The sequence below is a fragment of the Coturnix japonica genome, chromosome 3 (genome assembly GCF_054131305.1).
Source record: "Coturnix japonica strain WE chromosome 3, WE-NBRP24, whole genome shotgun sequence".
NCBI lineage: Eukaryota > Metazoa > Chordata > Aves > Galliformes > Phasianidae > Coturnix > Coturnix japonica.
The window spans coordinates 51,327,831-51,472,009 of NC_140665.1; the positions used below are offsets into that span (position 1 = coordinate 51,327,831).

A 144,179-nucleotide genomic window follows, 5' to 3' on the forward strand; every position below is an offset into this window, starting at 1 on the left:
GACTTTCAAATTTTGAAATGGATATATCAAGAACTTCAAAATGTTTTCTAAAAGCTGCAATGATTGTTACTACCCTACCTTGTCTTTCATGTTTCTTATTTCATTTGGAAATTTAAATACGGGAATTTCAGAAGGCAAATGTGAGGGGTTTTATGTGCCTCATTTATTTTGCAATGACCTAAAAGGCCAGCAAAAATCTTTATCCAGCAAACAGCATCCAAAAACCTATGGGAAGTAAAATGTCCACTGAAGTTCTCAGACGAATTTAAACCTCATTTTAGCAGCTCTAGCCACTGTGACATTCCCTTAAGACAAAAATTGAGTTTCACACATAAGCAACAAGAAGTATATCTTATTGATTTTTTGCAGAAAAAGCAGAAGTAAATGAAGGTCTAGTAAGAGAATGGGTTCTTATATAACCATGTACAATGCACAAGTACTTCCAGATTTTCAATTGGCTTTTACAGATCAGCATCTCCACAGTACATTAAACATGCAGCTCTGAGTTACAGGGTTGCACAGGAAGGACAGAAGCATTGAAGCTACAGTTTATGCAGAGGTTATCTTTAGTTTAGGGAAAAATCAACAAACACGTTTGAATTTTGCCCTGAAGACCGATGTCTGAAAACAAAGAAAAAAAAAAAAAAAAAAAAAAAGAAAGAAAGAAAGAAAGAAAGAAAGAAAGAAAAAAAAAAAAAAAAAGAAGACAACAACAAAAGTCCTTTTTCTTTGTCTTTATTCTCACAACTTGACAAACTGAAGAAAATGAAAGACAGGAAATGCCTGTCTTACTTTCTTTACTCTTTTTCATTTTTATTTTTTCGTCTATAAAAGGGAAAAATGAAAGCCCAATAAAGATAGCTGGGGGAATGATGCCTGAGTTGTTGCTACACTGCACATATTCTTATAGCCTTCTAAATCGTAAAATGTTAACAGCAAAACTAAATCTTGACATGTTGATAGCTAAAACCATACTGCAATATGGCACATCAATTGCCTGTTATGTTTTTGAGGACCAAAAAATATTCTCTTCTGTACCATTAACATAAATCAAACTGGCTAAATCATTTTAATACTCCAGGTGCCTTTTTCTTTTTCCTCAGATGGCACAATGGTTGATGTCAGTGCTAGTGAAGCAGGAGAAGGGGGAGAGTAGAGGAAGGAAATCACATAAAATGTAGATTTGCAGAAGTGTTCTGTAGACAAATCAAACTCAATAAGCTTGTCAGATGAGCATTTCACATTAAACAAAATAATAACCTGTCATATGATTTTAAACAACTTCTTTATTTTTCTCTTTTTTTTTCTCCCTTTTCCTTTTTTTTCGGTTTTTTTTTTTTTTCTTTTTTTCTTTAGGTTTCAGAAGAGTAAAGTGAGGTGGTAAACACAGTGCCACAGCTGCATTTCTCAAAATCAGAACAAACATTGAAAATCCTCTGTCCTTGCCAGATGTTGATTCTGTCAGGAGAAAAAGTACAAAGTTTTTTCAAAACCTCAGAATGGGTGAAATGTAACTAATGCAAAACACACAAATAAATGAAAATAAAATCTCTAATTCTATATTTCTGGAAAATTACTACATACAGGTAACATTTCCTGATGCTATAGAAATAGCTGCATTAAGTTAAATTTAAAAAAAAATAAAAATAAAAATAATAGGGCAAAACCCGTAATATTGCCAATTTTTTTAATCTTTTTTAATTTTATTTTTTTTTCTGTCTTCTTTGGATATTTGGAGGTCTAAACCTCATGCCCTAAGTAAACAAGGTAGGGAATCATCATCATCTCTGCTAATCATCAGTAACAGATTTCTCTCAAAAACATCTCTATCCGGTCTCTAATAAATATTTGTCTCCAGTGATGGTAAGAGCTCATGCTGGAATTCCTCTACTCAGAGAAGGAGTTAAGATCATAAAATCACAGGGTTCATTCAAGGTAATCTGTCTATGAACTTGTTTTTTGTTGTTTTATTTTTTTCATAAGAAATTCGGTTTCATGAGCTGCCTCAATTTCAAACCACTAAAACTGTAATTAATGGTAATGGAGTGACTAGACCTCATTTGTCTGATGAGTGCACATTCCACCTGGTGCCCATTCTTGTACTAAGGCTTGCTGCTGTGCTCAAACATGATTATGTGTGTTGGCAGTTGAGAGATACGGGTTCATTTCTGCAATTGTTTATATATAATCTTGATGTCTGTTTCAGCACCTGTGCTTCAGTTACTCCTGACTGTAGAAAAGCTGAGGAAGAAACAAACAAAACAAAAGAAAACAAAGGGGAATAAAAACTATGAAAACCTCTTTTCTGTTTTTTATTATTTTTTGTTTGTTTGTTTGGTCTGGATGCTGCCTTCAGGAAATTAAGTTCTGATTCTGTTCATATTGATTTTAATGGCAAACTTCCCACTAAATTCAGTGGCTGAAGATCACAGCTTAATGAGTGTAATTCTTTGAGTTGGTTCTTGGTACAGCAAATAGTTTTATTTATATTGTAATCTTGCAATACTTAGGTTATAGTCAATATTGCATTAAATGAAACTTAGTTTTTTAAACTATATTTAGAGAGACTCAGAGCAGGATTTTAGTGTTAAGATGCTAGTACAGGAACAGTGCATATTTTTACATAAAAGAGATGGAGAACTATTTCTTGAGAGTACCTCAAATCCTCAATCTCTCTTGTCTATAAATTGCATTCATAATTGACAGCTCATTAACAACTCATTATGGATACTGAATATTACACAAATAGATGCAGTTCAGTGAAGGACACAAAAACTGAATTCATGAAAAGGAAAATAGGGTGAAAACACTGTGAATAGAAAACTGTATATGCCAATCTACAAGCTAAGGAATTAGAAACTTGAAAATTATGTGCTTTATGTCTTTATGTCTTTATGTCTTTTTATTTCATAGTGACGTTATTTGTACAGCAAAAATTAAGAGCTGATACATTTCTTTTTTTCTTACCTCAAGAAATCTTGTTGGCCAGAATCTCCACTGTGCCACATTTTATATACTGAGCTTCTATCCAGCAGAGTACTGCAGCTGTTTGGGTAAGCAGAATGGATAAGGCTTTTTTATGTATCAGTTTCTGAATGGGTTTAACTTCCTTGGAAGACGATTCTCCTAGATTTGAAGAGTTTCCCAGATTTTCCCTCAGTAGCTCCGTGCTATAGCACAGAAGACCACAACTATTCTGGGCTGCATCAGAAGAGGAATGGTCAGCAGGGTGAAGGAGATGGTTGTTCCCCTCTGCTCTCATGAGACCCTGCCTGGAATACCGCAGCAAGGCCTTGGGCCCACAGCACAGGAAGAATGTGGGGCTGTTTGAGAAAGTCCAAAGGAGGCCAAGAAGATGATCAGAGGGCTAGAGTACCTCTTCTACAAAGGCAGGCTAAGGGAGCTGGGCTTACTCAGTCTGGAGAAGAGAAGGCTGCAGGGAGACCTCATTGCAGCCTTCTAGTACTTGAAGGAAGCTTATAAATGGGAGGGAAATCAATTTTTTACACAGAATGATGATAATAAGGGAGATTTAAGTAAGATAGGAGGTAGAATTTTTATCACTGAAAGGATGGCGACGTTCTGGCACAGGCTGCCCTCAGAAGCTGTGATTGTCTCATTCCTGGAGGTGCTCAAGGCCAGGCTGGATGGGACCCTAGGCATCCTGAGCTGATGGGTGACAGCCCTTCCCACAGCAGTGTTGGAATTGGGTGGGCTTTAAGGTCCCTTCCAATTCAAGGCGTTCTATAACTCTGCAATCCTATGCTGTCAAAAACAAATGGCAAGAGTTACAGCTGAACACTGTCATGTCAAAACTGGAAAAATTAATTCCCACTCAGAGGTTTCTGAAGGCTCTTTTGCCTTCCAAATAAAAGAGGTAGCAGGAAATCTTTAAAGCTTGTGTGTCTGATATTTAGAAAAACAAAAACAAACAAACAAAAAAGCCTCTAAAAAAACTAGGCAAACTACTGGAAAGCATTTAATCCTTTACTTTTAGAAGTATTTTTAAAAGTATTACATGCAAACACAAGGGAAGTGTGAAATGTTTCTGAACATGTATACATACTGATTCTCAGTGCGACTTTAAGAACTTTCTAACTGTAGTATTTGGAAGGGAGAATTCACTTTAGACTTTTATGAGTCCTAAATCTATGAATCGTGCATATACAGACAAAATTAGATTAAAGATAACTCTGCTATTTTATCAGATTAAAAGAACAAAAGATAGAGAGGCTCAAAGCTAAAAGATTACTAGATGAGCCAACTATATTTAATTTGTTTATAATTGTGTAATAACTTTATGTATGTTATTTTTCTAAATCATCAGTGGTACTCAAAAAAAGGGAGTTAGAGAGCAAGGGCCAATAAAATTTGCTTTTATTACAGTGACACATTTACCTACATGAAAGATCCAACATCATTAATGTTGTCTGTGAATGTGTACCTATTACAGTAAAAATCACATTTTATTGCAGTCATATGTCATAACATTAACTGCTAATGAATCATAGAATCATAGAAATGTTCAGGTTGGAAAGGACCGTCAAGATCAAGTCCAACCACAACCTAACCACACTTCCTTAATCACAGAATTGCAGATGGAAAACTGTAGAAGACGTATATGTTGCAGCTCTGACAACCTTAAGATACACATGAAGGAAATGAATATTTTTAATGCAGAAAATTAAAAGAAGAAGAAAGTCCTGCTGTATATACAATGTTTAAACTTCCTTTATTTTAATGAACCTTGAATGTCACATAATAATTGGTGTGAAAATGGAGAAAGTGGGAATTAAAGCTTTGATGAATGTCTCCGTCTGGCCATACAGTGAATACATTAAATCTTTGTTTTTCTCCACCAAGGTTCTCAGCTGAAGATATTTATGAAGTATGTGATATGGATTTGGAACAATCAATTGCAAGTCCTTTAAAACTTCAGATCATCCCATAGAAACATGAGAATATACACACTGATGGTGAAGCTCCTGAAAAGAGCAAAACGTGGTATTGATCTTTTTTAATAAAATGAGAACATTAATCCTTTGCCTTAATATTCCAGAATTCCTCTGCTCACTCTAAAATGTCCTTACAAGCAGATCCCTGTGCAGACATTTATGTTTTTTCATTTAAGATCAGGTCAGCATTTCCATTCCAAATTGCTAAATTGCTCTCTCTAACGGTAATTTGTAAGTCATTCTTATAAATGTACATCAGGCTGAAGTTTAGAAAAAAAAAATAAGAAATCATCAGAGGAAGAAAAGAAATTTCAGATACTTTGTATTCTGAATAGAAATTTTTCTCCATTTTTCTCCACTTTTTCAAAGATTTGCAAAACAACAATACCCAAAGAAAAATTATTTTGATCAGTGATGAAATAATAAGTATGTCTTCAAAGTCTTTACATCTAGTGTACTGGCTTTTTCTTGAGGACAGCTCTTTGAAAACCACGTAGTCATTACCAGGTGACATTAAATGGCTCTGTTATACACTAGGTCAAATTAATTATTCCTTCTGACTTTAGAAATCCTGTGAACATCAGAACAAGGGGCAAAGGTTAAATATGCATCTTGGTTTATCATTTGTATGTGTATACAGTGTTGATCATCCTATACTACAGTAGAAAATAAAAATCTTTAATGCTACCTTTATTTCTAAGTGCCAAATTTTGTTGTAATGGCTAACTTGTAATATTTGTTTTTTTCAAAGTCATTATATTATGGAAAAAAGTAAAAATAAGTATTATCCAGATATTTGTTCTAGACTTCATTTTAAATACTAGATAAATTCTGTTTCAGTTATATTGAGTTTAATAATAGTATCTTTAGCATTAATAGTTCATTAGTTGGTGCAATATTCTTATGCCATTGTTTTTTTTTTCACTTCTACATCTTGTAAGAAATGCAGAATGTGACACATTTCACCAGACATTTTTTGTGTGAAAGAGGGTAGAGAGTGTAGGAAAGTACCTTCAAAACACCCTACTCTCAGTGATCTTGTAAATTAGCAGAGTACATTTCCATCATTGCAACTGCACCAAGATGCACTGAACCTATTGCATTATTATTATTGCAAATCTTAAAGTTTAAAAAAAAAAAATTAAAAAAAAAAAAGTTTTCAAAATAAAAAAATATATATATCTTTTCTTGCTACATTTCTGAAGAATGCTTGGCTTCTCTCACTTATGTGTCATTGCATATTTATGTGTCATTGCAGAAGTGACATATTAATTCAGCTGATTTTAAACCACGAGCAAAATATATTTTCAATATTTTTTACTCATAAACAGAATTTTCTGCTCTGCACAAGCAGTCAGCTCTCCCACAAGTCCCTGGCAACAACCATATCCTTCATTAGCCTGTGGAAATATGTATTTTTCTAATTAATCACTCAGAAACTTCCAGCAAACCACATTCCTTCAAGGACCAAGTTGCCCTTGTGTATCTCCCCTTCTGTACTTGGTGCTATCACAAAAATGAATAAATAAATAAATAGATAAATAAATAAATAAAACTAGATATTGCCTAAGGTATATAATTGGCAGTGCAATTCAAAAAGATGGGATAAAAAAGTAGTAAGTTAATACTCACTCTTTCTGATCTCACCAGTGGATGTAATTCTGATGAAGATAGTTTATATTTGATTTACCTTCTATTTATATCTCTTCATTTTATTTTCCCTTACATAAATACATTACGAACAGATGTGATAACTTCATAGATCCTTTGTGCCTCGGTAGCGCAGTGGTAGGAATGCTTTTTGCAACACCAGAGGCTTGGGTTCGAATCCCCCCTGTGGCGCAAGTGGTAGAAGTGCCGCTTTGCTACACAGGAGGCTCGAATCTTGGAAGTTGGACTCGATGATCTCTAAGGTCCCTTCCAACCCGCATGAGACTGTGATACTGTGATACTGTGATCTTTTAATTACCTCATATTTACATCTCTTTATTCTAATTCCCCTCACACAAATACATTATGCTGTTTCCGAATACAGTTCATTGATACTTGTGTCTAGATATGTTCTGGTGGGAAATAAGAAAGATAACATTCTTATCTGTCAAGAGAAGATATATAGTCTTGCTACAGTAGATAGAAAGAGCGACAGAGTGGGGACAAATTGAAGGTCTTCACAGACAAGAATCCTGAACAGCATGTTGTGGCTACACATCTTCCAGTGCTCAACCGCAGTGGATTTCCCATCATCTGTAGAAACAAAAGATTTATTTCCCATCTACATCTCTGTTTCTGCTTTATACTAAATTCTACTTGTTATTCCATTCTTGTTGAGATCCAGAAAGAACTACACACCTTTTGGTCCTGATGCAGAGTAGTACCTACAGAACTTAAAAATAAGATTGACTAAAAACTGAACAATTAATAGCCAATTTTCAAACCCTTGAAATAACCCTTCAAGTTTGGAAGCCATACTGTGACACCTACTGTGACCTCGGCAGCCTATAGTGGATAGGATGCAACTACAGGATACTAACCATGCCCTTGTGGAAGATTGGGATTAAAGAAAGAAAAAAGAGGCTGTCCTGATTCATTATTTGAACAGGCTAGTAAATTCCAAGATGGTCACTTCTGGAGTGAAGGGAAGGGAACAGGGAAAGGGAAGACAGATATACCAGATATTCATCAGGTCTTTTGTTGAGGAGAACCTGGGCCAAGGTTTTGGAAGGAAAATGAGTCATACATTTCCTAGTGTTCTTTTTTCTAACATCTTCAAAATATTATACACACACAAAAATATATATATACATATATGACAGATTTTTGATTTAGTAACAAATTTCCTACAACTCAGAATACGAAGGATCAAAATCCTTTCAACAAAATCACAATTGTGTTTATGAAAATGTCTTTTATTCCCTGATAAAGCACTGTGAAACTCAGAAATACAAAAGCTAATGCTGAGCAGTTCTTCTCTATGGTCTTTAGGAAAGGATATTCAAACAAGTGCCTTGCCCAAAATCTAACATCAGGTCAGAACTTTGACCTGTCTCATACAGTTTCTAGAGAAACTTCCATAAGTTCTTTTGTTTGAGAAAATACTGAGCACATGTAGAATATCTGGAAAAGAATCTACAGTCCTATTACAATGCACAGTCAGGTGCATAATAGAAGAGACTTTTAATTTTAATTTATTAAAGGCTAAGGGATCATCCTAGGAATGTATGTGTGCACATGCATGGCAGTTTGTTTGAATACCCTCAGTGTAGAGAGATTTTTTGATTTAGTAGCTGATGATTCAGCCAAACCTGATATATATTTCAATACATTAACTGGCTGTGATGGATGCACTGCATTATCCGGTCATTCATACATAGGAGAAAACTCTTAAAATAGCCTCAACATCAAGGAACAGCAAAGTAAGATCTCTCACAATTTGACACCTAAAACTACAATAAAGGTCATAATGCAGATCTGCAGAAAAGAGTTTTACACATTTATTACTCCCATAAGTACTTGATTTTTTGCTAATCCATGTCAATATTTGCATAGATTATTTTCTTCTGAAGATGCTATTTTTTATTTTTTAGTTGTTGTTTTTTTTGTTTTTCAGATTAAGCATTAATCATGAACACTAAGTTTGATTTCAAGGTAAATTACATTTCTTGACTTTTTTACACCTCATCTTTTCCCTTAAAATAAACAAAAATCTGTTATCTAATATATAAATTCTGGAACAGGAGATACACTGATGAACTTTCAATACTAATAAATATGAATTTATATCCCTGCAAGTTCCAGTTTAAATATTCACTTACAATGCATTTCTTAAGATTTTATTATTTTTAATAATTACTTTTCATTTCAAATGAAATCTTCCTTGATCTGTTCATATACATGATTTGATTGCTCCCTGGCCCACACTCACTTTTGCCTGAAGAACCAGTATCTGATTTCAAGAGTGCTCTATTAGAAGGGACCAAGTAATTGATACTGGCTGCAAGGAATTTACAAGTCATGCTTCAAAGAAAAATGCAAGGAAAATATCCTTAAATAAATCTAAACGTATCATTATTAAAACTTTTGCAAATAACATTTCTTTAACAATAATTAAAATTGTGTGAGAAGAAATGCAGTTATTGAGGAAAAACTATACATACTAACATATATACCAAATATTTCTTTCAAAACAATGAACCAAGAAATGCTAGTTCTGGATCACTTGTTTTGCACACCAGCTGCTGGCAGGAAGTGAAAAAAAAAAACAAAACAAAACAAAAAAAAAAAAAATTTTGCAAATTTTTAAGTAAATATTTACTCTTTTTTGGATTGCTTAAATTAGAAGAAAATATTTCCAGGAGAAAATGATTCTGCATTCTTGAAATGAAAGAACTATAAGATTAGTTCTAACTGCAGAAAAGCTGTACCGAAGTGCCTTTCCATACTGCTCAAGCATATACTTTCCTGAGAAAAGGTTTGTTACCTTCAACTTTCTACGGATAGAGCCATACTTTCCCACCACTCTAAGACTAGAAATCCTGGTGAAGATATCTTAAGTACTGCTGACATTCAACTTACAAACAGACACACATCTGTGTTTATTATCAATAAAACTGTTCTTCCAAGTCTTTGACAGCAGATGAATTGAAATGACCCCAATCCAGCTTCTCCAAAACAAAATGTCACTTAAACACAGAGAAAAGAGTTTAAACAAATGAAAGGCACTTTACTCAGCTTTTGACTTTCCTTTTGAGCCTCAATAAATTCAGCTTTATTCTTCTATTTCTATCAATAGGGTATTTGGGGATAGGTGAGACAGGTTGTTCTGTTTCAACTTGCCAGTGTACCCCTCAGTCAGTCATCATATCCTGCCTATGTTGACAGCTGAGTTAACCACCTTTCTTCCCTCAAATCAGTGTCTGAAAAGCTGTAATGTCCTGCTTGGGGATAGAAACAGTAAACCTGCCCACCAATTTGATACCTGACAGAGGCAATTTCCAATTTAGAGCTCCCTTCATTGTTTTCTTTCATGTTTGTTTTCCTTTGCAATCAGGCAAGACAGTAACAATTAGGGAAAGTGAGATGCATATGGTAAGTATTAATAATATGCATAGCTCCTACACATCCCAAAGTAGTAAAAAGCAGGCATTACTAGGGGAGACAGCCTCATTCCTTCATTTTTTTCATGGTTTTATTGGTCACAAGAAAACTTGATTTCTTGTTCTTCATTGTCTTGAAATATACTTATTTAGTAGGATATTTGAAGTGCAGACACTTTTGGATCAGCCCACACTGTATGAATGCTTTCTATGGATAGAGTAGCAATAGCTGTATCTAATAGATTTTACTTGAGTAGCTTTTCCATTAAATAAACAGCAAATTGCTTCTAAATATAGCTGGAGATAGTCTACTTTCAAGACACTCTCCCTCTAGCAAGCAGAAGTGGAACTTTACCTACCCACATCTCTGAGCTTCAGCTGCTCTGAGCAGGGCTTCACTTTTGATATTGTGTTACATTGTATGTTTCACCTGCAGGAGATAAGGTATGTTGCAACACAACACTTGTTGTCACCAGTAAAATACGATATGTTTAGGCCAGTATGACCCACACACAGCTCATTCCTTTGCTTATCCAACATACAAGCAAGGTGGAATCATAACTACTTGCCAAATCCAAATGAAATGTGAAAAAAAGAGCTTCAGCACTGCTAAACAATACTAACACTTTTACCGAATGACAGTGAATGCTGTATAACAGAGGTCATCCTTATTGCTCAATTGAACAGCAGCAAGAGAACTGTAAACTTTCATCATAACTGGCTAAACATCATATCACTTTGAAACACATCACAAGTCTGGTTCAAGATATTTCTAGTCTATTCTTGTTTCTTTCCTTTTCACCTGTCAGTCTGTATCAAAAGCTGAAAGAACCATTCCCTGAAGTCTTTTTCTTTTACTACTAGATATAAAGAGGATAAGTAGCCCGAGGCTTAATGTTTTTCAAGCTTTTAAATACTTTTTATCTCAATTTAGAATGTGTATGTATCACTTCTTTGACAATTCAGAAGTAAATGATCCCCAGTTCAAACTGTGACTTTTCAGATCAGATCTGCTGGATAAAAATTTGTTGGGATGATATGGAATTCATTTGCAGTAGATGATTACTGAAACTGACAGAAGTAAGGATTCATTGAAAAAAGAAAAGCAAATTCCAGAGATCCAAAAACCCTAAACATGGCAACGTGTCAAATTGTCAAATAGAATGTCTTTATTCATAGGTCATACACCTAATTGTTTTGTTCAGTGACAAAGGGATTAGCCAAAATGTAATCAGACACCTGCACTGTTCCATTCTGAAATGCTATTTTCTCTTTTTCTTTTTTTTTTTTTTTTTGGAAAACAAAAAAAAAAAAAACAAAAAAAAAAAACAAAACAAAAAAAAAAAAAAAACCATTATCAGTCAGCAGAGAAAGATCAGAATAATGGTGCCAGGAACCAAACAATCAGTAAGGATCAGCCATAACATGCAGGCAGCTCCTTCTCAAATTCATTGTTTTATTTCTGTGGTCAGCATTTAAAGCATCAGACATGAATTAATAAATATTGATGGCTCCAAAGTCCTCACAATAAAGATCTTTCTGCAGTACTAAGCTGAATGAAGAGACGTGATAGGAAAAACATCATCATTTCCTGTAACTGGACATCAACAAGGACAATTGTCTTCATCTATTAATTAATTGTTAGAACAGACTGAATAATTCAAACTGAAATATTCATTTGACAAGTCTATTCTTTTACTGATTACCTTTTTGAGAAAAGTCATGGCCTCCTTAAACTCATTGCTTCAAAGGGTGGGCAGACCATGAATAATTTAGTTCATTCATATATTTTCCATTGAAATTTGTATAATTGTTCTTCAGGTTTATTTATTGACTTAAAACAAAAGGAATGAGTGAACAAAATCTTCTCACACAAATTTTTTATGAATTAAAATTTTAGACATGTCTCATGAGACCAAGCATAAGAATTAGGGATCATCCATGACATTAAGTACACTCTTCAGGAAGAGTAAACTTGGATAGCAGGGAAACTACTGAAAATTAACTCAAGTTAGAAAAATAACCAATCTATCAGAAATTAATAGATATAAATCACAGAATATGGATTATTCAATATTGCCAAAAAATATTAAAAATTTTCTCATTTTTTTTCAATCTGCGTACCTACTCAGTTTTCTCAGAGAATATTCAGTTTTCCCTTCCTGTTTTGATAGAACTGCCACCAAGCAGCTGCAGTGGAAGAAAGAAAGAAAATAACCCAAAAAACAACTAAAAGAACTAGTCTTTTCTAAAAAGAGAATTTTGTGAATGAAATGCTGGAAAAATCAGTCAGGACTGCTCAAGTACTTCCTAATTTGTTCGCTTAACCATATCACATCAAGGATAGCTATTTTAGTAGTAGTATCATAGAAACTGTTGGCCACTTCAGACTGAATGACATAGCTCCAAGAAACTGAACTCCAAGAAAGCATCATACAGCTAAAAGACATAAATGGTTTACCGTGTTGATTCTACCAACTGAAAGCATATTGCAGTACATCCTCATGAAATTTTAGAGCAAAAAATTATTTATACTTCTATATTGACCAGTGACATGCTCACCAAAACACACTAATTACACTGCTGAAGGTTAAAAATTATGTGTGCCAAGCTGCTTCTGTCAGCACTTATCTTTAACTGTAAAATTCATAACAGTTTGAGAACATTAAATCAGTTGTGGGATAATTTGGCCTGTTCTGCAATGACAAATCAACAGAGAATATTTGATCCAGTGGCTTTGAGAAAAGGTATGATTAGAAGCAGTGAGAACATAAATATTTCATGTAAGTGTCTGGCCGACAACAGAGAAAACAGCAGGAAGTACCTTAATCTAATAGACCCCCACCCTCTCTGCTTGACAAGGAGATGAGGACTAATACAAAAGACCTCTTAAAACTTTAGCATGGACTATTATTATGTATTTCAAGGTATTTATTAGGTATTTATTATGGCAGCACCTGCCTGTGCCACCAGACTCTGAGAGAATGTCAACCTTTCCTAGCCTACGTTCTGGCTCATATGGCTTTTATAACGACCATAAAAAAAAGCTGTAGGCTCAAACTTGGTTAACAAGAATTTCAGAGGGTAATTTTCATTTGTACAAAGGTAATTCTGATGTTGGGAGATTTTGGTAAGAGCTGCACACGTGTCATTTTTACATCTGCATATCTCTTTCTCAGCTGTTTTTCCCTCAAGGATTTCTTAGATACTTTGGTTTATTTAAAGCACAGTGAAAACAAACAAGCAAGAGGAAATATTTTTTCTTCCTTTTCTTTTTTCTTTTCTTAAACTCACATTGTATTTTTAATATTCTCAATGTTCTCTTCACTTTCTTGTTTCTAGAACAAGAAACAAATATACGAATAAAATTCAGTTTGAAAATGAGACAAGATGATTGCTAAAAAAAATTCTGATAATATGGGAGTAAGTCAGTAGATAGCTGTGACCAGTGTTGAGTAAATAGTGACTACACTACTTGTACAGGCAAACACCACACAGCAACAAAAGTACTGTAAAAGTTGAAGCTTAAAGCAGAAAACCAAAAATTTGTGTCAAAAGCATGTGATCTGTGAAAGCAGACACCTCAGAGCATTACAGCAGGTACTTCCATGCTGTATATATGATATTAAAGAAGTTCAGCAGTAACTGTAATACTATGCAAAAATTTATTGACACAAAGAGCATATTCCTATATTTAGTTTTGGTACGACAAGTGTATTTAGAGGCTCCTTCATGAGGGTGGGCTTACTGGTGTATGGCTCAAGGTAAACAGGAATATAAGATGTTACTGTCTAAATAAAGTAGACATACAGTGATTGAAAAGGAATGGACTGGGACAGGAATTTATCTTCTATCTGAGAGGGATTTTGAAAGTACAGTTCATGACAAGTAGGTCTGTCAGTTTCTCTAAGTACTTGTCTGACTGTCACAGACTGAATCTCCTCAGAACATACTTTGTTGTCTCTGAGAAGTGTCTGCGTCTGAGCTTCCCTGCTTGTTCTCTGTGATACAGAAAAAGGACACCTGGGAGAGGACTTAGGCAAGCAGTAGCCTCCTCTCAGAGTTACACGTGGGAATTATGGTAGAGAAAGTCCAATAAACCGGAGCTTCTCCTGCTGTCCTGCACTTAGAAGCAACTAGAGGGAAAAAACATCTTGCAGCTGAAGTAGACCAGAATGCAACAGGCATTTCAGAAATAGAGCAGTCTGTCCCAGACCAGAAGAAATAAAAGTGGTATATTTCCCATAAGTACAAATGAAAAATTGTATTTGAGACAGGATGAGAATGAGATTTGATACAGAGGAAAAGTAGCTGGGGAGCAGTATTCAGGAGCAGCTGGTGTGAAAACAAATAAGGATTTGAATGATGGGATTGAGTAGTTTATTTGTAGAAAGAAGTGGCAAATCAGTCCATTCTTCCTGGAGCAGCTCTCATCTCAGTCTGTATGAAGCAGACAGAGTTAGAGTTTCTGTATCCCTCTACTGTCAAACAACATAACAGTAGAAATCCACCAGAAGAAAAAAAAAGAAAAAGAAGAAGGGGGAAAAAAAAAAAAAAGAAAAAAAAAAAAGAAAAGAAAATCTGGGGATGAAGTGGGGCTATGTTTTAGGCAGGGTCTCTCCTCATTCACTGACAGTGTCAAAGACAAAGATGTCAAATGCCAGTACAAAAGCTAATAGGATTATAAAATCTTTCTTCTATAACAGGAGAAAAGAAACTGAAGTTGAGATAAAAGAGAATAAACCCTTTAATACTGTGACAATGGGTGGCCATAACTACTTTTATATAAATCATCCACATACCATGTCAAAAATGAGGTGTGGAAAAGCAATTTTTCCGTTTTATGCAAGTTGAATAGTACTGGTAGCTTTAGCAAATGCACGAAGAAAACCTCATCCTAAGTAACACCTAAGGAATTTGATTAAAAATTGGATTGAACATTAAAAACAGTGACTGAGCTGTAACTTTTGTAATGTTGTAGTACTGAGGGTGTGCCACCAAATAAGGAAACATGCACATACTTTCTACCATTCTATCTTCATTGAACATACTTTCTTAATCCTGAAGTCAGTTCCTGGGTCTGTCTTTGTAAATAACTCAAGCCTGTGTCCATGTTTCTCCTTCACAAGTGAGATTTCATTTTGTTGATCCCACACCAATTAATCATGAGGAAATATTTGAAGGAGATCTTTTTGGCTAACTCTACTAAATGCTTTTCAAGTGTAGTGACAGTGTGAAAGAGACACTGCAGACAATCACACTCAACAAAACAAACTAGCAGGTAACTCCTGAAAAGCTGTGGAGCAAACTTGAGGAAAGGGTGAGTAAGTAGAGTTAACTGATGGGGATGGTCAAAGAGGTTTCACAGTCAGATATTTTCAGAAATTGAAAATCTATTGCCAGAACCAGACATCAGAGCATAACTAAAGTCTATGGGTAAAAAATTCTGTTTCCTTTGTCTGCACTGGTAATGTGTTGGGTTTTGTCTGTCTGAAACCAAGGATAATACCTGCAGAAGATGAGACTTTTGATAACTTGCTTCCGTCCTATTTCAGGTGGAAAAACATAGCAGAAATAAGCTGGTAGTTCAGAGACCAGCAAAAAATTTTTGTTCCCGGTGGCTGCATCTTGAAGGCTATTAAGAGTGCTTAAAATACAAGTGAGTCATGCAGAGGTGACCACTTAGCACACTGAAGCTCAAAAAATTGCCTTCCAGTTTAGAAACTGAAATTGGATCAGGCTTTGAGGGTTTGGGTTGTTTGGGGTTTGGGTTGGCTTTTTTTTAAGAGGGAAGAGGGATTTGTCCTTTGTTTCCTTCTTAAGCTTGTACAGTAATGTTATTTCATGTCGCAACTTCTTAAAAGGAAAACAAACATCTCTGAAGTCAATTATGACAAAACTGATATCCAAATTAAATTTAATACGGAAAGACACAAAGCAAAGAAGCGTTTGAATAAAATCCAGTAGAAAATGGAAATCAACTGATGAAAGAATAGTTTTCCATTCTTAATATAGGAGAAGCTGGTGATTCAACTGCCAGAACAGAACAAAGTAAAATTGAAAGCATTTGTGGATAAGAGAACAGAACCTAGTGGATATTTTCAGTAAGCATAAAAGCTCTGTTACCGCTATAGTGCAAAGATAATGGTTTCTACCTCTACAATTCCTTGAAATGATTGTTTTTCAATATATAGTATAAAAGAAACAAAGACTAATAATTACTTGTCAGCACTGATGAAGCATGACAGGCATCAGCTGTTGGAAGGGGAATACCACTTCACTGCTGCATTTGATAGTAGCAGACTGCATACAATTTATATTGTTCGCCTAAGAAATTGGCTAAGGACCATAACAGAAAGGACATCTGAAGGTCAGGATAAACAAACTGTCTATGTCTCTCTAGTTAAAATTTATTCAGAGATTCTCAGTCACTGAGATAATTTAAGACTGCATAGAATAATGTTGCAAATGATAAAATGGATAGCTCTAGTGTCAGTTCACAAATAAAGTTCAGAAAAACTTTGACATTTTTCCAGGAAGAAGCATCTCAGAGTATTTTATTCATTAGTTTCTTAAATACCAGTTTCTTTTTGAACTCAAGAAGACCTTTTTGGAAGGTCTTTAAAGTATGTTGACAGAATCACAGAATGTTGGAGATTAGAAGGAAACTCTGAAGACCACCTAAACCAATATCTCCTGCTAAAGCAGGTTCCCTAAGAGTACATTGCACAGCAAAGTCTCTGAGAAGATTTTGAATATCTCCAGAGGAGATTCTGCAGCTTCTCTGAACAGCTTGTTCCAGTGTTCTGTCACCTTCACAGTATAGAAGTCCTTTTTTAAGTTCAGGTAGAATTTTCTGTGTTCCAGTTTGTGGTCTATAGACAAAAGATTGGCTAAACTACTCAGGAGAACAGTACTAGGCAACAAAAACTTTCACTCTTAAGCTGACAGTTGAACACAACACAGGGAAGAACTAGATGATGTTATGAGAAAAGTGTAATGTTTCCCCAGGACTTTAACTCACCGCTGAACCTGTAATTATTTTTTTACTCCATAAAAATATTTTGAGACTAATTAAAATAATGGCTGTTCAGGGACAGTACTAATGATTCTTAAGTCCATTTTGTATGTATGAAAAGACTGGTCAGCACCAGTACTTTCTGACAGATTCATATCTATAGATTTAAGGGATATAGGAGATGAAGTATTTAGCCCTCATTTGATCCTCCTAAAACAACTCCCTATCCTTCTTGTGATGGGGGCTCCAGAACTGGACAGAGTACTCTTGCTTACTCCTATCTAATACTCCGTTTCTGTGGATAATTATAGGTGGATGTTAAAATTAGAGGAAAATAACCACAGAATATTCCCATTCTTACTGCTGGTCACAACGGGCTGCCAAAATACAGATCTCTTTGTTGACACAGTTTCCATTATAGATGTAATACAGACAGAATAACTACAATGTAAGATGGGGAAAGTGTGTCTTTTTTTTATTAGTGTCTTGAGGGGGCACATTTTCTTGGTTTTGAAAAATATATATAGCTCTATCACATTCACTGTAGGAATTTCCCAGAGAAATTTCAAAAGAACTCTTCCTCTTGTAAATAGGTCAATTTTCTTGCAAGTATCTATTCCAGAAAAAAGGTGAATGTATAAAAATTGAAGGTGGCTGTTACTGCGCACTGGTTGCACCTTTCATTTCACACCTTGTCTACACTATGGATGTTTTTGGGTAAGTTTCACACCTAGACTAGAGAACCCATTTTGACTTCTGTCAGCATTTTAGCACCATATAGATTAGAACTGCATGCACAGTTCTCAAAACACTTCTAGAATGTAGATAGTAGCATAGATACTTTCTAAGTCCAAACTTCAAATTCAAGCTAACATTAGGAAGAAGGCAATTCCTACATCCAAATCTCCTTAAGTAATAAAAGCTTACTGCAGCTTTATATACCATTGCAATTTGTACACCTCAACCACTCATCCTTTGGTTTGCTTCCAATGTAGCTGTAGTGCAAAATAAAGAAATTCAGTGAGTAATGACTCTAAGTTTTCTTCCATGATCAGTGTGGAGGATTATGCAATTAAATGAAGAGTCTTCTGAAAAACAAAACATATGAGAATTGGTGGCATTTTCTGCTGAATATTTTAGGAGACAGTCACAGTTTCTTACTATTACTGCATACATTTAATTATATTATTCCATATCATTTGGTTAATATCACCACCCTCAAAAAACTACTACTGAGAATAAACAAACAAACAATCAAATAAATAAAAATCAGAGATGACATATACTAATGGATTTGATCTATGCTTTCCCTTTGCCAGGAGGCCCCAGTGCTCAGCTGAAGCCCTCCTTCACAGGCTTCAGCACCCTCTGTGGTCATGGCTCAGATAATCATCTCTTCTGCAAGTGTCTGTCAGAATGAATTGTATATTAGTGTTATTATCAGGAAAGGTTGTTGCTGTCAATAAGTATTGAAATGCTTAACCTTGCTGCATCAAGTTTAGGCACCACTGAAGCTTTTGTAGCACAAACTTAAGGTAGGCACATATCATGGTATGAAAGATTATGCTGAAGGAGAGAGTGTGTTACTGAATAAGTTCTTATCTATTGGTTATGTCTGTTTATGATTTAGTCACATTTTGGGTTGCAGGTAACATTTTAGTTTCCAACTCTTGAGACCATCCAAGACCAAACTCTTCAAAGGCTTTGACGCTTAGAAACAAATGTGTCAAAATGCATCCTTTCTGAGACCTAATGAGCAGGAAATACAAAAGCATTAGCAACATAACTGATGCTTACTGGATATTCCCAGTAGAGGAAAATCACTGTTGCTTCAGCTGCTTCAGAGAATGCAGAAAATATAAACTCCTCCTACCCAAAGTGTTCACAGCACTGGTAGCAGTAGCAGTGTCTAGTAGGCATATGCAGACTTTCATATTTAAAACTTCTGAAGGTCAAAACATTCGCATCAATTTAATCTGAGTTTTGGGTGTTCATGGTATATGGCTTGGCATTCTTCCCTTTTTGAGGTTTATACCCATAAATACAAAATAATTTTTGAATGGTATTAGGCAAACATGGATGAACCTAGAGACTGAATCTTGTCAGTAAGGATGCTTCAGTTGAGTTTTTTTTTTAGCAAGGCACAAATCAAGCACTGTGTTACTGAAAATACTTGGGATATTCTTAAAACTGATAGGTTTTAAAAGGATGGTCTAAAGCATCAAGGTTGATTTCTACCAGGTTGGGTGATCACCAGTATAAATTCAGATTTTGTAATTACTAGTACTAATATCTGACATTCCTGGTCTGTAAAAAGACACTTGCTAGCTGCATGTTTACACCATATGTTGCACATAAAAGGAAGCTTGCTGTGGGAACGTAAAAGGCCATGCTCAGAAGGCAGGAAAGTCCAAAGCCTGAGGTGACAAATGCCAGTGAATTCCTCACCCTACGCTTATAATCTTAGAATCTCAACAGCTTTCATTTGCTCAGGACTTTATAAATACTCTTACATATCCTTTTTCCTTCCAGCTCTGGGCACAGTAGGGTAAGTTTTCATCTACCCACAGTGTACAGTGCTAACACTGTGTTAGGAGGACTTTATAGGAAAGATGATTTGCCATCCCCCCCTGTGGAGCAGATTGTGCTCATGGAAAAACAAATGACTTGAGGACATGATCATTCCCTATCTCAAATGGTGGAAGAGAAATAAGAATCAGCTGGGAGGGATGGAGGGCAGCAGCTGTAAAGGCACTGATTGATTGGTGTGGGAGGGTCTCCCATACAAAACTGACATTGATCTATCTTTTAATCTAACAGCACATCAACAAATCTTAAGGCAATCAATTTTAATGGTATTAATAGTCCCATTCAAATTATTCACTTTCTACCTTAATTTAGGAGGTTGGCTTCATATTTCCTCAGCAGATTTGTCAAATCATTATTGCTATTTCTCTGAGACCAGCTTTCCTTATTGCTTCATTTCTTTAGCATTCGCTTCTTCAAAGAGTGTTACAATTTCCTCCCAGCACTGAATAATTACTAATTCATTCATTTTCTTCTTTTTGTGATAATCTTTCTTCTTTCTATAAATCATTTCCATGTTGGCTTTTTTTTTTTTTTTTTTTTTTTTCCTTCTGGCAAAGCACAGCCAACTTCAACATGTCTTAATCCAACACAAACTCTGATCAGTTTAGATAATCTTTGTCACTCCTGAGTCAAGGTTGGGCACAGGTTAGGACTCTCCATTCTAGTAATTGCCTTTGCTTCATCTGTAATTTGTTCTCTTGAATAAACCATCAGTTCTGCTTGTTTCTTTTTCCCACTGCATTTTTTTTTTTTCCTTATCCAGTGGCCATGGGAATCAAAAGGAAATTTTACTCTGGCAACAACAGGCACTACTTAATTTTATCACATTCCAGTGTTTTGAACTGAGTGAGAGGATGAAATGAAGCAGGGCTAGGAAGAAACACTTCAAGACAGAAAGCAATAACTTGAGCAGCAAGCTCACACAGCTTATAGCCCTGCAAGCATATGATCATCTTTCATGGCTGCTTAAGTCTCTGGAATAAGTGAATAAATAATAAATAAATGAACAGAAGCCAAATTACAGTATTCCTTTAGCCAATAGCCACAGAGTGATGCAGTAACATTAATTTCCATTTCAACTTGTTTCTAAATAAGATACAAATGTAAATACATGTAAATGTAAATACATGTAAACACCATATGTATAAGCCATATATCCCTGCTCTTTAGGGACTACATCTTCAGTTAAGAAATTACAGTTAACGAAATGCAATTAAGTAAACATATCTTTAGTTTCAAATACTTTCCTAAATTCAGAAAATTCAAATATTTTTAGAAAAGGCATTTCTGTTTACTGTTTGTTTGGAGTCTAAGGTATTTTTATTTTCACATATTCTTCCATAAGGATTTGCTACTGACCACTTCAAGAGACAGGCTTAGTACGCTTATCATCTGACACAGTAAGATAAATCTTACATCACAATGTGGGTCCTCTTCATAGAATCATAGAAGTTTAGTTTATTACAAGTTTATTACAAATCTTAATCAAAGAGATGGGGAAGGGGAGGACGGACAATTTAGGGTGATGGGAAAGGGAAGGTGGGCAATAGAAAAGATAGAAAGAGGCAAGAATTGCGTAAAGCAGGGATGGCCACCACCAGGATCCAGCAGCGTCCCATTGCGAGACGTTCCAATGGTCCAAGGCAAAAGCACAGGGGAGGAGAGCAGCAGCAGCATGGCAGGCCTTGGGCAGCAAGTGGGTAGCAGGAAGGAGCTGCAGGATAAGTCCAGGAGCAGGTAGCAGGATTCAAGTAGCAGGTCCAAGTGAGTCCGTCAGCAAGCAGGACGTCCATAGTGAGGGATCTGATGGCAGACACCTTCTTGGTCTTCTTCAGCATGCAGATGTCGGGTCGTGAGGAATCTGACATCAGAAACCCTACTTAGTCACATTGTGAGGATTCTGATGTCAGAAAACCTAACTTCATTGCTGCTGATCCCTTTTCTATCCTCCTTTTTCCTGCCTATGTAACATTCCTGAGTGCTTGGGTAAAGAGCCATGTGCAGCACTCCCTGAGATGACCATGTTGCTTGAGATAAACCCACACAAAAGACCACTTCATGGCCATTCATCTGCAGCTTATCTCTCTCTCATTGCCCCTGGCCTTGTCCATCTGTGTCCCTCAGACAAAAGATTTCTCAACCCTTGACCAGGATTTGCTTGGACTTGTTCATCTGTGTCCTTTGGCAAGCTTTCTGTCAATGGCATAAAAGAATAGTCTCTTACAATTTGTCACACAGACATCCATAAATATTTCATAATTTTGATATTTATCTCACCTAACTTAATATTTTTACAATATCTGAAAAAATGACCTCATCTTGAAACAACCAAGTTACCTTTCAGGAAGTCTTATCTTCTCTGTCTATTGAAGACAAACAGTCTGACCTTTTAAGACTGAACTTCAGCCAGCTTGTCAAGGGTGCAGTCACTTGTGTGAAAATCTCTAGTGTCTATGGCTCGTGTCTGTACAAACAAATTAAATTCACAAGTTAACATGATCATAAAGTTTCAGAGGGACCACTAGAGATCATCTAGACCAAATCCCTGCTAAAGCACCTTCCCACGGGGAAGTGACCAAGTAGGTTTTGAATGTCTCCAGAGAAGGAGACTTCACAACCTCTTTGTGCAAATTGTTTCAGATCTGTCAACCTTGTCAACCTCAAAATAAAATTATTTATATAATAAATAATTAAATATATACATAATATATATTTTTATTATTATTATATTTTATATAATTTATATATTATATATATAATATAATATATATAATATATATAAAAATATATAAAAGTATATATTTTTATTATAGTATATATTATATATAATTTTATTATAGTAAATATATATAATAAATAATTAAATATATATTCCTTATCTTCAAATAGAATTTCCTAACTTCCAATTCATGCCCATTACCTCTTTTTCAGTTTCTGAGCAATGTTGAAAAGAGCCTGGATCCATCCACTTGACACTTGCCCTTTAAATATTGATAAGCATTATTAAGATCCCTTTTCACTATTCCTTTCTCCCAGCTGAGCAGTCCCAGCTCTCAGCTTCTGCTCACAAGGAACAATCTCAACACTTCCAGTCATTTCTGGGGCCCTCCACTGGGCTCTCTCTATCAGTTTCCAGTCTTTCTTAAACTGAGGGGCCCAGAACTGGACACAGTATTCCAGATGCAGCTTCACCAGGGCAGTGTAGAAAGAGAGGAGAAGCTCCACTCATCTGCTGACCATGTTCTTTCTAATGCAGTCCAGGATACTATTCAACTTCTTGATCGCATGGTCAACTAATTGTCTACCAGGACAACTAGGTCCTTCTCCTCATTTCCAGCAGGTCAGCCCCTAACCTGTAGTGGTACATGCAGTTTTTCCTACTCAGGTGTAGCATTCTGCACTTGCTCTTGTGGAACTTCATCAGATTCCACTCTGCCCAGCTCTCTAGCCTGTCTAAATCTTGTTGAATGGCAGCACAGCCTTCTTGTGTGTCATCCACTCCTGCCATCTTGCTGAGGGTACACTGTACCTCTTCATCCAGCTTATTTAAGATGTTAAATAAGACTAGATCCAGTACCAGATCCTGAGGAGTACCTCCTTCTACAGGCCTCCAACAAGACTCTGCTCCACTGATCACAGCTTTCTGAGTTCTCTTAGGCAACCAGTTCTCAGTCCACCTCACTGTTCACTTGTCTACCCCACACTTACTAAGCTTACATACAAAAGTAATTTAAACAACTAAACGAATCCTATCCTTACAAACTAAACCTGAAGATTCGACATTACCCTGCCATAGTCATTAAACAAGAAGATAACTTAAGTCCATGAGAGCATTTTAATATATCTGCTCTATGACTCTTTCATACTCCAAAAGAGTTCCCTTATTCAGATTTATAAGGGAACTTCAACAACTGACACCATACATGCATCCTATATTTGCTTATGTATGAGCCTGGACACTTAAAACACAGAAAATGAAGGGAACATTTCCCAGAGACATTAAAAAGTAAACAGAAATTCTTCCCAGCAGTTTACTGGATCAACTATCTTTTTTTTCTTTTTTTTTTTTTTTCCACTTTTTATTGAGAAAAGGCAGAGAAAGGGAACAGAGGAAACTCAGATTAAGCTGGAAGAGAAACAGAAAATGAAAGAGATAGAAGAAAATAAGGAGAAGAGTAATGGGAAAGAAAAGCTTATAAGGAGATAAAAAGGGTAAATGAAAATGAAAGTATAGAGATACATCCTATTATGAGGGATGAATAATTTTATAACGAATGTGTTCACAAGGAAAATAGAAGATTTTCCTTGAGAACGCTCAAAATGAAAAGAAGGCTTTTTCTTTTTTTTCTCTTTAAGATGTTACAGTGAAAGAATTGCTGTTAGTGTACCAGAAAGGAGATAATTTTACCAGGAAATCATCATTAGCACAACTAACTTATAAAAAATCATTGCAGAATTTACTCAGAAACAATATGAACTTCATGGTACAGTGTAATTATATGACAACTGCACAGCAAATTATATGGCAGTTGCCATTAATAACATGGGAACACAACACAAAACATTTTAAAATTTATCACAGTTTGATATTTTCAATATTTGCTTCTGAAATTCAGGTATGCTTTTGAAATCCATAGTACGTTTGGCTCTACACTTACTAAGATCATACTAAAAAAATCCTGTAGCCTAAGTTTACTATACTAGTGATGAACTGATGAACTAGCTGTGCATAATCACAATGTTGATTAATTAATGCATTTTTAAAGCCCAAATTACAGTTTAGAATTACATATCAAACTGTAAGATATGAAGACAAAGTACAGTGTAATTGCAGTGTATCTGTAGGATATGGAATGTGACTGCAAAGTATCAGTAATCCAAAAGATGTACACTTAATAGTTGCCCAACACTGCACTAGACAGTGCAGTGTTTAAACGTAACCTCATTAGTCCCCAGAAAGTGAGAATATGTTCATTAAATCCCAGATGGACGAAGAAATGAGAATATTTAGAGGAACAAAACTTGATAGATCATCTCTGAAAATGGTGAGAGAAAAGTGAGAAAAAGAACCTGAAGTCCATTGGGATGTTAAAGTCTTAATCTTATCTAGAAGTTTCTTTCCTCTGTAGTTACCTCTTCAGTGTTAAGCATTATTGTTAAAACTTCTGAAGTTTTCAAAAATCAACAAATGCCAAAAATCTTTATAAGATTCAATCCTTCACAGCCATTTAGTTAGAAAAAAATACTGAATGTCGTTCTGCGCTTTGTCTATGCTGCTAGATCCATATGGCCAGAAACTGAGAAGAGTTGGAGGAGCCTTACAGAAGCATATGTATGCAGTGGCTGCAATCCTTCACCCTGCTCAGCAGTCATACTACTGTTTCCCAACACAGGGATTTCTCATTGATTTGACTTGAAAATTAAAGCCAGACTTGTCATTTCTGACTAAAAAGGAAAAACAAACAAACAAACAAACAAACCTTGAGCAACAAAAAGGCTGTATGAGAGCTCTGTAATGACTTTAAAAAGAGAGAGGGAGATTTGGTTATCAAGTATGAATAGAAAGGCTGAGCTTGCTTGGTTGTCTAGAAACTGTTGTGAGCCATTTTAGAGTTTACTGTTTTCCAGTCTTTCTGTTTTTCTTTTATCTTCTCTTTCAGTTAAAGAACACAATTGTAAATTGTCTCTTCCATTCATTTCAACTCATCTCTCATAATTATGCCTCCTTATTGATGTGTTATTAATACCTTTGAATGCCAGGCATGGCGTAAGAACTTAAAGTCCTATGAAATGAATACATATATGAGATAGGTTTTCCTGTGCTCTTATTTTACAGAATTTTGACAAGTAATTTACTAGACAATAAAAAAAATACAGCTTTTCTATGAGTTAAGAGCTTGGTGTGTTTTGATTGAGAAACTGGAATTATTGTAGGGTGAGTCTGAAATTCATTTCTACAATATTGATTCAAGAGGACAGTTAAGTCCGTCATAGCAAGATAGAGGACTGCTTTATGACCTTTTTTTAATAGATAGAGAAATACAGCTGCAAATTTTCACAACACTTCATCTGTCGCCTCCTTCCTTTCCATTCTGATATTCCCTCCAACATCCACGACACACTAGGGATGCCCTGGAAACAACTAGTGGTTTGTAAAAGCTGTCCTTTCCCATGAGGGCAAACACATATCTCCTGAAAAAGGTTTGGGCAAGAAGGACTGGGCAACTGTCACAGACATCTCAGATGCAGGAAAATGCTTCCTAGTTTCCATGCACAACATGTTGTCTTCCACTGAAATTCAGTATGAATTGACAAGCAGTACATTATATGAGAAAGGGACTTTTATTAGACAAGTCCAGTAATGTTAGGAAAACATATCCACTTAACAAATCCTGGGAAACTGTGGGAAGGAAAAGCTCTAAAATAAGGTATGACCTTATCCCTCCTCACCCTCTTTGCCCGTCCTGTTGGCTGTCATATCTCTGCTTCTGCTTTTCACTCACAGTCTTTGACATTTTGTGTGGATACCGAGATAAGGTTGTAACAGAAGAACAATGCAAGTGGCATGGTAAGGTGTTATCCCTCTCTTCAACTCCAGTTTCTCATCCTACCCAGGAAAAGCACAAACAAATAACAAAGCTGCAGCCTTTTAACAGCTTAGGATCAGGTTCACACTTTCATTCAGGACAGTGCACTAGAATGATTTCTGCTTATCTGAGCCACCAAAGCAATCAAATTTGAAACCAGTTTGTTCGTGTTTTTTTAGTATAACAGAAGTCAACTAGAGCAATTTAGGCCTTTTCTAGGTCTATCTTTAGAGTCCAGTGAATGATAAATGTTAAAATATAATTAAAATAATAATAATAATAATTATGTCCATCCAGTTCAGCAAATTCTCCATTACAGCTAAGTAAGATCTAGCCAATTTTATAGTTCGGGAGGTAAAAACTTAATCAGAAGCATCAGAGCTGCTGTTTTCTGAATACAGAACAAAAGTTTTAAACAGCAGTGGAAAGTCATGAAAATGAAGTGGTATTTTTCAGAATTTTAAAATAATTCTGATGTTTCCTAACAACAGGCAAATAGCCTTTTGACTATTTCAAATAGAATATTTGATCATTTCCTTAAATTAATTAAAAAATCAAAATGCCAAACAAAATCAGCTAACATGTTTTCAGGTATCTTCTTTCATCAACAGGTTTCACTGTATTCCAGGCACTCAACAAATCATTAATGAAGAATAAATTGCCATAACATTTTAAATATTAATTTGTCCTTCTTATTGTTTCTCTGGTTTCTGAGACTTGGAGATATAGAGTCAATTTTCATTATTTGTCTGCAGTGAAATTCACTAGAAACTTAAGTTTTTTTTGGAAAATTTTCATCTGATGCTGGGTTACTGGCATAACTCCATAACTCCAGGAGACCACTGTCTAAACTAATGAAAAAAATGCTTAAAGCAGTAGCAATATTGTCTATTATTCCTTGATACAAATACAACATCTGGTAGAAAAATCGAAACAATTGTGAATAAAATACATTTTTACAGATTAAATATTCTGCTTTCATCAAAAAACACACATTTCCAGAAAAAAATATTGACTTTTGAAAATTTGTTTTTATTTTCATCCAAAAATGCTTTGAATCTGAAATTCTTTCTGATTTTTCTTTCTTCCTTCCCCACTGCATAATCATCCTCTCTGTGGAAAGAAGCTTTTTTTCTTACTTGCTATAGTCTGACTTCAGATCTCCTCTATTATACTTTCCAATGTCTTCATCTTCAGTAGGTAGTGTTTCTTCACTCTGAAGTTACTCATATCTATGAGCATCTATCAAGTCACAACTCAATCTTCTTTTATTTTAAAGGAGCATGAGGGATGAAAGACCTAAGATTATGAACTGTGAATGGGAACCAGAATGGAAAGCCTAGTGTTCTTTATGGGACCTGTCTGTAGCCCTCAGGCAAACCAGCTTATCTACCCTCATGTCTACCTTCATACAGATATATTCCTGGTTGTTTGAACTGCAAAGTCTTTGGGTATGTAGTCACAACCAAATCATAGAGTAGCAACCTTCTCTCCCCCCCAACCCCCCCACCCCGGTCTTTATTAGAGCAACAAAAAGCAGACTTACCATAGTGCAAAGGGATCCACCATCCATCTAGTTAATTTATATTTCTTTAGTTGATAACCGTTCTTATACTGTTCTTTAAAGTTTTTCTTTATTTGCTTGTTTGTTTTCTACATGAAACAGTAAAGATATAAGGATACCTCTTTAGATCACTGCTGACCTGATTTCAGAAAATTTAATATTTATTTCTCATAAGAATCTGAAGTTCTTTTCAATCAATTTCAAATCCCAAGAAAAAAACATGGTAAACAAACAAACAAACAAACAAACAAACAAAACTGTTTCAAACATATATCTTTGTGTTTGTTTGGTTTTTTTGTTTGTTTGTTTTTTGTTGTTTTTTTTTTTTTAACAGTTGCATCACTAGTACAGGAAGTTCTGTTTTTTAGAACATCAGTTACTCTTTTCAAATCAAGCATAGACTTTATCTTTTACATCTTCATTTTTATCATAGAGGAATTTGTACTTTATATATTACTTTTTATATATTTACTCTTGTAAATATTTCTGCAATAATTAAAGTCCTTAAATGGCTGAGGCAAAAGTAAGAGCATCATTTAATGACACATGAACTCTGCTCCATAATGTTTATTGGTTTTTATGTAAATTGAGTTAATTAAACTCAGAGTAAAGGCTAAAGGGTTAATCAAGTCCAGGGCAAAGTGAAAGATCTTTGAAAGCAGTTGTGTCCAGAAACATAATGACAATCAAGTCAAACAATTTTGAGGATATTTCAAAAACAACATACCATGGTAGGCAGCTATAAGTAGATAACATTCTTCTCTGGCTACCCAGTTCTGTCTGTAAACTACGATCATCTATGACAAACTAAACAGTAGTACTTTAGCAAAGAGACCAAAACTATGGAATAAGAAGTTATCACTTTCATCAAGGTGTTACCTACTTTCCAAGTTCTCCTATCATGACTGAAAGTAATATTAAACATTCTAACTGTGCACAGCAAAAAATTCTAGATTTGGATTGTTACATGAAGGTACTAAACTGCATACTTTCATGAGATTCATCAAATTAATTTTCACCTGTTTCAAAAAAAAAAAATATTACCAAGGGCAAGTTTATGTTCCAGTTCACTCCAGAGTGCCTCCAAGATTAAGCTGAATATTAATCCTTACTCCAAAGAAAGAGTATGCTGAAGTGGTACAGAAGACTGGTAAGGATACTGTAAGAAAGTTTGCATTCAGTAGGTCCAATAAATGACTTTATTTTCTATCTTTGTACAGCAAATTCTATTTCAACCCAATGAGTATGGAGAAAGACAAGGAAAAATATAAATGGTTGAGATGAGGGCAGTGACACGTTCCTTAGTGTGACACTCAGATTCAATTTCAAGTGTTAAGATCACTATGGGTAACTTAAAGACTAGCAAATTATTTATACTATCCATCTCACCCTTCTTAGCAGAAGCCTAGAAGTGAAGCAGGTAGGCTGAAATTTCCAAAAGAAATCCATCCCAATCTCCGCATCATAAGACTGTGCAAGGAATGAACTTACTAGCTGGTGCAGATTAAAGTATTTCAGATTTTATGATATAACAGAAAAGGCTACCCATATTGGTACTTACCAAAGCCTGTTGTCCCAGCTGTACCCAAGGATACCTCCTTGCTAGTCTCTCCCCATGTAATTGTTGCTGACTGTTTCTGATTCTAACATTTACCCTTCAGTTCTCAAGGCTTGACCCACAGCTTTAGGGATGACTCAAATATTAACCACAAAAAGATATAAGAAGTAAGATGGGTAGTTTTTACTGGTAAGGTAATCTGCTCGGATTTGTCCTGCATACTAGAATTCTGACAAAAGCAAATATATATATATGCACAAAGGCTCCTGGCAGGTTTGTTTGAGTTTTGTTTTTACAGTCAGCGATCTAATGTGATTTTGAAACTAACTAAAGTGTTCATCATGGATTAAGGACACAGAAAGGCTCTATAACTGGTGCCCTGGTTGGCTTAAATTGTATTGGCGCCTTCCTGCCTGCTTCAGTATCTTAAACTAGGCATGAATCACGAGTAAATTGCCTAGTCTAATCAAATTCCACCTGAATATATATTACATACAGTTGCAGAAGATGTGCTATATCTTGAAAAATGGAAATATTTCAAGGTCTAATCGGATCACTTTAAGTGGAAAAGCAGTGATCACTAATACCAAATGAAATTAGATGGTGGAAAGTACAAAATGCGTTATTAGATAAAGGCAGAGTGATCACTAATATAAATTATTGATCACTACTTCCAAATTCCTCTGTATGGATGACATCTCCTCTGGTGTTTCTAACCACACATCTGTTGTTTTGTGACTAACATCTTTTAACCTTACACTGTCAAAGTACATGCCAAGTGTTCTAAGAATCAATGTGATAGATAAAGCCTAATCCATCACTATTTATTCCTAGTTTTTGTATTTTCTATTAAGCTCAGTGGCAAATAAGTAGATTTACTCCTAAGCTGCAGGATAAAGCTGAGGGTGATTGCTGCAGAAGAAGCAGAAAGTGAAAGAAAAATGTGATTTCAAAGAGCATCTGTAGTCAGGAAGTGAGCGACCATATTTCTTAATGGAGTTTAAATAATCTTTCGCTGTTATACATTCTCAAAGAGATACAACAGGAGGGTAAAGAGTGTATAAGTCCCTGCTGATATGTAGGAGAGTTTAAGAAATAAAAATATTAACAGTGGGCTGAGGGAACACCCTTCTATGAATGGTAATATTCTTATTTACTGGGAAATTTTCAGTCAGGCTAAAAAGATATATTATGCTCAGACCAAGGAAATGCAATGCACTAAATTCCCAGATATTTAGATATGCAAAATCCAGGCCTAGCAGCTGGTGGAGATTACCAGAGCTACAGCAATAAGCATTGACAATACTGAGCCAGTATGTAAAAGGAAGGGAAAAACAACATGCTGACTCACAGAATATGGATCACTGGACTGATCTGCCTTCAGAGAATCACTAAAAACATGTATCTTTAACTTACATTGCAATTTATACTTTATGCTCCTACATTTCTGAGCTAAGTGCACACAACAGATTTTTATTTCACTTAACACCACTCTTCTGTGACTCTGAAGATTTTCTTCCTGACTGTTCTGTCATATTTTTGTGAAACAATCTAAATCTGTTATGTTTATATTATTGCTAGTGGTGATAAGGTTTGGGTTCTTTTTGGATTGTTTGTTCAGAATTTTTGGTGTGAGAAGAAATGATATTAAAATAGAAATTATTACACACTAACAGTATATTGTTGTTTTTTTTTTCCACAGTATTTTTGGTAAATCAACTTGCTGGATAAATATGAGCTACAGATTTATTATTTACTTCAATACTGAAAGAAACAGCATTGGCTTGTGGACCTGAAGTCAATTTAGAATCAACAGGAGGAATATTGATATAGTCATTGAAATTAATAGTGTCATATTAAAGAATATAACCTGTTAACTACCAACATTTATATAATCACTCCTGATCTTATGGAATATAAAAGTTCCATGGTTTAAAATAGTAGTATGAGGAAATCTTTTTTCATTAGTGGATTAGATTTGTTAGATATGCTTTACCAATTTGCAAATCAATGAAAGATGTTTTTGAAAATGCATCAAATTAATTTATTAAAAGCTGTAGTTTAAACTTACAGAAGAACTTACAACGGTAATTAAAGATAAAATCTGTAGTATATATATACCATTTAGATTTGTAAAGAAGATCAACATTTCTGCAAGTGCATTGTACTTTTCTTCACCAATCTGCACTTCCTTCTCTGTACAAGAAAGACTTCATAAAGGGCCATATGAGAACCTATTGACAGATTTAGTCAAGATTGAGTCAAAAATCTTGAGGGAAAAAAAAAAAAGTTCAAGAAAAACATGCTGTAAAGCATATGAGCTTCAGAACAGTTCATCACCCCTCAAATGTAAAAAGATTTACATTTATTATTCTTTTCAAAATTCTATTTGTAATGCCAGTTCCAGATCATATCAAGGAGTTCCACTCCATTTTTTACAAATGGATTTCCCACTGTGTTCACCTTCTCAGCAACCCATCTTTTTCTACCACAAATTTGGAAGCGAATTTCAAGAAAGAATATACAGAAATGGGATATTCAGTTCACCAATGCAAATATTCACCCTAGCAGAGCAAGTGTGGTCATTCAGTTTACAAAATAGAAATGTCATCATGTGGGTTTCTGACTAATTACAACTAAGTAACACAATATAAACTTTGATGTTGCATATCAGCTACTCAGAGGAAATGGCTAATGATTAATGCCTTCAGACAATACTGAAAAACTGCAAATGGAGTCCACTCAAGGAAACAAGGAATCCTGACCTGATCACAGTTATTTCAGGGAACACAGAAGAAAGATGTGTTTATATAAATGATTGACTTCAAATTATTTCAGCAAGGAAGATGATTTATTTATAAATCAGATACGGCAGTTCCCAATACAAAATTAATTCTTACCAGTTATCCAAAAACAAAAATAAAACCAAGTTAATTCTGTCACTATTGACTGTTCATTTATTTGTTAAACCATAGATAAAAATGTTTCCAGTACTTAACCACAGCATAATAAGCTATAGAAAAACAACAGAACATGGATATCTTGAAATACGTATGTTTTGAGTGCTGTCTTTTCTGTAATACATATTTTGAACATTCTGTTGCATTTAAACTTCAACAGTGAATTTTTTGCATGTATAGATAAACTATTCTGAGATGACAACCATATGCGTTATTTTTCTTTCAATATTAAAGTAAGATGAAAAATGTAGCCCATATTGATTTAAAGATTGTCTATATTGCCTCTCAGGAAGTCAGACCACATAGACATATTATCAGCAGGTTATTTTCTGCTGTTTGACAGTAGCAACCACACTGTGGAATTTTATTTCTTTTTATTCAGACATTTGGAATTGTTTGTTTCTGCTGATAATGACTCAGAGTTCCTAACTCATAAGTGCTTGAAAATTTCTTATTTCAGAAAAAAATGACAGAATAACATGAAAGATGCTGTCACTTGCTGTACTTTTCTGCAACCTCTGTGACATATCTCAAGTAAAGAAACAGAACATTTACTCTTTCTCCGTCACTCTGAATAGAGACTGCATTTGATTCAAACAGTTTTAACTCTTTATTATCTGCAGGTGGAAGGGAGCAAATCTTCAAAGGCTACAATAAGAGGTATGGGAGGATGAGTCAGCCAAGCAGGAAAAGCAAATGAAAGACCCACTACCCTTTTTGACTGTAAGGGAGATGGACTTAATAAAGTTGTCCAGGCTGTCTGCAAAGGACGCTCCATTGGGCCCAGACCACACCATCATGCTCTGCACAAACACAGCAGGGCAACCAACTAAATTAATTAAACTGGATTTTCTTTTCAGCAAATTAAATCCAGTAAAAAATGCCACTGTCTCAGCACTAAGCAAAAGAGAAGTGCTTTAGCTGCCCTATGAGGCCCAGCCACAGGATCACAGACCTTCAGCTTAGTTGCTTATTACCACAAACACTCCTTCAATGAATAAAAAACCTACTTAACAAGCTTCAAGTAGAAAAAAATGGAGCAGCAATGGCTAATACTGACTGTCTCACTCACTCAGGAGTGAGTGGCACAATGGCAGAGATCTTATGTGACTGACTGAGCATGAATGTTATTTTCTCAAACGTGGCCTAATATGCCCTGTCAGATTTGCAGGGGGTAAACTAACATCAGTAGGAAACCTTCAGTTAAATCCCTGAGATCCATTCTTTAAAAATCTCCCCATGTGACCCTTTAGAAAGGCATTAGTGCTGCACACAACACCCTCTGTGGCTCTGGCATCTTATTGCCAGAGGAGGAAGATTGTTTCAAAATATCAGAATATGTAAGAAAAATGTAGCCCATCCTCATTAGGAAGATCTCTTCTAAGTTGTGTAAGGTACAGATATGGACTTCTGCTGATAAAAAAGATATGCTAAAAACAAGAAAGCATACCTTATCTGTGGCATTGTAGCTGCTGCTGAAGCTACTAATACTGACCTCTGCACTCAAAAAATCTTCCATGGTGTCTGGATTTGGCACATGGACTGAGGAAGACCGTATCTGAGAATTTTGGGACCAGGTCTTCAGACAGACAGGACTAGTGGACTCCACTTACTTTTGAAGTTTTATTCCCTTTTTCCTTAGAAACTGCCCTCATGACCCCATGTGTTGTGTCTACTATCCTAATCTGAGTTACAGCAACCATAACTACTGCCAGCTCTGTTTCTTTCCCACAAATCACGTTGTGTTATGAATTAATGTATTTAAGAGTAACAAAATCTTAATCCAGATATCATTTCTCCTTTTTGCTGCCAACATACATGGTAAACTAGAAGTTGATAGCAGCATATACCTCTGTTTTCTGTCCTTTGTTGTGTTGTTCTCTAACTTTCAAAGGGAGTCCATGCTTTGGTTCTTCAAAATCAACTGTTCTGCCTTCTATTTTATTTACTTTTTGTGTAATTTTTACTGACTTAGGTATTATAGCCTTACAACTGCTTTGTGACAGAGAAAACTTCAGAAGGCAAAATTGAAAAGCTGATAGCCATTTCTTTCTCTTTTCTAGAGCATGATTATGCCAGTAGTAACAATTATTTGCACTTTCCCATATGTAGGTTTGTGTTCAAAGATCCTTAATACCTCACATAGAAAAATAAAACTTTTTCCCATTACAACTGGTCATACACTCTATTTCTCCCAATTTCTTTGTATGAATTATTTTTTTTTTAGTCAGTTATCTTTCAAGAAAGACTAAGACAGAAAGTAAATTAAAGATTAGGCAGTTTTTCTTTTGTTCCCCACTTACCTGTGGCATGTTTTCCAACAGCTCTTCTTGAAATTCCCCCATTAATTTCTCCCATTCCAAGCTGTAGACACTATTTTCTTTGTAAACAATCTGTGAATACAGACTTTAATTAGTGAAGAGTATTCGCTAAGGGAGGATTTTATGGAAAACACTCCCAGGCCCTCCAGATCTCTTCACCTTTAAGTGAAGCTGAAAAATACTGATGGAATGAAAGTGGGAGAGTAAATTTCTTGAAGTGTCTCAAATCATGTTATTTACAGCAGAGGAGTATATATGTTAGGACCAAGTAGAGTGGCGTGGAGATTATCTCCTCATTTTTTATGGCACTGAATCATTAGTATGGTACTCATCATTTTCAGCCCCTCTGGACATCTTATGATATGAAAAGGGTAAAAGTAATTTTACTTGAAAATGTGAAACATATTATACCAAAATTTGGATACACTCATTCCTATTGGCACAAATGGAAATTATGTGAAAAAGTAATGGAGTTAAGTTTCCTGCCGGGGACCATTCACTGGCCTGAAACTTTAGCTCACCATGCATGTTTACTTGCATTATAATGAAGTATTCCCCAGTACGCTATTTGGAGTTTCAATTCATTTGCTTTATTACTGAGTACTGTCTTGTACTTTGTGTTTCACATACTGTATTTGCATTGTACAGATGCATTGCAATCCTCCCCAAAATGTAAGAGAAAACATGGCATGTGGAAGTACAGACTGTGCGGCTTCCCAGTGGGGGGGAAAGCCTCTTCTCAGCACAATGCACAGTGGAGTTAGAAAAGCCAACACTGAAATATTGCATCAGTTTCCCTCAGTTTCTCTTTTTCCGAATGAAAAGTCCATACTTGAAGACTGACAGCCTTTGTCTATACTGCTTTGTGATCACAGAATTGTAGAATCGTAGAATAGCCTGGGTTGAAAAGAACCATGATGATCACCTAGTTTCAAACCCCTTGTCACAGGCAAGGTCACCAACCACTAGACCAAGCTGTCCAGAGCTACATCCAGCCTGGACTTGAACGCCTCCAGGGATGGGGCATCCACAACCTCCTTGGGCAACCATTTCCAGTGCTTCACCACCCTCTGTGAGAAAAACTTCCTCCTAGTATCTAACCTAAGCCTCCCCTGTCTGAGTTTAAAACCATTCCATCTTGTCCTATTACTATCCATCTTGTAAACAGACATTGTCCCTCCTGTTTATATGTTCCCTTCAAGTACTGAAAGGCTGCAATGAGGTCTCCCTGGAGCCTTCTCCAAGATAGACAAGCCCAGTTCCCTCAACATTTCTTCATAGGAGAGGTGCTCCAGCCCACTGATCATCTTAGTGGTCCTCCCTCTGGACTCGTTCCAAGAGCTCCACGTCCTTCTTGTACTGGGGGCTCCAGGCCTGGACACAGTACTCCAGATGGTGCCTCATAAGAGCTGAGTAGAAGGGGACAATCACCTCCCCCTCCCTGCTGGTCACCCCCTTTTTAATGCAGCTCAGAACACAGTTGGCCTTCCAGGCTGAAAGCTCACACTGCTGGCTCATGTCCAGCTTCTTGTCTACCAGGACCCCCAAGTCCTTCTCTGCAGGGCTGCTCTCAAGGGGTTCTTGGCCCAGTTTGTATAAACACCTGGGATTGCCTCAGCCCAAGTGCAACACCCTGCACTTGGTCTTGCTGAATTTTAGGTTCACATGGGCCCATCTCTCCAGCCTGTCTAGGCCCTCTGAATGGCTCCCCTTCCTTTCAGTGTATCGATTGCACCACTCAGCTTGGTTTCATCTGCAAACTTGCTGAGGGTGTGCTCGATGCCATCATGAATGTCATTGACAAAGATGTTGAAGAGCATCTATTACAAGACTGACCCCTGTTGGACACCACTTGTGACCAGCCTCCACACTGACACAGAACCATCAATCACAACCCTCTGGTTGCGTCCAGCCAACCAGTTCTTAATCCACCAAACAGTCCATCCTGATGCTTATTATCTGGATAGTTCCTGAGTAGAGATGAACAAATGTGTTGTGGCAAATAACAGAAATAACACAGGTAATCAAAACTTTATATTTCCATCCACCTATGCTTCAGACATTTGCCCTTTTTATTCTCCTTCTGTAGAATTACAAATTTCAGAGTGGAAACACTGTTAGTAGGTGAGAACATCCCACTTTCTTCATGCATTGAAGAAATGCAATTATTTCATTCATCCTTCAGGCTGGGAGCCTCTCTTTATTTTGGTACCCCCAACACCTTCTGACATCACAACTAAGATATATTTTTCTGTTCAAACAACCTGCAAGCCAGCACAGAATTTCTTAGATAAACAGCTCTATGCATACTAATGAAAATGTTTGCCAGGAGGTAAGGCTATAAAACTCAGAATCTCCCATAGCTGAAAAAAAAATGGAAATAAATAAATAAATAAATAAATGGGGGAAGAAAAGAAAAAAAAGAAAAAGAAAAAAAGAAGAAAAGAAAAAAGTCAAAACATTCTCCTTAGGGCAGCAAGAACAATTTATGTTACCAAAGAAAGCTCCATGAAAACCCTGAACATTATTTCACAGAGAGTCATAATTTGTTAAAAATGATGGATGCAAAATAATGTTGAAAACAATGCAGAACCTGTTTTGGTATTTTCAGGTACAGGTTGCATTCAAGTACAGCAGTGTTATTCCTCTTACTAAGAGATTAATTTACGTGTGACATAAATTATGCTTTACAGTAATTTTTGTCCATCTCTGCTCTTGCTTTCCTGTCTCACTGTCCTATGAGATCTATCGCTGTAGCTGGACACTTGTTGAAAATGGATGAAGAATGCCACAGAGTTCACTTAGGCTAACAAATGGTGAGCTTAATGTTGGAATAACTGCTAGAACTCAAGAGCATCTAAGTTATACTTGTGTTCTATTTCTGTGTTCTTACCATAAACATGTCTAGCATCAGGAAGCTGACAGAGATCTATATTGGAAGACTATCCCCTGACAGCAGGTAGTCCCCTTTTTTTTCTTCTTTTTGATGGATTATTTTTATTAAAGTGACAGTTTGTATTGGAAACTTATAAATAAGTTAATAAATAAGTATTCATAAGTTAAGGTTGTTTCTTTGAAACAAGCAAGATCTCCCTGGTAATGACTGAATAGTGTGGCAAGATAAATAGCAGATCTTTCATTTTGATACTCTTTGCCATAGTGATTATAAGCTGAAAAGTCATCAGTTAGTTGAGAGAAAATACAGTTTGTCCTTTGTAAAAGAAATGTATGTCAGGAAACAGAAAGGAAGATGGGGGTGGGAGCTGTTTTTGAGACATATGTGAACCGAATGCTGTCAAATAACATTCATCTTTAACCAATCTCTCCTTCAATAAAACAAAATATAATTCTAATTATAATAATTAATAAATAAAGATATAAGGATAACCAAGCAAAAATATCATTGCTTTTTTTTAAAGACCAGATGGATATAACCCTATTAAGAATAAAACATGAAAAATAAAGTCTGAAACAATAAATGAAAAAATAAGAAGTGTATTACAGTTGGAATGTCTTCTTGTATTACTCAATAATTATTCTGTTGTATCTTTTACAGTTGCTTAATGTTATTTCAAAACTGAAAATGAAAACACTGGTTTCTTTTTCTTTTAAGAATTTCAGAATAACATTCTAAAGTCCTGTAAGAAAACTCACTCTAGATACATTTCCACCAATTCACTAGTTAGAAGTTCACTTGTGAAAATTCCTTTGAGAGGAGTAGGTTCACTGTAACCAGATAACAGACCCTCCCATCACATCAGCTTAGCTTTTGTTCCCATTCATGGATGCAAGGGAAGAGCTCAAGGAGTCTGACTGGCTAGATGCCCCGGAGAGATAGTACTGCTCAGCACTGAGTTTTTAAAGGTAGTTTGTGGATGGGAGATGAATCAGAGAGAAACATAATCGCAGAACAGAGTAACACACATAAAAGTCCTTGCATTGTATGCATTCAAATCTCAAAAGACAGCTGAGCACAGTACATGAAAAGAACTTATGTGCTCAAACATTTCTGCTTTTTCAACTTAATGAATTGTTCTAATATAAAATCGTTTCTGTCTGGTGAACAGAAGACTACTTTCACTGAACCAGCAAAAATGGAGAAGACAAAATAAAGGAGAAAAAAAAAAAACCAAAACAAAACATCAGCAACCATACTACAAAGTCTTTTGTCAGATTAGTAGATTGCCTAGTTTAGTTTAGATTCTAACATGTGTAGACAATTTCCTTGCTCCCATAAAGATGAAGGAAACAAGTTTTACTGTCAATAAATAGCCACATTTCCTGGTTGGAGACCAGGACACAACAACTTCTGAAGGTAGTTTCACTCACAGTGCAAAATAAGTTTTGCAGAAGAAAATAATATTCTAGCATTTCTGTCATTATGGAGGTTTTTATTGTAAAGTATTGACAACAAAAATACTGTTTAGATTTATTCTACTAGTCTGAGACTTAGATGACACTTAAATCATTATTTTTGCTTGTCAACACTCTTACAATGATAAAATCATAGAATGATAGAATCACAAGGTTGGAAAGGACCTACAAGATCATCTAATCTAGCTGTCCTCCCTTTACCATACCTACAGAAAACCACTAAGCCATATCTCCTAGCTCCCTATCCAGATGCCTCTTGAACACTGCCATGGACAGCAACTCCACCACCTCCCTGGGCAGCCATTCCAGGGCCTGACCACTCTGAGAGAAAAAGTTCTTTCTTATGTCCAGTCTAAACCTCATCTGATACAACTTGTCGCCATTTCCTTGGATCCTGTTTGTTGCCTGGGAGAAGAGGCCAAGCTCCTCCTCATCACAGCCTCTCTTCAGGAAGTTGTAGAGTGCAGTGAGGTCTCCCCTGAGCCTCTCGAAATATTGTCTTTGTTTTCTTATGGGTCTGTTCTTCATGAGAACAGAATAGATTTTGAAAATCTGGTCACCTGGGGGCAGAAATATACTTATTGTTTAAGGGAAAATATTTTCTTTTTTCTTTTTCATTGATAACAGACATTAATTATCATGAGGCAATGTAGCTAGATCCTTTGGCATCAAATCACTAAGGAATGATCAAGTTGACTTCTGACTTTATGTAGAAGTAGTCACTGGGGAGGGGAACAAATTGTAAGTACTGATCACCTATACGGTATTTATGTGAACTTAAAACTCCTAAAATCAAGATAACCTGCCAAAAGCAGCCAAAACTGAAACAATGTGCACAGACAAGTGGGTCACAGCTGTACTCCCCGGTATAGGATAGAGGAAATCTGTTTTAAAATCAGCAACAAACATCACAACCCCAGAAGCCAGCTACTCTCAGATGAGGTCATTGTCCTGCATCATCAGGTAACAGCTGCTTTGTGAGAGGACTGCTGAACCATCTAGGCTGACCTTGAAGTGATATTAAGAAACAGAGTGGCAGTGATATTAAGAAACAGAAAGGACAACAGTGTCTGGAGAATATAGCATCATGTTGCAGTAACAAACAGTCTGTTCTTCCAAGCAATCAGTTTCCAGCTGAGGATAATATTAGGACTGTGAGACAGAAGCTGAAATAGAGAATAAATATGCTTTAGTTATACGTTCCCATGTGTTGGAAGTAAACCAGTTTTTCTGAGAGTACAGGATTTCATTCAGCTCTATATTTCAGAGACTCCTGAGCATTCAAAGTTCTTATGATACGATATCTTTCTGATTAAAAGCAGGATGAACATAGCTCTTCTTCAGTACTGCTAGGCTAAGAAACTTACTTAAACTTGGAAGTTACCCTTCATTGATTACATGAGGAAGTACAGAATGATTCAGTGTGAAATGAAGTGAAATAAGATAAAGGCTTCATTAACACTGACCAAAGAGCATGCCCCTATATTTGCCCCCAGGAAAAAATAAAATAAAATAAAATAAAATAAAATAAAATAAAATAAAATAAAATAAAATAAAATAAAATAAAATAAAATATAAAATAAATAAGTGTGGTTGTACTCTTGAACATTTTTTTACATTTTTTACAGATTTACCAGAATGGACTTTTACTGGGGTACCTGTTCAGCCTTACAGAATTCATAGCTAAGGGCAATACTGATTACAGAGCAAGAGACTCTGTGGATAACATAGATCCAGATGATCTAAAACTAAAGTAGATTAACTATTGTTTGCATTGAAAACACAGCAGAGCATGAAAATTTGCCCTCATTTTGTATGCCACCATCCAGCTTCACAAAAGCAAACTTCATTTATAGCACCTTTGTATAGGATAGGGTCAGTAAGGATAGTTAACCACAGAGAAAGTCTTGGATTGACGTGCTACTGTTTCACCTGCAATAGCAAAAATAACCTCCACATAAGATTCCACTTCATATTAAACACTGTGATCCCTGGAAGTCCTATGCTGACTTAGATGCTACTATCTCCATGTTTTTCTTAAGCAAAATTTGCTGCTCAACATCAATTTATTGAAAAAATATGGAGAATGACACACATATTCATGGGAATACTATATAACCCCATCCCCATCATAATTTATCAAGGTCAATTACCATTCTCAACATAAAATATGCATGTTATTATCACAACAGTTTGGAAATAAATGCTAACCCATGGAAATGCAGTAAATCATTTCTTAAAGAAATAATACAGCATATTGTTTGTATGATACAAATCTTTTAATAGAATTATAACCTAGTCCATATGTATTTTAGCACAGTGTTTGTGTAACTCCGTAATCCTAAGTGTAATATTCTGTATCATGTTTACTTTTGACTTACTGGGCTCACAATCTAATATTAAACACCTTTTGGGTCCAATTATCTTCTAAGATAAAACAACATTATTTGCTAGAGAAAAGTATTCCATATTCCCGGGAGGACCTTAACAGCTTCCTGGCTTAAACTCAAAATCAAGATGAACAACAAAGAAAAAATCATTTTTTTCAGTGATCATTTTTTTTCTGAGGGGACTAGCATCATAAGAGACAGTTTCTAGTATGGAAAACAAACACCTTGAATAAAGTTGCCCACAAAATCCCAGGCACAGGACTCACAGTTCTTTACAAAATGCAAGAGGCTGACTAAATCCTTGATTTGACATCTCAATCATTATTTTCCCCAGATCATCTCAGCAACAGGAAACTATCACTGCAAAAAATTTCAAAGTTCTCAAGGAACAGTCTGACACCTCCACCCCAGCTTCTGCCACATCCAAAAAAAATATTTGAGAAGTATTTTAGCAATCAAGCAGAAAAGTTCTATAAATTAATAAAAATCTTTCCCTAAGATATTTTTTTCCTGTGTCTCAGACAGGCCCAGACTGCATCTGCAGACTTAGGGGAAGTAGAAAGTGTTTCTGTACAAAAGTGCTTGCTTTAATAAGGCTCTGGAAGTAGCAGAGCACATTCTTATAAACACTATTGAATGGCTGGCAGAATTGATTATTTGGTCCTGCTAAGCACTTAAAAAAGCATAACTAAAGATTTTGAATAGCTCTTGAATGAACCTACAACTTCAATGAACACTAAAGTGATGACAAAGAAATCTGTGGTGCATTGTCCTTTCCAGCTTTTGGCAACTTGTCTATTTCTGCTTGCCTTGAACACAATGTAACAGGCAGAGAAATATTTTGAGAAGTGCTCATAACAATCTGACTTGAATAATTACAGTGACTGGATACTTCTTTTCATCTCTTGATGACAAAAGAGATGATAACACCTTCCATAATTTATAATAGAAGTACAATATGTTAGGTGAAGGGTACATCCAGTCAAGTGTCTTGAGCCACAAAGCGGCACACCTACTTTCTTGATACTTCCCATTCCAATATCTTTATAAACCCACTCAAGTTTCCTCCTTTCCATCCAGAGGAAATCCATCAGACATTTTAGAGGAGCCATTTCATGCCTTTAATCACCTTAAACGGCCATGTTCTTATCACTTTTACTATTATACTACTCTTGAGATGATGGGATGAGAACTGTACAGATCATGTGAGATAATGTCACATCTAAAACTTTATCATGGTAGTGTCTTTGATTATATTTTTCATTATTGCCTTTTTAATCTTTTATTTTTTTACTACTGTGTGAGAAATTGAAGATTCCAATGAAGTTTTATTGGAGTGTTAAAGGCTATATTGATATCTACTATCTAATTTGCATAATTTACATTCATTTAGATGTGTTTGAGTTGAGTTTTTTGTTTGTTTGTTTGTTAAATTGTTAAATTCATTTCTTGCTTTGTTCATTTCCCTTCCTTATTTTATCTTTCTGAAAGCTTTCTGTCACATTTTTGCAGTGTTCATTATCATTGAAAAATCTGTCACCACAGTGTGTGATTGGCCTTTCAAGATTTTTGATGCACTGTTATTTGGCTGTAATCCCACACACAGACCCTTGTAGCACAAAATTGTAACCTGCAATGAGGATACTGTTTATTATTTTATTTTACATATTTTTATTTCCAGTTCATAACAAGGTATTATTGTATTTAGTTTTTTTGAGGATCCTTCCTCCTACAACATGTATTTACCTTCTTAGAGTGATTTTTATGAGTGGTATAACACTTTTGGAAAGCCAAATTATATCAGATGGATGTTATTTTGTCTTCATGCTGGGTGATTCCTGGGGTATCAGATAGCAAAATCTTTTGTCCTCATGTTTGTTAATTCTTTCCAAGAACTGTACTGTATTGTACTAGCTTTGTGAGGAATGGCCTCCATTCACACGAGCAAAGCTGATTGTTCCCTGGTAAAAATGTATTTATCAATTTGCCTAGCAACTCCGTCATTTAGTATGCTTTTTATCACTGTCATATGTAAGTCCAGTGTCTGAACATCAGGCTCAAGATAAATTTAAGCATCTTGTTACACAGTACATTACTTATTCATTTATTTCTTTCTGGCACATGTGAATAAATAACACCAGATCCTTACAACATCAAACAGTTTATTTTGTCTATCTTGTTCTACAGCGTCTTCTGCTCTTTGTTTTGAGGCAGAGCAGCAAATATGTCTCCTATAAAGACTGCAAATGGTGAACACAAAGGGAAAAAGAAGAAAAATAATTTTAAAAAATTATTTTTTTATCTGATACAGCCTCATCTTCTATAAGTGTTTCCTTATTCTAATAGACAGTATCCTACAGATTCCTTAGGAGGTTTCCTGCTCATGATGATGTGTTTGAACTCAAATTTACTTATCGCTTCTGTGCATTTTTTCAAGTTTTTCCTAAAAATGTTATCTATTTTGTATTGTCTCTGTATTTTTTTTTTCATTTTACATACATAAGACTATGTCATCTTTATTTACTCTTCACGCTCTTTTTTTTGTCATATGATCTCAACTTGGCCTTCTTGAGGTCATTCTCTTACTTATGGTAACTTGCTGTAATGTTTTCTTATGCTTCCCCTTAAAGTTTTGTAAGAAGCAGGTTACCCTGTAAGGCATCAGTGTTATATGTTCAAAATTTCAACATCGGCTGCAGGTATCTCCTCCTTGTTACTGTTCCTTGCAACTTACTTTCAGTACAACTTCTTATTTTCAAGTTTTCTTTTTTTGTTTGTTTGTACAGCTAAATATTATGGCAGTTCATTTCTTGGTTATGTGTGCTATACCTGTTTATATATGATGTTAATACTATGTTACATACATGGTATGTATCCATAAGCAAATATAATGTGTCATGTACTTGTTAACTAGACTGTAAGCTTTTATTTTATAATTTTATATTAGCTTACTATTTAGTGGGGGAAAAAAAAAAAAAAAAAAAACACTACAGAAAACTAAGAGATATAAGAACCAGTCTTAACAGAAGGTGAAAATCAATATATTACTTCATTGCTACCACATGGAACATGAGCAGCTATGACTAAATCTTAAGACAAAATATTCTGTGCTTCAAGGACTAGGCTGTCTCTGCATACAATACAATTAGTTGCATAATTATTAGGAGAAGTTTTTTTAAAGACTTGGGGATGGAGAGAGGTACTGAGCTTCCTTGACATCATAACTCTGAAATGAGATCTGGGGAAAAGGCTGTCTTCAGACAAGAGAAGGCAAAGCTGGTGCAACTCCCTGAAATCTAAAACAAATAGAAAGGGTGGTGTATAGAAAGATCTGTAAACAAGTTTGGAAATGGATACTCTGTAAATCAAATTACCAGAAAATGTTTTTGGTAAAGGAACTAGAGCTCACATGCACAAAGGGCATGGAAGTCTACACAAAGGTAAACCTGAGAAGTGAGGACACAAGTCTGTGGGAAGCCTCCAGGGCTTGGAAGGCTGGAGAGGAAAAGCACCCATGTGGAAAAGGCATGAGTGCTTCATACACACAGATAGCTTGACATATGGTTTTTATATATAACATAAGGCATGTGTATGGACTGTAATTAAAGGAAACCACTCTTATGAGTCAATATATGATCTCACATAAGTTTAATATGTAAAACATATGCTATTTTGGTATATATATCACTTGCATATAACTGACATTTTTGTGGTGCATCATGGGCAAGCATAACAGGAGACATTTGGATGACTGTGGATGCAAGGGGAAGGGCTTTTTAAGCCAAGAGAAGATAATATCCTGATGGTGTACACAACTTTAACAGTAACGAAAATGGCAGAAGAAATATCATTGAAAAAGATTAGTCTTAGTAAGACCATGGAGTGGAAAAAGAAGGAGGTTTAGGCATTACTTCTGTTTCTTATCTTGGAGGACAAAAGCTTATAGTGAGAAATAAGACATCACATAGAAAAAAAAATTCTATGACGAAGGAAAAGTAGCATAAAGAAAATACAAGAAAATATGGGCAAAATAAAAGAATTTTATAAAATGTAGCAGAAAAAAAATGGAAAAAATAAAAATACAGAGGAATGAAAGCAATAGAAATTTTGAAAACGGAAAGAAAAATAAAATGAAGATAACAAATAAGGAATGCAGAAAAAGAAACAAAAGGCATTTGATTATTTTATTGATCGCAATTAAATGCATCAATAATGGTTGAAAAATACAACATCATTTTCTCTGTACTAACAAAGTAATATTAGACTTTTTTTCCTTAGCTTTTGTCGCATTGGGTCTCCTCCGGATGTTGAGATTATACATCATTAGGATCCATTCGGATGAAAGGCACTATGTAAATTTAAACTTATTAGCATAGTAATTGTGACATTTTCTCAAATGCATCATGATTCAGTCTAATTTATTTGTTATTTGAAATGATTTGCCAACTAATTTCTGTAATTCTTGGTCTGCAGCTCATTTATATTTTATTGTGTAGAACTGAAATTCATAATCCATACTATTTTGGCTGAAGAAATAATCACATGGTGACTTTTTGTTTGCTGATTGGAAGACCACGACTCTTAGAATATACATTTTGTTCCATATATTTTCTTGATTATCAACTTAAAAACTGTTTATAACTAGTAGTCTATATTTTACAAATAAAACTAGAAAATGTTTTACAAATAAATCTAGAAAACAGTCTTAGCAGGAAACTCTTTAAGAGTAGATACTGATAGAAAAAGAATAAAATAGATATACATACAGTGTAAAAAAAAAATCATTTGAAATTGCAAATGAGTGTTCACAGTATGTTTCTTCAAGCACTAGCTAGTTCTGGAAACAATCATGGCCTAAGTCACACCCAGAAACATGTGCTTACATTCTATTTAATCCAGATCTAAAATTCTCACTAATTTATGGGTGAAAATTGAGTTGCTAACACTCTTAATGAGCTTGTTTTACAAAAAATAGGAACATCTTATTGTTCTTCTAAAGAGAACAAGTTAATAGGTCCTAGAATACTAGCAACAAATGAACTTGGGTTAGTGATTACAAGCAATTTTTTAAATGTTGATTTGTTTGGATAAATTAAATTCTGATATGAGACATGACTCATCATATCTAAGTACACAGTATTCCCCAAATAATGTGTTTATTTTTTCAGAAATGTGCCAAATGCTGGGATGAAAACACTGCTAATTATTTCATCTTGCTTAGATGTATTGTATTATTTAAATTTCTATTGAAGATAGAATTTGAGCATATAATATTGTCTGATCTCTAGTTCACATGGCCCTCCGCCACATCAACTCTTCTTTCACCTGGAGGGAGGTGTATCACAGAATGGATACAGTAAAATGCATCCAGATGCAGAATTAGTTGGGATTTTTAATGATATTCATGTAATGAATTATTAGTATTGTACATCACATGTGAAATTTTTGGTCCCTGTACACATGCTCTAATGTTCATTGGAAGATGCAAATTGTTTTAACATACTTTATATTTTTTATCAATGAGTATAGTTCTTTTTAGGGAATTTTTGTAGAGTCAAAGATTTGAGATAACCACATATTGCTGTGAATTTGAAATTAGACAAGCTGTCTGTAAGTGTTAACAGTTACTTATTTAAGCAAAATATATGCACTACTTATATGTCTGTTGTCATTCTCTTTCAGAAACCCTAGGAAAGTGTCAGGCTTTCTTTGTAAGTAGAACCTTGTGTTTTGCAGAGGTGTGGCAGGACACAGCTAATTCTGCTCTGAGAATAATGAAGATGGAAAATTTTCTAATTCTGTGATTTCTTTTCATGCTTACATGATACTTGTGAAAAGGGATAGAATAATTGTTTTGTTTTCATCATCAGTAAAGTTGGAGCAGCAAAAAGTTTCCAATACTTTGTCTGAAAAATACTTTAGTCTTTATTTTGAAGAATAACAATAAAACTCATTTGCCCAGTCTTATGTTTCTGTTAGATTTATAATGCTGACAGTCATAACTTTATGTAGGTAATAAATTACGGGTTTAGATACACAGCCAGACAATCTAGGTGTGTAACAGAGTGTCATGGTTTAATAATTTTGTAATTTTCCTATCAGTATTCCACATCATAACATCATATAAAGCATGAATAATTTTACCGAATGTGCAACTTACAGAAGACTACATATCCCACAGAACATCACGGTCAGGGATAAGTCACGGGACCAGGACACTATATTATCTCTTTCGAGTCCTGGCGTCCAGGAGAGCATGTGGGAGTTCTTCCAGCCATTTCACCTAGAGTTACAGTAGGCCTCTCAGTTTTGGGACTCATTTTCTCTCCTGTTTTTCTTGATTCGTTAGCCTTAATTTCAATTATATTGTATTATATTGTGTTATCCTGTATTCTGATATAGTATTTAGTAAATAAGTGTGCCTCCTTAGATCATTGCCGCTGTTTTCTTTTTCCTAATTAACTTTTCCCCTTTCCTTCAGTCTAGGGCCCCTGTGGGGCCCACTTTGGGGCTCGCCCCCCGCCCCCCTGTCATGGATGCAGGTAGATTTTCGGTTAACCCATGACAGAGTGTTCAGATTATGAAAGTCCTGAAAGAAGTTCTAGATTGCCATATAGTAGAAGTGCAACACTTTTCTGCATTACCTGTATTCTGTAGCAAATGGAAACATTTTTCTGCCATCCTCTGCCCATTGTATTACATTCCAGTGGAATGGTAATCAATTAAGTAAGCATGCAAATTCACTCAACATACACCGTATATTGGAAGTTCAATAACAAAATTATTAAAACTAGAAAGTATTAAGGCTGTGAATGTAATTATGCACTGCCTAAATCAATGTTATTAATTCTTACTGGAAATTGAAGTTATAATAAGGCATCTTAAACAAAACTGCTTAATTTGACATGAGAGTATGTCTGGACTCCAAGATATATTTATTTATTTATTTCCCCTTCCAGTTTTTAACTCTAATAATTTATAATCTTTTAGGGGAATAAACTGAGTGGCTTGAAATACTTGATATTCTGAGGGGTATATTGAACATGATATTCTGAGGGAAAAGGGGGAAGCAACAATTGCAGTTTACTACTACAAAAGCATTTCTCATTGTTTTTCTTTCATATCTATCACTTGCTCTAAGACTTAATTGCCTAGATAAAAAAAAAAAAAAAGAAAAAAGAAAAATGTTGAGCATCTATTATAGAACTCAACATGGTACTTAAGCTTATATATTTAGATCTTCGCATCTGTTCCTAAGCCCCCACACATTCTTAGATGCAAAGAGAATTTAAAATCCGGTGGAAAGCTTTGAGTGTCAGCTCATGTGACTAATTCAAAACATGTTCAAAATAGAAAAAGAGTAGGCAGAGACAAGATTCTAAATACACCAAAGAGCGCAAAGAAAATATGTGGGTAAATTCTCCCTGCGGTGGACTCTGAAAGGTTATGCTTAATATACAGAAAATTACTTAATAAATTAAAAATGAAGTTAGTCATCTTTTATGTAGAAAATGTAAAAATGCTACATTAAGAATATACCATCTTACAAAGATGTCACTGGCATACAAAACATGGTATTACTCCCCTTTGAGCCAGGAGTATGCTTCTTTGTGAGCCATGTGCATTTTATTAAAGGGCTGTAAAATATACAAAATGCACTAATTAAAGAAATAGGTTATGTTTTCTCAATGTGAAAAAAATGTGATATCACTGACAATCTGTTTCAAGAGAAGAAAAAAAGTATGCTTACAACTTAAATTATTCAAGTGGGTGGTAATAGGTTTTCCCTTTTTTATCACCTGAAATACTTTTCTTTGCCTCTAGAGCAGGGAAAATCCTTTTTGAAAGATCAGCATTGTACCACATTCCTGTTATTTTTTCAGCTGCAGTATTCCTGAGACTCTGATTATACATGCTTAGCACTCAGCTGGGGTAGTTTTTATTATGAGGTTTGGTAGCATTTCAGGTAAGTATCATCTCAGCCACACAATAAGGGGCAACAAATAGTTCAGTATTTGTGCAAGACACTCTATGCACAAAATTACAGCATTAAGAGCATTAGCCACTTGAATGAACCGGCTGGCTGAACACTGCTAAGTGCTCTTTAGTAAGTGTTCTTTTTATTTCTTCTAGTGTAAAAGGCTTGGCTACAAAACTAACGGTCTTTGTAGGTAGGAGCTGGCAATTAAGGTCTTTTTCACAAATGCAAATGTCTGTTAACTGAATAGTTCTTCAGTGGGGCATTTTGTTTGTTGAATTTTATTTTAGTTGCTTTGAACTTTAACTTTGGTGTTAAATTGTTTTCTTCAGCTACTTATTGATGTTATTTATATGCAGACCTCCCATACACATCTAATACAATATATTTAACAATGCACCATGATTTTCTGTTCATAATACAGTTTTTATTCAGTTTTATGGCTAGAAATCAAGATGCCATACAATTATTGTGCACACAGTAGGCTGGTTAACTACAGAAGTGAGAAGAACACTTCCACTTGGAGGCAGTACATATGCACCATTCTATCAGAGAACCATTATAGAATATTTTGAGTTGGAAGGAAATTTTAAAAAACATCTAGTTCAACCCTACAATGGACAGGGATATCTATGGCTAGATCAGGTTGCTCAGAGCTCATCCAGTCTGTACTTGAACGTCTCCAAGTATGGGACATCCAACACCTCTCTGGGCAACCCATTCCTGAGCCTTATCACACTTGTTAAAAAACAAATGAATGAACGAACAAAGAAGCACCTTCTTCCTTATATCCAGTCTAAATCTCTTCTCTTTCAGTCTGAATCCATTTCCCTTTGCCCTGTCCTCTTCATTCCTATAGCTCCCCTTTAGATACTGAAAAGCCACTATCATGTCTGTCTGGAACTTTCTCTTCTTCAGGCTGAACAGCCCCAGCTCTCTCAGCCTGTCCTCATAAGGGAGGTGCTCCATCAATTTTGTTGCTCTTCCATGGATGCACTCTAATGGGTTTACATTTCTCCAACACTGAGAATTTGAGCCTGTCTAGGTCTCTCTGAATAGCATGTTGTCCCTCAGTTGTGTCATCCTCAAACCTGCTGAGAGTGCACTTCATCCCACTGTTGATGTCACTGATGAAGCAAGAGGGGAATTGCTCCCACAGTACAACCCACTTGAAGGATGTGTGTGGAGCAGTTGCTAGTGAAGACTGAAGCAACTAAGTTGTTGAATACTAAGCCTTATCCTTGTTGTTTTTTACTGGCCTGCTTGTATTGTTCACTAGGGAAGGTAAGTCCACCTGGACTTTCCTTTTCTAGTTGGTATATCTATAGAAATCTCATGGGCTCGTCACTGCATCTTTCACATTAGCCAGCAATATTTTCAGATGAGACCTGTTTCTCTACAGATTTGTCCAAATATGGGTAATTTATTCACTGATGCCAGCAAATATCTACCAGGAGTGAAAAGAGTTTACAAATAGAGTTCAGCTGATCAGCCCTCAGCCCAGGTGCAAAACTCTTCTACTTCAATTTAGGGAACTGCTATGAAAATATCTATACCTGGGATAGTCAAGTTGGCTTCTCTTTACAGTTAATAGAGTATAAAATAACTTTGAGATTCATCAGATCCGTCTGAAGCGTTCACAGTATGGTAACTTAAAGCAGCAAGTACCTACCAGAAATATAAGAGACAGTAGTTTGAGTAGTATAGAAGAAATATTGGGAAAGTTTTTCTGGCAGAGGGGGAATTCTCAATTATCAACATGTGAGAAGGCAGAAGCTGGCAACGCATGAAGGGAATATAAAAGGAAAGAAAGAAATAGTATTAAAAGGAGTGTAGTCAAAGTATTTAAGGTATATAGCTCATAGAAATTCCTGGACTCCTAAATGATTCAAAATGATTTAGTGTGTTAAGAAAACTGAAGTATTCTTCTCTTCTGTTTTGTTTTTCTCTTTCCAGATTTTTTGTCCTGTAATGGAATTCCAAAGTCACAGCCTGAACCAAGGCATGAGCATGTGACTGCCTGGAGCAGGGTAGGGGTGAGGGGAGGAGTGGGTGCAGAGCCACTCTTTCTATCTCAGTGATGTTTCTGGGAGCGCGTGTGCAGTCTGAGTCTGCATGGGTTCCCCTTCCCCCATTCTTTCCTCCTGAGGTGCAAGTGCAAATGGGAGAAGGCTACATTTCTCAGCTCACCATTCCTCATCTAGCCCCTTTCTCCAAACTGTTACTGGGAGGGGTGAGACTCATGAACCCAGAAATGAATGTTCAGACCCAGTTCTAGAATTTCAGGGCACTCATCTGAAGTGCTTGGCCAGAAGTTACTTTGCAGTGTGCTGATCTGATGTCAGAGTAACCTTCATTATATTACAAGCACTCCTTCACACATTCCAGTTTATAGAAAAGGATTTAGAATATGGCAATAGTTCACTTAAAATACAAAACAACTTCATTTGATTACAGAACATTCTCATTTAACAAGCAGTATCATAGTGTTTTTCTGTATCAAAACATGAATCCTACCAGTTCATTCAATGGGAAATAACTGTTGATTGAAATATAGCTTTAAACTAACTATTTTAAGCAGAAGAGGTTAAAGCTAATAAACTAAGAAATATGTCTGTGCATCAGGGAAATAGTTTGTAATTGTGAGCATAAAATAATGTCTGGAATTAAGAGTTGGGTTCTGTTAATTATGGAATAAGTGCTTATACATCTACTTGCTTAAAATATCAACATATTTCTTACACAGCACTTGAGCTCTTCACTGCAAAAATATTTGAAGTTGGTCTTAATTTGTTCCTGAAGTTCTAACACCTTTGTTACAAACTTTAATACAGTTATTGACTTCTCAGCCTGTAATGAAATGGAATGTATACTCTTTACATTCCGCAGCTACACAATTACACATATATGTATGTAGTCAGAAACTCATCTCTCATATAAAAATATATAAAATGCACATGCTAGATTAAGAGCATGTGTGATTACAATCTGAGAAGTTGATCACAACCTCTAACACTTATTTTTATCTGTATTTAGCCTATGGCAAGAATAATGTACATTAAATGATTCTGAGTAATTGGAGGTGCAATGCAGTAAGTAAAAACAAAAAGAACAGAGAATATTTTACCTCTATAATGACAATATAATAATTTACTTTTCAGATATTGAACAAAACTACATTTCTGTTGGTAAGTACACTTGATCTTTTCCTAATGCTCAAGGTTAACAAACAAAAACTAGAGCCTAGTCAAAAATCTTAGCAAGTGTGTAATTTTGACAAAGTGAGTCTACTGTGTTTAATAGAATAACAACTTCAGAGGAATTTAACCAAAATATACGATCAAATTTTAAATGGGTAAAAAAAAGAAAGCATATGTGTGAAAGAAAATTGTTTTTCCACGTAAATTGCTCTGTAAAGGCAAAGGGCTTGAGATAAGGAATGGAGGTGGAGCATAAAAGCCTTGAGATGCATTTAACATTTAAAATGGAAGAATCACTTAAAAGGCAAGGAAATAGCTTTCATAAAATTCTATAATTCAATAGCTCTCAATATTTAATTTATGTTTTTAAAAAAAGTTCTTTGGATTCCCTTGTCTGAACATATTTATCACAAATGTAGTTGTCAGCTGATCATGAAGACTGACAATTTGTTGATGATTTCTCAAAGATTAGTTACACTCCCCTCACTTCTGCCCCTTGCCCTTGACTGGGGAAGTAGTAGCTAGTTTAGGGAAATTTGACCGTTAGAAACTACTCCTGATCTTCTAGGTTCAACAAGTTCCCTGGCTCTGAGCTGTTTGATCATCCAAAGCTTATTCTTCTGAAAACCTGTGGTACGTACAAACCTTTAAGAGGAACCATCAATAATGCATCTTTAGCATGTTCTTATCTGTCTTTGTTTGAAATGAAAATTTTGAGTATCACATTGATTTTCAATAACAGAAAAACTGCAGAGTACACTTCCACATTGTAGATGTCAGTCATACTGCTTAAAGAAGATACAGAAAATGCTAATATAATTCCAAGGTGGCAGCATAACTTGATTAAGGCAAATTATTTGGGTGTGATTAACTGGACCCATATGTCAAACTGGTTCCATGATGATTGCCTACTCACATTACATTCACTACATGTCTAGCACAGGAACTCTGTATCATGGCTGGAACAGAACATAACAGAAATGCCAGATGTTCAGAGACTAGTTCCCCTTTTTTATTCTTTTGTTCAAGTCAGTCACAACTAGAAGGTAGTTCTGACAATACGTAAGGCTAAATGGGTAATGTGGGGACCAATAGATCTAGTTTTCATTACCTCAACTTCATTGATGCTTGCCCAATTTAGCTTCACACTTTTTTGAAGAAATTGATCCTCATTGCCTCCCTGCATAGATTTCTGATTGAATACAAAATGCCAAAGCTATCTCATGGATTTAGGGAGTATTACACTGTGGACAAAAGGGTGTGAACATCCTCTTTCTTTTCTTTCTTATGACATGTTAGTTGCCATACAAGGACATCTGTGTCTGAGCAGGAAGGAAGCCTGGTAGACTTCACTGTGTCCACATTAGATAATAGGGGGATCAGAATTCAGAAGACACTGCATATAAACACACAGTATGAACACACTTGATCCATGACTTTGCAAACTAATTAAATTAATTTAATAAATAGAATACATTAATCTTAAAGGAAGGTAGTGTGGATTCAGTATGGCACTGAAAATTTTTGCAGTTAATTCACAGTAGTTTCTTTGTATATCTTCTTGTGTTCTTCATTCTTTAAACCATAGTTTCATTGGTCATAATGGAGTGGCACACAGTATTCGTGCAAGTGCACATAACTTAAGCTGTGCTGAAATTGCAGATGATCACTAGAGGAAGTGGCACAGGCTGCCCAGAGAAGCTGTGAATGCCCCAAGGTGCTCAGATCCATATTGGATGGGGCCATAGGCAGGCTGATCTGGTGAATGGCAACCCTGCCCATATCAGGGCAGTTTGGAACTGGGTGGGCTTTAAGGTTCCTTCTAACTCAAGCCTTTCTATGACTGTTATCAGGATGAAAAAAAAGTTGGTTGATTATCTTTTCTCCATATCACACTTATCTTCTTGCTCAAATACTCTAAAAAAAAACAAGAACTGTCACTTTAAACAAAGTATCCATACTTTCTGTTTAAAAAAAAAAAAAAAAATCAATGGTGGAACATCACAGCTTAAAATAGGATGTGACCCAAAAAGTTCAGTCCTTCAAAGTCAGGATATGTTTCCCTTAAAATGCAGAGGTCAGAAAATTTGAAAGTTACTCCTTCACCTAAGAGCCTCGTTTCCAGCTGAGGAATTCTTTTCCTAGGAGGTCTTTTGAATTGGATGCCTGTTATGAACTATATAAAATGATCACATTCTTCTGCAGTTCTTAAAGTCACACATGGAAAACAGCTGAAACAGCTATTTCATACTTTAAAACCAGACTACTAAAATTTCTTAAGTACCCATCAGCATATAGGTATTTAAACCTTTTACAAATCTGTATCTTCAGAGGTTTAAAATCCAAGCAAAAATTAAACACTCTGTAGCAGGGAGCATTAATTCCATAGACTAAAATTCCAAGATTTTGCCACAGACTTAAAGCACATCTGCACAGGGAAATTGCCTATTGCACTTCAGTAGAACAAGCTCTTCCTATAAACTACTAGAATACCTATACAGTGAATGTTCCACTCCAGAATAAGATTGATGTAATGAGATAGCAGTTCCACTGAGATCTATTTTGCCATTGATAAGCTGGAAATTTTCTGCTTCTGTTTTCTTCTGTTTCAATTGGAATATCTACCAAAATGAGCAAATACTGCCTATGTTGTCACTGCGTTTCTGTTAAATGTTATTTATTTGTTCAAATATGAGCCAGTTTGTGTGATATTGTAAATTATTTCTTCGGTGACTGAAATATTGCAATTTAGCCATCAGTAACTGCATATCTGTGGATGTGTATATAATATATATATTGTATATCTGTAGAAAATATTGCAGACAGATTTGTTGAACAGATTTTGCTCTCAAAATTGCTATGCTTTCAAATTAAGAGAGACTACCTTTTAGTTTTCTCTTAATAAAAATTTTAACCACAATTGAGCAAATAAGAGGAAGTCTGTAGGCTGATCCTACAGTTCTTAAGCAACTGCATATTGGAATTCACTATAGAACATTCTTATATTTAAAAAATATATGAATTCTTTTTTAAGACTAAAGATAAATATTTCACACTTACTCTAGACCTGCTAAAATTTGAAGGCAATTCAAGCTTTGGGTCATATCATACTGCCTGACAATAGTATAAGTTACACAGTGTCTTGCCTTTCCATTGTTTTTCCTGCATTTGGTCAACTTAATATCAAACACTTATCATAATTCAAATATTTATTATGTAATGTAATCATGTGAGACTCGTAAATATCTGTAACTGAAATTTTCCCTGAAAGTATAATACAAAGCTTATGCAGAATGAGTTTAAACAACTGATGGGTTTTTGTCTTCTACCACTTCTTTTATTGTCATTTATCAGATGTGCTCACACAGTGAAATTCAGACTCGTGTTAAGTATTGACTTTAAACCCAAAATACACAAAAGGAGAAGAAAGAAAATTTCTCAGGAAAGTCCAGTCTCCATAGTCCCCATTTCTGACCTTCATATTAGAAAAAGAAATCAGGGAGACTTTGATTATATGTATGTACAAATTCTTCTTATGTATCTTTGAGAAACATAAACAAGCTTTGTCATACATTTTTACCTGAAGCCCTTCCCTCCCCTCCCCCCCCCCCCCAAAAAAAAAAAAAGTATTGCAATTAATCAGTCCAAAAACTGATTTTTATTCACACTGAAAATATCTGAGATAAATGTTCTAACCCTAGAACAAGGGCAAAGTTTCAGTAAGAAAGATATTGAGTTATAACAACTGTATTTTAGAGATAAGTAACATCAATATCATATTCAACATAAATATGTCTTTTTAATATATATTTGTGGGCATAAGTAGCACTAAAAGAATATACAGTAGCTCAGTCCTGATCTACTGTGAAGGCTCAGTCTCTCCTTGTTGTCCATAGCCTCGGTATAAACATAGGAGCTTGAGACTTCTTTTCAGTAAGTGAGGAAGTCACTCCCAAACAGCTTGCAGATGGACACCTTAGATTACAGATCTGGCATTTCTGCCTTTTTGGTTATTGGGGAGCTAGAACCACAAGTTGTAAAATGACTAGTGGGAATCACTAAACCATGATACCAGCTGGTGCACCCTGCAAACCAAATGGAGGTACCAAACTCAGTGTACCAAACTCAAAAAAAAAAAAAAAGAATCAGAATTGCCTTATCATCAAGTGGTAATGAGAACATTTGTAGGACTGATGTTACAAGACATTCAAGGAAATCATAACTAATTTATCTTCTTGAAGTCAATTTTTGTGTTCGTGTAGTATCTAAATATTTATCAGACAACTGACAGTGTAAGAGACTGACTCTGCACCCTACATTGGTACTCAGGTAGGCCAACAGAAAGCCAGTTTCTGGGCCTTAAGCTTCTCCTAAAATATTTTAGCGTAAGAGTTTCAGAGCTTCCCTCATGTAATCTGAAAAACTGGATACCAAAACTGTGAAAAGAGAGAGCATTTACTTTGTGAACTCTGACATGGAAAAGTAATAAAACAGGTATATACTAACTCCTTCCTGCTAAAATTTTGGAAGTTATTCTGATGCCTTTCAGCAGAAACTTGCATATATGCAATTTAAAGCACCTATGAGAAGGTGGGAAGCAGAGGAAGGAAGGATGAACACTACTAGCATTTAAATGTCAGCCTAGGTTGCCTGAAGAGGTATTTATGAGTCTAAACTCTCCTTGTGAATCTAGGTCTTTAATTTTTAATGTGCATGTTACTGATTGCTAGAGTGAGATGAATAATTCACAATTAGCAATGCATTCATCCAGTCTAGCTTATTCTGCTTGTAGGATGTAGAAGAGCATATCTAGATTTCCTGAATTTATTTGCTTTATTCTTTTAGATGTATTGCAAACAGATTCTATCAGGGATTTGTCCATCTCAGTAGAATTCTGAGCTTCATGAATTAAAAGTAGAAGAGCTCAGATTTCCTGATATTTTTTTCTGGTCTCTGATTATGGTTTCTGGTTGCTTTTTAACCTTAAGTTTATTTTAAGTATAAAATAAATTTAAATATATTAAAAAATATTAAAGAATTCTAAAACACTTCAATTCTCATCCTTTCTAGCCACACAGCTTTTCAGGGATTCTTAGCCTTTGAAATTAGCTTGTTATGGAATATCTTTCCTGAAAACAGAATTAATTTTTCATTCACTATTTTGTGATATCTTTGCATATAGGATTCCTATGGCCTTGAAGAGAGAAAAAAAAAAAAAAAAAAAAAAGATAGAAATAAAAATAAAAATAAAAACAAGCTTGATACATGGCTTTTAATTGCCTATGTTTAATTACTTATCATCTCTACATTCTCATGGACTATCAATTTTCCTCATCTCCACAGCCACTGCAACACTGAAAAACTGTGAATTCACTGGTGTCAATACATGGTGTTTTTAGCTCCTTGTCTGGAGAAGTCACCCATTTTCAGGGAGAAGCCTGGATGCAGCTGTTGTCCATTTCTAGATGTGAAACACATTTCTTAACCTGCTCTTGTATATCAAGGCATCAAACTGTCACCACAGCAGGTAGTGTTAATCCATTTGAAGAGACTGCAGTCTCCTCAGTGTTTACACTAAACTTTTAATAACACAAAAGCTATTTTTTGAATCAGATTTTTACTTGTGTGTGATGTTTCTGTATTTCCTTTGTACAGGAAAAAAATATCACCGAGTCTCTAAATGATACCAAAAAACCCTGCTTGCTCAAGCCTCTGTGAAAATACGTACAAAATGGACATGAAATGAATACTGAACTCAATCAAAACTGCACAAAAATATTCTACTGCATTTGTCTAGCTCCTAATGTCTAAATAACTAACATGTTGAACAGTTGCCATGCAGAATATATCCACTGTTTGTCTGGCAGTTAAAGGTATCTAATTTACTTCAGAGCAAAATATTGATATCTAATTAACCTACCAAGATTTTTATGTGTTGCTAATTAAACTTTAAAAATATTCGCTGGGTAAATATTTTAATAAAACTCCAGTATTTGCCACCTCTTTTCAGCTTTGTACTCATTGACAGTTCACAAAAGATCCACAGGGCTGACTGCACTGTAGCAGCAGGGATACTCTAAATGTCCATCTTGGATTTATAATAACAGTAGTTTAATTTCTTCTTTGGACAGCTTCATTAAGCTAATACCTGTAGGGTGGAGATGTCCATACTGCTGGTGTTTTCAAAGAAGAAACATAATAGATTTATATACAATCAGAAATAAGATCTTTGCTCTTTTTCTTAATGTGCTTAAAATGCTATTGACCTCATCTTCTGGTATGATTCAATGTGGCTGTCAGAGCCACTAAATGTCTGTGCAAGGACCCTCTTAACTCTATGAAGTTTATAGAAGGTCTGAAAACATTAGAGGATATTTCTTATTACACATTTTGCATTTATTATAGCAGTATATTTTGATGTTATGCCACTGGAGAATAAGACAGAAGACAGAATCATGTAATAGACAATCCAAAGTGCACAGTGCCTAAATTGCTGCCTCGGCAAGCCGGAAAAGAATGAGTGTTAAAAACTCTTTTGATCTTCAGCTGTTAATACCACTTACATTTTATTTATTATCTAGCTTGGATAAAATATCAAATTTAAATTTCTTCTTTGTATTAGCTTTAATTTTTAAAGTTTTCAGATTTTCATAGAATTACATGCTTACACTCTTAAATATTAAACATTCCTCCAACCTAAAATAATGTTTAAAAATATCTTAAAATACTTTCCTGTATTATGGAAAACAACAATAAAAAATTCCTTCTTACATTTGCTTGCAGGCAAAGCTTAAACTTTCTGTATGGATTTTAACTCAGGAGGATAAACTAAATTACACTCTCACTGGCAACATCATTGCACTGAAAATGTGTCTCAGGAGGGTACATTCAAGGGAATCATAGAGTCAATTGTGATTTTCTTTATTTCTGTTTATAAGAATACTCTCATGTAGAGCTTGTAGAAAGGAATGTTTTTAATCCAGTTTATAGTATAATATAAATATGAGATATTTATGTTTTTGAGTTTGTAACCTTTGGAAAACCTTGGTTGCTGTGACAGGGAAATAATCAAGCATAAGAAAAATAATTTCTCCTAAGAAATTTAAGAAAAGTTTGGTTTCCCAGAAGTTATGGCAAATTAATACTAAAGGAGGGAGTTTAAATATTTTGAATGTTTTTGACACACAGAAAGATGTATCAAGTTTATATGAGACAGATGAAAAACAGTGTTCTAGAGATAGCTACCTCACCCCTGACCCAATCCTCCTCAATAAACAATCTGATAACAAACTCAAATGTTTTGTTTTGTTTTTACTGGCATAAATGCCTGAAACTCATGTAAATTCAAAACATTTTGCAAAAATTTTCACAAAAATCTGCTGTATCAGTATCATGTAAGATCAGACACTATTTTATTGCTATGAGCTTCATAACCTTATCTTCCTGATGTCTTTCTAAAAAGAAAGGCTTTAGTTTGTAATGTTCATTGCTGCTAGGTGATATGTGCCAATAGTTTTAGACTTCCTACCAATAATAAATCAAGTGATAGATCCTCACTGCTTGCCTCCTAATTTTAAAAAACCATGACAACTCTCGTAAATCAAGATGAAATTTCTATCCACTTCAATTTACTCAGTTGCAACAGCTCAGGGGAGAATCTAGTTTCCTTGGAATATTCTACACTTTGGATGGTGAGATCAGATGCATTGCTATAAAAATGAGCTTGTTTCCAAGGGAAAAAAAAAAAAAAAAATGGAAAAGAAACACTCTTTTTCAGCATCATTTTCAGTTCTTGGCCTGGACATACCATTAATGAGAATTAGACAATTTGTGTATTTTACTCTGCTTGCTTCGTATCAGCTTTCATGACTTTCTTAAGTCTCTACTGAATGTAGTCTCTCATAAGCCTTGAAATCATTAAACATTCAATACCTATGAAAATGAACTTGATTGTTTGCTTTAAATGTAGGAATTCTGCGGTAGTGGTAGCCTTGTCATCAAGGGTTGGATGGACAGGGCTTTCTGCATGATCTTAGTGCTATTCATCTACACTGCTGATTTATATTCCTGGCCACAGCTCCTGAAAATAATTAAGGAACACCATCAGCAGGTTGTAGGAGGTAGTTCTGTCCTCTGCTCCACCTGGAGTACTACATCCAAGTCTTGAGCCCCAAACACAAGAAGGATGCAGAGTTGTTGGAGTGGATCCAGAGGAAGGCCACAAAGATGGTCAGAGGGCTGGAGCACTTCCCCTGAGAGGACAGGCTGAGAGCTGGGGCTCTTCAGACTGAAGAGGAGAAGGCTAAAGGGGGACCTTATAGCTGCCTTCCAGTACCTGAGAGGGCCTACAGGAAAGCTGGAGAGAGACTTTTTACAAGGAAGTGTAGCAACGGGATGAGAGGAAATGATTTTAAACTGGAAGAGAGCAGATTTAGATTAGATATTACGAAGAAATTCTTTGCTGTGAGGGTAGTGAGACACTGTAACAAGTTGCCTAGTGAGGCTGAGGATGCCTCCTTCCTATAAGCATTCAAGGGCAGTCTGGATGGGGCTTTGAATAACCTGGTCTAGAGGGAGGTGTCCCTGCCTATAGCAGGGGGTTGGAACTGGATGATCTTAAAGGTCTCTCCCATTGCAAACCATTCTATGGTTCTCTGATTCTCTCGCAGCTGACACTGGTGAACGTACACAGAAAGAACTCTAGAAAAGCATTGAATTGAAATATTTTGTTTCCAGTGACTTATCCTTTTAGGAAGTGGGTATCTTGTGATGAATATGTGACACTCAAGTCTGCTTTCTGAAACTGTATGCTTCCAAAGGAATTTCACGTAGGCACTTGAAAATCTTCACTATACAAATTGCATTTAATTTCTTTGCCTTTCTACTGAGCATCCTTGGAGGCAGTCTTGTGAATATATACTGTGACAAAATTTGCTTCATTCCAGCTTGCCTGCTGGCTCTTGCAGCACTGCTAGTTTCATTAAGCATGTAGCCCAAATCAGTCCAAAATGGTGACAGGAATAAGAAATCTTTGTAACAAACAAGAATAATGTTAATAAGGAAAATAAGAATGGGATCTGCTCTTAGTAATTTATGAGTAATAAAGTATGCTTTGAGTCCATTTGAATATTTTCTAGGAAAATTGACATATGCATTCTGGACGTTTTCTGCTTTTATTTGCCTGAGAAAAGTATCCAGTGTTTCAAGCATCAATTTGATTTTGTGAGCTATTTTAAACACTGTACATCCATAAATATTTCTTCTATATAAGCAGAATAGTACACAATGCAGACATTAATTTCATTTCTAGTAGACTATACATTACAAGAATTAAACACATTTTTATCATAAATACAAATAATAAATTAAACTTATTAATTATACTTATGTGTTTTTTCTTTAAATTGCCCTTCGTTATCCAGAAATCAATTGAATTAAACTCACACTGCATGGACAACTAACAGAACTGCAGAGGTTCCAATATGTGTATCTATGTAGATGATTATCTATGTAAGGTTTCTAACTTCTCTTCTGAAGAGTATTTAAACTTAAATATCCTTAATTCCTACTGAAGTGCTATAGCTGTACATCAAGAAAGAATCAGACTGTTCATTGTTAGTATATTTCTCCTCTAAATGTTAACCTTTTAGCACCAGTAGTAATGTTAAAAGCCTGAATACAATTATGAATTGTCAATTTACAGAGATGTTTCTAAGACTTGCTAAATTTGGTATGAGACTTAGGATCACTGTAGAACTGGATTTTTTCACGGGCTAATGAAGATAACAATCATGCTTAATTATTGAGCCAATAAGATGCCATCACAAATTTCTCAGAATATCTTTTCACAAAAGATAAAGGTTACTTTTGTGTTAATATCCAGAGTTGTTTTATATATAATTACAATTAGGAAGAATTACTTAGTCATTTGTCAGTTTCAGGGGAGAAACAACAAGTACCATGTGGAGTAGGTTAAAAATTTAGGCTAAAAATTGTCATTATTTCAACATGCCTCTGCTGCAAATTCAGAATTCAGGAGGGCAAGAACACTTGGAAAGATAAAGATGGTGTATGGAGGGCAGGAAGGTACAGAGTTAACATGCAGGAAAGGTTTGTTCTTTCAATTTAAAATTTATTTATTTATTTATTTATTTGAACTTACATGTTCTCTGGGAGTAACGGAAGAAAATAAATGTCAACAGCCCTTTTGTGGAATGCATTGGAGGCTCACAGACATGAAGGAGAGAATGCTTTAAAGAGGCGACTCCTCAGCAGTTGGGCCTGTTTAAAGGCATTAGCAGGATTAAGCCCACAAGGCTTAGCATACTTGGAAAAAAAAAATAAAAATGTCATTAATAAAGTGCACTGAGTGGGATGTAAACTTTCCTCAAATTTATTTGAAGTTACTGTTACCATCATGAGTTGGCAAGCTACCAAATGTAGTTGTTTAGATGTAGGAGAGACACAGAGCTATACAGATGTTGAGCAATAACTGATAAAGATCAGGTTAGTTTGGAGGGAAAAATCCCAGTAGCCTAGCACAGTATCTCCATAACACAAAGCTAATTTTAACCTAGCAAGTTAAACATTCTAGGGAAGACAAACAGTACAGAAAAACAAAATGAGGTCAGGACATTAAAATAACAATGCCAAATGTAAGAGTATGAAAGCCAGGACTTCAATGAAAGCTTTGCTTTTGATTTTTTTAATTTTTTTTTTATTTTTTTTTAAATCATACAAGCGTCAGAGTAGCTACAAGTACCTTCAGATTCATTCTATTCTTACGGCTACTATATCCTGTTTACATTTATGATCAGACGAAATACAAATAGTAATACCACAGCATTATATCTCATAACATTTGTGGGAGTCTCATTGGTTTTGGCCCATACCAATGCACTCTCATATTCACCCTGCCTGTCTCCCAAAGCCATAGGGAGAGCTGGAAGACAGACACGTTATCCTTATCTCTAGTACATCTCTGGTACATTATGTCTACTAAGGAAAAGGACCTGGTGTAGAAAGGCAGTACAAATAGATAGCCAGCCTACTCACTTGCCTGTATTGCTTCAGATCAGAAGTCATGTGTTGTTCTGGCTTATTCAGGTGGAAAAGATTAATAAAGAAGAATCCTGACCTGCCAGAATGCACAAGAGGAAAAACTGAGGGATAGAGAGAAATAAGACATCTTATGCATCAAATAAGCTCATCACTGACAGAATACCAGATGAGGGTAAAGAAAAAACTGTCCAGTTGTGACACAGAAAATGTTCTTGGGGGGTTTGCAGGTAATTAATAATGGGAACAGGAAGGTAAGTCTGAAGTTTCATTCAACCAAGAAACAGAATTTCTGATATGCTGCTTTGCACGTCTTCAGTTTGTTCTGCACAGGAATGAAAGTGCTGCAGGGGAATCCCTGTAATATTTCCTAAAGATTCTGACAGATTGAAATTTACTCTGCATTTTTCCTTTGAAGAGGAAAGAGAGAAAACATGCAGGTTTTACCAGTACTTACTTACTATACTGACAAACCTAACAATATCGTCTTTCTCTGCGAGTTCTGCTGATTCTTTTCCTTGACATCTTTCCTAGATTGCAGTTAGAAAACCAGACGAGTTTTTCAGACAACTTAAAATTATTTGAATGTTTCATTTTTCCAGTCTCAATTATCTCATTAATATTGTGCGTAAAATAACATTTTCAATTTATTTATTTATATATATGTATATCAAATCTGTAAACAGAACCTTCTGAAAATACTATCTCAATAGCCATTTTGAATCAAACTTCCTACATGTCATGGTTTAATAATTTTGTAATTTTCCTATCAGTATTCCACATCATAACATCATATAAAGCATGAATAATTTTACCGAATGTGCAACTTACAGAAGAAGACTACATATCCCAGAGAACATCACGGTCAGAAATAAGTCACGGGACCAGGACACTATATTATCTCACTCCCAGGCTGGAGTCTTTTGAGTTCTGGCATCCAGGAGAGCCTGTGGGAGCCTTCACAGCCATTTTCGCCTAGAGTTACAGTAGGCCACTCGGTTTTGGGACTCATTCTCTCTCCTATTTTGCTTGTTTTGTTAGCTTAATATCAATTATATTGTATTATATTGTGTTATCCTGTATTTCGTATTACTATAGTATTTAGTAAATAAGTGTTCCTCCTTAGATCGTTGCCTCTGTTTTCTTTTTCCTAATTAACTTTTCCCTTTTCCTTTGGCCTAGGGCCCCTGCGGGGCCCCACTTTGGGGCTGGACTTGCCCCTCCCTGTCATGGATGCAGGTAGATTTTCGGTTAACCTGTGACACTACAGTTCATCAAAGTACATCAAAGGCTGGTTATCTGAGAGTAAAAGCTGAACATATTTGGCTAATATTTACAGAGTTGTTTGCAGGCTTTGTCCTTCATTTAAACAACTTCATTTATAAACAGAAACACTTGCAGACCTCCAGGTTTTCTAAAACGACAAATTGTGACAGTTATTTATTAAAAAAAAAAAAGAAGAAGAAAAATTCTTCATGAACAACAAAGAATATTTTACTACAAAAAGCTAGTGCTGGATTAATTAGAAAGGTATCGCAATACCAGTATCCAAAGGAATTCTAGATGCTACAACAGTGTTCCTGCTCCAGTGTTATCCGAGCACCACCAGCTATAATGCATAGTAATCTTATTATGCATTGAGAGCTTACACCCTAATGGCTCTGATGGAGCTGTTATGATGTATTGTGTCATATCCTAACAGGGATATAATACTAAAAACAGCTGAATCTTGACAAGCACCACACAAATCGGGTTGGAAGGATCTGTCACTCTGTATGTTGACAGTGTAAATAAGCTAAAAATGTTTATATAAAATGAAAAATTAAGTGCTCAGGAGAGGTCCGCTTTAGTAAGAATAATAATAGTTTCCTCTTATCTAGATGCTTTCGTCTAATGATCTTGAAAGACTTTGAGTAACTGAGCTTTACCAATGCCTCTGTGAGCTAGGAAATGTTTTAATTTCCCCCATCTCACACTGAGGTACAGATATGTTCTGTGATTTGTCAAGGTCACCCTGCAAGTCTGTGGCAAGGAAGTCAGAGCTCCTACTTCAGCCATGAGCCTTAGGCAAAAAACAATGTTATTGTTTAGAAATATTAACAAACTTGAATTGCACCCAGTTATCATGTCATTCAAAGACCACTTAGTAGTGCAAATTCATACTAATTCTAGTGTTAATTCTTCAGTACTAGCAGAGGATAAAACTTATGTCTTTGCCCTTGCCATTCTTTGATTCTTCCATTCATTAAACTGAGAATGGTGACATCATTTGCATATAATTTTTGGAATTTAATTTTGAGTCAGGGTGAGAGCAAAAGAAAGATTTTGTATTCTTCTGCCTGTTGGTTCAGAGGTGTCACAAGACTGTGCATTTACATAATTTAATGCAGTCAGTGTGACTGTAGAAAGAACTGCAGCATCATAAAATATAAAAATAGACAGAAAGTGCAGGTGCAAAGCAAAATGATATTCTTGTATTGGTACAGTCTTTAGCTTTTCCCACAGGGAACTGAAGTTTGAGCCTTTAAGCTCTGGGGAAAAAAACAAAACAAAACAAAACAAAACAAAAAAACCAACAAAACAAACAAACAAAAAAAAACCCCAATGTTTTAAATCAAATGAATATTAAAATTGTTTGAAATCCTCTTTAAGACACTTAAGAAAAACTGGAAAGTGAGAAGATAGATGCTGCTCTGCTGGTGTTGTTATAAAGAAGAAAGGTACAAACAGCAAAATGTCTTCAGAATAATTGATGGAGAATGCAGCTGCGATATCTGTACAATAGGTATAATTTCCTTTTCACTGAGCTACCTCTCATGCTATCTATCAGCAAATCCTTTTCTGCAGTAACTAAAATAGCCAACTTTCCAACATTCTTCAGAAGCATGCCTGGACAGGTAGCATCATCTTAATTTTCTCTCTCAAAACATGAGCCACAGAATATTGCCTTCCACCAGTGCAAGTCAGCTGGAGCAAAAGGATCCCCTGTGTCTTCTTCCAGCACTCAAAGCAGGCAGTCTTAGTTTGTCCTTAATCATACTTAGCTATGACACGAAGAGTTAAAAACAGACGCCTGAGTGATGACAGATAATATTTTAAATGACTTCCACACACGTTTAAAGAACCAATAGTTTGTCCTTTTCACATCATTATACTAAAACATAATTGCTGCTGTAGCTCATATGAAGCTTATGAAGTCATGTAATATCAAAACCTAATGAGCAGTTTAATACATGTGCTCTATAAGGTATAAATACAATAATTTCCAGATCACATCCAGAAGAGCTGCTTAATGGTCAGTAAAGTAGCAGGAAAAAATCCACGGCCTAAGGGGATGAGAGACTTAATGTCAGTTAATAACATTTCATGCAGCATATACATGTACGCTTTCCCAAGAGAATTGCAAGTGGATAAAAGGATGAAGAGATAATAGATATTCCAATGGCTGCTCTCTACTGGCTTTTCTGCTTATTAGAGAAGAGGAAATGATTCAGAAAATATAATTTATTCAACAAATTTTTCTAATTTACAATAAGGTTTCCTCTATTTTTCTTTAGTATTTGAAATGAATTATGAAATGTTTTCTGCACACAAATGTTGTGTCTGAAATGACTTCGGAGATTTTCCCCTGAATAAGAAAGTGGGCAGGTGAGGTAGAAAACTGGCATGGCTCAGCAAGGATCTGCTGAGAGAACTGAGGGCGAAGAAAGGGGTGCACAAGCTCTGGAAACAAGGCTGTGTCACCTGGGAAGAATACAGAGATGCCGTCTGGACTTGCAGAAGTGGGATCAGGGAAGCCAAGGCGCAGGCAGAACTGAACTTGGCAAGGGATGTGAAAAACAATAAGAAAACCTTCTACAGGTACATTGGCCAGAAGAGACAGGCCAAAACGGGCGTACCTGCTTTGGTAAGTTTAAAAGGAGAACTGGCTTCAACAGATGAAGAGAAAGCTGAGGTGCTGAATGAGTTCTTCACCTCAGTCTTCACTGGTGGCCAGGATTCTAGTCTTTTTCATGTCCCTAAGCCCTGCATCCCCAAACCTCTATGTGGGGACCAAGGAGCTAAATCCCTCCCCACTGTAAGGGTAGAGCAAGTCTGAGAGTGCCTCCTTAGACTGAATGAGTACAAGTCTATGGGGGCAGATGGCGTGCATCCCAGGGTCCTGAAGGAGCTGGCTGAGGTGGTTGCTGAGCCGCTCTCCATCATATTTGAGAAGTCATGGCTGTCAGGTGAGGTCCCGGACGATTGGAGGAAGGGCCACATCACTCCCGTATACAAGAAGCGGAGCAGGGAGGACCCGGGGAACTACAGGCCGGTGAGTCTCAACTCTGTGCCTGGGAAGATTATGGAACAGATCCTCCTGGACAACATGCTTGATCACATAAAGAATGAGCATGTGATCTGAGACAGCCAGCATGGCTTCACCAGGGGAAGGTCATGCTTAACTAATTTTGTGGCCTTCTATGATGTAGTGACGGCATTGGTGGACGAAGGGAAGGAGACCGATGTCTTTTACCTGGACCTGAGCAAGGCCTTTGACATGGTCCCCCACCACATCCTCATCTCCAAATTGGAGGGAAGTGGGTTTGATGGGTGGACAACTAGATGGATAAGCAATTGGTTGAAAGGTCGCAGACAGAGGGTGGTGGTCAATGGCTCTATGTCCAGATGGAAGCCGGTAACAAGTGGTGTCCCTCAAGGGTCTGTCTTGGGACCAGTGCTCTTTAAAATCTTTATTAATGACATCAATGAGGGAATGGAGTGCACCCTCAGCAAGTCTGCTGACGACACCAAGCTGAGTGGTGCAGTCGATATGGTGGAAGGAAGGGATGCCATTCAGAGGGACCTCAACAGGCTGGAAAGCTGGGCTCAGGTGTACCTAATGATGTTCAACACAGCAAAGTGCAAGGTTTTGCATTTGGGCCAGAAGAACCCCAGGCACCTGTACAGGCTGGGAGGAGTGGTCCTTGAGAGCAGCTCGGCAGAGAAGGACCTGGGGGTCCTGATGGACGAAAGACTCAACATGAGTCAGCAGTGCACTCTGGAAGCCCGAAAAACAAATGGGATCCTGGGCTCCATCAGGAGAGGGGCGGTGAGCAGGAATAGGGAGGTGATTGTCCCTCTCTACTTGGCTCTTGTGAGGGCCCATCTGGAGTACTGTGTCCAGGTGTGGAGCCCTCAGTACAAAAAAGACAGTGAGATTCTGGAAAGGGTCCAGAGGAGGGCCACGAAGATGATCAGGGGGCTGGAGCACCTCCCCTATGAGGACAGGCTGAGGGAGTTGGGTTTGTTCAGCCTAGAGAAGGTTAAGGGGTGACCTCATTGCAACCTTTCAGTACCTGAAGGGAACTTACTCCCAGGAGGGGAGTAAACTCTTCAAAAGGGCTTACAATAGCAGGACACGGGAAAATGGTTTTAAGTTAAAAGAGGGAAGATTTAGGTTGGATGTTAGGGGGAAGTTCTTTACTAGGAGAGTGGTTAGGCCCTGGAACAGGCTGCCCAAGGAGGCTGTTGATGCCCCGTCCTTGGAGGTGTTCAAGACCAGGTTGGACGGGGCCCTGGGCAACCTGATCTAGTAAAGGTGTATGTTTGGTGGCCCTGCTAGGCAGGGGGGTTGGAACTACATGATCCTTGAGGTCCCTTCCAACCCGGGTCATTCTGTGTGATTCTGTGATTCTGTGATTTGTTGTGTAAGTATTCAAACCTGATCAATTACAGACAGAGAGATGGACTGGCGCTTCAATAAATGTCAGTTTAAAAGTCAGATATTTGCTTTAAATTTAGCAGTACTTTCAGTTACTCTAAAATTTAATATTACTACTAATACATTTAAGAATGTGAGATAATGGTTAATTTACTTGCACATTACTATTAACACCACTTTTTATTTCTATAAATCTAATTGATGCTGTGTGCTTTATGTGATCATTATTTTCTATCAAATCTAAACAAATACAAAAGGTTTTAGAAAACAATTAATTCTCTAGAATTATTTTTCAGTATTCATGAATGTATGCAGAACAACACTTTAACATGAGATTCAGGATATGGGCACACCAATTATTAGAGTGATACCCTGTTCTCTCCATTTGGGTGCTCTTTGTTTCTAAGAATAATCTCACCAACTTTTATAGACATGACCAAAATTTTGGTGGTTTATTGTCCACCACTTGACACTAGGTCAAGTGTAGTCTGTCTAATTTGCCTGACTGATCCAATATTTTTTATGTACTTACTTCAAACTGACCTACATATTCTAGTCTATCTACTAAAGAAATGCATCAAGTGTTGGAGACTCAGTGCTAAATGCCAGTGGAAAGATATCACTGGGCTTCTCTGCTATGTCTTTATCATGCATGCCCCTCCTGCATGTTTGCTATGAAGAAGCATAGTACAAGATGATCTGAAACACAAACATTCTGGACAACATCCACAGATAGCTCTTCGATACCATTTTCACAGACTGTGTAACCAGTGAGTGTTTAAACACATTTACACCCTTCAGAAAAGCATGAGGCAACAGCTGAGTTCACAAAGTTCAAAACATGCAGAGTGCACTCGTACTGAAGCTTCACTCAGAAGAATAAAAGGGCAAATGTGTAATGGAATATTGTCATACCACTTCAACTAAGTCTGCAGCAGCTTCTTTCCCTTCTTAAGGACTTCAGAAATACTAAGTCCTTATATTTTAAAAGTAGGCTTCTAAAGGAATAGAGCCATGACACTGAAGTTTGTGTGTGCCTATATCTATACTGTTCCTATGAAGCAAAATACTTCAATTTTTGTACTTTACATGGGCTTTCAGACAAAGAATGAGATGCACAGAAGTATAAATCAGAAGGTCTGTCTACATAAAGAAGGGAGAGAGAATATCAATAGCTTTTTTGTAATTAAAATGATTGGAGAAAATCTGCTATTTTACCAGAAACACTTAAGCTATGAAAAGATGATTTGGCTTTTACACAATGCATTGTATTTCAAACACAAGCACGAAGCAATAATAAAATGGAATGATATCTAGACCTGTTCAGAGAATCTTTTAAGTTTATATGCCTCCTACTCCCTATTTTAGCCCTATTTTAGTATTTCAAAAACATAAGAGCATCCAGACAGTTAAAAGTGAGCATCACGCATTCTTTACCTCAAAGAATGCCTAAATTAGAATTTGGGATCCCTAACTCCCACAGTTGTGCACCAATCATAACAACTTTTTATAAACTTTGCTCAGGAAACTGTATATCTGTGTCATTTCATTCAGGAAAGAGGAAAAGATTTCTCTATGGGAATGAGCGTTTATTTGTGTATTTTAAAAGTTATTATCAGTTTATCTATCATGAAGGGCAAATCAGTCATCAGACATAAAGGCAGCTACTTTTTTTTTTTTTTTAAGAGAAATGCCAATTAAATGTCTAAACTTGATACACATGTCCAGAAAGAAAGATTCATGGCTTCATGACACCTGGTGAGACTAAGATCAAACCCTAGAATGCATTGAAAGAAAGCAGAATTCTAGTGGCCGACATCAAAACTTGCTTCTGCAAAAGTATTTTTATATAACTACAGCAGTATGCACAAATGCATATAAGTATGCATTTACAGTTCTCTAAACATCTATGATAGCACTTCTAGTAGTACCAATGTTTCCAGCCATTGATCTTTCTGATGTGAGCAGTTCCAACAGATTCAGATAACGTCTGAGGAAGAACAAGCATGCTTCTTCTTCACAGGGAATAAAGTTTCACCTTTCCTAATAATTTTAAGAAGTTTATTCTTAAAAGTTATTTAATTATTTTTAATTAGTACACTAGTATTTCTTAATGGTAAAGCACTACAAGAAATCTTGGCCATCATCACTCTTTAAACTGAGAAGACAGAAATCTCACTAACTTTATTACAGTCTGTTAATTCACATCTGCATAAATAACTGGTTAGGAAGGAATACTGAAGTAGTATTTTGTACAGTTCTGTTAAACCCTCTTCTCAAAATTCAAGTTACCTCTGATGGAGCAAAGAAAGTCTGTCTTTTCTGAACCATTAACTAAGCTTTGTGCAGCAAGTGAATTCCCAAAATCATGTATTAAATATATTTCTCACTCTGAGGTGTAATTTCTTTATTAAAATATAACAATATTAAAAGAACTCTAAATAACATTCAAAATATTTACAGAGAGCTTGAACAAATATGTTAAATACTAAGCATACAAATAAACAAACAGTTTTCACACTGTTATATATCTGTGTGAGATTTTAATAGAACACTTTCACATTTAGTATTTGGCAAACATACCAATACATTCTCCTTTGAAATTTATTCAAAGCCAGTTTAACTTTTTTCGTACTCCACCTAGAGTTTTTAAAGATTTGGGAAAACTGCATCAACAGTTCTTTTAGAAACACAGAATCATAGAATCACCACACTTGGAAAAGATCTCCAAGATCATCCAGTCCAGCCATTCACCTACCACCAATATTTCCCCACTAAATCATGCCCCAACATATAACATTTCTTGAACATCTCCAGTGACAGTGACTCAATCACCTCCCTGGGCAGTCCATTCCAGTACCTGACCACTCTTCCAGAGAATAAATTCTTCCTAGTATCCAGGTAGCAGGCTCTTAATGAAAGTTGAGAAGTCCTTGACTCAGTGTAGACATTGCTCCTCAACAACTCAGTGTGTTATTAACATTAGTTCTCAACCTAAATTCAAAACACACCACCATACCAGTTATTAGGAAGAAAATTAACTCTATCACAGACAAAACAAGGCCAACAGCAAGTGCAAAGACTAAAATAAAATGAGTTGTATCAGGAGAACACAATGGAAGGAAATGACAGTATTCTTTTGCCCTAAGAATACTACTGAAAATGAATCTGGTTTCACAAGGTACAAAGAGAGTACCCTCAATATAGAGGAGGCATCAGAGTGCTAGGGGTCATCTTCAAATGTACAGTGGCTATTTTGGTTCAAATTAAGCATCCTTCCAACACAAAACTTGTCAGCAGCAATGACTATAAGCTGATTTCATAGTTTCATAGTTCATAGTTTTGTGCGGGTTGGAAGGGACCTTAGAGAGCAACAAGGTTGGTTATTTTCAGCTCAGATGATTTCCTGATTAATGACACTCAGCACTTCTTTCTTTCCATTATTTGTCCAGGTTATCTCATGATATGTAGATTTGATGCATCCCTAACACATTTTTGAAAGGAATTCCAAAGCATTTTTTCTTTTATTTGGTTTGATTCTCCTCCCCACCAGCTTAATTTTATGTTTCCCTTTTTCTGATTGGAAGATGGAGATGTAGAAGGTGGGAGACATAAATTTATATCCTGGTACATTTACAGCATGAAATAACTAAATGGCAGCCTAGAGTGGCCAGTACTTCTCACCAGTGCAACCAGTAGACAGCAATATAGAAAGATGTGTCAGATGATCATCTTCAACATTTTTCTGTGACAGTCTGAAATTATTTTATGAATTAGTACCATTTTAAACTTAAAAGATAGGAAGGAATTCCCTGAACCTGAAAGATAATGGTATTTGCTCAGAATAAACAAAGCAGGCAGAGAATAGAGACATGATATTCACCATCATCATCATCATCATCATTACTATTATTATACCATCCCACCCATGACTCAATCTGAAATTGTCCTTGATAAAGCAGCAATGGCCTGAAGGATAAACAACAGTATAAGTAGCTACCACCAGGGAAAGAAGGAACTCAACAAACAGAGCCTCATGATTTGCCATCAAGGTTGTCTTGTTTTCAGATGACCTCCCATTTTCTGAATTCCCTGTGATAAAGGTTATTTGCAAATGCTTAGTAAGTATAGCTTCTTAACATTCTCTCTGTGCCTTGTCATTGTAACATGAAGCAAATAAATAAACCTTTGATCTGATTGGTATATTTAATCCCTTTCCAGAATTCATGGTGATATAACAGAATCTTGACGCTACTTTACAGCTCTTCACCTTTGAATCTGACATGCTGTATTTCATACATACCCTTGGGATTCATGTCCTCTAGTTAAACTTCAGCTCACAAGAAAGGTAAGCAGTATGATTCTTTGTAACTAAGGAGCCATTCTGAAGATGAATCTTCATGGTTTCTATCTTTCTTTATACACACTAACATTTTTGTAGTTCTTTCTAATTACAATATTCACAATTCTATTCGTATGATCACACCCTACACAATGCCCTATCTGGTATTTTGCAAAAGCTCGGTACAGTTACAAGTATTTGGTAACAGTTAAAATTCATTTATTAAAAACGTGAGCAACACTGATGTGAATCATAGTTTACATGGTACAAAATAAAATGAACAGGAGAGTGAATTTGAAAGAGGCTCTATGATGAAAGAGTGGTCCATACCAAAGAAAGGACAAAGGTGACCCTAAAAGGAGAAAAAAAGCTTTTTGGGTAGAAAACTTCAGATAGAATTAGTACAATAATTCAGCAAATAGCATCTCTAAAACAAAATAAATAAAGAATGGAAATGTCAAAAAAAAAAAAAAAAAAAAGGGAATAAGCTGTTTGTAATTATAGAATCATAGAATAACCTGAGTTACAACATGAGTTTGGAAAGAGTCACATGGATCACTGAGTCCAACTCCTCAATCCACACAGGACAACTCAAAAATCAAACACTATGTCTGAGAGCATTGCCCAAAAGCTCCCTGAACTCTGGCAGCCTGGGGCTGTTACTGCTGCCCTGTGGAGCCTGTTTCAGGCCCCAAATACCCTCTGGGGAAGAACCCTTTCCTAATGCCCACCTGACCCTCCTCTGGCACAGCTCCATGACATTCCCTTGGGTCCTGTCAATGTCACTAGAGAGCAGAGATCAGTGCTGCCCTTCTACTCCTTTTGTGAGGAGATGCAGGCCACCATCCCTCAGCATCCTCTTCTCTGGGCTGAGCAAACCAATGGACCTAAGCTGTTTCTCTCATACTTTCCCCTCCAGACTCTTCAACATCTTATAGCCCTTCTTTGGATGCTCTCTAATAGTTTAATATCCTTCTTATATTGTGTCACTGTAACCTGCACTCAGTTCTTGAGGTAAAACCATACATCAGGACAGTCCCATCCCTTGGCCAACTGGCAGTGCTGGGCCTAATGCACCCTAGGATAATGTTGGACCTTTTGGTTGCCAGGGAACATTGCTGACTCAAGTTCAACTTGCCATCAATATGTCCTGTTTAAAACAACATCAGTGAATATTTTCTTTATGTATTTCCCATTTCCATTATTTTCATCCTGCTTTTTGTGTTGTTCATGTAGGAGCAATCCCAGAAATGCACATACTGGGAACTGGTGGAAAGCAGCCCAGTAGAGAAAGTCTTGCAGATTCTTGTGGTAGAAATGTTGACATGAGCCAGCAGTGTGATCTTGCAAACAGGAAGTCTAACTGCATCCTAGGTGACATCAAAAGTGAGGTATCCAACAGGCAGAAGGAGGGAATTGTCGCCTCCTTCTCTGCCCTCATAAGTATTGCATTCAGACCTGGGTCCCCCCAGTACAAGAAAAACATGGAGCTGTTGGAATGGGTCCAGAGGAGGACACAAAGATGATCAGAGGGATGGAGTACCTCTCTTATGAAGAAAGGCTAGGGGAACTGGGGCTGCTCAGCCCAAGGAAGAAAAGATTCGGGGGAAAGCTCTGTGAGGCCTTCCAGTGCATAAAGGAAACTTATAAAATAGATGCAGACCAACTTTCTACAGAGGCTGACAGTGATAAGATGAGGGGGGATAATTATAAACTAAAAGAAGACAGAATTATGTTGGATGCTAGGAGGACATTCTTTACTCAGAGAGTGGAGGTGCACTGGCACAGGCTGTTCAAAGAAGCCGTGGATGACCTTAAGGCTTTCAATGACAAGTCAGATGGGGCCCTGAGCAGCCTGATATAGAGGGTAGAAGTCTTGTCCACTGCATGGGGATTGGAACTGGTTGATTTTAAGGTTAATTCTAACACAAGCCATTCTATGATTTTATGATATGATTATATGATAATTGCTAGTAAAGTAAAGGAAAATGGGGAGAAATAAAAGCCACAGAATTCTACATCTTACATGTACTACATGTATAATTGCATTCACTGGACATCATTCAAAAAAGTTCATTGTTTATAATTACCTATATTTCCATCATAAAGTATTACTGTACAATTTCTTTTCCCAGACATGAACTGAGTGGGTTTTTTGTTGTTGTTGCTTTTGTTTGTTTGTTTGCACTACATGATTTGCACATTTGATCAAGGAATATAAGACTCAATTAAATCTCAAAGAGTTTTAGATTAGATAATACAGAAAAAGTTTATTTTTCTAGGCATGATTTGAATTATAACTATCTGCAGTTCTTCCCAGAGAATTTTATTTGTGAAGAAAGAAACATACTTATCTTTAATATATGATCATTAAATATACATCTTCAATGCAGAAGATTTGTTATATTAAGTAGTATTAAAAATACATCAGTCTACTACTTTATTTTGAAAGGCTATATACAAGTGGGGAAGTAGGGTGATACTAATGTAGAAAGTTATAAATAATAACCAAATCTTCTCACTCTTTCCAAATAAAAGCTCCATGATTTTACTTGTTACCTTGCCCATTCTCACTAAAAGATAAGTTGATTCTGATTCCTAGTCTATTTTGAGAGAGATTTTTTTTTTTTAAGTTAACTTCTATAGGCATACAACTCCATCTAGCTTTCTGTAAGATCAGAGTGCCAACTTGTCAACTCTACTTCTTCAGAGAGCCCCAGAATCATACAATCATAGAATCACAGAATCATAGAATCATAGAATCATAGAACTCCGATTTGACCAATGATGTTCACACTGTTAATGAAGGGAGAAAATACAACTGAGCTTCTCCAACTGCTAGTACCAACCAGATGTATGGAACAGATTTGTTAGTAAATGAATATGTGGTTCACTGAGAAATGTAGAAGTTGGCTTTGGGGCCAACAATACTTAGATTTTGAAGAAAAGACTAAGAAAATGAACTGTAATAAGATAATGTGTTAAATGGGTGATGGATGATGGAGATTTAGGACTATTAATCTGAAACAAGTACTAATTAACAGTACTCTCAAATAAACTTACACCAAACTCTGCCCTAATTATTTTTGACCAGTGTCTCATCACAATTAGAAATAGGAAAACAATACTCATCTAGGATGATTCATTATGTCAGCAAAGACAGGTGGAAAGGGACTTCTGTATAAAATTTTCCCTCAAAAGTATCAAGAATCCAAGGCAGTCATACCAAGAAACAACCTCAGAAAAGAAAGTAGCAATTTAAGTAGTCTCAAAGTGAAAGAATGGACAAGTTCAGTCCATGTTCCCCAGATTAGATTCATGTAGGTCAATCCAAAAGTAACACTTCCCATTTATTTACATGAAAATTACAACAGGTATAAAGAGCTCAATAACTATTTGATAGAACAAACTCTCAGCTACAAAATGCTGCTTTTCAACACCGTTAGCGACGTGTTTTCTCCAGCAATGATCAAAAGCCTTCATGTTGCACTCACGAAAGTCTGCACCATTGGATGTGAGCACAGTGAGGTTGTGGGTGGCATGTTTCAGCGGGGGCAATAGTGGTCAGTTCTGCTGGTTAGTTCTCCACTCACATTTAGCAAGCATTGATGAATGTCAATGGGTGTGATTTTTTTCACGTGAAGTAATTCAGTGACACACCTTTTCTTCATATGCACGTCCATGTCAGACATCATTTTATCAGACTGCCCCTCTGCTATCATCTGTCTCATGGCAATACAAGGTAGTGGGATAATTGTTGGATGTTCAAGTCTCTACTGCCATGCCACCAATATCCACCTCTGACAACCTGGGTCAACATAATAAAACAGGAAGCATTATTTTTGGAGTAGCCCTACTAAAACACATTAGTATGTATTGCTTGAAAACAAAACAAAACAAAACAAGAAGTATGTGTTCCTAAGGCTCTTTATCACTGTCGACTGACCATATGTACTACATCTACATTTGCTGAAATTATATTAAAAAAGTCCTACCCTCGAACTAATGTTGAGAAATTTCCGAAGAAGCAGTGTTTGTCTGCGTTGAAAGGAATGTGTTAATGGTCAAATAGGTGAAATAGGTAAGCTGCATGAAATCTTTTGCATATAGTTCTCACAGCTTTGTTAATCTAAAACAAGCAGGTTTTAATTTGTCTCCTGTTCCTGTGTAAAATTCATTTTCATGCAGTTGTTCTCTTCTTACCAGTTTTGTTCCGTGGAAGCCGTGGAAGCCATGGGCTCTACTGGTATTAATTGAGCAAAACTGGACTATCCAGACTGATAAACAGCTCTATAAATCTCAGATGCTCTCCTGAAATGGCTGCCAACAGGTGGTAAACTGCTACTAATCACTGCAAACAATTTTGCAGCAGGGGCATCGAGAAGCTACAGATACGGATGGCGCAAAACAAATGGACTTCTGAAGTTCCTGGGACCACACACTAGGTTCATTCAGGCCATGAACCAGCCGTCAGATGGCAACAATTTCGTCACTGCTAGTACAGAACATAATGGAATACATGTCCTGGAACTGAAAATCTCCATATCTCATTAACTATCCCCTGAGTCATGCTTGTCACCACTAGCTTTAAGTTTTAATTTCCTTGTTTCCATTTATTGTCAAGGTTATTTGTCTGTATCTCTTTTGTGTTTAATCAGTAGTAGCAATGCATTTGATGAGATTATGTTGCTAACCTGGTGCTCCAGGAAGTCACAAACACAGAACTGTTTATATAGGAACAAATTAAGTACAGCTCTTTACTTTGAGATAGAAAAATAACTAGTCCTATGAAACATAACATCTTTAGCAAAAGCGCTTTGTAGAGGTAGATTATCAAATGTAACAGTTCAGTGGTTCAATTCATACCTGACAGGCTTCAAAGAATATATATGCAAATTGATCTCCCAGCTGCAAGGGTAATTAACATGGCCTGCTGCAGGGGGCTGTTCTTTCACCCATTCTGTTTCATTATTATTTTAGTGACTTTACATTTTTCTCAACACACTGTCTTTTGGTATGGAAATAAATTTAACTTCCTGCTTTATGTAAACTTCATTACACTACAATCAGTGGGGAATCTAGTGTGTTGGAAGTGCTAATGTTTGAAAACCAGTACTGCCTGACATAGACCTTAGCACTGTACAAGCACTGCTGTCGTTGATATTATGTGTATTTTCCTATTTGCCCAAAACAGTTCTTATAATATTTTAAGGTACACAATAATTCCTTTTATTGTCTCTTACTTAAACCAGTTTAACAGTATTGAAACAGAGATAGCAAAGGACCAGAAAAGACAAAGAATCTTGGAATGAGTTGTTTAATCCATTATTCTCTAGGGTATTCAAATCACACTTACATTCAAACCAGTGGACTTATTTTAACAAAGCAGGAAGGGTACAGCCCTAAGTTTATAGCATTTCAGGCAGTATCAGACCCATCAACAGTATACTGGGTGATGAACTGTGGTTCTATTTTCACAGAGAGATATGCTGTGTGTAATACATATTCTAAAATGTTCCCCATATGGTTATGAAGGAATACCAAGACTATTTTCCCATTATATAGTAAGAGAACAACATACAGGGAGGCAATTACATTACGCATGTCTGGGAAAGCTATAGACATAGAAAGATGAATGTGTTTGGGTACCTTTCATAACCAGAAACTTCTGTAAAAAGCCATTTCTACAAATTATAAAGCAAAATCATATGTTAAATCTTTTTAAGCAGATATTTAGAAGAAGACATAAAGTAACAGTTATATATATAATTCATAAATGGCTCAATTTTGTTTTACAGAAGGTCACAGAAGTCAGTCAATTTAGTACAAGAATAAATGTAATCCAGACCACTGTATGTTTCCATGTTACATATTATGCATTTTTATATCAAAGTTAGCTATTGTTGGGGTTTGGTTGGTTTGTTGGTTTTGTTTGGTTTTGTTTGTTGGTTGGTTGGGAGGGGGAGGAGGGCTGGACAAAAGCATTTACAAGCTTCAAACAAAATGTAATACAGCATAGGTCAGGCTGAGTGGGACTCTGACCACTCTGATGTAGCTGTAGGTGTCCCTGTTCATTGCAAGAGAGTTGGATAAGATAACCTTTTAGGGTCCTGTCCAACTCAAATGATTCTACTATTGCATGATTCTTTATATATGATTGTGTGCATGTACATGACCACACATCCATGTGAAATAATGTTGGGAAAATCAGTGTGTGAGTTTTTTTTGTTAATAATTCAGGCAATTTCCTCATCAAATCAGTGTCAACTACAAATATAGAAAGAAAAAAAAAAATGCTGTCTGTACTAGGTTTAGGCCAGGGCCTTGGAGAGTAAGGTTATGCCCTGTATTTATCCTCATCTTATGTCAGAGTACAAAACAACTGAAGGAGATCTTCTGTGGCCTACATACTACCGCATACTTAGTACTTAACAGAGGTTAATCAAACATATGCTAAAAGGACATTAGTGGGAGTGGGAACAGAATCTGTACTGCACAGGTGGATAAGGACATTCTTAACCCTAGATATCATCTCTACATTGTTTCAGAAATTAAGTAAATGGATCATGAGTTAGAAAAAGACAAATGTAAAAGAAAAGGGGAGAAAGAGAGAGAGAAAGACAGGACAAACTTTTTGAACCAGTTTTATGTTTATGAAGATATATTGTTTTCAGCAATAACAGTTGGGAATTTTCAGTTGTGTCTTATAGAATTAGGTGTATATTTCCCTTTGAGTTTTATCTGTGGATGAGAGTTTATATTTCTTAAACTCCATAGAATAAACCAACCTGCATTTTGGTCTGCAAAGGAGGTTTCATAAATCACATGTTGCTGGTATGGCAAATTGCACATTTATGAGGCAGTTTCTGACAGATTAGCTGATGTGCATCACCACATCTTCAAATTCAAGTGATTTGGACACAGCCCATAATGAATAAGACATTCCAGCAACAGAACACTGATTTTGCATTATTACAAACCAGGGGTTGACAGCAGAATACCGATTTTGCATTATTATAAACTGGGGACTGAAAGTTACTGCTGTCTGGAAAGTGTTCAACAATAATTTGTTGGCAGTTTCAGCTGAAAAGCCAAGGACTGGGGAACCAGGGAGGCAAAGCATGTATTTCTAAAAAGAAGCCTCTCAGGACAATGCTGAGAAATACTTCCATGTCTGTGCAGGGGCTGAGTAAAGATTGTTACTCATGTATCATGAAAGAAGAAAAACTGAATCTTCAGCATGGACAAACTTCCATGTTCCACATCCCACAGAATTCATCCTTTAAAATGATTATAAAGAAAAATATACAGCAGACCTGTAACATGAGTCCAGAATGCTGACAGAATTAGAAAATAGTCACAAGCAGGGACTGATTTTTCACCTCTTTCTTTCACTGCAGAGCTGAAAAGGCTGAAGTGGCCAACAAAAATCCTGCTTCTGTAATTTTCCACTGTCTTTGCAAAACAGCTCTTTAAATGCTTGACCTTGAATGCAAAAATAATCCGTCCTTTATCAGTCATGTTTTTTCATGGCCTGGCTGATGGCATCAAATTTACATCCTGCTTTATTGTGGAACCTCTTGTGATAATGAATTCAACCAAATAGCAAGTACCTGTGCTCCAGAAATGCACTCCTCTTCATTGTATAGAAGGGGAGTGTGGATGCCTTTTGTCTATCACTTGGCATTTGACTCTGACCTACAGGCAACAGCCACCACCATACATCTGCTCTAGATCACATTCTCCTCCCTCCCACTCAGGACGTTTTGCTGGAATGCACTCATCACTCTTTTGAACACTAGAGACCCCAAGCAATGCTTTTGTAATAACTAACATTTCTTCTTTGTCACCCTGCATGTCTTTTTAATCATCTTGTCTTTCAACTATTATTCTGTCTTACTGAAACTAATGAGATACCTCATATGAAAAAATAATTTCCACCTGAATAAGATCTGGCAGTGCCAAACATTTAATTTATACAGCTGTAGATTCAGCTTAGTACAGAGTCCCCTTCGTACTGCACAGTGTCTCATGCTAGTTCAGGAGTTGGATTATGGCAATATTGGGATATGTGGTAGGGGATGCCTTTTTCTGTAAGGCTGCAAGGCAGGCAGTGAAGTGGGACATGGCACATACACACTGTGAGGATTTTAAAGACGGTCCTCTGTCAGACAGTAGAGTCTCTAACTCCTGTTCAAAGATACAAGTCATTACAGACAATCTCAACAATACTAGTCCAACACCTTGCTAATAGCAAGAATCTAGCTAAAATCCAAGTATCACTCTCACATGACTTGCACCATCCTTGCTCTCTGTATCCTCTGAAAGAACAGCCCATAGGCCAGAGATTCTAACCAGAATGAACATTCACTGGCATACTACATACTGTGTTGTGCAGCCCTAAACTACACAGCTGTTCAGAATATATGATATTACACTGTTTTCAAATCACAGAATTACAGAATCACAGAACTGTAGGGGTTGGAAGGGACCTCTAGAGATCATCGAGTCCAACCCCCCACCAAAGCATGTTCCCTACACCACGTCACACAGGTAGGCACCCAGTCGGGTCTTGAATATCTCCAGAGAAGGAGACTCCACCACCTCCCTGAGCAGCCTGTTCCAGTGCTCCGTCACCCTCACTGTAAAGAAGTTCTTCTGCACATTCATGTGGAACTTCCTATGCTGAAGTTTTATCCCATTACCCCTAGTCCTGTCCCCACACACTACTGAAGAGACCAGCCTCGCCTCTATGGCTCCCACACCTCAGGTATTTATAAACCTGGATCAAGTCCCCTCTCAGCCTTCTTTTCTCAAGGCTAAACAGTCCCAGTTCACACAGCCTTTCTTCATAGGGGAGATGCTCCAGACTCTTCACCATCTTTGTGGCCCTCCGCTGGGCTCTTTCAAAGAGATCCCTGTCTTTTTTGTACTGGGGAGCCCAGAAATGGACACAGTAAAAATCCAAGTTTAAAATTGACACCCAGTTGTTTCTATGTTCTCTTTCTCACATCACACATATTACACTGACCACCGATAGCATACAAGTTTTCTTAGCAGAAGAAACTCATATTTACCATCTTTGGAACTACAAAACCCACATCAAGATGCTGTGTGGTTTGAACATAGGAACAGATTCTGCTCTCCTTCCTTCCAGGAGAGAATTTCAGCATTAATTTTCACTCATCAGTTTGACCCCTTTCTCCCTGCAATGGTTTACCCTTCTCACTATGCTCTATCAGCTCTATTTTATTTGATCCAAATCTTCACTTCTTATGTGAAAAGGAAGGCACTGGCTTATGCAGTCTTTAACAAATACCATTTAGAAAATGGTGGTTAATGAAAAACAAAAGGTAGTGCAAGGTGAGATCATAACATATAGAGATGTCTGCCTTAATGCCTGCAGAGATAGACACATAGAAGTAAAAATTTAACTGAGAGGATGTAAATCTCCTTTGCCCTTCTCACCCATCCTGTTTATAAATTCACACAGGACTATGTGTTTTCTGGGCAGAGGCAGCAGGTGTGTGCTTGAGAGTGGCTGGCACCTGCTGGGCCTGTTTCTGGTTCCTCTGGAGCATGCCCTGAGAGAAGCTGCAGCTAGAGGAAAATTTGAAAGTGAATACAGTAATGTGGATAAATGACAGCTCTTCACAGTCTGGATAATGCACAGCTAAATTATGATGCATTCAGTTAAAAATGCGAGTTCAAGAAGCTTACACTCCTGGCCGTTTCCACTTAATTCGACACATTGATTATATATCCTAGAATAAATATATTTATATGATGATAGCTAACTCAGGGGTCTGCAGGACTCCTGATGCAATGTTCTGCTGAATTAGAGAAAGTATGGAGCTGTAGGAAAAACATCCACTGCCCCTCTACATCCCCACAAGCAGTAGTTCAAATTAAAATGACCCAACAAACTTGAGGCTTCTGTGGTTCTTTTGTCCCTTTTCAATAGACATTCCAAGCACCATGCAGGGTGCACTGTCTCTCTCTGTTGAATGATAAGTGTGCAAAATTGATGGCAGGTGTCCTGTTCCACATCTGCAGCATTCTTTTTGTCAAGCTATGAAGGCAGGAGGAACAAATGTCCTTGACATCTATGAGGGGCCATCTGACTGCAAACCTGAAGATAAACTTCTGATTACATGCCCTCCAGCTCATGCTGGATCAGTGTCAGCAGCAAGAGCAACAAGCTGTGCTGTGTTTGACGTGTAGAAAGGAGACAAATTTATCGAAGAAATTGCAAGTTATTAAAGGGAAGGAAAAAAAAAAAAGGCGGGGGGGGGGAAGGATGTACTTTGCTTTTATTCTGACTCATAGTCTAAATAGCAACAACTAATATCACCAAATCACAGAATTGTAGGGGCTGGAAGAGTCCTCATTGAGCCCAACTCCCCTGCAAAGCAAGCCCTCAACAGCAGGAAAATATATTAGTGTTTTCTCACCACTATGTACATCGCAATTCCAAAATTCAGCAGCATGCATGCCTCTATGAAGAAAATTATCTCTGTTCCAGCCAAAACTAGGACAACCACCCAGCACCTCAACCCTTACAGATTAGCCTGTCTGCCAGGTGCCTTAAAATAAGACTATCAAGCTGTCAAGTGGAAAGAAAAACAAACAAACAAACAAAAAAACAACCAAAGAAACAAACAAAAACCTGAGCATTTGATGTGCCCACACAGTCACTCTATTAATTTTGTGTAAATTAAAAAGGAACAGCTGTCTAACTCAGAAATGTGTTGGGCATTTAATTAGTTTCATTAATTAGAGGAACTTTCCCCTAGAAAGCAATGCAGAATGATGGTTCTGAATCAGAATGGTCTGAACATGGGACAAAGTGCCATGGAAGCCTACAGTTGACCTGGTTACCCAGTACTTCAACCAGTTACCTCATAAATTCCTGCAGTATTGGTAAGGTGCTACTGGTTTTGCCCACCAGTTCAATACCTATAAAGGATCCAAGCAGGGTCACCCACAGGGGGTAATTCTTGGTAATTCTACATAGAGCTGCACAGCTTTGGAGGTCTGTAACCTCCAAAACCTTCACCTGAATGTTTGCAAGGGCTTGTATAAGAAATGCGAGGGAGCATTAAAAATGCCATATTCACATTTGCTGGGAGTAGTAAGAGGGACAGTTTGCAGTTAACATCACTATGATGTCTGCAGGTTTAGAAACCTGGCAGTGCTCTCACCCTTTCCCAGCAAAGGTCCTTTTCACAAAAATGGCTCATATTGACATTTTGCAGACTTTCTTTTTGACCCATATTTCTCTTTCCCACACCAGGTATCCTGATACTGCTTTTTTTTTTTTTTCCTCTGTTTGCTCACTTAGAGAAATCTAGAATCAGTAGTTTAAGCACAGTGCTCTTGCCAAAATCCAGTTCCAGGTGACTTTTGGTTGTATGAACAAATTCAGGAAGTCTGAGACAGGTTTACAGCCTCTCTGGCAGCACTTTACTTCCCAAGTTAATAACTTTTAATTTGCTGCTGAAGCTTACATTTTGTACTGTTTCAGACAATCTGAGATGTGTTACTTCAGACAGTACAAATACTAGTTCTTTGATAAGTTTTTGGCTGGGCAAATGACTTCAGATGGCAGATTAAGGAGTAGGTTCTTCAGAAAGAGGAAAGGTCTAGATGTGACAGTTTCTTGATACAACACAACTGGAATAGGTCATGATACATGATACACAAAATTATCACTGATAATCTTGGTGAGAAAAGTAAAAATTTATGTAAACCCACTCTTGGGAACAGATACTTTACCTAAATGCTCTTAGATCTAGGCATATTTTTAGAAAAGCCTGTTTGATTGGCAATATTATGAGAAATGAAAATAAAAACAATTATTATACACATCTGTAATTTCTATATAAGTCAGTTGTTTGATTCAGCTTTGTCTTTTTGGTTGCTTTTTTGTTGTTGTTGCTTTTTTAATTTTCACTGTATGTATGTGCATATTTACACATTTAAACATAATGTAATGCTTTGGTTAATACTGAAGGCTCTTTTTCTTCTTGAAGAGGAAAATTTTTTAGACTTTTTTTATCTTGAGACTTTCATTAAAATAATGGGAAGCATGAAAATAGAAAACATTTTTTCCCAACATTTCCTGCAAGGTACAAGTAGCTTTTTCAACATTACTTATATAGAGAACTTATATTTATTATGTTTTTAAAAAATTACAGGTACCTCTAGAATTCACAGGGAATCATTAATGGCTTCTGTCATGGCTAAATTTTGTCATCAATCTCTTCTATTTAGCAGAAACACGAGGTGGTGAGCTTAATGCTAAGTATTCTTTGGGTTTTGGGGTTTCAAAAACAGATATTTTTTTCCACAAATTCTTTAAATAGTTGTGCTTTACCATGTCTTTCCAGACTCATGGTGGAGTACAGTAAATTATTCCCATATTTAAACTACCCCTACAGATTCTGTGCTGGGAGGATCTTCTATACATCTCTGAGGTTCTTGTCCTAGAAAGTGGTATCTGCCTCTAAACAGAGGCAGACTGTGCATGGGTAGAGAGCCTGGATCCTAACACTCAAAATCTTGATTTAACTAGGATGTCTAAATTTAGAAACAGCACCAACATACCATGGAGATCCAATAACTATGTGCATAAGTGATATCTTATAATGGGCTAATATATGAGAGAAGAGGAAGAGTTTCAGGATCTGCAGTTTAACTAGTACCAGTTCCTAGTAGTGTTTATCAGTTAACCAAAAGAGGGGGCTAGCTCATTCTTTTCTCAAGCTTTTCAAAAATGTGTTTATATTTCCTGACCATAGTCCTTGGGTTCTTAGAATATCCCTGATGGAAAAATGAGGCAGACTCCTCTCCTGAGTCACCTTTATTACTAGCAAATTGACTCACAGTGAGGATTCTTGCTTTCAATTTGGTTGGCAACATTTCTACCTGCATGATTATACCTCATATTAAAAGGCACCCAAATAGCCACCATACCTTGTAACTTTGTCAAGAAAAGAAAACCTTAGTATGTTTTCAGCTAGAGCAATATAAATTAAACTGTTCTTTTTCTATAGCCCAGCAGAGATTTAAGAGGGGAAAAAATTGTTACACAAGTTTCAATTTTAAGTATCTTTGACTTATTGCCGTGATTATACTAATTGCTTGTCTTCCTAGTGGGAGGTTGCAGGAAGCTGTTTTGAAGTAATCAAGCCGAGATGTGGCCTTCTATTTATAAGAGGTCTAGAAATCTTACTTTCCTAAAAAGAATATCTAGTTGAACCTCTAAAACATATCAGCTACAGTTTCTTTTTCCTCCCTCAGAATCTCACCCAAGAGTTTATGATTCAGTTTTTTCTCATTGTCTGTGAACTTCAGATGATACAGCTAGAAAGTGCCTCAGACAGCTATTGTTCTCCAATTTGCTCCAGCCAATGAGCACACAGCAAAACCTCTAGCTCTATATTAACTGCTGCCTTATGAACATACATACATATTACCCAACATGTACGCAGCTTAAATACAAAAATAATCATTGATCAAATTCACATGAAAGGATTTGGTACCAAATCAGTTTAGTGCTGTGATATATACTTACAGTACTCTTGAAAGAAAGTAAATAATTTCTGCTATGCAGTTGTAGCACCACAGAATCTTTACACTTCATCTAATTGAGTAGGTGTAATTTAGATCAAGAACATTTTGATCTATGCTGACTGCAATAAGGACCACTGAATATTTTTTCTCTGTACAGACGTTTTAAAGTTAAAAAGAAGTCCAGACATCCATGTATTTGCCTGAGACAGATGAGGACAGAGCCAAGCACTACTGGGATTTAAATTAGTACTTCTAAATAATCTATTCAAAGTTTTTGTGTGATGAAAACAGGGTAAACTTATCCAGAGGAACAAGATCTTTCTGCTGAGAAGAGGTTAAATTTCATAATAGATCACTGGCAGGGTTTTGCTGTTGTTGATGTTCTGCTTTTTTTCTAGATTATGACTACAGTTTCTTGGTAAAACTGGGCACGTACTCTTAATAAGTTGTTCCAGGAATGCCAAAATGACTTGATAGCAAAGGTTATATTTTGCTCAACACTATCAACCAAAGAAAAAGAAAATGGAAATTCTAAGTGAACTGTTCTGACATTTCTGAAACATTTCATTTACAGTCGCATGCAATAAACAAAGAAAAATAAAGAGCTAAATCCACACTGGTACTAAAGGAAACAGCAGAAGTGACATTTTTTCACAGTAGACTTGCTACTAGAGATTTTATGGAGACTGAACAAAACTCAGGTTAAAATCCCTCCTCAGCACAAGGGGATTTGTATTTCATCTCCCAAGGAAATGTCTTGCCCACTGACTGTTCTATAAGTTATCCTGAGGTAGAATAGATGTATGAAAGATAGGCTGTTTCTTCAGGCTATATTCACCTTGCAAATGAGTATGAACATGAATTTATAGGAATGGACTTAAATATGGATTGTGCTGGCAGTTTATTTAAGTACTTATCATTTAAATACTAAGAGCTTTGCTACCTGAAAGCTGGTATTCCTGGATGTAGTTCCATCTCAAGGGTCATGAGGGTATAGAACAGAATCATAAAATCATAGAATCACTACAGTTGGAAAAGACCCCCAAGATCATCCAGTCCAACCATTCACCTACCACCAATATTGCCACACTAAGCCATGCCCCTTAGTACAATCTCTAAATGCTTCTAGAACATCTCCTGGGATTCTGACACAGCCACCTCCCTGGGCAGTCCATTCCAGCACCTAATCACTCTCTCAGAGAAGCTTTTTCCTAGTATCCAACCAGAATCTCCCCTCATGCAACTTGAGATCTTGCCCTCTTGTCTTGTTGCTATTTACATGGGAGAAGAGCCGACATCCAACTTTATACAACCTCCCTCCAGGTAGTTGTAGCAATAAGCCTTTAATTGTCCAGACTAAACAATCCCAATTCCTTAAGCCACCTGTCATAAGACCTGTGCTCCAGGAACCTCACCTGCTTTGTTGTCCTTGGACACACTCAAGGTTCTCAATGTCCTTCTTGTAGTGAGGGGCCCAAAACTGAACATAGTATTCAACCAGTGCTAAATACAGAGGGATGATCAGTTCCCTGCTCCTGCAAAAGACACTACTTCTGGTACAAGTCAGGATGCCACTGTACACCTGGGCACACTGCTGACCCATTTTCAGCTGAGGGTCAACCAAATCCCCAGGACCATTTCAGTATACATAACTGTATTATTTGTACATATGTTTAAACTGTACAGTGGAAGAAAACACATCCCAGGAGAGCATGTGTGTACAGGCACTTTCCTGACAATTTAGACACCATTTCAAAACACATTTGGAAAAAGGATCTCAACTGGAATCTCCTACACAGTATACAAATGCTCCAAAACTGAACTTTTTGGAGATTGATGACTGCGTAACACCTATCTTTAAACAGTTTGCATCTACAGATATTTGAAGCTGAGACACAAGAAAAGAGAGCTTGTGATAATAGAACTGACCATGGGGACCTGGTGGGTTTAAGGAGTTCTGTATAGGTTGTTCCAAAAGGAAAGCCCCCTATTTATTTCTGTGGAAACTATAGCATGTACAAATAGCATAATAACACTAGTTGAAAGTGCAAACTCTTAGCTACAAAACACTATTTTTCAACATTATCACCACCGTTAGCTATATATATATTCACTAGCAATAAACAAAAGCCTGTATGTCAAACTAGTAAAAATCTGCATGGATGTATGGAATATGGCTTGTCTTTCATGTTGCTGACACCACTACTGAAATACATTATCCACACAACTGTGATAGCATCCACTGTTTGATAGCCGTGAAGCAATGGTATATTTTTTTCAGTATGAAGGAATTCGATGACACATCTTTGTTTCATCTGCTCTTCCACGTCAGACACCATTTTGTCAGACTGCTCCTCTGCTGCCATCTGTCGCATGGCAACAAAATGTAAAGGAATATTGGTGAGAAGGTTTACCTTCTACTGTCATACTACCAACATCACCCACTGATATCATGAGCCAGCATAATAAAACGGGAGGCATTATTTTTGGAGCAGCCTTTGTATTTAAATGTTTTACTGGAGAGACTTATAGAAGTCAGAGGTCAAACAAAAGATTGCTCTTGAACTGGGATTTGAAGACAATAAGGATGTCAATGAAAGAAACAGCAGCATATCTGTTACAGAAACTGAGGTTCAGAGAAGGACTAGTAGAAAAAGGTTCAAAATTAAAAGCCCTCATCTCCTACTATACATCATTGCAAATCAATACAAACCAAATAATTCACAGAGCAAGGCAATTCTGTGTGTTTGTTTGCAAGTCTTGATGGATCTATTGGCTTGCATGCCTGTTGTTCCTATCCTTGATGTGACATACACAGCACAGGTATCATGATGTATATAAGCCATGAAAAACTCCAGTGTGTTTCATTATCATGAGAAATGCAGGAGCTGGCTGCTTTTGACAGCCAGTGATGCTATTAGCTAGCCTTTTGCGTTGGTAGCTGAAGAAAAAACAGTCAACATATTTTAACCTTCAGAGCAATTCGAGCACATTGTGATCTTACCAAAGCAGCTGATAACAACTGAAGTACAAGCTCTGCGTCAGACAAACAGCAGCTGGGGGAAGGGAGCTCTGCTCTCCTTCCTCCCCCACGCCAGCCCAGCGCGCAGACAGGCTCATCATCCCTTGCAAGGCAAAAGACATTGACAAAATCTTTCTTCTTCAAATAACAAAGAAAAAAAAATGTCTTGCCACCACACTGATGTTTTACAGAGCAGAGAAAAAACACCAAAGCACTCAATAGCTCTGAGCAGGACAAGGAAGACAGCTCACACTTACCCAATGCAGGGACTCCAGCATAGATATTAGATTATAAACTGGATTAGGCTCTGTGCCAAGACAAATTGTGAACTCCAATAACTTAATTTCAACTCCATTCTGCAGTCTTTCATTAGGAGATGTAAATGTTCCTTCTGAACTATTTTAATGTAAGGAAACCTGAATGGTCTCCAATTTCAGTTGTGCACTATGAAGAAAGTAGTCTGGTTGCGGAGGTAAACTGGTCAGACCTTTGAGTTCAGTCTGGGTCTTACACATGTAGGAGTGCAGGAATCCCACAGTTTCACATTTGGAAGTGGGCCCAGGCTGGAAAGTAAAAATAGAAAAGTGTGTATGTGATTCTGAGAAGCTCAGATACAATGAAGGGGGAGAAAAGTTTCCTTTAGAACTTGATTCAGGCTTTACAGAAGTTTCAAGGACAAAGATGAAGCAGCTCCAGGGCTCTGTTTCATTTTGGAAACTTGTAATTCATTATTCTACACAGTGGAAAACTATTCCTAGCAAAATGGAACTTTTTTCTTTAATCTCATTTTCTAGTTTGTTAAAAGAATACTCTTAGCTAAAACATCCTTATATAGTCTCCATGGTTTTGTATCAGGACCACATTTTAACCATTATTTTCTAACACTAAACAAATGGAAGCACTGGTAAATGGAAAGAATTAACAGTAAGTAAAACTGTTCCTTTAAGCTTCAGCCTTATGAGTGAACAGCTGTCTAATTTCCCTCAGGGAGCATAGTTCTTCCCTGCTCAAACATCCTCAGTATGAGTGACACGGGTTTGCATGGGTTCATGTATCAAACACTACTGAGAATAGAGTGCAGTGCCCAAATTTCCTATACAGTAAACCTCACACTAATTTCCCGTATATTTCAGAGTGCAAGCTACATGATGTCCACTTTGAGAAGGTATGGAGAAGGTAAGTACATTGCACATCGAGGAGTAGATAATATGGAGTTAAAGCAGCCATCTTTTGATCCTGTCTGCTGGGAGATGGTCTGCACTTGTCTAACCCACCAATATCTTGCTGTATACCCACGTGTGTGAACATGAACCTGTGTACACAAAGGAGTTAGCTGCACATGGAGATACTAAAGCCAGGGCACCGTTGTCTACTTTTACTGCAGGAGAAAAAAGTACAATCCAAAGAAAGAAATGAGAGTTACAAGGAAGGGTTAGAAAGCCCCAGGAGAAGCACTTCCCTTGCCATTTCCACATGAAGCCGGCTATCCTTGCTGCTTCTTATTCTTTGGCTGAGTCTCTTATGACGGGGAACACCTGCAAACCACCATAGGTTGGTTTATCCCTTTAGTTTCTGGGGATTCTCATTACCATGCAGTCCCCAGACTGTCACTGAGGGTCTCACAGCATGGGACCAGCATGTGGACAAGAGAGCTAAACTGAGTTACAATGGGCAGCAGAGAAACAACCAGGCTCCGTCCCAAACTTGGCAAGATATACAACATCCCTGAGTAGCTGAGAAACACCTGGCCTTTCCCTAAGAATCGCTAGATCATGTTTACTCAGGCCATTTTCTGGAGCCTCTTTCTAACTTTTGTTTTATGCCAGCACTGAAAGAGGAGGAGATAAAACTACTGTCCCTCAGGGGGAAGATGCATGTTTGCAAATGCATGTTTTTGATTTTAAAATATTACCAATGCCTTCCTCACTGGTGTCTTATTTCTTTTTTCTTTTTATTTTTTTTCTTTTTCTTTAAGTTATAATAAAATAATTTTATGTGAAATAAGATTACTTGAAAGCCCAAACAGTTCAAGCATGAAATCTCAGAAAGATAGGAATATCTCTCAGCAGTTCTACTTGCAGACCACAGCTTAAATGAATAAATAAAAAGACTAGTAATTTAGTAATTTCATTGAATAATATGGTACAGTTTCAATTGTATCTCTCAATATAAACAGTTCAGTGATTGACATGTTTTTATGAATTTGTGGATTGTATCAGTAATGAATATGCTCTGGAATGACCTTCTGAGAGTAATTCAATACCAGAAAGAGACCTCTGCTAATCTGGTTTTCTGACTATTCTAAATTAGTTTTAAAATGCACAGAATTTCTACTAATAAAAAGAAAAAATACCATGAACTATGAAGAATAATAGCAGCTTTTGCAGCATGGATAATCTCAGCATCTTTGAATGTTCTTATACAGTATTTCATGTCTTCCAGATTCTTGAGATAGTAGACAGACTGGAGAAGAAATCAACTAACATTTTCCAGAACAGTAGTTCCCAGTCGGTAACCATCATAAATGCACAAGTTAGATTGACTACAAAGAGAACACATGAAAAAAAAAATTAGTCATCAATATCCTTATTTTTGGAAAAAATCCACAGATTAAGGTATGTGAAATTACTGTCTCTGAACAGAGAAGCATCAACTGTGAAACTTGTCTTTCAACATTCAATGAGCAGCAGGCTGAAGCAATGAGGTCTTTTCTGCTTGTTTTCAGAAAAGTCCACACAGCCAAATTCTCTGATTTGAGGGTATGGCTGGGTACTGAACCCAGCCTTGCAATTCACCTCCTAAAAATTCCTCTATTTTAGGTAGAGGAATTCTAAAGTCATGCAGCTGCTAGGTGCATCCCTGAAAGTCTGCATCATTGGGGCAGCAGTGTGTCAATGAGGATGTACTCCTTGGCTTTCATATTCTTAACAAATCCAAATAGAAACCCAGGGCAAGTTCTTCTCTAAGGCAATGGGAAAAAATGCCAGTTATGCAGTCAAAGTTTTCTAATCATTATGTCCTTATTTTATTAACTTGTAAGTCTCAAGCTGGCAATAATTAGTTCACTTCAATCATCTATGCTGCAACCAAAAAGGTGGAATTTACTTTTGCACCAAAATTTTGTTCTGTTGAGTCATAGTTAGTGAGTTCCACTTTGATTTTGCTGCTTTGAAGATTCCTTTCCTGTTTTCTATGAAATCAATATCACTCAGCTGTGAGTTTAAACGAGGCAGGGATGCATAAGTTTTGCTGATGAATTAACTTCAGTGTTTTGAGGGTAAAAAAGAACAAATGACCTAGGCTGCCAAAATGAATACACAGGCAGTAAAGAGAAATTACTCAAATACGAGCAGGTGAGAGTCAAAGTCGCAAGTATCACTGTGAAAGATCTGCTAAAGTGCAGAAACATTTATGCTCTGCATAACATTTGTGCTGCAGAGCAGATCTGACTCCTCTTGGGACAAAACCTCATAAATGGGTTTCTTTGCAGGCAACACAGTGGGCATATAAACTCTATAGTGTCAAATAAAATGAAATATAAAAAAATAAAAAAATATGAGCAGTGCACAAATGATAAAGTGAGAAGTAAATATTCAATATTATCTTTTTCCAGGCCTCCTTTCCAAGAAAGGATATGAATATGTATAAGAAGAATGTGTACAATCTCATTGCCCTAGATGATGGAATGTGGGGTTACCAAACAAAAAGAAGCTACTAGGAGCACTTACAGTCACACTTGTACTCCTCTGACCACCAGTTATTTGCCCCCTTTTCCAATACTGTATTGCATTAATGACAGCCTTTCTGTGACAGAATGCATTGGTATTCTGTGTTTAGAGATGTGACTATCCTCAATAGCAATAAATTCAAGTGTGGATCAAAAGGAGGAATGGTTCAAAACATGCTACAACTAATCCCATATTTAAGCACACAGGAAGGCAAAGATATCCCATAAATTACACTAAAAACTGCATGCACCTTGTTTATTTATTGAGTTTCAGTGGTATGCTCAGTGATATGCGTGGGAATCTTTCAATGCAATTATTTAGGTCATTTCAGATTATAATGTTTCATTTTTCTAACTCAGTATTTGAGTCCTTATAGAGGTTCCAGCTCTAGTAGACTGGGGGAAGTTCTAGCAGCAGGATATATATTCATCTTTAGTATATACAGTTGAGTGTCCATGACCTGCCCCATGTATATATGGATTTCCCAGTTCATTTTAGCTTGTACAGCCAAATTTTTCAACTTCAGTGTAGTTGAGAGACTTCCCTTTCTCCACTTTTCTTATTCCCAAGATCACAGGGAGGTAAAGCGAAAGAACAAACAGAACAAATGTATTTCTGCTGTAAGCAAATGAAACCTTATAACCTTTGTTTTCCTCTGTCCCCATTTTATTACTTGTCAGTTGAGTAGCGGCTGTTTACACCAATTATGAATTTGGCCTAAGATATAGAAATAAAACACAGGATTATATTTCACAGAGTGCACATTAAAAATAAACAACTTGTGTGTGCAGCAGAACAGAGTCTTGAGTCTTTAATTATAGGAAACAGGAAATACTTTGGTTGCCCTCCTTCCCGAGATCAAAATTTGTTAATAATTACACCACTCCTTAAAGGTTCCTTCTCCCTTTGGTTTTACGGCTACTGGGGAGGGGGAGGGAAGGGTAGAGGAGGTGAGAGGAAACCAGGGATCACCATAACAAATGTAGGTGGAAAAATGAGACACTGTGTTCTAAGATAAGAGCAAGGAAAGCATCACTTGATAAAATCAGCTAGTCCTTCCCTCGTGCAGTGCAGGTCATCCAGGAGCATTCAGGAGAATTCTTTTGCTTCATTATCTAGGAAGCTGCAGAGCACTATCAAAAGGAATTCAGGATCCGGGTTTGGGGTCAGTCTTAGCAAAGATTTCAACCATTTTTAAATCATCTGGCAATTTTCTGTGCAGAGATCCAGCTGGAAGTGCAGACAAGGAGACAAGTTTTTCTTATATGAGTAACCTGGTATTCTTCTCTGCTTTAAGGCATTGTCTCCTCTATATTTGCATTTCTTCCTTTTTAAACTAAACAAAGTCAAAATTAACAGCTCTTCAGATAATCTTAGCCAGATCCCAAAAAATGTTGCATGAGACTCAGTGGCAATGTTTGTTCTGTTGCAAGCAGTCTGCACAGGCTCAAACCAAGCAAGGCTCTTTTATTAACATTTTTTAGACAAGTATAATGTCATACTTTGTACAATAAAATAGGTGAAGACTGAAAATCCAGGCCTGCAGCTTCACTGTAGAAAGAAAATTCACATCCTGTCAATAATGGGCTTTTGGGCTGCAAATGAAGATGTAAAATCAGGTTCATGTTTAAAACATATAATCTAATTTTGCTTTAGGAAAGAAACAACACATTAAGAACAATGTGTGAATATCCACTGACAGCCCTGAGTGCAGAATATTGTTTCAGTAGTGCAGTTTGCTCATATACATAAAATAAGAGGGATTCAGTCGGTTAATAATTTATCTTGTGACTCCTTAATCTTGAACCAAAAATATCCTTGAATGTTTCCAGAGGAGCTAATGTCAGGCATCCACAGCAACAGTAAAATCTGACCCTCTTCTGCTTTATACTAGCTGACAGTTCATCATAGCCTTGGCTCTGCGAAAAAACATACATACGTGATTAATTTCATGCGCAACAAGCAGTGCCATTAACATCACGTGCCCATGCCTTTCCAAAGTCAAGGGCCCAGGCTCACTGGTGTTTGCCCAATGCCCTCTGAATAGAGAGCGCCCTTGGGAAAGGCTTTGTAAAAATATTAGTCTGAAGAAAGGAGAGTAAAAAAGGATTGCTCTCCATGAAGTCAATCTCTCCGTCAGTGATATTATTTAGTAGGGGCTGTCTGCAAGCCTTGCAGAACCATCTTTTGTCAGATGCCTTGGGGCAGTTACCCAGCCAGAGCAGCCACTTCTCGCTCTGCAATACTTTGTTCTGAACACTTAGCCATCCAGTCAAGATGGTTTGGGTCACCATCCATGAAAGTTTCCCAAATGATGTAAACAGATATCCAGTAATTTTTGCTACACTGGCAAAATAAACCTGTTTTTCAACGTTTTATCCTCCACTTTAAGAGTTCTGGTCTTGTTTTCCTAACCAAAGGAAAGGCCCCAGGGCTGAGGCAGTGAGCATTCAACTGCCACCAAGCCTCCAGCAGATAGCATTAACCCTTTGGTGGCAAATTCCCCTCCAGTGAAAAATGGCTGCCTGCGCTCACATTTATCTGCTACTGGGAATGTCCTTGAAAGTTCAAGGTTCAACAGCAGTCAAGCACTTAAGCAAACACTTACTGCAGTTTGGTGGTCAAATGGATAACAGCAATTACCTCCAAGGGCTGCTTGAGTGTTTTCAGCCCTGGTGCTGACTTGGCTCTCTCCAAGAAACTCCCTCTCACTTTGCATCATGATGTGCATTAACACTGAATCTGTGAGAATCATTTAACCAGCTAGTGGAGTATTTGTTTCACCTGAATAAGAGGGAGGAATGTGAGGAGAAGCACCTACCGCTATACCAAATTTTAAACTATAAAACAACCAGCATATTTTGGACTGCTGCTAAGCTGAACACTCATATTCATCTTCAGGAAGCATTTATACTTCATCTCTACAGTCAGACAAGTGAAAAATTCTTATATCAACCTAGCAAAGAGCCCCCTTGTTGAAACAAAACAAAGCAAAACATGTTCACACAGCCTTGTAAAGATCTCCCTAATCCATGTGCTTACAATAGAGTGGGCATAAGTATTTGAAAGTTAAATAGATTTGTAACACAATGCTGCAAAAATAACATCACTCTTGGTGCTAAGTGGTAATTTCAGGATGTTGAGGAGAGGCTCTTAATGAGTTTACTGTTCAGTACCATGGAGAAGATGATAGAATTGGGATGCCAGATGATTAAATGCTTGGAATTACTATTCCTTTCAGTATTGTAGCATCTATAAAGACCAACTCAGTCTCTGCTCCAAAGAGTCTAGCAACAGATCTTTGATTTCCCCAGATTTATTTGTTGATTTTCTTTCTCTCTTTTTTAGAACATCCAAATTTGTTTCTACTTTTTCTGAGTCCTTAAAAAGCTTGCAAGTCTGCATTTGTCAAGCAGATAGCATGAATGTAAAAGACACAGAATAGCCACCCACAGAATTATATTATAGTCAGTTGCAAAATACCCCAAAAGTAATTACCATTCTAGAAATCCAGTTCTGTGCTCACAGTTACTGAACAGTTATCAGATTCATCTAACATAATTCTCTTGGGGAAAAAAAAAAAAAAAAAAATTGCTTATGGTAAATGAAATAGCTTGTCAGTGTACTCAGAAATATGCATCCCTCCCCCTCAATTCCCATTACTCTGGAAGAACTCCTAAATATTAAAGATGAGCACTGGGCAAGCTATAAAAAGAAGAATGAAACCTGAATTTCTGTTTAATGAGTCGCCACATGCTCTCTTAGTAATTCTTTCGTGCAAGAACTTCCTTAAAATGTGATCATTAATTAATACCATGTTATTTGGATGCCTGGAATGAGTCTTAGTTTTCCACTATAAAAGCTCTTTTATACTGCTTGTGATAACCACTGGAATAACAGGATTTGAGTGTTAGTGTTCTGCTTATCTGTGACCAGGTAACACTTAGGACTCAAGCTGCCTGAGCTTCTCTGATCCAAGTTGGCTATGCAAGCATTCACATTCAAACAGCAGTGATTTCCTGGCAAATTTTCTCTGGATTACACCACTGGCTAAAATTTTTCTAGACAAATTCTTTGGCATTTTCATCACTCAAGTGGCAAGAAAAGAAGGGGTTTTGACAAAAATTGCACTTGCTGCTAATGACCAATGGCTTGGAACATAGAATCGGGGTACATGCAGGATACTGTGAACCTGAGGTCCCAATGCAAACATTCACATCTTAAGTAATTATATCTCTAAACTACAGCATCCTCAGCACTTCTGTGACATCCTCTCACAGTGTTTTAGAATGAAATAAAATTATTTGCATTTGAGATATTTTAGCTTAGCACATCAGAAACATGAGAAATTTGTGGCAGCTTAGGTTGGCAAACAACAGAAGGGTGAGGAAAAAAGGATCAGAAGGTCAGGAGGACGTTAAGTGGCTTTGGAATGAGGTGGATTCACTCAGAGACAACAAACTAGCTTGGTTCTACTTTTTTAAAATACATACTGCAACATTCTTATGCATTACTTGCATTGTTTTGACATTTTTGCTGCATTGTTGGAAGTTTCATAAAAAGGAAAATTTTTATCTGTATGTATATATGAATATATATAAAAAACTCTTTCCTGGAACTCTGTGTTTATTTGGCAGTTTGTTTTCATTTAGTCGGTACTTATGTCCTCATGGCTACAGAGGAAAGAATGAAAATGCTTCTTTCAAAATCTAAGCATCATGTATCAAAATGTGTCATTCTTCCAACACCAGGATTTTTGAGGCCATTGCATAGGTGTGGGAAACCATGATTCTGAATGTTTCAGTTTGACAATACAAGTTGAAATAATTCATTTAGGGAGAAGTAAATTGTTCTGTGATTTGAAAACCTCAGGTAGCTTTCCAAACAATGTAGTATAAAGATCTCCAGGCAGATACATGATCACACACATATCTTTAATCTTGTGGTCACTCTCAGGTGTTGTCTACAACACCAGTTTCTGCTTTTTCCAACAATGACAAAACTGCTTGCTCCTATCTGAAATGTAAGTCATTTTGAGAGACTACTTATACAGATAATAGATACAGAGACATACACTTACCTACAGGTATATTCAGAGAGAAAAAGAAAGGAAGAAGGCTATTATGTACATATCCTTGACTAGAAAATAAATGATGTTTGCTTTTGTATGTAAGGCTCATTATTCCCATGAGGCAGTTATTAGAAGTTTCCTTCTCGTATTTAGTCATGTTTGGAATTGTTTTTGGAATGTTTATACTCTTTTCTTCAAGTTGTCACCAGCTCATTTCTACAGAATTACATTTTACAAACAAGAGCTGGCTAGAGCCAACTTGGCTTGGGTACTGCTGCTGGAGGAAATTTGAAAAAAAAAAAAAAAAAGAAAAAAAAAAAGATAATTTTACTGCCTTTGGAAATAGACAGGCATGGACCAAATCTCACCTCTTTGCACCCTTTCTGAGCTGAAGCAAGCAGCTTTTGTTTTCTTAGAGGAACTCTCTTGTTATTAGAAAAGCAAAAATACATACAGAATATTTTTACCCATAAAGCATATAATATCTGAGCAGACATTAATATTCATCTTAATGACTCTTAAAATACAGTGTCTCATACTAGTAGAGTGCTCACTGCCTCCCCCTTGAAAGGAGAACTAAGAATGGGTGTCTGAAAAACTTCATTCAGTGTAGTGGAAAATCACACCACTGCAACCAGTACTCAGAACAGGAGGCTACAAAAGGTTCAAAGCAGCCCAGTTCATTGTCTTTTCTAAAAGAGGTAAATTTAATGATGGAATTGACTGCACCCAGAGCATTTTCTCTTCAGTATTTCTGGGACTCAAAGTTAGATACATTTATGACTGACCCACCTGCACCTTATTTGGCACCAGCTTACCCACTGCTACCACCAAAGCCCACTTTTCTTCATTATAGCAACATAATTTAGACTGATCTTTTGGTCTAGTAAGAACTGTCTTTCTTCTGTCTTTGATTCCTCTGAAAATGCCCTTCCTCAGCTTCAGTCTCATAAACTACATTCAAAACTGTGGTGTCCTCTTTTCTGACATTCTCATTTTTGCAAAGGACTTGCAAAAGTCTATTCAGAGAAGGAGATGTTAGATTTAAGAGAAATTCAAGGGGAACTTTAAGGGATGAGCTCCCCACACAATTGCTCAAAGGTCAAAGTGATGTGCATTTTCTTATAATTACAGTAAGATAATAACCTCTGGTTAGTGATAAATTAAGTCAGCACATCTTAGCTTGGCTTGGCATGAGAACAAGGTATTAATCACCAAATAGCCATAATTTACCTTCAGCTAAAGCATAAATTTCAATCATGGATAGATCAAGCTGAGTATAAGCATTTTCCAAAAGCAATCTGCAGGACAGATTCTCAGGCAGTGAGAGCTTCCAAAGTTTAATTAAATTCAGAGCTACATCAATTAACACTAGTTGAGATTTGGGTCCAAAGGATGATCTGTAGAGCAAATTGAACAAAATTTACCTTAATATCTGTAAGGACATTCACAGTGGTTGTCCTGATGGAAGAGCAAATCTATCCTGAGGACACAGGAACATATTCCAATTCTTCTCCCAGGTGGAAAGGTACAAGCATTTTCACTGTATGGTGCAGAATAATTCGCTTGCAAAAATGCTCTGTATGTAAACAGTTACCTGAATTTGCTGGGAGTGTCAAGTTAATTGAAAGTCAGTGTTTCTCATTCCCAAGGTCTTCTGCAATAAAAAGACAGATTATCTAAAATGTAAACCTTTGTGCAGAGTACGTGAATAAAAACAACTCAGACTACTCAGATTTCAGGAGTTCAGGTTTTCAAGTGGTATAATGATATTGCTTGACTTTTAGCCCAGTTAGGTGAAAAGTGGAAAAGAATGAGTGTGCCCTTGAATACTCCCCCCCAAAAAAAGAAAAATTCCATTTTTGAGTGGGAAATTCTTGGGGGGGGGAAAAAAAAAAGAAAAAGAAAAAAAAAAAAAAGAAAGAAAAAGAATTAAAAAGAAGATCAATGAGTAAGAATTAAAGAGGGATAGTATTTTAGAAGCATTCTGGTGAGGTGTATTTATTATTTCATATCTCATGCTTATTCTTTGGGGAATTGTTTCAGACAGCAGAGTGTCTGCAAAAGTAAGAAATTCCCATTTTCAACTTTTGCTGTCATTTTCTCATAAGGTTCTGGTCAGAAAATGAGATTAACATTTTATAAAAATGCTTGCAACATTTTTGCTACTGTCTCAAAATGGGTAAAAATGTGTCAGAAAGTTTGACAAACATCAAGATTGTGCCTCTATGCTGTCAAGAGCATCCCCCTTCTTGATGAGCCAAGACATGTACTACTCCCACATTCACACTTCTACTTAACGCTCCGTAACTTTTTCCTGCAGGGACTCGTAAACCTTGAGCTGAGAGACATTCTCTGGATTTACATTTGGTAGAGCACAGCTTTTTGCCATGTTAACAAAAATGCTGTTTCTCTTGGAAACAGGCTGACCATCTGAACACTGCCTCATCCGAGTACTTCTAGATGTTCAGCAGCTGAAGTGTCCTATTGTGGATCATTCCCTTGCAGAACAAATGTTGCTATCTGAGACTGTTCCAAACATTTGTTTGGCACACGAGCATTCCCTCTCCTTTTGAAGCAGTATTAAAAGCACTGTCAGCTCATTAATGGATTTTATTTTATTTTATTTTATTTTATTTTAACTTTTCTTTTGGCAGAAATAAACTATAGCTGAAGGAAATATCTTGTAAACACTGAAACAACCACAACAGCATTCCAAGCGTACATGCTGGAAAACAAAAACGAAATAAAAGCAGTCTTTTGCAATGAGACATGTCTTTCCTGAGTCAGCAAAGACTCCCATGACCTTGCAGCCATTCTTTGGAATGGCCATTGAGAACTGCATGAATCAAGCAACAAAATAAAGGCATCATAGTGCAAAGGACAAATCTTCCAGGGCTACCAGCTCTGTAAACATCAAGTACTGAAATTTTACCCTTGGATTGTCTTGTGTACAAATGTCACTATGCCTACACTAAAGACTAGATTTCCCAGAGAACTCAGTCTCCCTGAGAGTGAATCAGTAAAGTTCAGAGTTTTAAAGAACTTGGCAAGCCAGATTTTCAGAAAACCTTTTTTGCAGAAGGCTAGCATTGTTATTCAGACGTGATCTGGGTATCACAATAAACATTTGTACATAAAGAATTCCAATTGATGAGGCAGATGTGAATCATATGCTTGAAATGTAGGAATAGGATTATTACATTTACTCTCCCTCCTTCTCTCCTTTTCCCCTTTTATTTTCTTAATTCATCTTTATACACTCCAGATTTTACCTGAACTCTTTAGCTTCTACATTATCTGTAAATAATTCTATACCCTTCTTTACCTTATTGGATATCACTGACTGATTTTTTTTTAAGAAAGCCTAGATAAAAATTCTTTTAATGACAAGTTAGGTGTTCATTTAAAAATGACAAAAATAGCTTGAGGAGATTAGATTGGTAGGTAGGTAGATACATGCATACATATACAAATGTACCAGAACTTGTAATGAAATTCCCTGAAATACTCTGCCCTCAGGTGCTTTCAGTCTCATGACAGATATGTGAAATGGATTTTGTCATCAGTCAAGAATAATACAGAATCTAGAACTGCCATCAAATGTATGGGACAGTTTCTCCTAAGATGCAAGGTTTATGTAAGATAACCATAAGTCTCACTCATTCTTACAGCAGTTCGAGCAAAATAACTGTGGTCATCATCTCTCATAGCTGTCAAAATCCTCTGAGCAGTCAATGATTCAGACACCCAGAGCAATTTCCTACAGCAGACCAATTTTTGTGCATCTTACTTACCAAAAACCACAGGAACATAGGAGCTCCTTCTGGTATCCATGGAAGAGAGTCTGCAACTAGAAATGAATTTACAATGTAATTGCAAAAATTGAAACCACTGAAAGGAAAAACTAAGGAAAGGAAAAATAGATGATCATTGTGACATCAGTATTTTAAGCATGTTGCCTTAAAACATGATCTCTAACACAGAAAGTTAAATAAAACATCAAAAAAAATCTAGATGATCACTTCTGATTTCACATGTCAATTTCATGTAGTTCAGTTTCCCTTTTTGACCACATTTATCTGTGACTTCAATGTTGTGTATAGATATTCATTAACTCTTGCTGTTCTTAGTCCACAGACAAACAGAAGTGACTATGTCTCCTCCACTGAATATTTAATGTATCCATTTAGAAATTAAGTCACTCAAATATTGTATAGATGCTTGAAGGCACTACTAACTTTTTCAATTTTACATTAGGAATTGGACAGGAGATGTACACCCTAAAACATGCATGAAATATTTTTTGGGAAAAGCATAACATCCCTGATGTAGGTCAATTATTAATGAGATTGGCTCTGAATTAGTGTGTTTCAGCTGCAGAAGGACAGCAGGAGAGTGTAGAATATCCTAGAGCACTTGAATAACTAGTCCCATTTCTAGCAGAGGAGATAAACTATCAGTCACAGTACACTTTGCTTTCCAGACTTTAAAACAACAAGGAAAAAGTTGTGTTAAGTGAACTCTTCCACCTAAGGGAAGTGATAAAATTCCATGGCATTACAGAAGTCTTACTAAGTTGAGTTGCAACAGACCTCAGCTTAGGTATGGATGATTCCTCATTTCTTGCTATCTTGTCAAAGATTTTGCTACTCCATGGTGTGATATCTTGTCTGAATTTCTCTACCAGTCTCAGCAAGTTCCAGTCTGCCAGTTCTGATGAAAACAGTGAAGGCTGTGAATTTCCTCAGATTTGCTGTTTCACGGCATTTTGTATTATTGCTCTGTCTGTTATAATACACTTAGGAATTTATATCACATCCACTGTTATGTTCATCAAAGTGTTTTTCTGTTGCACTAGAAAATTGTTCATTTACACAGAAACTAGCTCTGGAAGGAAAATTTCTAGAAATTTACTGGAGAATAAATTTGAAGAGGTGTTTTTCTCTAAAGTGGAGATTTCTAAGAAATCTCTGACAATGTAGCTAATCTATTGAACACTCCAACAATGGAAATAATGAGATAATCCACAATTGTATACTTCCTCCAGAGAGACATTCTAAAGCGTTAATATCTGAACAGGCTATGTCCAGTTTCAGAGTCTGAATTTTTCCATTCTAAATACTGTAAGAGATGTCCACCACAGGGATGATGCTTTCTTTAAAAAATGAAGACTGAAATTCCATGAATTCAGAGTAGAACTAAAAGTTCAACTTCAGCTGCCTTTCCGCTGTACCTCAGAAGAGCTGGCTTTAACAACTATTGTTGCTTGAGTCTGAAAACAGAGCAGCTCCAGCCACTAGAAAATGAGAAACACAGGAAAAAAAACATCTCATCTAAGTCTGAAAGTGTACATGTCAGATTATAATAGAACTGGGACAGGAACACAGCTATCCAGTTTTGTTTTCACATGACTCTGTTAATTCCTTGGATTGCTTACATAAATAAATACACAGTGACTGATACACACAAGAAGTTCCTATGGTTACACATCAGCAAATTTTGAGGCTAGCAATTGTCTTGCATCACATAGATATCATCCTAGATCTGGGAAAACAAGCAAGTGCATATCCATATTCATTATTTTCTTTCCTTCCCTTTCCAAGCCAAATACAAAGAATCATTCCAATCCCCCTTTCTATCTTCTTGTTCTCTTTCTCTGCCAACTGAAAGGACAGTGGAAGAAGTGTAATATAGGAGACACTGTATTCAGGAATCCTGACGTGGGCAATTCAGGAGAATAGGTGATGTTTCCTAGATTGACAGCTGCCTACACAGGGCACTACATCACTGTACCATACACTCATTAACCAGGTGCTGTCAGGAGCAATAATTCAAGAGAAAGGAAGGTGAAAATCATGTTTACAGACCACATGTATGATATCTTTCAGCCCATTTGTGGTCTTTCAGTAGGTCTATTTAGCATTCTGTACATCTGCTTGGGATTTTATTTTTTTCCATTGCATTTCCTATCATATCAGCTACAGAATACATGGAGGTATCCATAAATTATACTGCAGACTCAGAGTTTCTAGCATGTGAACAAAAGACACTAATGCAAATGCAAGATGCTTAATTCACTGTTTACATGTGATGTTACCCAGGTGCCAGTGACATCCTTCTGACCAGCACAGAGGCACTGGGGACCAACCCAACATACATTTTTAATGTGATCAGCTGTGATGGCACATACACAGAGCAGACCTTGTGGCCTTAAAGTCATCCTTTTGGAACACTTCTAGGAACCCCTAAGAAATGGTTTAATTAATCTTTTTTTTTTTTTTTTTTTTTTAGGATTGCAGCTTGGTTTCTTTTGTTTTTGTTTTTTTGTATGTGTTTTTTCTTTTTTTTTAAATATAAATTATGTACACTGAAAACCTGCCAATTATAGCAAATTAAGGGACTTGGCAAATGCATCCCTTGGAGACAGATGGTAAATAACATTCAGATTCTGAGTTGAAATAGGGCTAACTATTAACTGGTACAGGATAGAAAAGCAGTCCAAATAAATTAAATAAAAGGTTTTGGTATGAATGCAAGTACTGCAGGTTGTCTGTGTGTGTGTGTGTTTTTGATAATGATGGCACCAAAAATATTGATGATTCATAATATTCTGCATTCTCTGAGTGGCAGCAGGAATGTAGATCTTTAGCACTATTTTAAAAAACAGTGCTTGTTGTTTATTTTTCTCTCACAAGTCTGCAAACAACTGTCATTCCATCCTTTTTTGCAGGATCTGCCAGTTAAAATGACAATGGTACAGGTTCACATTTAAGAGAAATTGCCCCTTCAAATAGGATAGAACCACAGGCAAAAAAAACAGAGGAAACAGAGCTATAGTCTCCTGAGGTGTAGACTGATATAATGTAAGAATGAAACTATACCAGGAGAGTGCATTTGTTTCTGACTTCAGCTATAAATGAAAAAGGAGTGATGTCCTCAGCCTTGTCCCCTACTGACCATTTCTCCATTTCGAAACCTTAGTGCACCTACTGTTCTGAATAAACCTCCAGTTCCTGGCTCAGCAGAGGTGGTACTGATCAGAAATGCACTGGCAGGGCTGCAAAATCTCTAAAAATGAAGATCCTGCAGCACCTGCTTGTGCTCTGTCTGGGAACAATAATTATTACTAACTTGTCACTCTCAGCAGTGCTAAAATATACCAAATCTAATTTAGTTTAAAAATGCAAAAGCACAGAGAGATCTTCTTAAGAATCCAGCCAGAGACAAAAAAGATGACAAAGTCAAGAGTGTGTTAGTCATTTAATTCATACTCTGCTTAGGATATTAAATTCAGGAAATGACTCAATCATTGCACACAATTACAGCTATTTTCGAACCGTAAATGATGCAGTATACCAATACTGATGCAAAAACATACCACAATTAGTTCCTGCCAATGTTCTTGCAATAAGGCATCATATCCAAGAGAGCCTTCAGCCTAATTAAGGCAACAGAGTATGCCTCAGGGCACACCTCTCTATATGATTTCATTATTCTTGCAGGATGACCTGACGATGATGTCACCAGAGTGCTACTTCACTTTGCATGCTCATAAGCACATGCTAAGAAGGTTAATTGCTCTGATACATGTTTAAAGGGTCCATTTTGCCTAAGATGTTAGAAGCATAAAGAGCAGTCCAGTTATCAGTCTCTTCATTTTAATATTTGTATCCAGGACGAATTAAAAAGAAATCAAGATTATTAAAAGGAAATCAAGTTTATACACAATTGGAAAAATATAGAGAGAGAGAGAGAGAGAGAGAGAGAAAGAGAGAGAGAGAGAGAGAGAAAGTAATAGTTGAATTTATTTAAAAAAAAAAAAAAAAGGATTCTTTATTCAAGAAAATTTGATATGACGTGTAATGATTTTTCTCACAAACAGGAGGCCAGAACTTTGAAGAAAAAATCACAAACAGTAGAAATCTGTATTACTCTCTATTACTACTGGGACTTTTTGTTTGTTAAAGGAAAATATTTTCTGAGATTGGGAAAATAAAGCATGTGACCATAAGCAGCAGAGGGATGGGGGAGGTTGTTCTTTTAAGGGAGAAAGCAGGAACATACTTGTTAGTTAAAGGCCAGAAAAGGAATTCTAGTATCATAAGAACAGGTTTGTTTATGCTACTGTGTTTTGTGTTTTTGTATTTGTTTGAAGACTAGACAAAAACTGGACAAATACCGCAAAGCAACAGCTCACAGATACATTGTTTTCCCTGCATTCAGTGTTGTTTTTTAACTGTGGTCATGCCTCTTTTATATTATTTTACATGAACATGATTTTTTCTTTGCATGTGCATGGCAGTCTGAATAATGTCCATGCAAACGCCCATGATCCCATTAGAATAAAGGTGCACTATTTTCTAGTCTAAAGGGTATGAGTTACCCAACAAGGAGCAGCAAGAATGTTATGTAACTTAAGCAACCAGTCAGAAACTAGAAAAAGATAAGTAAACTGGATAAAATCTATTTGTAGGAATTGTGGGGCAAAGAGTTTGTGTTAAAACTTGCACTATTAGATATTTGACAATGCACATGTACAGTTTCTGAATTCAAGGAAGGGGAAACTCAATGATTTAATTTTCTAAACACATTCTTGGTCCAATCTTAATTAATATTAAAAGGCATTTAAGCTGGAAAAGATAATGTGGCTAAACTTACTTACGTTTGACAGGTATTTTTGCTTGATTAGTTGAGTCATGACAATGTAACCTCCATAACAGAGTTGCACTGCAGTATCTTCTGTCCTTGATCTCCACAAAAAGATTATCATCATCCTGAATAACTGGTAGTTAAACAGGAAGATAAAGGAAAACAGCTGGCTTTAAAAAGCAGATGGGTAGATCACGTGGTAATAGTGAGAGCATAATTAACACAAGCATCATCAGTCACAGCACACCAGCTGCCAGCAAACCTGTATACATCACTTCTATGTTGTTTTGGCTTCTTCAGACTTTAAAAAAAACAAAAAAACAAAACAAAAAAAAAAAAAAACAACTATTCAAACAAAGTTGAGATTCTCAGGAAGTCTTTTTCTGCTTAACTCAGGGCTCTTGCCGAGTACCTCCCCAGCTGTGTGAACCCTGGCCCTGTCATAGCATTATGTAAACTATTGATGAGCTCTTCAAAAAGATACAAATCTCAGCCAGGTTTGATGATTCCCCAGAGCAGTGAGAATTAGATTAAAGCAGGAAGCCAAATAGACTGAAGGGGAAAAAATATAAGACTATGATTCCTTTGAGATAATAATGTAAGGCTGTATATCACAGCAGTGTGGAAAACAATTTCACAAGGTGTAAATGAAAGGAGGAAAGAAATTTGATAGCACTCCTTTTGTGCTTTGGCATATGTATTGGCTCTTGACCCAAATTTCAAGTGATTTCCCTTAAAATAACTTAAGACTTCCATTAAGGATCTAGATGATCCATATTAATATTGTCCTGTTCAGATCAGGAACCTGGGAATACTTCTCCAAGATGCACAAGTCCAAGTGTTCTCTCCAGTCATACCATGATACCTTCTGGAATGAGACCTAATCATACTGTGTTCTCCTTCTCCACTGTATTACTGTTTTCCTTGAAAATGAAGCCTGACCATGGTGGCCTAATATGGTACAATCACTCTGACCAGATGCCAGGATGATGCAAGGAACAGGATCCAAAAAAACATTGCAGTACAGACTTACTATACAGATCATCCTTAGCCAAAAGATTCACTGCGATGTATGGCTGGACTGTCCATCAGGAATAACAGACAATCACTAATTCTGATCCAAAGTCCAAGCACATTGTTTTCTTACTGTCTGTCATTTTGTTTTACAGGGGTGTGTATATTTGTGTATATACTATGGCATCTATAGTAGACAGTTTGAAAAGTACCATGGCAATATTAAGTCAATACTCATAGTGTATGATGTAATGTGTCTGAACTAAGGCAACCCCACTGAACAACTAACTGCAACAACTGGCTGGAATAATACACTTATTTAAAGCTTCTAGGATCTGTAGAAAATATTTCTTCTGCTGTCTGTTTTCACACATTTATTTTTTATCTTCTTGATTCAGCAAAGGGTTTTAAAGAGATGTGTCAAAATATCATAAGATAGGCTATTTTGGTATCAGTCAAAGTGGAAACAAGAACTTGCAGTCGCTTAACTTAACATACTATAATTAACACTCACTTGTTTGTGAAGTTTGTTCTCACTTATCTAAGAAACATTAAAACTGTGAAATAAATACTAATGAAATATTCCTGAAAATAAAAATTACCCACGAGTTTTTCCGTAACTCACCTCACTGTTAAAACCTGATTGGCTAAAGCCAAGATTGTTTCCAGGAATAGGTCAGTTTTTGTAAATCCTTTACATGGAAAAATATTAGAAATGTTCTGAAATGTCAACATTTTATTTCAATATTCACAAAAAAATAATGACTCATTAGTTACAACATATTTCTCACATTGGAATGGTTTAAAAAAATCTAAAATAAACTACTTCATTGTTGGCCAGATTATGTGTTTCAAAATCTCTCTGTTTCTCTGAAACATGATAATAGTTTCCCTTTCTGTTTTAACAGAAATTTTCTAGTACTGATAAGAAGATATTTATAGACATTGCTAAGGATATCTTATATAAAGGAATAAACAAATTATTATTTTAAAATCTAGTGAGCAAGAATATATTCCGGGGGAAAAAAAAATCATTTACTGGATTCCTTTTCACCAAGAAGTGACCTATTATATTCACATTGTTTATGTTGTAAATAATTACAGACATGAGATTTAGAGAACTAAACAAAATTGCACTTTAAAAAAGTTTAAAATGAGATGTATAACATTTCTGAAAAGTAGACTTTCAGTTGCTAGTGTACATGAAAGAGAATCATTTCTTAATTCCTGTCTAAAACATGAGTGACATGATTTTCTTGATTAATGTGTTCTTTTTACTTTTAGAGGGGATTCTCTGACTAAATATTTTAATACAGTTAATCAGCAATTAGTCACTAAACCATGTTCTATGACTCAACATTTCAGTGAATCAACATTTAGGAAAGAATTACTACCAATTTTTCTAATAAACATAGCAAAATATAAAGAATAAAGTGAGATTACTGTGGTCACACATAGAATCAGCAATAATAGCAGTTCATCTTGAACAGTGGGTAAAATGTCCCATACACTACAGCTAAATAAATTGAACATAATTGTTTATGAGCATTGGAACCTCATTAATGTTAACAGATATGTAAAAGGTGAGTGTCAGGAGGATGCAGCCAGGCTCTTCTCAGTGACATTCAACAATAGGAACAGGGTCAATGGGAGCAAGCTGGAACATAGGAGGTTCCACATAAATATGAGAAAAGATTCCTTTACAGAACACTGGAACAGGCTGCCCAGAGAGGTTGTCGGGCCTCCTTCTCTGGAGACATTCAAAATCTGCCTGTACACATTCTGGCATGACCTGGTCTGGGAGATCCTGCTCCATCAGGGTGATTGGACTAGATGATCTGTTCAGATCCTTTCCAATTCCTACATTTTGTGATTCTGTGAAAGTATACACACTGTGTTAGCTTACACATAAATGTCAGTTCTCTGGCTATTTTTTATATCAGTTTTTGTTTACTGTTTCTCTCTACAAGAAAAATCTCAAGGAAAGTCTGAACAGTCAGCAATAAAGTGCAAACTTTTACTGAAGAAAAAAGAAAATGCACATTCTGAGTGACATTGTTATTTCTTCTTCCTCCTCTCAACTGATGGCAAATGCAGCAAAAATATTCAGTATATATAAGGATTCAATTTTCAAGTATATTTATTTACAAGTGTCCAGTTTAATCCCTTCCTGGCCTCATATGGCCAACTTTTGATAATGCTCTGCATCCCATTTTTGTAAGTGAAATTCTGTATAAATTCCTCAGGTTTGTTTTAAAAATATTTAGTCACGAGATATCTGAACAGCTACTTTTCAGAAATAACTCTACTTAAAATAAAGATCTTCCTGAGCTACAAAAACCACCAGAGTATATAGGAGACAATGATTAAAGCTGCATTAGCTACACTATATTTTATTACATCATTAAAGTTGCATCTTACAGAACTGTTGTGCCATAGCATTCAGGTTGTGACGAATATCTTACATGTTATCTGAGTATCTTATAAAACACCCTTCTTTTCACCAAAGGCAGCCTTTAAAGTAGCACTTCTAAGTCTTTGTAGATATTTCAGTGTCAACAAAAGATTATAGCTGCAGTAGAGCCCCAAAATGCAGCCCAATATTTATGTATGAACCCTGGTACTCCAGGGGTATATTTGTTTTAATGGTGGTAATAAACAGTAAAAAGAAAACATAATTCTAGTTCTGACTAGGATCTAAATATACTAAGCAATTCACAGGGCTGTATGTCCTTGCATTTAACAATGTTTTCTGCAGTACATTCTGAAAATAAGGAGATGTATGTAATGGGAGTAGAGAATGTAGCTTGTATTTTGATTCAACTTCACAGAAAGATAACCAGAAAACTTTTTCTGTGGTTTGTGCTTTAACTTATTTCAAGGCATCTCCTTGTCTTTCATTCCCTGTTTCCCCACATTAACATTCAGTATGCCACTGGCCTATTATTAGATTGTATAAGCATGCACTGCAGACATATTCACCAGTGCAATTGCACATATGGCTGTCACTCCATGTTCTGCACTCAAGGATGGATTCTTGCAGAAAATTTCTTCCCTCAGACTTCTACTAGCCAATCTGATATCTTCCTCAGATCAGAGACCCCAGCTAGTATCTCCAGGGGCATGGTTGGGCCTATGCACATGCTGGCTCCATGAATATTTAACAGAGAAATAGAGAAGAGACTTACTGGTGATCCATCTGTTAAGCTGTTGGAGCTTTACCAGGGACCTATGAATTGGCTGCAGACTTCTTCCATAACACTGCCAAGGTTCAAAAGAGAATTTAAGGCATTCAATTGATCCACTGCCCAAAGCTGGGTACTGAGAAGAAGGATGGACACAATGCATAGCTAGTGGCAGCAGATTTACCACTGAATAAAGCCAAAGCTATCTTTGACATAATCATCAGTGCCTAACAATAAATAGTAACCTTAAGCTATTATTTTTAGGCTGAATTTAGGAAGTTTCTGCTCCATTTAAAGTAGCTACTGTATGTTTACTCCCATCTGATTTTAGCAAACACAAGTACTATGCTAGCATGCAAAGTAAATCCCATGGACTTTTTGGCTTCTCGAATTCTCTTCCATATCCAATAATATATGAGATAGTAATATTATTTTGGGAAGACAGCATGGGATAAAAGGGAGAACAGTGCAGATCAGTGCATTACATCATCTGTCACCTAGTGGAAAATGTTTCTTGGGGAACATCAGGATTTCTAATAAATCACTGATGGCTCAAAAAAAGTTGAGTCTGTCTCCCAGAGGGCATATCACCCCCATGAATTTTCAGGACAGCAGCTAAATTTCCTCTCTCCTTATCATGAGTTTTAAATTTTGTTTTCACCCTTTGAAACTGAAATTTTCTTATGCTTTAGAAGTCACAGATAGATACCACATTATTAGATTTCAAACTAGTTCAACTATTTTAAAAGAAAGGATAAGCCAAACTGTTGGCTGTTGGTGATGCAACAGTTTTAATTTTAGGTTGGATCTACCTGCATTTTCCTTTTATCCTTTTCTTCTCCTCCCAGTTCACTGCTCTCCATGGGAGTCAAGGCTGGAATCAATCTCTAAAGGTTTCTTCCTTGACAAAATTTTTAGTTTGTTTAAATAAAATTCTTTATAAATTAAGATAGTTGACATTATATAAACTGTATATGAGCAAATGTAGGAGAAGTTTTGTTCAGCTCAATGGCCTATAGGCATTTTTTAACTCTGTAGGGCCAAAATAGAACCCTGTCAACTAAGTGTGGAGAAAAAAAGACTTCTGTTTCTCTGCACTGACTGTAATTGGCAGCATCATGTTAGCTAGCTCTGTTGTTTAAAACCATGTCTAAACACAATAAAATGCCCAGTGCAGTAAAGTCCTTAAGTGCCATTAAAAAGACAGAGTAGTTAGTAAAACTAAGACTGTGGTTTGATGGCACCATAAATCTGTCTTGAGGACTCCAGCTTACTGGTGTGGCAATGTGATATACAGCTCTGCTCTGATTGAAAGCGTGTAAAATTTATCCAGACATTCTGACTGTCTGCTTCCATACAGTTATAATTTTTTTCATTAACATCTGGTCTACGCCAAAGTATTCTTGGATTTTATCATTTGATCAAATCTTGACACTACCACTCTACATCTTCAAAAGACTAGATGCTGCCAGCCTGCTCTATATATGAACTCAGAGTTTCCATTCTGGTGTATCTCTATTCTTTCTTGATCACTTTGGCTCATCCTCTTCTGAACATGGATTCCTGATCCAGTTGTAGGAAGTCAGATCTTCAGTGCTCAACAGCTGGCACAAATCACACTTTAGTTTGCACATTCCATGTCTATGATTTTGACAGTTGGGTACTTTTGGAATTCATACAAGAACTGCTGACCCTGCCAGCAGAGATATAGCGATGAAATCTGGGAAGTGATCTGCCATTCCCTTCCATACAGAAGCTTCTGCATAGGCTCCAAAGCAGTCTGGAACAAGGTAGAGCAAGACCAACCAAGAAACCTCGAACAAATCCAAAGAATACAAACTCTGATGCATCAAGCTTACCATAACTCTAGCAGGAAGCACTGTAATATGTAAGGATGACCCTTAATGCGAATTCATTTCAGAAAAGAAAGAGAGACATCCCAAAAATCATGACAAAGCTATTCAAAGAATGATTTTTCATCATTAACTATTACCAGAATCGAGCAGTTGATCTATTTGTCACAAGCTAGAAAATGATGTCTTCTTTAAAGCAAGGAAATTTTCATTTTCTGGCAGTGTAACAAGGCCCTGAAAGCTTGGCCAAAAGACTGACTGTCCTATGCTTGTCTTAGTTTCAGGTGGGATAGAATAACTCCAAGTCCTATAACAGGTCCTACAATTTCTCCAACATCTGAGATGGATCCTGCAGTTGCTCTGACCTTTTTGACAGATTCTGTAGTTAGTTTAGCTTCTAATAGGCCCTTCAGGTTCTACAACCCTCACAGCCAGCCCTGTGTTTACTCCAATCCCTATGACAAGCCCTATATTGGGAACCAAAATGGCTGTTATGGTTTAACATGACAGGTGGCTGAGCATCATGCAGTTGTTTTCTCACTTTCTCCCATTTCCAATGGGATGGGTGAGATGGGGGAAAGAACTGAGAAAAAACTTGTGAGTTGACATAAAACTATTTACTAAGATAGAAAAAAAAAAAAAAGAAAGAAAGAATAACAATTATATATATATATATATATATATATATATACATATCTCTGATTGGTGCTTGAAAGCCAAAACCTGCCATAAGTTTTGTCCCTGGAATGGGCTGCCCAGGGAGACTGAGAAGCCATTGTCCCTGGAGGTGTTCAAGATACATGAGTATGTAGCACTGCGTGACAACATTTACTGGGCATGGAGATGATGGGTTGATGGTTGAGCTAGATGATCTTAGTGGGTTTTTCCAACCCAAATTATGCTATTAAGTTTCTCCATTTGGGGACTCAATTAACAAATAAAAATAGTAAAACATGTAGGATAAGACATTCCGTGGTGGGAAGTATGTGAAATCAAGACTGGAATTAATAACTGTTAATAACTATTCAGAGCTATTCTGATATATTGGTCATCATTAATTGAGACTTACAGATTTGACCCCATGATTAATATCAGTGCTTGTAACACTGAATTAGAGGACAATTTTTGCAGAAAGAAACTCTAAGGAAGAGATATTGCTGTTTATATCTTGAGTTTAAAAAAGAAAAAAAAAAAAAAGAAAAAGAAAAAGAAAGGAGTTAATGCAACTACATACACAATGTTTAATGTTTCTGCTGAAAATTAAAGCATCAGCATAGTTTTGACTTACAGTGTGTAGCAGAGTGGTAGAATCTGATAACTGTAATCTAAATACATCCTCTAAACAGATATTCCTGTGTGAGGACTGCATGCAAAAGCAGCCACAATAAAAAGGATGATGCACAACATATAACTTTTTGCTTATTTAAAAATACGTTGTTCCTTTTACAGTGAAGTCTGAACTCTGTATGTCCCTGATGCTCTCTTTTCATACTTACAGCCCCTTCCAGGATCCTAAAGCATCATCTTTCACTTAGTGTTCTTCTTATTTCTCCTGCTGAACATAGGTGATTATGCAGCTTGTCAGGCTGAAAGCTATGTTGTACTGATCAGCTTCCCAGTACATGTGTGTTGACTGGCCACTGAGATGCTCTCTCTCACAATGGATGAAGGACTGAATTGAAACAGGATATCTCTTCAGTCTAAGAGGCTTCTAGAGTGTATCACAGAAGTTAACTTCCTGTCACAGCTGGTAAGAGAGCCTCCTATGGGGGGTGCCTCACTAGACCTACTGTTCACAAACTGATAAAGATTGTCTTGGACAGAGTGACCGCTGAATGGTAGATTTCTTGATTCTTGGTAAAATCAGGAGTGGGGCCAGGAAATCTACTACCTTGGACTTCTGGTGGGCAGCCTTTGAATTGTTCAGGACACTGGTAGGGAGGGTCCCTTGAGATTCAGTCCTGAAGAGTAAAGGGGTCCAGGAAGGCTGGACACTCTTCAAGAAGGAAGGCACAGGAGAGGGCTATCACCCTTTGTCACAAGATGAGATGTCAGATTCCAATAGAAATGGCTAGTGTCAGACTACCTGTCCAGAGAGGCAGCTGTGAACCCTTGTGAAAAGTTTTTGGATGAAGTATCCTTGACAGTTTCTATTGTCATGAATATTAGGACGCCCAGCGGACAAGACAATATTTCTTTTTTGTATGTGCTCTAGAAGACAAAGATATATCTTAACAACAAAATATGTCAATCCAGTGATGGAAAATTAAGTATAATAGGGACAGTAGGACAATAGGACAGTAGGAAGTAGGGACTTTATTTTTTGGTTGGTTTGGTTTGGTTTGGTTTCATTTGGTGTTGGTTGGTTGGAAGGCATTGCACTTTGTTTTGCAAAGCAGGCAAGTCCAAGGAAATTACAAAGCTCTATGGGAAGTTTTTACCACCATCCCGATCACAACTACTTCCCCACACACAAACAGACCCAGACACCTCCACATAATATTCAGTCTTCTGAAGTTTCAAATAATATTTCAGAGCTCTAAGGAAGCAGGAGCCAATTGAGCTCAGCTGACAGGGACTTGTTTTGTAAGGTCAGCTTGCTTTCCTTAGTCTGTGTCAGGCTTCCTTTGAACTGTTGCTGGCATCCAACACATTCTTTGCCTGCCCCACACCAACAGGCAAATCAGACTTGCTTATTTCCCTAAGCCTCTTTTTTGTAGTAAATCTATCTTGAACATGTGAGCCAATCACAACACCTTGATATATACTACCACAAATTTTAATGAAGTTAAATTGATTCCCCACTCCACCAGCATCTTCAATGGTTCTTAAAGTAAAAAATAAACTGTTCAAGACAGAGGTGTTTTCAGAAGGAACTTCTGCAGCAAAAGTTAAAAAAGTTCTGATCTTTGCCCTTGTTGCTTATTTCCACTTCCAAACTTTATGAAGAAACACTGAGGTGATGACAAGGAAAATATTCATTTCTCTTGTTGCTTGGGGGAGGAAGGGAAAGTAAGGAATGAAAAGGATCTTTGTAAGGCAAAACTGTAAGCCAGATGAAGACATGAAATTATATTGGGAAAATTTATCAACTGTTGTTTCTTTGACAAATGTTTTCTATGTCAAGTAATGCATTTGATGAACAGCCTAAAAAGCTGATTGAATATCAGAGTAACTAATCTGTCAAATACATTGTTTTATGAAAAATGATAGTTTATTGACTAATGTTTGGCTTTTGTTAATCAGATCTTGAAGCCTTAGTCAAGAAAAACTCCCTTGAGACTAAATCTTGATCTTTAATTTGAACCAAGGTATGCTCGTCACCAAAGTACACTACTTTTCAACACAGTCAAAATAGTGCCATTCACTTAATGAGAAATGCACTGGAGATGAATCCATGCATTTGAGATCCTTGAATTATTGCCATGAGGAATATGTTTTAGTGGTCAATCTAAATATGTAACATTTTCTTCCAAATATCTCCAAAGTTCTATTTTTTCGCCTGCAGATAAATGTACAAAATAGAGCTATTAAACTGCATGAAAATACTAATTCTGAGTAAGGTAACCATCATCAAGCATTTGGCCTTAAATAGAGATTCCAGTGGCATGCAGGAGATGTTTAGACCAGGAAAAGGACAAAGTAGAGGAAGACAGAACTTTGTCTGGCTTACATATAATCATCATAAAAACAATTCATCAACAATTTAATCAACGGTGTACTGCATTCATCACTGAAATAGCCCAGAATTTTAATATTGCTAAAATTATTGCTGACCTTTCCAGACAATAGCATATTCGTTCTGGTCAGCTTTCTATTGTGATCGTATAGGATTTGCAGCATCAAAGAGAAATATATCCTTCCTGCTACTGATCTTCGTTCAACTTGATCAAATAGAAGAGTATGGAGAAAACATATGCACATTCAAGTACAGGAAAGTGAGAGGGGAATGCTGGGAAATGAAATGTGAATGCAACTTTCCACAAGCTTATAAAGTAGTAGATATTTTCTTGGCTTGTATTTTGTCACCTAACACTCTGCTCCATCCCATTTAATGAAAAGCATTAATTTTGACAGCTCCAGACAGGGCTAAAGAAAATGTGCTGTAGAAAAACAGTAGGTGTTATCATGCAAATCATGTGAAAATAAAACCAAATTTGAAACTATTTCAGTAACTACCACTGTCTAAAGATCTGAAGAAATCTCACATTGCTGTCTGAATCAGAAGTAATACTCTGTTTTACTTACTTACCTATATCTAAACAATATTATGTTATACAACATAGTTGCATACTGAACTGAAAACTTCTTCACTCAAATTACTTCAGAAGACTTACACTATTCGACTGCACATGTACAGTAACACTTCAGAATACTTGCCTCTGTCCTAATCATCCTTCTTTGCATGAATGATACAGTTAGGTTTACTTTATCTCATTACTAGTAAGTGATATTTTGTCATTTTGAAGGTATGAAAGGACAGTAGATACCCCACAAAACTTGATATTCAATGAGGATTACACCTGAGATGTTTCTTACATGTGAGTGCCTTTTCTCCCAGTCCGAATTTTTTCATTGCAGGGGGTCAGAAGAAAACTTCTGATGTTAACTGCGTTTGGGAAGAGGATTTTACACAAAGCAACTCTTGCTATGGAATAGATAAAAGAATAATCTGATTGGATGGAAACAGGGAATAGGAGCAATAGAAGTGCCTAGTTGAAGATATTTTGATGACCTGATGGAATGTGGAAGTAGGTTCTCCTAGTAAGAATAATGTGCTTAAAATTACCAGAAATAACATAAATTCTACATGGGCTGTAAGGCTAAATGCAGAACCAAGTGAGATTTCAGCACTTAGGTTAGAATACCCTCCTTGCTCATATTTCCTGTCCTTCTCTCATCTTTTTCTCTTTTCTCCACTTCTGTCTTTAAATTCTTTATAGCCTAGTGGGAAAGCACCAGTAACATCTGCAACCTGGACCAAAGATGACCTGTATTACACATGCTCACAGGTACTGATCAGCCCTGAAACAGTGCCCTCCCTGGCACAGCCAGCCTACCACTCTCCATAGTGAATACCTAGCAAGAAAAGTAATAAAGAAGCTGTCCCTCAGTGCAGACCGTGTTCTATGTTTTGCTGTTTATGTATTTGTTTTCTTATTTTTATTTTTCCTATTTTTCTTATTATTCAGGTAAGCTTGAATCGATCTTTTCTTGGAAAAACTATCACATAATTTGACACTGAAAACAAAGCAAGTGAAAAGAAGAGCATAAGTATGCATATCAGGAAATAAGTGCAAATAGAATCCACTAATTTTGGAGGTTCAGAATGTTGTCCAAAACTTTTTCTGAAAATGAAGATATACTATTAATACAGTTCTTCATAATACTACTAAAAGGTAGGGAAGCTAACTCCAGAACTCTTCAAGGAGCAGTTTTTCAAGTTTCAGAATGTTTCAAAGGGAAAATGGAAAAGTAAAATCATTAATTAAAAAAACAAAACAAAATATTAGAAATGTTAAATATTATCAAAGTATTTGAGTTTTATGTTTTTACGTTGGGTAAAATGTTCTTGACAAACTACTGGCATTACTAACACTTTCCATTTCTATAAATTCTTTGGTATTTTTTCATCTTAGTTAGAAATGCTAATAAAAATATCACAAGCATGTGTTACCAAGAAGATTTAGCTCTTTTGCATGATTTCCTGGAGAAAAATTTGATTTATTTTATTTTATTTTTTTAGATTTAACTTAGTTATTATAAGTATTTGGGTATTACACAAGGTACATCTTAATGGATGCATTATTTTAATACCTAGGACTTGAGCATTACCACTTTCTGGTCTGTCTTGGGATGAACCTGATCAATTCTTGTGAAGTCTCAGAGGAATCACTAGAACCTCTTAATATGTGTTCTGTGTGCCGTTTATCCAGCACACAGCAAGAAACAGGCCATGATCTGGCCACTCTCGCCACTGTAATTGTTTCTGTAGTGATGGTATGATCATGACACCTGCTCTATAACAGACTTGCCTGCAATAGGTGATGCTGAACTCCCACACATTGCCTATTACCCTGGGCTCAAAGCAAAATTCTGAGAGTGAGAACAACATCCACTTCCTCATAATTTAAGGATGATCTCAGAGCTCAGTTTGGTGTTTTGTATAATCATCTTGTGCTTTGTATACCATTTGCCCTCCCTGGTCTCTCTGCTCTTTACAAGTTCATACTCACTGATTTTGGATCAGTCTTCCATAGGTTTTCAGAGCACTGTGTGCTTTGGATGACATTTTCAGAAGAACAAGAGGAACCTTTGTGTTGGGCTGTGCTCATATTTGGATGTCAACACACAGAAAAGTGATCTGCCTCCCTAAATAGATAGGGCCCAAGATCAATTCTCAAATATTGGCTATGAAGTGCTTAAAACATTTTTGAAAAATATAATTAGGTGTTTTCCTAAAATGCAAATTATTCAGTTGCTTGGCTTCTGAGACAGGTCAGCTGCCTTCCATACACTGAAAGTTTGACACTAAGTAGTAGATTGAAAAGACAACTTAAGCCAGCAGCATCCTTCCTTGTATATTTAAATTACAGTTTCCTATAGGAGACAGGAAAGATTAGGGTCTGTGTCGCACTTCATTTACCCTGACACAGAAATTTTGGGAAGCAGCATGAAAAAGTATCCATCACAAAATATATGAGTATCATTTTGAAAACTGCCTCTTTCCTCAGAGAGGGCAGCCTTGTGATGGAAGCACTCTGTTGTTGAGGAAAAAGGACACACATATACATAAACAGATCCCACATAGTTCACAATGCACCGCTTCTCTTCTAAACATAGAGCATGCTATCAGCACTGCTGTATATACCAGCAGCTGAGTGGCTGCTCAGCACCATGTTTATCTAATGGACCATAATAGACAGAGTGAAGGAGCACAATAGACAGTGAGCTGTGCAAGTATGTTCTGAGCTAGTACAAGTCTCTTCTCTTCTCCAAATGGGGAACGGAGGGGGTGAGGGCATTACTCAAGACAGATCACATGGCTGTCCAGCAGCCACTGAATCGCAGCATAAAGGCCTTGTTTAGATAAATAATGAATCCTTTACTTTATTCTTAGAAGTGGAAGTCTCTAGAGCTGAAACACAATGTCCCACAACTGCTTCTGGCATCTGTTTTTCAGAGAGGACTGGGCCATTTTTACAAAAGTCTGTTCTGTTTTAGAGAGAATTCATCTCTTCCCATCAATAAGTCCCAGTCACTCACAAACAGCAGCAAGGCAATGAGTAAAGAGTTTCAACAGTGTTTTGGAAATGAGCTAGTCAGTCTGAGGCAAATCATGTGTCTTCCTGGGTCTCTTCTGAGTATTCTACAAAGTGTTCTAGGAAGAGTATACAAAGCAAAGGGAAAACTATTATCTACTGAAAAGTCTGCATCATAAGAGATATAGTTCTCCATTTTTAAAACTTCAAAAATGAGCACTCTTTTAGAATTTAACCTCATTATTTGCTGTGTTGGGGAAATCAGAATAAAGTAGATGACACATTTGCCATGTTCATGCAAAAACATGAAGATTTCTTTATATACTAAGTGTTCAAGATGTATGATTCATACAAGACCTTGCTAGTCATAAGATAACCACAGCAGTTTGAGACTTTTTCTCTTGCCTCTTGAATGTAAAAAGGAAAGAGGAAAAAAATAAGGATGGCTTACTCCTAAAGCCTATCAGTTTCTACTAAAATACTATTTTGGAGAAGCACCCCCACTGTGAACAGTTTATCCATCAAATTATCCTTTTTTCCTAGCTGTGTCTTATTATCAAATGGCTTGCGAATGCTATTAATCTAGTTTTATTTGACATTGGGTTTTGTTCAAAAGCACTTCAGTCAGTGTTAGTTCATGACCTGATCATGACAGATTTCACTAGGCATTTCCGAGGCCTGTGCAGGTGTTGAGTTCATGTCTGAAGAGCCTAACCTGAACCTCCCAAAAAAGAGAAGTTCACTTCATTATTTGATAAATCCAGGGTCTCTCATTAGCAAAGAGGGAGTGGGATCTACTCAAGCACACCTGCAGCAAATGACAGGCAGGAAGGAGGAGTGAAGGGCAAGAGACAGGCAGGGGGAGCCTCCTGGTGAGGTTAGAGCTAAATGATAGCTTGCTGTCTGGAAGAGTGTTTTAGGAGGAAGGAAAAAGACCAAGTAGTATGGTGGAAAGCCTGGGGTTGTGTGCAGACATTTAAATGAAACAACAAGATTCAGGTAAGATGGTGGCCTACACTGAGTGTCTGGATTTACTGTACTTCTGGAACATTATTACTAAAGAAAGGGCAGAGGTAATGAGTGCGTGAACTGACAGGCTGACTTTGATCGGCTGCAATATTCAGAGGAGACCTCTGCCTCTGCAAGAAAGGGAGGAAATCCTTAAACCGACTGCAGAGAGTGCCTCCAAATTTCTTTGCCTCGTTTTTCATCTTTATGTTGCTGTAAATTTTATTTTAAAACTTTAAAGGGTAAACCAATAAGCATTACTTTACACACTTACTTCATGGATAGTTTAACTAGAACTTAGAGATTGCAAAGGGCTTTTCTTCTTTTGTGAGAGGAAAGATTGGCAGCAGAATAACAAAATGAGGGGAATTTGGAAACACTATTTCAAGTATCCTAGAAGCAAAACCACATAGTGTCACCAAATCATTCAGGAAGCTATAATTATCTGCCGTTTTGGAGAATACTTGTGAGGAACCAGCCAGTGTTGCAAGTGGTAGCCTCAGATAAGAAAAGGAGCCTGTAAAATTCAAGCTGCAGGATAAAACTATGGATGAGTCACAACCAGGGTTAAAACTGAAACAAAAGACCACATTGCACTAAAATACTTCATTAAGATAAACACCCAAGATACATACACACAGACCTTACTGCCTCCTACCAGGAACAGTTCACTCTTTTCCTGATGATTTTATATACTCACCCTCTGGGGATACAGCTGACTGCTAGCAATTACCCTTGATACACCAGCAGGTATTTCCTGAGGGGAAATGAGAATCCTAATAGCTAGTGGCTGGTAAGCCTCTAGCTGACTGAAACAGTTTTAACTCCTGACAAACTAGGACCTACCCATTCACTTTGTCACAGGTACTGTAATGCCTTCATTGGAAAGGGCTCTAGTTTCCAGAAAAACTTCCAGAGATGTTTTATAGGTACAAAGTTCTGCATCTCTCCTTTCCATCTGCCTGTGTATGCCAGGCAGAGAAGTAGAAATTGGGAACAAGCAACAGCATGGCTCAGGCTCTCTGAGATCTGAGCTGCTGAGCAAATAGGAGTATGTGAAGTTTTCTGATAATGCAGTGTCACAAGTGTTGAGAGGGAAAAATCTGCATGAGAGAAGGAATGACAGATTCTCAAATCTTCCACAGGCTAGATTTTCAAAAGCAGGTAAGACTGTGTCTGTGTTACCCTCAAGGGCACATAGCTTCCCTGCTGCCAGATTTGCCTGATGTCCTTAGGGCATGTCCCCTGACATACCCATGAGTTACCAGGTAAAGGAAGGCTGGCCATGCTGTGTAACTTCTCTCCCTAGACCCAGCAAAAAGAAGTTGGTCTCATCTGAGTGAGGTTACTAGTGACATCCAAGTTCAGCCTCTTGCCCAGTAATTTAAAAGACACTGTTGGCCCCCACTTACAAACATGAATCAATACAACAACTGTGTTTTGTTAAAGGGAGAAGAGAGATTTTGTAACCAAGTAAAACAACAAGCTGATTTGCATTACCTAAGTCATGAAATACAATTATTTCACAGTCTTTTCTTGCAAAACTACACCAGACAGTTTCTTCCTCCTTTTTTTTTTTTTTTTTTGGTAACATTTTAACATTTTCCCATTTTGAGACTGTCAAGTATTCCCACATAGGAAGGTCATTTCAAGCTCCTTCTACTCTTCTTCTGTTTTCTTCTTTCACACCAGCATCTCTGCTAACTGTATCTGTTAACCGTTGGCAGTTTCTGTTATTTTACCTTTTAATAAAAACACATGTACAGCTAAGAGAACTATCAATCTTCTCACATACGCAAGATAACTTCTCCCGTTTAACAGCTTAACATGAGCCATTTTGATAGTCTTTTCACCTCTAACTTTCACATACTTATGCAAGAAATTGTTATTCTAGTTTAGCATGTTTACTCATCCTATGTATTAAAGCATAAATAGCTAATACACACTTTCTGACACAATAAATGGTATATATGTAAGAACTTTGTCTCAGATTGGATGCTGTCTATGCTCCATGCCAGATACTGATGAGATATCCTTGTTCTGGGGGTAGATTCTTAGTGAGGGGGAGAGTTACTGGCTGGCATTGTGTTTAGAATTGCTTCCAGTTTTCCACAAAGGTAAAGAGACAACTTTTCCAGTATGGAATAGATAAACTGCATCAAGTTGAGAAAGGTTTTCAGACAGTTTGACAGTTCTGGAAATTCCAGTGTTAAACCTCAAAGGGTAATCATGAATACAACAGGAAGCCTCTCATAAGATTAAACTCTGGATGATTTTAGTACTATTCTGTGAATGCTTTGGAGTCATAAAAAATGAATTCAACCAGTGAAAGGTTCAAAAAAATCCTAACCCTCTGGTATTTGGCCTTCTATTGTGGGGATAAATAAGATCATAACCCATCTATTTAAATATTTTTCACCAAAATAAAATACAAATTACATATGCAAGCCTAGGGCACTTCACATATGATTTTTGGTACCCATTATTATTTAATAATAGAAGAAAAAGATATTTAACTATAACAAGGGACTTACAACATTTTATTGGCTTTTGTTTTTTACTGTAAATCAGTTTAGTCTGCTGCTCACTGGCTTTGTTTATTTAAAAATGTTTCAGAATGCTTTGCTAAAAACAAGCATTCTAATGTTGCCAGTTTTTCTGTCAGACTGAAAATGTGCATAGCTTATTGCCTTTTAACACTTCACAAGAACAGAATGTTTCATGCTTCAGTTTGCAATGCCTGCAGGTTCTCACAGATTACTTTGTGAAAAGACTGTAGTGCCTACATGGTCAAAGTGCAAATCATGACCCTACTGTGCAAAATTTCACCATTTTGCACAACTTCCTTAGTGCATGGCTCTGAATAAACCATACTATACTACTGCCTCCATCACACAGCTTAGAATTACAGCTCCAGTAAAGACATTGACACATATCAGAGCTTCCAAATATTTGCTCAAAAAGGAGCCAGAAAATGCTATGCTAGAAAGTGTAATGCATTATACAATTATACATCCTTTTTTGGTCAAAGATTACTAAAAACAACATTCTCCGTTTGAATGTGCTGCATGAATTGAGTGCACAGTGGGCTATGTGACTCAAACTGTCAGTGTTCATGTTATGTTATTAGTAGTCCAGTCCAGCTCTCAGAATCTCACAAACTAGAGCACAGAGGTGACCTAAGAAAGTGCATGCTGGAACACAAAAGGAGAGAAGTTGCTGAGCATTTTGTGCTGGAGAGAGTGTGCTGAAGACTGAAGTAGACAACCCGTCAGCTAACAAAAAGAGAAGGATGTGACATTTGTGCACTGTACTTTGCAGTGTGAGCAGTTCCCCTTCCCCACCATTCCTTGCTACATTAGTCCTTCTCTAATCAGTACCCCATGCTGGAAATGGGTTCTTTTCAGGCCATTTTTTGCACAAGAGGGGGTGCTTATGTCTATGTATAATATTTCAGAGGATGATTTCAGTTTCCAATGATATCTATCTCCATGCTTCCCAATCTGGCTTGATAGCCCTTAGCTTTTTGTAAAGAGCTATGCAAAGGTTACGGGATGTGAACCAAGCTTAACAGATTGATTAAACATTAAGTATTTACAAGAGATTCAGATTACATTCAGTTTTATATTTGGAAGTGGACTCCAGCTGTTGGTTATTTTTTTGCAAGTACTAGCAATCGTTCCTCCTAGTCTCCACGAGTAATCTCAAGGGGGGGGGGGGGGGGGAAAGCACAGAAAATAAAAAAAGGAAAGCATTGGAGTGGAGGAAAGGGGTGGTAAAGCATATATTATAAGAACTGGAATGAAAACAAGAGTATCTTAATTATTCTGTCATCATTCAAGTCTTCCTGATCTTAACTCCTGACAGGACTCATGTTATCTTCTGCAGGCACTAACACCTGCACTGAAGAAAACTTTTCCATACTATCACAATAGCAAAGTTGTTGCGCTTTCTGAAAATGATTTCTTATATATGTCGATCTGTAGTTCACATGTGGTAAGTGTTACACAGTCCCTTGTATAGAGTAAAGCAGAAATAGGGGAATATTTTTACAAAGAAAAGGAAGTGCACTCTCAGGAAAAGGCAGACAATGTCTAACCACAGTAATTTAAACAACATTCTGGTGTTTTGGGCAACCATCCATCAAAACACAACTAACATATACCATAATTAGAAATATCACAGTGAGATGGAGAAGGTAAAACTTAATGAGAAAAGACAAAATGAAAATTGGTCTCTGGAGAGAGAAGAGAATTTTGAAATAATCCATGTTTGTATACATGGAAGACAAAAGAATTTCAAACATAATTACCAAGTGCAGAAAGGACAACATAAAGAGTAAATGACAAAATATGTATTACAAAGAAGCAGAATCAGAAGGAGAAGAGTGGCTAATGCCCACATGTAGTTGGCATTTACTGGTGGATGCCACTGATAGATGTGTATGCAATGGAAAGAGTACTATTTGTGGAGAAAGAGAGGGTATAATGAGAAGTCAGATTAAACATATTCCATTTTTGTTTGAAAACATAACAGTACGTGAATTATGGAAGAGAAGGAGAAAGCCTTTGTAGAACTTTTTGAGGCAATGTTTGTAAAATGAAGTCTCACAGTTATTCCTTGGTAATACGGGAATTACCATCACCAGAATTCCATATCTACCCTAAAATGTATCCTTCTATGTGGGATACAGTTATAATACTGCAGTGCATTTTTTGGCTCATCTCCTAAAGTTCAGAATTATAGCATAGTATAAGAAACACTTACTTCTCCAATAAAATCAGGTTCATTGATTCTTAGTGAAGATTATTTCTATGTCAAATAACACACTTCAAGTCTCCTTCATAATAAATTGCAAAAGGGAATTTACTATTTTTCTTGTTAAGAAATCTTTTGTGTTCAAAATAAATATAAAATAAAACCAATAGAAATATAAATAAAAATGATAATAAACAAATAAAGGAAAATATCATTTTGGGGCAGAAATTATACTGATGAAGTTCAATATAATACTCAATTAAGCAAGCTGAACACATCTTATAATAGGGGGAAGGCTCTCATAACAAGAACCACAATGTTAACTAGTTGTTAATGAGTGCTGTCTGAAAAAAATAAAGACTTGAACTGCCTAAATACAAGCTGAACTGCATGAAGAGGTAATGAATTTAACTTTGATTTAAGCAGAGCCTGGCTCTAACGTGGACAATGGTAAAGACAAAGGCTTTGTTAGCATCTCATCCCCATGGTGGGAAGTATCATGTTTTTTCTGCTTTAGCAGAAGTCAAGACTCCCAACCCATTCACAGCTAAAGGCTTCAAGCTTCCCCTGAGAAGTTCTTCCAGATTGGCTCCTTCCCCAGAGAATGTTCACATGATCAGATAAATTTATTCTTCAGCCCTTTTCTTCACTAGTATGAAAACAGTTGCTCAGGAAGAAAATGTTCTCTTTCCTTTAGCTACTTTACTTCTGCGCTCCTTCTTTTTTCTGTCTTTGCTAATTGATATTAAGCAAGCTTATGATTCTCACAATTCCTCATATACATATAAAAATGTACCAAATATCTAAATCATTTCCACAATATAAAAATAATCAATTTCCATAGGATCTGTTATTGAATATACTTAAGAAATCTAGAAATGGAAATGAAGACTCAGAGAGAAGCAGAGATATTCACTCAAAGAGAAGAGGACTGTCTGTAGATTATATACTTGTAGCTGGGATTTGTTCCTTGCTGGCAGTCACTGTAGTTACAATCACCCAGGAATTTCAAAAGCCCATTCTACAATGCCTCTGAACTACAGAATGCATTCAGGAATGAAGACATGGAATAATTCAGAGGGAAAAAATGTGTTAGTCTTCATCTGTAGCAGAACAGTACAGGTGATTAAACACCAAAGAAGGGTTTACAAAGGAGCACAGCCCAAAGCTACATCCAGCAACTCCATCTTTCTTTGCAAAAAAATAGCTGAACAATATTCTAAATGTTTTTCATATTTTAAGTCATCGTATTTAACTTTCCATAATTGTCTGTTACTAATATTTTTATCATATGTTTCATTGTTCATTTTTTTCACTTTAAAACCCCTTTTACCACTCTTTATTTAACATGTAACCTCCCATCCTGCAACACCTAGTGGAGATTTTCATACGTTAGCAAGTTGAAGCTTTTAGAAAATATTTAAATTTTTCTTTGTTTCCTTCTTTTTCAATTAACAAATTGTTGAGAACCTGATGATACTGTGATAGACAAATCATTTCAAATTAAAACAAAGGTGCATCCAGAGATTTTTGCTATGCTTAACTGAGCCCAAACCAAGTTTCTACTGCTGAAACCATGAAGGGAGCAATTTCTCATTTATATTTGTTCATATTTCCTCTTAATTTGCTTAATGAAACAAATAAAATGTTTCCCTAGATTTAGAGGCCAAACAAGGCACGTCTTTCCAAGGAAAAAAAAAATAAAAAAATAAAAATAAAAATAAAAAAAATTAAAAAAAAAAGGTGTAAAAAACTGTAGAATTCTCATGAAAGATTTTTTGTATATTTCTCAGGTGATTTGCAGCTTTCTATTTCAGTGCTCAATTATTTTATGTATTTCAGTTTTAAACTCATAGCTTAGATGAGATAGTTTGTTATACTAAGTTGGTTTCTGTCCACACATGATCAGACAGGAATTCTAATTCTCCTCCATTTACAAATCTCACCATTTGTTAAGGATGAAGCATTGACACAGTGTTTCATTAAGGACATCATAAATTTTATCCTCAAGATGCCAGACCAGAGAGAATCACAATGCAATATTACCACAGCTGCATTTGGCAAGTAAGACCAAACACATCCACATACAAGACTGGATTTTGTTTGTTTGTTTGTTTGTCACATCTTTGGATTTAAAACAGTAACAGAACAAATGCATGAGGTCACATACAAACTTTTATATTTATTTAAGAACATCTGAAGTAAATTTGTATGCAATCAATCACTTTGCCCACTGATTTTTTTCAGTTTGTTTAGCTGGTTCACAGTATGAGAGGAAAGGTGCAAGTGCAGTTATGTATGCAGACAGTATATCTGAAGTGTGGTGTGCTGTATCATAACATTAATATAGTTAAAAAGCCAGAATACAGTTAGTAAACAAACTCAAGTTATTGTCTTATGTGTCTGGATCTACCATGTTTCTCTCTGGAGAACACCTAACTATTGAAATTTTAAACGAATATTTTTGAACAACAACAGAAGCATATACTGATATTTTCATTACAAGGATGAATTTTAAGGGAGGGAAATTTATAAAAACTAAAAGTTTCTTAGCTCTAATGGTCAGTAAGGATCTAATCAACTCAGATTCTCAACAGAAATGCAGTATTGGAATAGGGTTATTTTAGGGCAGCCATCTCATTTACTTTAATCTTCCAATTCTTGGGCAACTTTCCTACATTTAGAAAGGAACTCTCAATGTTAATAGTCTTTACAGTTTGGAAAATCATCCTGCTTTGGAATAATATGTAGACATTTCCATCAGAAATCTCTGAGACTCCTGAGACAAACCAAAAGTCAGAGCACTCAGATTTTAAGACTAACTAAGGAAGCAATAGATGTTTATGTATTAAAGGATGAAAAGCTAGATGGAGAGCTTGGACCTACATGCTTTTCTGTTACCAATGGATTTCAATCAGAGAAGCAGTAAACTTGTCCCATGTGTTTTCTCTGTTAATTGGTTTTGTCTATTATTCAGATTCTGAAGAATGTTAAAAGCTCCAGTGAAAACTCAGTCTGTTTCAAGACTTACCAAAACAAGTCATTTATTTAAATGTTTCTTTCAAGAACATGTGAAATTCCTCACCTTCATCTTTCATTCTTTGGGGAACAGGCTCTGAGGAAGTAGATTGCACCAACTAATCAGCTGCTTTGAAATTACAGACCATTTGACTGCGAAAACATAAAAGATGTAATCTATTTTTCCCCTGACCTTGTGGTTCCCCCATATGAGCCTACCACCACAATATCTGCAGTTATGGATTTTGGCTGCCACTTTTGTCAATGTTTTTAACAGATGGATTCATTCATTAGTATGCTTTTTCTCATGCCTGTATTCAATTTTCCTCTTCCCTCAGCCTCAAAGCACCAACTTCAAATGCAACACTTCCTCTCCCAGAGAAGTGTCACCATCCTCAGTCCTGCCAAGGCTGATGACACTGAGACTTCAATGGGTTGAGGAATACACCACGTGTGTTTCAGCCACTCCACCAGGAAAAAGCCTTCAATCAAACATGGGAAATTCTGGATAAAGCAATTAAAAGGGCACAAGATTTTGGTTTTATGTTCACAAAAGTGTTGCTTATTATTTAGCTTTTACATCGTCTCTTGCTAGTTGACTTACAAACTAAATCCATCCCACTGATTAGGATGTCCCCCTTAACACTCAAAGTACAGGATGTTACACACAGGTTGAGAGAAACAAATATTTAAGGTAATAAAATCATCATTAATTAAGGACTTTCAAGAGGGAGTCACAGAAATAAAACTCCTTTAGAGATTAGTGGTTTGACATGATGCTGTTTATTTAGGTCAAGCCTTCTGAGTGTCTGTTAGTCCTTTAATTATTTGTTAATATCTGTAATTTTCCTTAAGGCTAAACAAATGAGGAAGCCATCTTGTTTCCACATCAATGGACCTAGCATGCTCTAGCAGATTGCCATGGCAACTAGAGCTAATGTGCCCAGTATGAAGACAATGTGGTGTAGGCCTCATTTCCTAAAAGCAGCTCCTACTGAGGTTGACTCACCAATTAAAAGATATTTGTGTCCTCCAGGGTTTCAGAGATACAAATAGAGTTGTGAAGCCTGGCTGGTCAGCTGCTTTACCTGAGCTAGGCACTCATGCTGACTGTCTAAGTAAAGGAAAAAATCCAGCAAACCTGGAAAGAAGTGCTCTTTTGGAACTGGAATTTATCTAAGAATTGGATTAAACTGGGAAGAAAAGGGGGAAAAAAAGAAAAAGAAAAAAGAAAGAAAGAAAGAAAGAAAGAAAGAAAGAAAGAAAGAAAGAAAGAAAGAAAGAAAGAAAGAAAGAAAGAAAGAAAGAAAGAAAGAAAGAAAGAAAGAAAGAAAGAAAGAAAGAAAGAAAGAAAGAAAGAAAGAAAGAAAGAAAGAAAGAAAGAAAGAAAAAAGGAAAAAAGGAAAAAAGGAAAAAAGGAAAAAAGGACAAGGAGGAAGGAAAAGATTAAAGGAAAAAGAAGAAGGGAAAGAGAAAATGGAAAGGGGAAAATGAGGAAAGGGAGAGAGAGAAAGAGAGAGAAAGAGAAAGCAAAAGGGAAAGGGAAATGGAAAGGGTAAGTAGGGGGGAAGGGAAGGGGAAGGGAAGGGGAAAAAAAAAAGCAAAGCAAAGCAAAGAAAAATAGGAGGTAGGGAAATGACAAATCTTGTTGTGAGTTGTGATTACTAAGTAAACAGTTTGAACAAGGGGGTGTTTTCTAAGCCTTGGTAGACACTCACAGTGTATCTTGTACAACATCAACAATAACATGTTTTGTCATCAGCCCTCTGTCAATGTGTCTGAGTCACACACATTTGTTGTAAGTGAGGTTTAATTATAAATCCAATTAAAAAAAAAAAAAAGTGAGGTGGTGGGATGACTGTTCCAACATAGCTTTTAGGCATCATTCATCTCCTCATAAATGCTTCACTGTGACATATTTCTATTCTAAAGGGAAAAAAAAGATAATCTGCTTGCAAGTTGTCTTTATTAAAGCAGAATTAAATTATGCAAAGAAATGTAACTTTTGTAGTATCATCAATTAATGCATGTCTCACCAACTTATCTGTTTGCTTAGCAGAAAATAAGGGCTACAAGTGATTCAAACAAAAAATTATTCACAATAAGTTTTCCCTTATTGTTATAATGTTTAGAGAAGGTGGCAGAGTAAATTGGTAGGACTGCAGATGCTAACAGTAAAGTAACATTTTGGTCAATAACTGTCAATGTAGAAGGTACAATAGTTGCTTTGGTAAGCGATCATTGTGAAAATATAGATTAGGAATAGAACAAAACAGGAAGAAATGCTTTGAGTTGGACTCACAGTTCAAACTCTTGTCTTGAATAGTTTATAGCCTTTCACATTCATGTGAATGTCTCTGATTGGAGGATATCCGTCACAAAGCTCCAAAAGCCTTCAAATGCTTCAGAAGTGCGACAAGAACAAGCCATCAGAGTCAGAAAACTAAGAAAAAGAAAGCAAATCTACCAAGAAACATATTTATATGTAATGATAATCAAGTTTGTATAATCACTTGCCATTCAGTGTTTTTCAGTCATGAGCTCCTGAACAGTGGTAGATCCTAAGGCAGTCTTCTATTATTTAGCTCCCAATGAGCAAAGTAGAATCTGGTATTAGCATTAGCATTTATTTAGTATGTGCAGGTTAGATGCTTATATGTGAGGACTGTAAAAGACACTGGGTGAATTTTACTCATCATATAGATTTTTATTTTTTACTGTTCTCCAGACTAAGGGCATACTGGAGAAAGGTTGATCTGCTTACATCTAGACCATGTCTTTAAGATGCAGATAGATCACTGCTGATTTTTTCTTAGCATATCTTCTATTTATTTCCATGAGAATATCAGATCTACATGCTTTTAAGACCTATTTATACAACCAATTTTCCTCCATTTCCCAGTTAGTATGCTGAGAACTCTCACTCAGAAAAATAACTACTTCTAAACTATACTGTACCCACTGTATTACTTTCTCTAGACCATCACTATATATAATTCAGCCCTCTCAATGGAATGAATGTGATTCATCGTTATTGAATCTAACTAGCTAAATACATTCTATTTAAGAGTTATCTTGTAGATAAGCTCAATAACTGTCCACCTTGGACAATCAACAGCAAATTGTAGCTGTGGTTTTGGCTCACTAGCTAATCAGCATTTCCTTTAATGGTTTCCTAGACACAGTGCTATCCAATTTGACTGAGCTCATTAGTTTACAGCTCTTGAGGAAAGCTATTAAAAAAAAAAAAAAAAGTGTTGAGAGGGCCAAATAAAAATTCAATTTGCATGTACCTTTGTCCATGCTGAAAGTGTAAAGACTCCTTGCCTTAAACAGAATTACCAAATTTTAAGATTACATTTTGAAATTGACAGAAACAACTCAAACTCAAAAGATTTATAACATCATATAAAAATGATCAGTTCTTTTGTAATATTGAACTTAGCTGCATTTGACTCACTCTCAAGAAAGATAAAGCAGAGACTGATGAAGTCCAGAGCAGAGTAGAGGTACAGTAGAATTTTATAATGGATGAGAGATTAACCCAGACAGGACAAGAGTAACAGAACACTTGATAGAGGTAAACAAAATTGTAACTGGTATAGTAATAAACTGATCATCCTCTGCTTTTACTAAACTGTTCCCATCATATAACAACATAGGCTTAAAAATTAAAAGGCACTAAATTCCTATTACAGTGTGTAGTATTTACTTATGTGTTTGCACAAGGCTGCCAAATGAAATACTAAGATACATTTTGAAAAGGAGGTTAGTGTTATGGTCATTAATATCTTCTATAGCCATGAAGATCATTACAAATGAGTATTATATCTTGTGTCACAAAGTATACAATGTGTCCTTATATGTAAGGGCTGCTCTGAAAGTAGTGCCTCCTATTTTATTATGTTGGCTTATTATGTCAGAGGCAGATGTTGTTGATATGGCAGTAGAATTTGAACCTCCTGACCATATTCCATTACATGTTGTTACCATATGAGAGATGGCAGCCAAGTGTAATTAAATGTCGTCTGACATGAAATTGCATGTGATGCAATGTTGTGGAATTTAATTCTCCCATGCAGAAAAAAAAAAAGTACCCACTGACATTCTTTGACACTAGCTAAAAATTTGTGGATACCAAGCAGTGGATGTGAGCACAGTGTGGCAGTGGGTGGTGTATTTCAACAGTGCTAAAAGCAACCTGAAAGATAAGCAGCATACCAGATAGCCATGCACAGTTGTCACATCACAAAATGAAGAGTATTTCAATCAGCTTATCCAAGCGAATCAGCTAATAGTGGCGGTTATGCTGAAAAGCAGTGTTTTGTAGCTGAGAATTTGTTCTATCAAATATCTTTGCACTCTTTTTTTATACTATAGTTTCTATAGAAAAATAGGAGGTATTAATTTCAGAGCAACCTACATAGTTCCACTCACCTCCTAGTTTTGTTTTCTGACAAGGATTTTACAATGCTCTGAAGTATCTGCTGCCAGCTTATAAAGAATAAGCTTTCATTTTGTTTCCCTGCCCACTGGCTCTCATCATCTGAGATGCATGAAAATAACATTTTATCAACTAATTTTTCTCCTCTTCCATTTGGCAAACATTGGCTTCTTGTGTGCATTTCAAGCCAAACTGAAATCAACACATCTGTTTCAGTTCAATATCTTCAGTTTATTTAACAAAGTCTGTTTAATATCTTAGGCTTTACAGTGGTGTTTCCTAACCAGAAAAATCAGACCAAAACACCTATGGTACTTTAGAATTTCAGTGATTATATATAATCAAGGCCTTGATTATGTATTTCTTCTAAAATACACCTTTAGGTATGCTAGACCAACCCTCCTGCTTTGGCCAGCTCAGAAATTGTGCTTACCTATTTAACTGGATCCAGCAGATTGGAGAAAATCTCGGTTCAGAAGGGGCATTCCTTCATCTGATGTGGTACTCTACTTAAATATAACAAAGTCTGGGTAGCACTTTTGGCATCCTCTGATTCCACAAATAGCTGCCTTTGAAACCGAGAATCCTTCAAGTGACATCCATTTGTGAACGTGCCTGAGGACATGGGAGTAGAAGTTACTCTGAAGAGATGCAACAACAATAAAATTACAGTATGCTTTGAAATAAACAGCTCCAGCCCCTGGTGATAAGGGTCTTTGGATCCAAATACAAATTGTCACCAGTGTTCAAAATTACGTGTGGTTTAAAGTTGAATAAATGCTAGAGTAAATAATTAAAACACACACACAAAAGAGAGATTTAGACTCATGGCTGTTTTTGCTCAGATAATAATCTCCCTATACTAGGTCTTCAAGGGCATCACTAGGGCTTGCCTTGATGAAGCCCGCTACTATCTCCAACCTCATGTTCAGACCTTGCGGAACAGTGCCCTGTTGGAGAGCACCCTGCCTGCATAGAGGTCATCCACAGGACCTGTCTTGTTTTCCCTCGTCAGCTGACCCTGGTCTTGATGTTTGGTGAAATCTTAAGCATGTATTTCTAAAAAAAAAAAAATTCAACATGGACTTTAATACCTCAGTGATTTTCACCTGGGCAGATGATCTTTAACCTTCAGTTCTATGTATTTACTCTGATCCCAAGCCCACACCTGGGCTCTTTCATGATGGCTTTTCCCTAATAACTATTCTGTGCACTAATTTGTGCTCTTTCTAGCAGCTGTACCCACAAACAGCAACATTTCTGACAGTGCTAAGGAGTTAAAAAACAGTCCCACAGTTAATTTCCAAATAGGATCCAAAAATAAAACAATTCTCTTCAAACATCCCTAAGTCTTTCTGGTAATTGTTTTTCAGTTGGTGAGAGCCCACTTTCTTATAGTGAGTTTTTTGCTGAAAATGGATTTGAGCCTCACTGCAACTTCAGAGCAGTTCAAATTCTTGGTCATCAAGTTATTGACTGGATAAAAATATCACATCTGCTTTTCCTGATGAAGCTGTCTCACTGTCAGGAAAAAAAACTTAAAACCTCATTGTCCCTTTTAAAATTAGAGAAGAGGAAGCATTTATTCCACAACCTAGCAACGGGAGATTTAACTCAGGAAGTCCTGGATTTTGGGCCATTCTTCAAGAACAGTTTATGAATTCTGTCAAGAAACAGTTTAATGCAAAATATATAAACAATCTTTGAAAATAGGACCAGATTCTTCCTTCTGTCTAGATAATTTTTTAGCTGCTTTGGCTCAGATGGGTTTCTCTTTCTGAGAAGCATTAAGCTTTCATTGAGGTCTCATCACCAAGATGGTTCAACTAAGACTTAGATGGATTCATGGTAATGCTTTTTTAGTTATCTACATTTATTTCATGAATATTATATTTTCAGAGCCTGCTCAAAGACAAAGGGCCATCTCACAATAACAATATGTCCTAAATTCACCACCCTCAGGTCTCCCATTTGTCCACAATAATGATAAAGAGTAATTCTGAACTTACATGTGCAATGGTTTAAAACTTAAGGCTACTGTGTTTCTAAATTCCATTAGTTAGTTTTTTAGATTCAATTGCAGTTCAGGGTTTATTATTCACTAAAGTTTTATGTGGTGTGTTCTGTCCACCTAACTTCAGCTGTACCCTTTTTCACCCTATATTTGGACCTTCAAGTTCAAATGATCTCGAGTCAACAGGATTTAGCCTCCTATTTCTCAAGAACACTTTGGAAAATCTTGTCTTTATATATTCAGTGTAAATATGGCATTATTCCACAGTCCTCTTCTAAAGTAATGAAGTTCTGAATCTAACACTTTGAACTAGACAAAAATCAAGAACTACTCCACACTCTATTGAAACTTACACTTCCCTGATTTACCATTTTCTCATTCTCTACCAAAGCAGCAAGTATCATTCTCCTGTTTTCAAACTGTGAGAGGTAAATTGAGCAATAAATCCTTACATGCCAATATCTTAAGTTTTAGCAGAGGAAAAATTTATATTGAATAATAAGCAAAACAATTTTCACTTGGATGCCTGACAAAAGAAATCACTGCTCATTCTTGCACAATGAACCATGAAAACCAAGTTGAGCTAAGAACAAAAATAGAGTTGATGCTAAAAGTACCTCTGCAGGTTAAGGGCTTAGAAACTAGCTGAGCTTATTGCCACTAGATTTCATTGAAACTCAGGAGATTACACTTACGGAGAGGTTATTTGTATGCTTTTTCTTTATTTCAGTTCACATGACTTCAATTGTACCCTTTTCAGTCTCACTGGGAACTTCAGATCCAAATGATTTCTATACCTCTGAGCAAGCTTAAATTGAAATCATTCTTCACAAGTAACTTACCGAGAATTAAGAGTATTTCAACTAAAAATCTTAAAGTAGTCTTACTTAGGACTAAATATGATCTTTAATGATACAAAACATTCAAAATAGTAAGCATGTTTTCATGAGCAAAGATCAGACTGAGTTTTACTTCTCCGAGAGAAGATAAATAAGATGTCTCCAGTATTTTATATAGAAAGTACATCTGACAAAGCAATTCTCACTTAACAGAAGATAGGATTCCTCGTACACTTTGTATACATCTGTGTAATGTCACCCAAGCCCCTCATATTGCTCACAAGAGTGATGAATGTAAGATCAGTTGTGTCTGAGTTTCCATGTACATCATAGATAACTGAGATCATAGATACTAGTCAAATAACGGCAGAGAAAAATAGAAATTTGCTAATCAGGACTTCTAGTAAAAGTGCTCTATGTCTTGAGAGCTATTAGAAAAGACAGAGAACAAAACCTAAGATGTTAGTATTCCATTGTTAAAAATAAACTTATGGTGACAGATGTTAACTGCAGTATGCTCTATCTTGGGCTCCTATCTCGAAATACAAGAACAGGAAAAAATCAAAGCAGGGAAATATAAGAGATCACATGTGTGGAATAGTTCTCATACAAGGCACAGATAATCAGACTAGGGCATTTCAGCTTGAAAAAAGGATGCCTGAGGGAGGACATGACAGAAGTCTATAAAATCAATGGCATGAAAAGGGTGAATAGGAACTGAATGTACTTTGTTTTTCCCTCAGTACAGGAACACTTGCTGATATAACACAAGCCACATAAACAACACAATTCTGAGAAACCTAAGTTCAACCACCTACCTCAGTGTTCTACGGCAGCAGTGTTTCTTTTTGACTGTACAAAATTATGTCTGAAAATCTGTCTGGCAATGTGAACTCCATTAGATATTTTCTAAACATTAGGACAGATTGAATTGAGTGCTTACCTGTAGCCATAACTGAGAACTAAAATGAAATTCTCTCCAAATTAATTGCAATCATTTTCTACCTTAATGATTTTTCTCTAGTGTAGAAATATTAACAGTATCCCAGACCACTAAAACATTTCATTTTTGCTGGTCACTATAGAAAAGAGCCTGGCTCCATACACTTGACACCCACCCAATACGTATTTGATAAGATTGATAAGATTCTGCCTCAGATTTTCCTTCTTCAGACTGAGCAGTCCCATATCTCTCCACTTTCCCTCATAAAAGAGATGCTCCAGGATCCTAAACACCCTTGTGGCCCTCTACTAGACTGTCTCCATCAATTCCCTGTCTTTCTTGAACTGGAAAGCCCAGAACTGGACCCAGTGCTCCAGGTGTGGCCTTACCAAGGAAAAAGAAAGGGTGAGGAGAACCTCTCTCAACCTGCTGGCCATACTCTTTTTATTGAACCTCATGATACCATGGGCCTTCTTGGCCACAAGAGCACACTGGTGGTTCACGGTCAACCTGTTTGTCTACCTGGACACCCTCATCCTTCTCTGCAGAGCTCCTTTCCAGTAGGTCAGCCGCTAACCTGTACTGATCTGTCTTTGTCCTCTGCTGCTCAAAAGTGGAACTGCTGTTCTATTTATGCTGTCTGATGGTAATTATTATGCATCACTCTGCAGTGGACCAGGGACTCTGGAGCTTTCTCTGTTTACCAGTACTGTGAAAAATAATATTCTGCCAAACCTTCACAGTGAAATCGTGTTAGCTATGTGACAGCATAGTTGAAAGCCCACAGCCAAGATGCAATTGAAGATGATAGAACTGGCACAGATATGTATATTAAGAATTAGAGGACATAAAATTAAAATTTATGGATACATGTTACACAAAATGAGATTGTTTTTCTCCAAAAGTAGAGTTAAATTTTGTCACTTGTTGATGCAAATTATCGTGTACAATATTGTTCACATTTTCCAAACATCATTAAATAGAGTAACAAGTCATCAATAGCTGTTAAATATGGATATAATATTGATGGGTAGAGAGATACATGAACTACATATTGCTGGAAGTTCAGAAACTACAACCATAGAAGAGTCCATTACTCATACAGAACTTGAACTGCTTTTGGTCACTACCAGAGTGAACTTTAGGTGAACCTTTGGCCCAGCCTATTGAGGCTACTATTATCCTCTACCTTGATCCCTTCGACATTCTTTTAGATTATGTCACATCCTGACACTTCCTGTTTCCATCTATTCTCATTGGTATCCTACTGTCAGAAAACTGAGCAGTGGGTAGCCATTTGTTTGCTGAAAACCCTATTGAGTTGTCCCCTAAGATTCACTGTAACTCTTTTTAGAATTATTTCCAAGTTAGAACAGTAACAAAACACAATTAGGTTTCTGTATTTTGCAAGATCTTTGATACCATTGCCTACATTTGTCTAAGGAATTGTTTCCTTAGAAACGACAATTCACCAAGTCTGGTTTACCTTGGCCAATCTGCTAACAAAATTATTAATTTATGTTGTTATTAATACCAGATAGAGTTTGAGCCATCTCCTGGCTTCTACAAATACCTTCTGTCATCTGCTCTATTGTACATTCTGCCACTTTTACAAATGGTCTGTCTCCCTGCCTGTGATCTTAAACTCAGCACTTCATTTATAAGCCAATTAACTTCATTTTGTTTCTTTGTCTCCCTGATGTTTTGTGACTTCATGCAGGTACAGCAACACAACAGCTACCTATCTCTGTTTCCCCGAGGACAGAAGAGTACTACAGGAGCATCAATGGTTTATCTGGCACACAGGGAATCCCTGGAAAAACCTCTTTCCCCAAGCTAATGGTAAGTTGAACAGAAAAAGTTTGGAGCATCAAAGTTTAGGAGCTTTCAAAACTACTTTGAGGACTGGAACCTTTTGATTATTACAGTACTATGCTAAATATATGCATACATGCTAGGCATGTTGATAGGCTACAGAGAGGAAAACAGAGAGCAAAGGCATACAAATAAACCAATAATATTAACACAAGTAAATATTATCCCATGTATGTTAAAAAAAAAATTCTTGCAAGAATAGTAACGTCTCATTTCCATTAAAAGACTAAAGGTTGACCCTTGGCTTTGACAAATAATTTTTTTATCAGCTAGTAGTTAATTCCTGTCAGGTAGAAGGTGAGTAGAATAACCTTCAAAACATATTAATCTCCTGAGATTCAGCTGCCATATTTTGTTCCATCCAGTTTGTCAAAATATGATTATTCATTACAGTAGGTCTATATTTCAGTATCTGTATTTGAATAACATGAAAACAAACTTTCAGACTGGTACATCTGGCTTTCTACTATATTTGTTTACTACTTACATTAGTCCAACTCATCAGATTTAGGAATCAAAATAGATGCAAGATACTGTACAAATACAGAAGAAGTAGAAGAAGAAAAAGATACTGCCAAGAATATATTCAGAATAAAAGTAATTACTGGAACTGAAAGTTAGCAAAAAAAAAAAAAAAATCAGAGTTTGCCAATGACCTAACCAAAAGACATTTAGAGAAATGGGGGTTAAAAAGAAATTTACAAAGCAGTTTGAAAAGAGACAGTGAAGTAAGTACTCTGAGTGGTAAGGCAACAAATACATTGCAACTGGAGAGGACAGGAGAGAGTCATCATTGTTAAACTGTAAAGCATGTAATTGCTGAAAAAATCCTAAGATCTTATTCGGGGGGGAAAAAAAAAAATCTATATTTTTCATTCCAGTTATTTTAGATTTCAGCTTGGAGGACATTCCCTCCATCCAAATCAGACTGGCCAAACCAGTTGACTCAGTCAGTATTAGCGACTGCTGTGGGGAAAGCCATTTATGTCTACTGTGGCAATGAGTTAACAATGACTTGATAATGCTCCACCACCTGATTCAATCAGTCTGCTCTCCACGCATGGCAAACCAAGCCTGAACTGTGAAATTGCATCCTATAAAATTGTAGATGTCCCTGCAGAATAACACTTCATTGATAGTTTGCAACTGTTTTTTGCTGACTTGGAGAATATTTGTATATTTTCCCCTCTGGTACAGTTTTTATATAGTTATTTTTTTCCCTTAAAGGCCACTTTAGAAAATAAATAAATGGTAAATATTTTAAACATGTAAAGCGAGGGTTGAATCATTCATTTTGGTAACTCTGTAGAAAGGCACTGTAGCAGAAATACAGGTGGATCTCGAAAATACAAAAGAGCACCCCCTTCCAAAATCAGTTTCACCAAAGACATCTTGCATACTATACACGCAAACTGAGTTGATGGGCCTTTTTTTCAACAGTCATGAATTTCTCTCAGTACCTTCAGCTGCCAGAAAGAGTTAAGTTACAAAAGATAAACAAATCTAACAGCCCATTGTAGCTGTGTCTGAAAGGGGAAAGTGTATCTTCACCCTATCTGTGCAAAAGCACAAGTGTTAACTATACTACTATGTAAGACAGCTCACTAGTGTGGAAGAACACTAATTAAAAAACGATTAATTTTGGGGGAGTTACTGAATTGAACTGTCTCAAAAGATGGTCTAATGAGTGTCAGAGTCAAGTCAGAAGTGAGTCGGCAGTCTTCCATGACAGATTATTTTTGAGATGATGTGAAGGAATGGAAAATAAAGAGCTTTCTGAAGGATCTTTTTGGAGAACCATGAGTTCATAGGCCTCACCTCATGCAATTTCACATTGAAATCCACAAATGCCTTCTCCCTGATAATGGAGAGAGGGTGCTATCTTCTTTAATGCCAATTTTACTATATTTCAGCTTGAAAAATAAGTTCCTTCTTTCTCATCAATTTAAAAGTTTTCTCACACATTTATCTAGTTTCTATGAGATGACACAGATCTGAATGTCCATGTAAACCCATTGTGGTAACCAGTGTCCAGATCCAGTTTTGAGGATAAAATAGTTTTGAGGATAAAATAATTATTTTATTTTTGTGAATACACGATGCTTCTAAAAGAACAGGCCATATGGCTCGGTCATATACCTGGAAAAAAGACACTCTTTAAGACATTACAATTTACATTACTCTTGCTAGATGACCCTGGAGCCTTTGTCTGAAATTGTTACTTAGAACAATAATTATTCTGCAGTTATTCTGTATTGTCTATTCAGCTTTCAGCAATCCCAAATCAAAGTGGTAAAGAATGATTTTTTCATCCTATTCTTCTCATCACTTATGGAAGTACTGAGAAACCCAGTGGTAAAGCATCTGGTACTCAAAGCATGGTGCAAATTAAAAACAGTGGCAGAGGTAATGATAATGAGAGGTTTTGCAAGCTTCTCTCACACTGTGAGAATTTCTTTAATTTTTAGACATAACTGGATGTTTGGCTTAAGTCTACTGGGAATCTTTGATTTTTGATACCTGAAGTGATGCTGAAGGTATACAGCAAATAAAGATACTCATCCAGCTGCTGGATTTAGCAAAGTAGTCACACAGGCAAAAGTGGCATTGAAACTAATGAAGCTGCTATAGCTTTTGACAAGAGGTTATTGCTCAAGGCCTCAGCTTGCAAGACCTCTTTGCCTCTCAGGCACCTTCCACGTAGTTTTTTTCTGTACTACAGTTCTGATCTCAGCATTGAATTTTGTTCATGAAACTGTCTGAACTGCACAGAAATGTTTCTTTATTTCTGCTCTATCTACCCTCATACAATCTCTTTAATATTTTGTCCATATGTTTGCAGAGGATCAGAATTATCAGGAGTTAGTAATGTTATTTCAAATAATACCTGATTTGTTAACTTTGTCTTTATTCTCTCATTCCCCAAAGTCTTTCAGTCACCGGAGAAGTCAATTTAAGATACTTAAAGTGGCAGTTTTTTCTCACAGTTGGAACAGATTCTACCTGTGTTAAAACTGCGATGTAATCTGATGTTCTGATTGCCTAAAGAAGATCTTAAAAATCCTGTCCCTAATTCTCATTCTTGTTACTGATGCAAGTCATCAGAGCACATATCTGTGATATAATTTGAAGACATCAGCTCTTCTCCGGGAACTTGCTTATATTGTCTTTCTTATTGGCCCCCTTGGGGGAAGCTGACTATAATTTTCAGGCAACTTCAGCAGTTACTTAAATCTAAAAATTTTACAGCAATGACAGATGAGTGAACAATGAACAGAGAGTTCCAGAAATCTTTGCCCTACAAAAGTTTTGGACAGTCAGTAAATGCCCAGGCATGAGGAAACATACTCTGCAATGTTTGCTTTAACCCAGCTCTTTGGGATATTAGGAGAGCAAGCAGGGATTCCAGGATTTTCTGGACTTAAATAATATAGAGTGTGTATATCTGGCAGGAAGCCTCCTTTTAGAAGATATAATTAATCTCCATACAGAGCATCAGTATCAGCCTGAGTAGCACTGATGTATCAGTTAAATTCCATTTCGAGAATTTTGTTACAACTTCAGAGGTCTTTGTCTTGGCCACATTGAGTTGGAGAGGTTTTCATTCTTGGTGATTTTTTCATAAAGGTTAATTAGACCCAGGCTTTGTTTAGTTTTTCTGAGTTGAAAGGTAGTTTTCAGTTCTTTTCATCTCATTGTAATGTTAAGGTATTCATCTGAATTTTGAATTACAAAGAAAAACATGAAAAATCATGGGACTTGCAACCAGTTTTATGCATTTTGGCAATACTAAGAGCAGATTGCTGCCAATAAACTGTTTGAGATAGGAACTAATTGGAGTCATGTGGTTTTGGACTGATGTTGAGGGAGTGAAATGGATAGATATTAAACACAGTTCAGACATATATTCTTCAACCAAGTTTGTTGAAAAGTGAAGTTCAACATATGGTCTGTGTATGTAAACATATTTCTTCACAAATAGCTAGTGATGCGGATAGACAAAAGAAAGTTAGATTCGACATGTTTTAGGAGATCAGTGATATTACTATGAGAAAATCTGCATAGCATAAAACAGCAATTATTCTTTGACTGTGTGACTATCCAAATGGGCTGATTATTGTACATTATAGTAATCAAGTAAAGTGATGATCCCTACCACAAAGTTTAAAACCTAGCTCAGGTTATTGATGAATACAAGTGTTAGTGATAGCTGACACAGAGCTA

At 36.5% G+C, this 144,179-nt stretch overlaps 2 long non-coding RNA genes across 2 annotated transcripts; both read right to left on the bottom strand.

The window, feature by feature from the left end:
- Nucleotides 1-27,788: 27,788 nt before the first annotated feature.
- Nucleotides 27,789-90,854, bottom strand: LOC107311652 (uncharacterized). The gene is made up of 3 exons (XR_001554178.3): nt 90,549-90,854; nt 34,628-34,717; nt 27,789-27,895 (listed from the first exon to the last, which is right to left on the bottom strand). It is a non-coding gene; the product is annotated as an uncharacterized LOC107311652 (long non-coding RNA).
- A 9,663-nt stretch (nt 90,855-100,517) lies between these two features.
- LOC107311658 (uncharacterized) lies at nt 100,518-107,929 on the bottom strand. Its single transcript, XR_001554183.3, has 3 exons — nt 107,756-107,929; nt 102,888-102,943; nt 100,518-100,747 (listed from the first exon to the last, which is right to left on the bottom strand). It is a non-coding gene; the product is annotated as an uncharacterized LOC107311658 (long non-coding RNA).
- Between the last annotated feature and the right edge of the window lie 36,250 nt (nt 107,930-144,179).